Raw genomic sequence first — 118,317 nt, forward strand, 5'->3', positions numbered from 1 at the left:
CCGGGGGTCTGAGAAGCTTGCAAGTGGCCTTTCAAGGTAAAACAACTGGTCTCTATTCACCTGAAGCAACTGAGGAAGAACAGTCAGAAATAGGAGGAGGATATGGAATGTGTAGCTAATTGCCTACATAACAACTGCCACCTTTGCCATGAGACTAGAGCTGGATGGTGCCCAGCTACCATTACCAAACATTTTGATCAAGGATTCTGTAGAGGAATCTTGATCATAAGGGGAAAAATACAAACAGAATTTCAAATTCTTATGGACTGCCGACTTTCTGGAGCCATGAAGGCTGGATCAATCCCTCAAACTAATTGCCCTGTTGTCATCTTTAAACCTTAAATCAAAACTATCCCCTGAAAAACCTAGAAGGAATGGATGAATTCCTAGAAACACACTACCTACCTAAACTAACACAAACAGAAGTAGAACAACTAAATAGACCCATGACAAAAAAAGAGATTGAAAAGGTAATCAAAAAACTCGCAACAAAAAAAAGCCCTGGTCTGGACGGCTTCACTGCAGAGTTCTACCAAACTTTCAGAGAAGAGTTAACATCAGTACTACTAAAGGTCTTTCAAAGCACAGAAACGGATGGAATACTCCCTAACTCATTCTATGAAGCCAGCATATCCCTGATACCAAAACCAGGTAAAGACACCACAAAAAAAGAAAATCACAGACCTATATCCCTCATGAACATAGATGCAAAAATCCTCAACAAAATTCTAGCCAATAGAACTCAACAACATATCAAAAAAATAATCCACCATGGCCAAGTGGGATTTATACCAGGTATGCAAGGATGGTTCAATATTAGAAAAACAATTAAGGTAATCTGCTATATAAATAAAAGACAAAAACCACATGATCTTATCAATTGATGCAGAAAAAGCATTTGACAAAGTTCAACATCCATTCATGATAAAAACGCTCAGCAAAATAGGAATAGAAGGAAAATTTCTCAACATAATAAAGGGCATCTATACAAAGCCAACAGCCAACATCCAACATCATGTAAACGGAGAGAGCCTGAAAGCATTTCCCTTGAGAACGGGAACCAGACACGGATGCCCTTTATCACCGCTCTTATTCAACACTGTGCTAGAGGTCCTAGCCAGAGCAATCAGGCTAGACAACGAAATAAAGGGCATCCAATTGGGCAAGGAAGAAGTAAAATTATCTCTATTTGCAGAAGACATGATCTTATACACAGAAAACCCTAAGGAAACCTCAAAAAAACTACTGAAACTAAGAGTTCAGCAGAGTATCAGGTTACAAGATAAACATGCAAAAATCAGTTGGGTTTCTCTACATCAACAAAAAGAACATCGAAGAGGAAACCACCAAATCAATACCACTCACAGTAGCCCCCAAGAAGATAAAATACTTAGGAATGAATCTTACCAAAGATGTAAAAGACCTATACAAAGAAAACTACAAGGTACTACTGCAAGAAACCAAAAGGGACGTACATAAGTAGAAACACATACCTTGCTCATGGATAGGAGGACTTAGCATTGTAAAAATGTCTATCCTACCAAAAGCCATCTATATATACAATGCACTTCCGATCCAAATTCCAATGACATTCTTTAATGTGGTGGAGAAACGGATCACCAACTTCATATGGAAGGGAAAGAAGCCCCGGATAAGTAAAGCATTACTGAAAAAGAAGAAGAAAGTGGGAGGCCTCACTCTAACTGATTTTAGAACCTGTTATACGGCCACAGTAGTCAAAACAGCCTGGTACAACTAGTACAACAACAGATACATGGACCAATGGAACAGAATTGAGAATCCAGATATAAATCCATCCACATATGAGCAGTTGATATTTGACAAAGGCCCAGTATCAGTTACTTGGGGAAAAGATAGTCTTTTTAACAAATGGTGCTGGCGTAACTGGATATCCATCTGCAAAAAAATGAAACAGGACCCATACCTCTAACCATGCACAAAAACTAACTCCAAATGGATCAAAGACCTAAACATAAAGTCTAAAACAATAAAGATCATGGGAGAAAAAATAGGGACAATGTTAGGAGCCCTAATACAAGGCAGAAACAGACTACAAAACATTACTAAAAATGCCAAAGAGAAACCAGATAACTGGGAACTCCTAAAAATCAAATAGCTATGCTCGTCTAAAGACTTCACCAAAAGAGTAAAAAGACCACCTACGGACTGGGAAAAATTTTTCAGCTACGACATCTCCGACCAGTGCCTGGTCTCTAAAATCTACGTGATTCTGCTAAAACTCAACCACAAAAATACAAACGACCCAATTAAAAAATGGGCAAAGGATATGAACAGGCACTTCACTAAAGAAGACACTCAGGCGGCTAACAGATACATGAGGAAATACTCTCGATCATTAGCCATTAGAGAAATGGAAATCAAAACTACAATGAGATTCCATCTCATTCCAACAAGGCTGGCATTAATCCAAAAAACACAAAATAATAAATGTTGGCAAGGCTGTGGAGAGACTGGAACACTTACACACTGCTGGTGGGAATGTAAAATGGTACAACCACTTTGGAAATCGATTTGGCGCTTCCTTAAAAAGCTAGAAATAGAACTACCATACGACCCAGCAATTCCACTCCTTGGAATATTCTAGAGAAATAAGAGCCTTTACACGAACAGATATATGCACACCCATGTTTATTGCAGCACTGTTTACAATAGCAAAAAGATGGAAGCAACCAAGGTGCCCATCAATGGATGAATGGATAAATTATGGTGTATTCACACAATGGAATACTACACATCGATAAAGAACAATGATGAATCTGTGAAATATTTCATAACATGGAGGAACCTGGAAGGCATTATGCTGAGTGAAATCAGTCAGGTGCAAAAGAACAAATGTTGTATAAGACCACTGTTATAAGATCTTGAGAAACAGTTTAAACTGAGAAGAACACATTCTTTCGTCGTTACGAGAGGGGGGAGGGAGGGGGGTGGGAGAAGGGTATTTACTAATTAGATAGTAGGTAAGAACTACTTTAGGTGAAGGGAAGGACAACACCCAATACAGGGGAGGTCAGCACAACTGGACTAAACCAAAAGCATATAAGTTTCCTGAACGAACTGAATGCTTCTAAGGTCAGCAAAGCAGGGGCAGGGGTTTGGGGACCATGGTTTCAGGGAACATCTAAGTCAATTGGCATAGTAAAATCTATTGGGAAAACATTCCGCATCCCACTTTGAAGAGTGGCATCTGGGGTCTTAAACAGTAGCAAGCGGCCATCTAAGATGCATCAATGAGTCTCAACCCACCTGGATCAAAGGAGAATGAAGAACACCAAGGAAACAAGGTAATTACGAGCCCAAGAGACAGAAAGGGCTACATGAACCAGAGGCTACATTATCCTGAGACCAGAACTAGATAGTACCCGCCATAGCAGATGACTGCCCTGACAGGGAAAACAACAGAGAACTCCTGAGGGAGCAGGTGAACAGGGGGATGCAGACCCCAAATTCTCATAAAAAGACCAGACTTAATAGTCTGACTGAGACTAGAACGACCCCAGTGGTCACAGCCCCCAAACCTTCTGTTGGCCCAGGTCAGGAACCATTCCTGAAGCCAACTCGTCAGACATAGATTGGACTGGACAATGGGTTGGAGAGGGATGCTGATGAGAAGTGAGCTACTTGGATCACGTGGACATGAGACTATGTTGGCATCTCCTGCCTGGAAGGGAGATGGGAGGGTAGGGGGGTTAGAAGCTGGCAAAATGGTCATGAAAAGAGACGGTGGAAGGTGGGAGCGGGCTGTCTCATTGGGAGGAGAGTAATTAGGAGTATGTAGTAGGGTGTATATGAGTTTTTGCATAAGAGACTGACTTGATTTGTAAACTTTCACTTAACGCACAATAAAAATTATTAAAAAAAAAAAATCCCCTTAAGTCTTAACACCAAACAATAGTTTAGCTTAACTAGTAAAAGAAATTTCTGCCTTGAGCATTATGCTTTTTTCACAACTATCTATATGGGATCAAGCTGACAACGGCAACTCTGAGAAACAGATAGGAACCTTAGGGGGCACAGTGAATGTTAATGGGGGAGGAACAACTCAAAAAAGGAGGATGAGAATGGTTGCACAATTTGAAGAATGTAATTAATGTCACTGAATAGTACACGTAGAAACTCTTGAATTGGTATATGTTTTGCTGTAAATATTCTCAATAACAACAAAAATTACAGCCTTGGAAACCCTATGGGTCAGTTCTACTTTGTCCTGTAGGGTTACTAGGAGTTGGAATCAACTCGACAGTAACAGAGTTGGTTGGATCCTCTGTATGAAGGAGCCCTGGTAGTGCAATGGTTAAGCACTTGGCTACTAACTGTAAGTTTGGAATTCAAACCCACCCAGCAGCTCTGTGGGAGAAATAATCTGGCAATCTGCTTTCATAAAGATTACAGCCAGCTCCATTGTTACACGGGGCCCTTATGAGTTGGAATCAACTTGAAACAACGATCCTCTATATGGAGTCCCTGGGTGGCTCAAACAGTTATGCACTTGGCTGCTAACCCAAAGATTGGCAGTCTGAGTCCAGCCAGAGGGACCTCAGAAGAAATACCTGGCAATCTACAATCATTGAAAGCCCTATGGAACACAGTACTCTGACACACACGGGATCGCCATGAGTCAGAATCAATTTGACGGCAACTGGTTAACCCCTATATTCCTCTATCCAGTTCCATGAAGTAGTTAAAACATTAAGGTTTGCCAGAAAAGTCAAGTATCAAGGATATTTAGCATCTACCCACTAGTTCTCCCAGAAAGAGTTTAAGTTCAGAATGTGCTATCTGACACTTGATGGTGGGCTAAAAAACAGGCTTTTTCTCCTCTATAGGGCTTGGCCGAGAAAAGATATTCTCAGAGTAGGTGCTTCCTGAATCAAATAGGGAAGTCCAAAATCACATTTTAGAGGAAATTCCCTACCTATCCTAACATCCCCTTTTCTGAAGACAGGCTAGAGCCGAGGTTTGAATTCTGGATCAGGGGCTATGTGATTTCTGAGGTTTAAATCCATCTTCTAAAAAAATGAAATACCTACCTCATAGGATATTGTCATGTGCTATAGATCCTGGCTCATGGCAACCCTACAAGACAGAGTAGAGCCTACGCATAGGGTTTCCTAGGCTATAATCTTTATGAGAGATTGCCAGGTTTTTTCTCCTGAGGAGCTGCTGTGTGAGTTCAAACCAAAGACCTTTCTGTTAGCAGCGCAAAGCTTAAGCATTGTGCCACCAGGGCTCCTTACCTCATAGGATAAAACCTGTTGCTGTCCAGTCGATTCCAAAACATAGCCACCCTATAGGAGAGTAGAACTGCCCTATAGGGTTTCCAAGTAGCAGCTGGTGGACTGGAACTGCCAATCTTTTGGTGAGCAGCCGAGCTCTTAACCACTGCACCACCAGGGCTCCCCTCCTAGGATAAAAAAAAAAAAAAACCCACTGCGGTCGAGTCGATTCCGACTCATAGCATTCCTATAGGACAGAGTAGAATTGCCCCATAGTTTCCAAGGAGCACCTGGCGGATTCGAACTGCCGGCCCCGTAGCACTTAACCACTACCCTATCAGGGTTTCCCCCTCCTAGGACAGTAAATGACTCAGCATACGTAAAGAGGTTGGAACAGGGCTTGTTGCACAGCAAAGCCTCAACAACTAATCTTAGGTAAATACAGCTGTTACCCTTTGATGGGTTTGCAAATTACAAAAATTTAAGAAGAGAATTCCGAATTGTCTGCATCACGGCAGAAGACCTCCCAAGCTTGAGCCGAGCGTTAAGTGTTGAGTGTAATGGCGTTAACAGATGTGCTGGAAAAGAATTACAGAAATGACTGAGTTGCAAGTACGATTCCTTCTTTTATTTTTTCAGCTTTGTGTACAAAAATTCAAAAGGGCAGCTAAGATGGTTAATGAATATTTGCTCTAATGCCTTCCACATGTCCTAGGGGAAGATAAAGGGAAAAAATTAAACCCACGGGAAATTGCAAGTAGTTCACCTTCCTCTGACACACAATGAATGCACTTTGCTAGTCCTCCAGCAAACGGAAAAGCTCTGTGGCAACCACGGGGCGACCAGCGGGGAGCCCGAGGTCCAGAGGTCTGTGTGCAAGGAATCGGAATTCGACACCAAGGAACTGAACCGGGACACCGGGCGAGGCACTTACCCTCTGCGCTGACTGCAAGTGCGGGGCGGTGGGGCCCACTAACCAAGACATTTCCGCCCGACGGCGTCAGTAAAGGGCTTTAAAACCACCTAGTGAACGGCACGTTAGACAAACATAAAACGTCAACAGGGGAAGAGCGACCCCAGGCTTGCCAAAGCACTTCTGCCCGAGAAGACCGGCCCCGAGCGAGGGGAAGGGTGAAGGAGCCGCGAACGACGGCCGCAGGCGGGTTCCCACCCCAGAAAAGCGCCGAAGCTGCGGGGTGGCCGACCGACCGGCGGCGCCACGCCCCTGCCCAGCCCCGGACGCCGCAGCTCCGCCCCGAGCGACCCCCTAGCCTCCGCACCCACCCCGGCTGCCGGCCGAGGCCGCCCGCGCCCGACAGACGCGTGCCGGTCACCGCCCAGACGCCGGCGCCACTGACGTCAAGCTGACGTCAGACGTGACGCCGCGGCGGGGGGCGGGAGCGGGGCCGACGCAGGAGGGCGTTTCCGGAGCACGCGCTGGGCGAGGGCAGCCGACGTCGGGTCCAGGTGCGCGCGTGCGCGCGCGTTCGCCCGCCCGCCCGCGCGCGCGGCCCAGGTGGTGGCTGGAAGCTCCAGGTGGCGGCGGGTATCGGTGAGGGGGCGGCCGTCGGCGCGTTCGCGAGTTGGCCCGGGGAGTTTGGGGGCCGGGGGTGGGGGAGTGGCGGGAGGGCGCCCCGGCTGGCACTCACGTGACGGGCGGGGAAGCTGGGTGGGGGCGGCGAGCCGGGGGCCGGTCCCTCCGCGCCCGGGCCTGGAGGGCGAGGCGAATTGTCCGGCCCCACCCCTCGCGGGCCTGCCCGCCGCCGCGCCGGACCTTCCCTCGGGCTAGGGCCGCACCCGCCGCGCTGCTTCCCGGGCCAGCCCGGCCCTAGGCGGCGCCCTGGGCCGCCGGGGCTGACTGGCGTTGTCTCCTCCCCAGGACCGCGTCGAGGGGCCAGAGACCGCGCTTTCGGACGGAGCCACGCCCGCCTCGGCCTGCGCCCGGCGGGGCTCACCGGCCCCGCGGAGATGGAGAGCCGCCCCCGGGGCTCCAGCACGGCCCGTGACCCCGCGCTGGCCGGCCCTCGCTAGCCCCTGGGATTCGGCGTTTCATCCACCACCTAGGCCTTGTTTCCTGGGTCAGTGGTGTTGCGGTTCGAAAGAAATGGAAGAAAAGGAGCGATGTGACCGATTCGGTTCAGTCCACTTGCTTTGAGGCCTGGTTGGCGTTTGCAACGAGGAAAACCCAACAAGAAAATCGTGGTTTTTGGAGGGGAGTTGGAGGGTAGGGTGGGGGAAAAAAGAAACAAAGTCTTAGATTTTGTATTTTTTTTTAACTCTGCGTTTTGGCAGTAGTAACGAAATAAACTAATCCAAAGAATTATTTTTTCTATTGAGAAGAGAAAAGTGGATTTTTTTTTTCTTTGGATTCCAACCTCTTCTCTCAGTGACAAAGCATAAATCATGGACACCAGAGAATAAGGTGGACCTCAGGAACCCTGAAAAGACCGAGAAGATTACATTCTTCCTCGGGGGGTGAGAGTGGGGTATTTTCAGCCCTCTCTGGAATCTAAAACGAAAAACATGAGTTGCGTGCCATGGAAAGGAGACAAGGCCAAATCCGAATCATTGGAGCTGCCTCAGGCAGCACCCCCACAAATCTACCATGAGAAACAGCGCAGGGAGCTTTGTGCCCTTCATGCCCTCAACAACGTCTTCCAGGACAGCAACGCCTTCACCCGGGAAACACTGCAAGAAATTTTCCAGAGGTAGGGGACCGTTCTTGGCGTCTTAATCCTTAAGATTTCGGAATTTCTGTGGGTGGGGCCTGTCTCAGTTTCATATACCTACAGACCAACAGGCGTTAGTAGCCAAATGTTATTAGCAGCTATAAGTGACACACACAAGGGTGGGAAGGTAGTACTAATCACTACCGTTTATTGAGCACTCACTATGGGTTAGGTACAATGCTAAGAGTCTCACTTGTGTTATCCCACAGGATCCCCCAACAGTCCAATGGAATCCATTGTATGTCTTGTTTCCATTTTAGAGGTAAAGACAGTGCTCAGAGGAGTTAAGTAATTTACCTAAGGTAACACAGTAAGAGATGGAGCTAGGGTTGAATGCAGGTTTGTATCTGGGCTGTTGACCACTATGCTATAATGCCTTTCGCCCTGCGCCCAAGGAGGTTATGCTCTAGAAGGGGGACAAGTTATGTACTCAGGCATCTGTATTGAAAGGTGGAATGTGGTGGGGTGCCACAAGAAGAGTATATACACGGCGCTTAGCTTCTCTGAGAGGCCGTGTGCTGGCCTGGATGCTTTTCATACATTGTTTTGTGTAGCCCTTTCAACATTCGTTTTACTGTCATACCATAGAAACAGGCGGAAAGGTCAGGTAAATTGTCCAAATGGCTTTAAAGTAGCAAAGATGTGATTTAAAGCCAACTCCAGATGCTCCTCCCATTTTTACTTTATTCTAGATGACCTTTCATATCCACTAGAAAGCCAGATGTCACCCTACAGGTTAATAGAAATTCAGGTTTTTTTTCTCTGCTTTGATTTCTTCTCAAATTTTTCATCAAAGGGTTTGAGAATTAGTGCTGCAGTTTCTGGATGGACACAGCTACATGTCTGTAGCAACTTTGACTGTGAGCTTGTCTGATCATTCCAAGTAGAAAGGATTGGGCCTGCTCAGCCCTCAGTGCAGAGAAGGCCACAGAAGGCCCCCAGCAGCACATGTTGGCAGTTCCAGAAGACTTTTCTGACTCCCTTCATTCGGACGTGAAATGATTGCCCCACAAAGACCTGAATTACAGCAGGAAGCCACCTGTTTTGGGTGCTGTCTGAAGCACAGGCGTGGACCATTTACCCTGCAGGAACTGTAGGCTTTCTCTCAAAGGAACGTGAAGCCCAGTGTGCTGACAAAACTAATGGGAGCAGTTATTTTCACATGCCAGTAATAACAAGTGATAGCCTTAGCCGGGCAAGTGTGGCCCGTGCATTGTGGTCGTTATCAGGCAGTGAGTAGAATTAACTCTCTTCAGGAAATGGGGCCCTGGGAGGCAAGAGAGTTGGTCTCAGGTAATCAAGTCATGTTAGCTGAAAGGAGTAGGAAGGAGGACCCAGTCCATTAAAAGAAGGAAAGGATTCACAATAAGTACTTAAGTGTGCTTGGTACCTTGTGATACGTAACAGTCTTAGAACAGCACTATCAATGATGGCTCCCTCTCTCCGCGTTTTGCATTGAACGAAACTAGGATTTGGTTGAAGTTGATTTGCCCAGTTTGACTAGTAAATCAGTGTCAGGCAAGATTCTGTGTATCCAGTTCTGTCCGGTAAAAAAGTTTCTTACGTCTGGAAAATTGGCCCCTGACCTGACAAGGGGGATAATCACGACGATGACTAACACACGTGAACACTTACTCAATCCTCACGCCACTCTTAGGAAGCAGATTCTGTTATTTCCCATTTTCCAGATGAGGAAATCATGGCCCAGAGAGTTGATAGAGCTGTTAATCGCAGGATTTGGATGCAGGATTTGGATGCAGGCTTTGTGAGTCCAGGGCCTGCCCCTCGGAGGGCTCTGCAGCTCCCTGAGTATTGCAAAGATTTGTCAGAGCCCTTTTACCGTCAGTAGCCATTGACGCTGCTAATAACAGCAAGTTGGGTGCAGGACTGAAGATCTGGGCTGTGATCATGAAGCATTTGTGGGTAACAGCAGGAGTCTTTCCGCCTGTTTTCCCTGGACAAAAGAATGCTAAATATTCGCTAAACACCCACGTGGAACCAGGGTTCTATTCCAGGCTTTTAAAAGCTTTAGCAAATTGTTTTGCTCTCAATCCCTATCTACAAAATGTAAAAATCCCCTTCAAAGTAAAAGCAAACATATGTAAGAGATACTCTGTCCCAATCCAGAGTGTTTTGTATGGACAGGTAGGAATGAAAAAGGAGTGGGGAAGGGATCCAGAGGACAAAGGAAAGGGAGAAGAGGGGAGGGAGAGAAGATGGAATTTTTTAAACGTTTACTAGCTTCCGCCAGTGTGCCAGGCACTGCTAGGCTCTGTAGGGAAAACAAGCTGAACAGGACTCAGCCTCTGAGAAGTGTATTTCAGGGCTTTGTATTGGTTAGGCCTGGAAAATTGATTTAAGTGGAGTTAAAAACCCAGACCAAACCCAGTGCCGTCGAGTCGATTCCGACTCATAGCGACCCTATAGGACAGCATAGAACTGCCCCATAGAGTTTCCAAGGAGCGCCTGGCGGATTCAAACTGCCGACCCCTTGGCTAGCAGCTGTAGCACTTAACCACTACGCCACCAGGGTTTCCAAAGTGGAGTTAGAACCATGGAATTTGCAGCAATTTTAAAAGTGAAAAGATGATCAGTTTGGAGCTTAACAGAAGAGCAATGCTGGCAAGCTTAGAAAATTTTAAATTCCCAGAGCTAAAGTTTGATGATTTTATGAAAATGTGACTGATAAATGGTAAGATGGGGAGAATAATGATGATTTGCGCCACTGGTTGAGAAGAAGTTCATTCTAGCAGTTGAATTTTAGCCAGATTAGAAAAAAAAAATTTAGCCAGGAGAAATACAAAAGCAGGGTGGAGTTTCAATACAGTTGTGGATGTGAGATGACTCATGCTTGGAATAGAAATGAATAGGAACTTAGAAGCTGACAGACTTGGTAGCAACAAAGAGATAGGGAAGGGAAAAGTTAGGTGTGACAGAGGCTTTTGAAGATAATGGTCACTTCTGCAGTAATAGCGGAAAAGGTCATTGGTTTGAAAGGGCTCAGTACTCAGCATGTGAAATTGAAGAAAAGACCAGAGAATCTGGGCAGGCGTCACAGAGCTTATTCCAACTCTCAGTGACCCTGTAGGACAGAGTAGAGCTGCCCCATAGGGTTTCCAAGATTAGTCTTTACGGAAGCAGGCTGCCACATCTTTTTTCTGCTGTACCCTGCTCGTGTATGGGTAAGGATGTTTTATCTCATACGTTTTATCCTGTGTATATGTCTGTCAAGGACCCCTAGTGGCACAGTGGGTTAAGCACTCTGCTGCTAACTGAAAGGTCAGCAGTTCAAACCCACCAGCCACTGGTGGGAGAAAGATCTAGCAGCCTGCTTCCATAAAGATTTACAGTCTTGGAAAGTCTATGGGGCAGTTCTCCTCTGTCCTGTAGGGTCGCTGTGAATCAACAGCAACGGGTTTGGTTTGGTTATATAAGTTGGAAAACCAAGGGGACTTAGAAGTCAAATGATACAGTAGCAGCTTTGTTGGGTTGTTTTGGAAAGCCTCAGGCCCCAAACATTTTCACTAGACTCATCCTAGTTTTTCAGTGACAAAATGTTCTTGTAGCCACCTAAGTGTTCCTCTCCCAAATAAAATAGCTATTAAAGCCTAATTAGAAGAAAATTAGCTTGGTACCAGGGGAAAAAAATCTGATTAGCATGGGAAGAGATGAAGGGATCACGGATGTTAGTGAACAACCAGCAGTTGGCTACGGAAGGGAAGTCCTCCAGCCTCCCCATTAAAAGGTCACTGAACAAGTAGATGGGGGGAGTCGTGGTTCAGTGGTAGAATTCTTGCCTTCCGTGTGGAATACCCGGGTTTGATTCCTGGTCAGTACGCCCCATGCACAGCCACCGCCCATTTGTCATGGGAGGTTTGTGTGTCGCTATGATGCTAACAGGTTTCAGCAGAGCTTGCAGACTAAGACTGGGAAGAAAGGCCTGGCAACCTACTTGGGAAAATCAGCCTTGAGAAACCCTATGGATCACAATTGTCGGATATACAGCCAATCAGTGGGGATGGTGCAGGACTAGGCAGCATTTTATTCCATTGTGCATTGGGTTGCTGTGAGTCAGGGGCTGACTCAAGGGCCACTAACAGCACTACAGTGAGCAGGTAAACCAAACCCATTGCTGTTCAGTCGATTCGGACTCATTGCAACCCTGTAGGACGGTAGAACTGCCCACAGGGTTTCTAAGGAGTGGCTGGTGGATTCGAACTGCCGACCTTTTGGTTAGGAGCTGTAGCTCACCATAGCTCCTAACCACTGTGCCACTAGGGCTCCAGTGAGCAGGTAGAAGGGTCCAGATTTAAAGGTATGGTGGTTGTTAATTGAGAAAAGGTATATCAGAGTATTAGCCTCTAAGATGTGAGTTCTCGTGTAAAACATGTAGTTATGGTAACAATAGCTGTACCTGCAGAGCGCTCACTGTGTGCCCAGCTCGGTGAAGCCTGCTTTGCCTGTATTAACTGATTTAAAAACATGTCTGGAAGTTCTGAGCTATATTTCCATGCTTTTTAATGTCACAATCTCTTCAGATCTGATAAAAAGGAAAATCTTTTTCTGGGGGAGAGAGGAATCTTGATGAAATGTCTCCCCATCTCCCTTTTCATTGAAATCCAAAACCATCATCGTAGCCAGGCAGTGGTAACAACAAGAGAGGAGCAGGACTTACTTGAGGGCATAGGCATTAGTGGAGAGACCCAGACTGAGCCTGTCTTCTCACTTTTACATCACTTTGCATCTCGTGGTCCCGACCTCTGGCTGTAATGACAAAGAGAAGAGGCTCCACGTAGCCCGAGATGTCTATGGAAATGACTCAGGCAGCCCTGCACAGGAGTTTGCTAGGGAGTCTCAAGAAAACCTTCGCCTGGAATCAGTAGGGTTCCTTGAAATTTCACAGGGACAGGTCATTGTGCTGAAACCTCCAAGAGACTGCCCAGTCTAGTCTTACCAGCAGTGTGACTGCAGTTTGCTGTAGTGCCTCTGCACCTCAGGTTCCTGATGTACAATACGGGCCTAATAGCTGTGCAAGACTGATGGGAGGATTAAGTGATAAAGCCCAGAAGAGTAGCTAACACAATGGGTACTTGATAAATGTTTAATTAAAAGCAAGTCCTGGGGTATTGGGTGTGCTGGATTGAGCCCACTTATGGAAATGATGACTCCTCTACAAATGAGATGAATGGAAGTTACTCTCAGCTTTTCCTCAATTGATCACAAAATGCTATGGGTTGTCAGCACATGTTATTAAGTTGCCAGTGCCTAGCTGTGAGGGATACAGAGTAGAAAAGCCATCCCCTTTTGCTTAAGGACTTACTGTTTGGTTGGCCATCTATGAAGTAACTGAGCTCTTCAGTGGGCCTATAAGGAAGGAATCATTCTCATTTTTATAGATAAGATCACAGGCATAAAACTTAAATCTCACAGTTAGTGATGGTGGTGCTTGGATTCGAATTCAGATTTGTGTGGTCTTTCAAATCTCCCTCCTTTTTCTGTTACACAGAGGAGTCAGGAAAGATTCCATGGAAGACATCATATGTGAGGTTGAGCTTGAAGAAGCTACAGGATTTGGCTTGGAATCGGAGATAGCATAAAAGAATAAAGGCCTAAATGATCATGGTCCCCTGAAGTACACTGAGCCTAGAGAGAGGAAACAAGGCAGGCCAAGTGAGTGGGGAGGTTTGGGGGGTGACCCACCAGGCAGTTGGCCCCAGCGTCAGTTCCTACATAAGGAAGTAAACTGATGCCTGTGTGTTTGGGGAAGGTGAATGTGGCAGGAATGTGTAGGTTGAATTAGTGGAAGGAGTTTGGAAGCGAGGAGATCAACCTGTTTCAAAAAGTCCGGGTGTCAGGCGAGGGACTCCAGCTAGGGAAGAGGTAGTAGGAATAGACAGGAAAGGATCTGAGATGAAAGATGAAGGACAGGGAAGAGAGATCCTTGGAACACTCGTCCTGTCAAGTGCCCCTCAGAAACATGTTTATGTGGTCAAATATGTTTGGAAACTGAAACATATTACAGCCCCCCTCCCGGAGACTCAAAGTGAATATTAACATACTCAGGACTTGCAGAATTGCTGCAGGAAACCTGCTTGATTACTTAATTCCTTCAGCCATTATGCTAATGCTTTCTGTGGCGCTCTGTAAAAGTGCACAGAGCCGGTCTCTCTGGGAACACACTTGAGAAAGTGCTACTTCAAGGTTTAGCCTGGCGTGGGGAGTTACATGGTGAAAGGAGGTGGAAGACTCCGAGTTTTCATTGTAGGAGCCTTCAGGCATGTATTGGTCCAAGACTTGATTGAAGATAACGGGAAGCCACTGAAAAGGTGTTGAAGGTAAGTTTGCTGTATCTTGAGCTAGTGTTTTTTTCATACGCTTTCTCATTTAATCCAAGTGGCCAAGAACCCACTGAGGGCCTTTGTCCTATTAAGCCACTTTTTAGGCCCAGGCCCCAGGGACTCAGCTGTTGCTTCTGGCCTTTTCCTTTATCATCCTGCCGTCCCCACCCACTCTGATTTGTGGGTTGTCGCCATAGGCAGCAAACACAACTTTGGACTCAAACAAAGCTAAGTTTGAATCCTAGTCCTGTCTCATGTAAGGTAGGTGATTAAGGGCACATTGTTTAACATCACCAAACCTCAATTTTTACATCCATAAAATGGAAGTAATAATCCCTACCCTCATAGGTTTATTGTGAGGAGTAAATGAGATGCACGTGATGAAAACATCTGCCAGCGTGCTTGGCACAGAGGTTTTCAGTAAGTGGCAGCTATTATTACAGGTAAAGTTTGGTGCAGAGTGGAGTTTAGTGTTCTCAGATCACCCTCCCTTGCTAGTTGTGGAGACAAGCACATCTTTTTCATTTTAAGGGTTTAGTATTAATATTTACAGGCAAAGAAATAGAATAGCAAAATAAACATGAGTAACATTTTAACAAGCATCCTTTGAGCACCGATCACATACCAGGCCCTGGTGATACTAACAAGGTAGACAAGTCCCCTGCTGCCATTCTGGTGTGGGAAAACAGACATGGAAAAACATGTCTGGTAGTGACAAGGTCTGTAATTAACTCGAAACAAGTTGACGTAAGAGGAAGTGAGTGGGGAAAACTTAAGGCTGGGTGGTCAGGAAAGGCCTGTCTAAAGCAGTAATATTTGAGACTCAAATACTACGGAGCAGAGCAAGCAAAGATCTAGGGAAAGTGCATTCCAGGTGGTGGGAACAGCTGGCGAATGCAGAGGCCCTTAGGTGAGAATGAGGTTTGTGTGTTCAGGAACCAGAAGGAAGGTCGGTGTGGTAAGAGGTAACAGAGGAGTCAACAGGCTCCCCAGCAGCCTTGCCAGCCAGGGGAGGGGATTTAGATTCTACTTAAGTGCTTTGGGAACCATTGGAGGGTTTTAAGCAGTGGCAGGAGTATGTTTTGTGTTTGAAAAAGAATCAGAATGGCTGCTGTGTGTAGAGAAGTTTAAAAAAAAAAAAAAAAAGTGCTCTAAATTCTAAAGTTTTCTTAAGTTTTTAGGAGCCCCGATGACCCTATGGGGCAGTTCTGCTCTGCCCTACAAAGTAGCTGTGAGTTGAAATCGACTTGACAGCCATGAGTTTGTTGTTCTTTTTTGGTGGCACACTGGTTAACAGCTTTACTGCTAACCAAAAAGTCAGCGGTTCGAATCTACCAGCTGCTCCTTGGAAACCCTGTGGGGCAGTTCTACTCTATCTTGTAGGGTCACTATGAGTCAGAATCCACTTGAGGGCAGTGGGGTTTTTTTTTTTTTTTTTTATCCTTGGCCTGAAGCCATGATTCTCCTCCAGAGATGGCATTTAGTAACCTCCTGGACATCTGCCCTCCGCTTTTATTCCTGAGGGAACTCATAACATCTCCCCTTCGCACGAAGGTAAACGGCACGCTAACCCTTCTTCCTTCGGGATGGCCTTTCCTTAGACGCTGGGCTGATAAGTCCATGAAGGCAAACAATAGAATTGGAGTTGTCCTCAGCATACACCTTGTCTTGAGATGAAGCGACTTGGCAAAAAATGTCTCAAAGCCGGGTAGGCAAACAGGACCGCAGTTGAGTTCTGTGTTGCACAAAATTTTTTTTCAATTGATCATGTGTGTGTTTAATTTTTTTTAAATATCGTGTAAGTATTATACGAACACAGACATACATGTGTATGTTTGGAGCGTCTTTAGGTGGGTCGTGCATTTTCAGTTGACATAGGCCTCGCCAGTCTTTATTGCTTTACTCTGTCCCCAATTCATAGATGTGTATTACCTGCCTTAGGCCCCTCTAGGCCTTGGAGTATTTAATGATCACAAGCATGCAAGCCTTAAGTAGGAAATGCTTAAACTGTAAAAAAAAAAAAAAAAAAAAAGGAGTAACAGCATTTGCTACCCGTGCAAATGAAAATGTCAAGTGCTATTTTCCAGTGTTTAAAAAAAAAAAAAAAAGGCTTATATCAAAGGCAGGAAGCTAAGCAGTTGGGGGAAGAAGACTGTAGAAATGGATAGGCTGGGGATTTGACAAAGGAGACTCCTCCATGGTACGTGCTGTGTGTCCGTTGACTGCACTGTAGACACGCTGAATGGCAGGCAGATAGGCCCCACCCATACTGAGGTGTGTTGCATAAAGAGAGGTAATTCCAAGAACAGCTGGAGCAGACTACGAATTACTCTGATACAAACTAGTTAAATGGCACCTGAATGAGGGGAAACTAGCTTCTAGGGGTAGTGGGATATGTGCTGCTTCTGTCCTGGTAGTGCAGGGCCAGGAGGGGTTACACAGACCAGTGAGTCTCAGTCCTCTTTTTTTCACATGTTTAGGTTGTCTCCAAACACGATGGTGACACCCCACAAGAAGAGCATGCTGGGAAATGGGAACTACGATGTGAATGTCATCATGGCGGCACTTCAGACCAAAGGCTATGAGGCCGTTTGGTGGGACAAGCGCAGGTAATTCAAGCCAGGCTTGACTTGGAGCACGGTATGGGTGTGGTGAAAGCCTTCAGTACTGGAATTCAAGGCATGAGTGGGGAGGTAACTGATTTGTAGCTTTACAGCCAGGGAACCTTGGGCAGTGGACTGCCTTGGAACCTAACACCCTTCCTCCTCTTCAGGGATGTCAGTGTCATTGCTCTCACTAACGTCATGGGCTTCATCATGAATCTGCCCTCCAGCCTGTGCTGGGGTCCATTGAAGTTGCCTCTGAAAAGGCAGCACTGGATCTGCGTGCGAGAGGTGGGAGGTGCCTACTACAACCTCGACTCCAAACTCAAGATGCCTGAGTGGATCGGAGGCGAGAGTGAGCTCAGGTAGTCTCCGGTGCTGTGGCTAATGTGCTGGGCTCCTTCATTTTGGTATTCTGAGGAAGTTGAGGTCATCTTTCATTTATTTGACAAAAGAGAGACACTAATGATATTTCTGTCTCCTTGGATCATTTCCCTACCTTAGAATCATAGGGTCTCAGACTTAAAAGACCCTCATCTTAGATGGACCATTAAGACTTTAAGTCCTTTTGGTAGGAAAGTTCTACAGGGCTTCTGGTCTGGTAGGACTAGTGTTCTAATGTTCTCCGCACTTAAACAACTGCAGCAAGATAGTTGCCAGTTCAGAGAAAGGAAGACTTATTCAGGTCAGAGCAGACTAATTCTCCCAGTGACCAAAGAAGGAACTTTTTTTGTTCGTTTCAATTAGAAGTCCTTCACTTTAGAGGACTTCGAGCTCTGTTCTTCACAGAACCAGTTACCATTGGCAAAAATTCAGATTGGAAATCTAGCTGGATAGATTGGGGGTTAATCAAATGCAGAGCCCCGCAAGAAGAGATGGACTATTAGAGTGTTTTTAGGAGCACAGTGGGGCATAAATAATGGAGTTTCTGCTGAATACGTAGCCCTGAGTGTGGAATTCTCAGCTTCACCAGCATTTCCTTTTCTCTTCCATCTGCCTTCTTCCCATAGGAAATTTCTAAAACATCATTTGCGAGGAAAGAACTGTGAACTCCTGCTGGTGGTACCAGAAGAGGTGGAGGCCCGTCAGAGCTGGAGGGCTGACGTGTAATGCAGTTCTACCCAACCTGCCCCTCACCTCAGCCCCTTAAGCCTCCGTGATGTGCTGTGGCCTACACAGCCTGCCTGCCCTTGCCACTTCCCCAAACATCTCGTCGGGATTTCCCCCCCAGATTTGACAGTGCAATAGGACAGAAGTGTGGACTGTTAGAAGAACCACCACCAGCGTTACTTGTTCCTGGGAAAGGAAGGTAGGAGCTTTGTGTGCTTAGGGCAAGCCATTGAAGACCCTTGGTTTCAAGACAGAGAAAGAAAGGTGGGTCCTAGTTTATTTTCCCCTTTCCTGTGAGGACTTGACACAGGTTCTGCTGGAGTTAATCATGGCTGCTCCAGACCCACCTGGAGATGCTGCCTCCACTTTCCCTTTCCTGCCAAACCAACGGGTCTGAAGACATAGTACATCCATAGCCCATGTGACCGGCTCAAAGGACCTAGAGCATTGGGGTGTCTCAGGAAGCCATCTCTAAAACCCTAGCCGTGGTACAGCATGCTGTCTCCAACCCTTAATGCCACCCCCTTTTTATCCCTTAACGGGACCCCCATGTTTAAGGGTCATTTATGGCCATCTTTGGAGTTCTATAAAAAAGTTCTCCAATATTCTAAGCCGGGTGGTTGAATCCTGCAATATTCTAGCTTGACAGAGGTGAGATAGATACCTAAGAGGACATGGCTAAAGCCAAACTGGGGCAGGCATGCACGGGACAGCTTGTTTTCAATGGCTCTCAGTCCGGTTTTGTTCCTGCCATTTCACTACATTGATTTAGAGGGCCCTAGGGCAGAAGAGTTGGAATCAACTCGACAGCAGCAGGTTTGGTTTCAGGTTTTTTGGGGGAGAAGACAAGGCAAAAGAGCACTTTTTCCCGTTGACCCACTTTGGGAAAATCAGAAAAACGTATGTCTACCTTTGAGACCAAATTCCACTCCGTTGGGACAGTAGGGTGAGGGAAGTATTGTGAAGATAAGCCCCTTAGAGTTTAAGAGCAGATAAAATTGGTAGAAGTCCTAGGCTGAGGAGGTCAGGCTCACTTTAGTGACAAGAAGCAGAGTCCTCAAGTTGGATGGTTATGTGCATTGTTACAGGACCTGGGTTTGTCATCTTTCTGGAGGTTCCTTTGCAAATCAGAGAATTGACCTGCCCCCTACCTCTTTAAATGTTGTAGGCCGCCGTTCCTGTAACTTTGGAAAACAAAAGAGATGGGGAAATAGGTATGGCACCACTGTGTCGCCAGCGGTGTGGCTGCATCAGGCAGATAGGCAGGCAGGCGGACCTGTCCAGTCCTCACAAATCAATGGTCTTGCCAGGTCTGGGAGCTGTCCCACTGGCCAGACTTCTTGTCAGCAGCAGAGCCAGCCCGGGGCTTGCACGTCGAACCTGAGCAAGATTAGTGGGACAAAGCTGAGGCTTTCTCCCCACTGTGACTGGAGTGCATGTTTACACCAGCACTTTTTCTGCACATGTTATCTTCAATCCAACGAGGCCGTTTTTTATGCTGAGTAACAGAAGCCACCAAGCGGCTACTGCATTACGTCCTCCCAGCAACTGGCCGCAGTCTCTTCTGTACCATTTTCTATACCAGACCTGCTTGGCACCACAGGGAGCTCTCTACCCCCGCACAATGACATTCCAACCAGCACCGGCCAGAAGTTACAGCCAACCTTGCTGATTGTCACAAGCAGGACCTTCGGTCCATCGGCACTGTATGTGATAGCAAGCCATTTCTGGGTCCACTGGCACTGTATGTGATAGCAAGCCGTTTCTGGGTCCATTGGCACTGTTCGTGATAGCCATTTCCTGGAAAGAGGAAGAATTTCCTCCCCACAAATCTGCTTGGGCCTGTGTAAACGGCACCTCAATGGAGTTCCACGCACTTGGAGTCCACGAGTCAGTGGGCTACGCAAAGACACTTAAATGTTTCAGGGCTGGTTTCTCTGTTCATATCCAATTCTGGTGCTTAGGAACAGGGACCCATGCTGATGCCCATGGGCAAAAAGCCCCACTTCCTTTAAGGAAGGGAGCAGGCCTGACCCTGATGCCCAAGAAGGGGCCACCCTAGGCTTTTTGTTTTTCTTGCTTTTATTCCCGTTTTTGTTGTTGTTGGCCTTGTGCTGGGTTTGTTTACAAAAGATGTATTTTGTTTAACCAAATATTAAAAATGGAAAATTCCATACATAAATCTCCTTCCTTGTCTGCCTGAATTATGTAAAGAAAAAAATAAATGTTAGCATGATACTGCTTTAAAAAGAATTCACTACCATAATAAGTCGTCTTTTGTAGGCTTATTGGACTTTAATCAGACTTTTCACCTGAAAAATCCAGAGACAAAATACTTACTTTGACTCTAAAGAAGCCTCTGGGGCATTTTTCAGTTTGCTTTTATTTACAAAAATGAAACCTGACATTTGAAGACCCCATCTACAAGTTGACTGTACCAGCTTTGGCTGGTGACTAGTTGTTTTTCCTTAGTTAACAAGTGCATCTGAATGGAGGGCCTAGATTATCCCAGAACCCAGGTATACAGCAGGGCCCTGTGACTGTACCACCTGGATTTCAATCCACATCCAGCACTTACTGTGTGGCCTTATGCAAAGTACTTAACCTTTCTGTGGCTGTTTTGTCATCTCTGAGATAGGACTACTGCTAAATTGTATTGCCCGGATATATCACCTACATAAAAGGCTTAGCACTACTCCTGTATGTGCTCAGTGAATGTTACGTTAAATAGACCGTAAAATTCAAAGATAAAGGCTACAATTGGATTTATCAGTGGCTCACCTCAGCAGTTATTTTAATAAACTAGGTCACAACAAAGTTCTACTGGCAGGTCCCCCAGACTAGAAATCAGCACTGTCCATCATTCTTTATAAGTACATTATAATTGTGCCATGTCATTGTAGACTACACAAGCACATGGACTCACTCAACTCTCTGTTTTAGGCTAGTGGGTCTAAAAGTGATCGCCTGAATTCAGGGCAAAAATTATTAGAGGAAGTTCTTGGCTAACAATTTTCTTCAGAGATTTTACTTTTAGGAACTTAACTAACATGGGCCTCAAGGGCCAATGATGTTAAGATGGTGGTGCTGGCTTTGGTGAGAAGAAGTGCAAGAGGCAGTGCAGGTCTTTGCCCTCCAAAGATGCTTTGTGAGCTAAAGTGGCAGGAGCTGGTTGGTCTAAGTAACACTGAGGCATGTACCACAAGCATATGGATAACACTTTCAGTTGGAATCGTTTTTAATATTTAAATACAAAAAGTGAGCACTGACTTTTTTTTTTATACACACACACAGTTTGAACAGCCAAAATGTGCAGGGGAAACCAGCTCCTGCTGTCCCTGTCTCCATCCTGTGGTCCAGGCTGCTGCTGGCCCTCCCTCCACCCCAGCACACAGAAAGATGCCCAGTGGCTGATTTGGCTACACCTATAATGCATTTTGTCTGTTCATACTGTGTGCATGTCCTTCCCCAACATCTCCATTCTGGGGAAAAAAAAAAAAAAAAAAGAACAGTCACCAGTGGTCAGGAGTACACTCCTCCCACTGGCATCAGTTTCTACCGCACAATGGGAGAGTGGGGGGCTCTTCCAGAACAACTAGGAGCAATTTAGTGAGGGGTGGGGTGGCGAGTAACCGTCTGCACCGCTGCACTCTGGTGTCAGAGTGAAGGCAGAAGAAGTAAGTCAGGACAGAGTGAGGGCACAGTCAGGACAGAGTGAGGGCACAGCTGCAGATTGGGAGTCCGTGAGACAGTATTGGAAGCATTCTTCCCATCAAGTTTAAATAGATCAATGTGCCAAAGTTAAAAAAAAAAAAAAAAATCCAAATAATCAGCAGTTCAAACACTATTGAATTGCAAACTTCTCCCACCAAGACAGCTCAGATATAGCAGTGACAATCTAGATTTTTCCAGGAAGTGAAGGTAGAGCCCCTGGCATTCCTCCTGACAGGCCTGTGTTGGGCCCTAGAAGTATCTGTAAAAGAAGAGGAGGGGAGTTAGTGGATTGTACAAGTCTAGGGATCTCACAGCACAGTAGATGCAAGAACAACACTGAGAGCAGAGGCAGGTACTTAAAAGAGCACGAATGGTCTGAATCCCAGCCCCTACCCACACATTACCCAGATGCTGGAGAAAGAACCGATTTGTTTCTCCACCCCTGGCAAACAGCCAGGGTTCTGAGCTCACCTGTCGCTGCTGCAGTTGCTGCTGTTGCTCCATTTGCAACTTCTCTGTTTCAAAGACAACAGGAAGAACCAGGATCATAAAGGAGGTGGTCCCGATCCATAAGGCTGCCCTAGAAAACCTGCAGAGGCAGGGTAGCATGATGGAGAAACACAAAAACTAGTAACCAAACCTCTCACACCCTACATACTCCAATGTTTTTGACAAGGTCTACACGCCCCCTGGCACTACACTCCGGCCATAAACAGGAGGAGCAGTTCCAGTAGCATATAGTGACAGCAATTAACATTCTGTGTGCTTCTACTTAAAAAGCTACTTATAATCAGCTCTGATAATCTGAAATGATCCTAATAATGATCCTGCCAGGTAAGAATCCCCACCCTTACAGAAGAAGAAATTGAGACCCAGGAAGGTTACGGTACCACCGGTCCAAGGTCAATCAATCAAAGGGAGCAGGCTCTCGAACCGAGCTCTGCTGCCTCCAAAGCCCGTGTTCTTCATCAGCACCAGTTACCCCATGCACACCCCACGGTGTCTTGGCTTTCGTCCCTTACCTGTACATTTTCTGAGCCACAAAGAGGGAGAGATCAAAAGTGGCTCCGGCCGCGGACCGGACCCTCTCCGGGAACATCTCCGTCAGACCCCATAGTCTCTCCGACAGGGTCTCATCTAGCTGTGGTGGAGGAGGCGCGGGTCTTGGCCGAAGCAGCGGCAGCCGCCCCTCGACCCCAGGGGGGGCCCTAACCCCGCCTCCGCTCCGACCTCTCCGGGCTCAGCGACGCGCCTTCGCCCGGATCCGGCAGCACGCGGAGCCCACATCCCCAGGCGGACCGGCTCCCCGCCCGTCCCCTCACTCCTCGCCTTGCAGTCCCGCGGGGACCCAGTACCTCCTCGTCGTCGTCCTCTTCCAGATCCTCCTCAGTCTTCTCGGTGTCGCCTTTCGGGAGCAATTCGTCCGGGGACACTGGCACCCCAGGGCCAGCAGCAACTGCGGCGGCGGCCATGGCTCTAAGGGACACCGGAAGCGGAAGATAGGAGACGAGCGAGGAGGGAAGCGCGGACAGAATTGCCCTTCCGGGAACCGAGAGGCGGGGCGGGGAGACAGCGCCGCCTCCTGGAATGGAGGTGTTCAAACTTCTATTAGCCAATTGTGACAGCTGCCTAATCCGTGAAACGGGAAAAAATTTTTTTTTTTTTTTTTTTTTTTTTACCCAGTGTCTCAGATTTAATTAGGCATAAAACATACCTCTGTGAGTCAGAATGGACTCGACGGCACACACCAAGAAATTGCCGGGTCCCTCCCTCAATAATTCTGTTCAGTGAGTTTAGGGTGGGCACAGAAAAAAAATTTTTTTTAATTGGGCTTTAGGTCTGCTTTTTAACAAGCCTCCCTAGAATCAAACTTTGACATTGATCCAGTTTCATTTTTCTGAGGGGTGTGTTTACTGGGAGGAATACGTAAGATCTGGAGGCTTATTGGTCTTTTAAGAAGCCCTGGTGGCCCAATGGTTAAGTGATCGGCTGCTAACTGAAAGGTGGAGGTTCCAACCCACCAGCAGCTCCAAGGGAGAAAAGACCCCGAGACCTGCTCCTGTAAAGATTACAACCTAGGAAGCTCTATGGGGCAGTGCGACTCCATCACACGAGGTTGCTAGGAGTGGGAATCGATTCAAGGCACACAACACGGGTCTTTTGGGAAAACAAGCAAGCAGTCCAATGTACTGAAAGGTAGGCTCTAATACTTAAGTACTTCTGTATCAGGCACTTTCTAAATGTGGGTGTGTGTGATGCTCATTTAATCCACAAAGCAACCCATTCAGTAGGTACAATTACCGCTATTTTACAAACTAGGAAATTGAGGCACAGTACAGGGTTGCTGCAAGTATTTCTGGTTGATTTCTAGAAGTGGTTTTATTGGCCAAAAAGAATGCCCATTTAAAATTCTGCTAGGTATTAGCTAATGGCCTTCACAAGAATAATGAAATCATAAGCTTTCACAATAATACATGAGAGTCCTTTTCCCCACACCTTGCATTGGATATTACCCATTATTTTTACCTTTTGACTATATGATAAATGGAAATGCATCTTTTTATAATGTACCCCCATAAATTGTTGACATACACCTTTAGCTAACTGACCATGGATCAGAGGATCTCAGAGTTAGCCAGGCCAAATCCTCATCAAATGTGTGATGGTCACTTAGCAGGGAGTCTCAATCCTCTGTTCACACACCTTGGAGGTGACTGAGGGTGTGTGCACTTCCTCCTGATATAGTCCTTTTCATCTTTGGACAGGGCAAAGTTATATAAAGCTCAAAAACATGCAAAATCAGTCTATGGTGTGAAGTCAGGATAGTGATTACCTTTGAGGAAGAGGCAAGGGGTAATATTTCAGAAGGAGGCAGGAGAGTAGCTTCCAGGGGGCTGAAAAACTTTTCTATGTCTTACCCTGGGTGATGTTTACATGGGAATGTTCATTTTGGGTAATCATCAAACTGTACGTTTATGAATTATGCTCTTTTTTGCACATGTTAAATTTAAGTTTTTTTTTTTTTTTTTAATGTAGGCTAGCTCTACATAACACAGTGGCTGCAGTACTGGGCTCAAACATACCAATGATTGTGAGGGTGATGCAGGACCAGGCAGTGTTTCATTCTGTTGTTTATAGGGTCACTATGAGTCGGAACCAACTCAATGGCACCTAACAGCAACAGCTCTACATAAATGCAAGGGCAGCTAAAGGGTCCAGCCTTGTAAAAATGGTGGCAAGGGGTCATCAAACCTCCTCCAACCTCAAAAGGGGGAAAGAGAATCAAGATCACCAGCCCAAGGCTGATTCCTATGAGGCAAAGGTCAGACATACCTCCACCCTCCAAACTTTTTACCAGTCCTGACACCAACTGTCCCTCCAATGGCACTCTCTACTTCTCTGCTGGGTTTGCTAATTCATTGCAAAGGCCACACAGCACTCACAGATCATACTCATGATTATGGGGTTTATTTAGGAAGTAACAAGTTAAAATTGAGGATCAGGAATGACTGAAGATAACAGTTCTTCAATCAGGACAGCCTCTTCTCAGTCATGCTCACAGGCAGGCCTCTCTCTGGCCCTCCACTCCTTGGCTTGGGCTCTGCCCTCATCAGTCAAGTGTTACAGAGCTCTTTAGCTCCACCAATAAGTGCTAAGGGGCACTCCACTCCACCAATAAGCCTTGGCCAAAGACAATCAGCTCTCCCACTCTGTGAGTCAGCACACCCACTGTAACCACCTTGCTCCATGGGCCAGGAAGCCCACTGCACTGTCTCATGCCTGTCTCCTTGCTCTGTTGCCGCCACTTCTCTACCACCACTTCTCACCATCTTGCGTCGTCTCTGGTGTTACAGCTGTCTAACTTCTAGGTCTAGGAGGTTCTCAGTGCAGGGACCCCATGTCCAATGGACATGCTTCACTCCCGTCTTCTTATTGGTGGTAGTGAAGTCCCCTCTTTTGGCCTCTGGGATGATGCCACCCCCACAAGGGTGACATGGACCTTATTTGCACTATAAGCAAACCATCTAATCCCCTTGGTGGGCCACAAACACCTTATTTGCACAGTCCCACCCAATGATTCTGTGGAAGTTACAGGACCATAGCAAGAAAGGCCATACAAAAGTGATCAATCATACCACAAACACCCGTGGCTTTTAGTTCTTTTGTGGGGTCTTTAAAAAACTGCTGGAACATCAACACTTATGAAGATAGAGAGGGCAATCTTACGTGGAAAGCACAGACATCATGACTCCAAGTGCAGAAATCACACTATTAACGTGAACAAGCACTGGGAAAACCTTAGCCAATTAATTTTGTTTATATTCACTGGGGATTGGAATGTGAAAGTTGGCAATAAAGAAGAAAGATTAATAGTGGGAAAAGATGGCCTTGGTAATGGAAATGACACCAGAAACTGCATGACAGAAATTTGCAAGACCAACGACCTATTCATTGGAAATACCTTTTTTCAACAACATAAAAAGCGACAATACACATGGACCTCGCTGGGTGGAACACACAGGAATCAAATAGACTACATCTGTGGAAAGAGATGATGGAGAAGCTCAATATCATCAGTCAGAACATGGCCAGGGGCTGGCTGTTGGATGGATCATAAATTGTTCATATGCAAGTTCAAATTGAAGCTGAGGAAAATTAAAATAAGTCCACAAAAGCCAAAGTACAACCCTGAGTATATCCCACCTGAATTTAGAGACTATCTCAAGAATAGATTTGACACACTGAACACTAATGACCAAAGACCAGACGAGTTGTGGAACATCATACATGCAGAAAGCTAAAATGGTCATTAAAAAGACAGGAAAGAAAGCAAAGACCAAAATGGATGTGAGAAGAGACTCTGAAACTTACTCTTGAATGTCGAGTAGCTAAAGCAAAAGGAAGAAATGATGAAGTAAAAGAGCTGAAGATTTCAAAGGGCGACACAAGACAACAAAGTATTATAATGACAAGTACAAAGACCTGGAGTTAGAACACCAAAAGGGAAGAACACACATGGCATTTCTCAAGCTGAAAAAAAATTCAAGCTTCGAGTTGTAATACTGAAGGATTCTATGGGGAAAACATGGAACAATGCAGGAAGCAGCAAAAGAAGATGAAAGAAATACATAGTCACTGTACCAAAAAGAATTGGTCAACACTCGGTCATTTCAGGAGGAAGAATATGATCAAGAACCAATGGTACTGGAAAAAGAAGTCCAAGCTGCACTGAAGGCATGGGCAAAAAACAAGGCTCCAGGAACTGAGATGTTTCAACAAACAGATGCAACGCTGGAAGCACTCACTCGTCGATACCAAGAAATTTGGAAGACAGCTACCTGGCTAACAACTGGAAGAGATCCCTCTTTGTGCCCATTTCAGAGAAAGGTGAGCCAACAGGATGTGGAAATTATCAAACAATATCATTAGTATCACATGCACGCAGATTTTAATTCAAAAACCACTGCACCAGTATATCGACAGGGAACTGCCAGGAATTCAAGCCAGATTCAAAAGAGGACGTGAAACCAGGGATATCATTGTTGATGTCAGATGGATCCTGGCTGAAAGGAGAGAATACCAGAAAAATGTTTACCTGTGTTTTATTGGCTATGCAAAGGCATTTGACTGTGTGGATCATAACAGATTACGGATAACATTGCAAACAATGGGAATTCCAGAACGCTTAATTGTGCTCATGCAGAACTTATACACCAACCAAGAGGCAACCGTTTGAACAGAACAAGGGGATACTGTCTGGCTTAAAGTCAGGAACGGTGTGGGTCAGGGTTGTATCCTTTCACCATAACAATTCAATCTGTATGCTGAGCAAATAATCCGAGAAGCTGGACTATATGAAGAAAAATGGGGCATCAAGATTGGAGGAACACTTATTAACAACCTGTGATATGCAGATGACACAACCTTGCTTGCTGAAAGCGAAGAAGACTTGAACACTTACTGATAAAGATCAAAGACCTATAGCCTTCAGTATGGATTATACCTCAACATTAAAAAAAACCAAAAATCCTCAAAACTGGACCAATAAGCAACATCATGATAAACAGAGAAAAGACTGGAGTTGTCAAGGATTTCATTTTACTTGGATCCATGATCAATATCCACAGGAGCAACAGTGAAAAAATCAAACAACGTATTGCACTGAGCAAATCTCCTGCAAAAGACCTCTCTACAGTGTTAAAATGAAATGATGTCACTTTGAGAACTAAGGTGCACCTAAGCCAAGCCATGGTCTTTTCAATCGCCACATATGCACGCGAAAGCTGGACAATAAATAAGGAAAACTGAAGAAGAACTGAGGCCTCTGAAATATGGCGTGGACGAAGAATACTGAATATACACACCATGGACTATTAGAAGAATGAACAAATCTGTCTCGGAAGAAGTACAGCTAGAATGCTCCTTAGAAGAGAGGATAAGGAAACTTAATCTCATTTACTCAGGACATGTTATCAGGAGGGACCAGTCCCTGGAGAAAGACATCATGCTTTGTAAAGCAGAGGGTCAGCGAAAAAGAGGAAGACCCTCAATGAGATGGACTGACACAGTGGTTGCAACAACAGGCTCAAACATAACAATTGTGAGGATGGCACAGGACCAGACAGCGTTTCGTTCTGTTGTACACAGGGTCGCTACGAGTCAGAACCGACTTGATGGGACCTGACGACAACAAAAACAAGGTCAAGGGCAGAGCTACAATTATTCTTTTCTTCTGCCCAGCCCCCTAGTAGCCTGTAAGCATGGACTACAGCAGCAGCTTCCATCTGAGGCTGTCACCCAGCTCCTCTCTTCCCTGTGGACTGTGGAATCAGACAGGCTTCCACTCCTCACCCTCAGTGCCCATTGACTTTGGGCCCTTCTTACTGACTTTGGCAGACCCTCTTCTCCAGCCAAGAAAGTCCACTCACACTGACTCAGGCACGTATTCCCAGTCTAGGATCCAGCCCCAACCCAGCCTCTCGGTCACCACCAGGTCTGGGTCAGTCCCAGCTCCCCGCAGGGGGAGGGCAGGGGAGTCTAGGCAGAGAGCACCTATTTCTGTACCAGGTCAGCCTGTGCTATGGGCCAGGATGCTGGAACATTCTTCCACGAGGGCAACGTTTCTCCAAAACCTTGAAATTCTGTCTTTACATGGAGCAACACAAGCTTGGACTCCAGGCTCCATTTGCTTCTTCATGAACTGAAACTTCTTTTTTCACTCACTTTGGTGACAGAGAGATTCATTTAATTTCATTTAATAGAAAAGAAATATCATAAACAATAAAGTAGCACAAAAAAATATAGTTGCCATGGAACGCTGGTGCCTACTGAGACAGCAGAGCCAGAGGAGGTCGTGGATCTGTGGAACAAGTATTCAGCCTGCGGGACTGAGGACCGGAGGCACCGCCCATACGACACCTCCTGCTGTACCCCAAGCACCAACACAAGGGGTGATATGATGAACTCCAGCTGCTTCTGCCAATGGGGTCTGTCCAATGTGGGTGAGTCTGGGGAGCACCCGAAAGTTTAACATCACCCCTGACATCCCTGATCCCTACGCAGTGCACTGAGAACACATTTCTAGTTATTGCCTGGCCTAGAATCTTGGTTCCTCAATTATGTTATCACCTTTCCATTGCCAACTCAAGGGTGCTGGTGCCTTTTGGCCTCATTATAAGATACTCTCTCCCAGGACCTACTCCACTAGTCTGGCTTAAAAAACAAAAACAAACCCTCAGCCCCTCAGCTACATCCTACTTTCCTGATCAGTGGGTTTCTCCCCACATTCCTAACAAATCTCTTTGGGGTCTTCATTTCCTCCTCCGGCTGACACTCTTCAGTTCATCCAGTTCCTTCTCCATCAGGTGGGATTCAGCAGTGGTCTCAGAGAGCTGAAAGTAAAGCGGAAGGCTGTTATGAAGAAGGACATTTCTGGGCTGTGTTTTGGGTTGCCGAGGCCTTCTGGCATTTCTCTAGCACTGGCAGCCTCCATGATGGGGAAGCCCTTTGTAACTGGGCAGAGTGTAACCACCTGGTGACCCAGGGCCACAGTACTTGAAGAACATTGACAATCTACCCCTTGACATTTTCATCACCTACTATTTTTTTTTTTTTTTTTTACTATTGCATGGCTCTGCATTAAGGAGGCCTCGGAGGGTCAGAAAGGCAGACGTTGGTGACTCTAGAACTAGAGGATTACAGTCTAAGTTGTTCTGGGCTACAGCTCACACAATCGCCATTATACGATTAGGAAAAGAAAACGCTTAAAAAAGAACGTCACTTTCTCATCGGGATCTTTCAGTGGACTTTGGAGTAGAAGGTGGACAACACTAAAGAGAAGGATGGGGAGACATAAAATAGAAGTCAGCTTACTGGGAAATACGAGCTATGAACTCATTGAATTCCCATGTAACATTCCCACAAAGTGACTATGATGCCCATTTTATTGCTGAAGAAACTAAGTCAGAGAGCAGTGAAGTAATTGCCTAAAATCACAGTCAATCAGTGGAGGAGCTGGGCTGGGCACCCAGGCAATTTAAGTTCCAGAATGAATACCCCTAACCACGGCAATGTACACTGTCAATCAACCTTAGCACACCTCTAGGCCCAACAGGTTGCTGCGTTTTTTAAAAGCTTCAAAAACCACCATGAATGCAGAGCGTGCCCTCCCGCAGATCTGTGCCAGGTATGAACTCATGCCTACATGGTATGGGACACCTGCAGTTCTTTAACAGACTGTACCCTCTCCTTGGAATTCCGTCCTCCCAACCTCCATTCCTGCCTTTATCCTTCAAAAGTCTGCTCAAATATTCCTTCCTCTGTGAACCCCTTTTCGGAATTAACTTCTCTCTATCATGGGCTTACACCAGACCCTGTACAGACTCCAACTGTTGCCCTTAATACAGGCATTAGAGTTATGCTACTGTCCACCTCCCCACTAGGCTATGAGCCCTTGAGGACAGGGACTGAGTTTTACCTGTTTTTGTATCGTTGGATTCAGAGTACAGTGCCTGGGCAAGTGGACACTCAAATGGATAGCAGCTGAATGAAATGACTCAAGGTGGGCCTTCCCCAGAAGAAAAGCCCAGGCGTCCCTTCCCACCCACCTCCTCACCATGTCTAGCAGGATGTCCACTTTCAGCCGCAAGAGATTGTTCTCTTCCTCCAACTGCTGGTTCCGCCTGCGAAGGCGCTGAGCCTCCCTCCGGTCCACACCTGCACTAATCCCAGTGTCTGCAGGAAGGCAAGAACTGGGAGTGACAAAGGGGATTTCATTCCACAATCTGCTTTGACAAAAGGGCAGGAAATGGAGCCCACCTGCTATCCACTGGCCATTCTCAAACTTGAGGCTTTGCCCTGCCAGGTTCATGGTGGGTGTTCCGTAGTCAAGGCCCAGTTCAACCTCCCGGGTGGACCGGTCCAGCTGTGGGGAGACACCGCGTGATAGCTTCCAAGGGCCAGAACATGGGCTGTGTCCAGCTCCTTTTGTCCTAACTATACGATCCCAGAAACACATTCCTTTTCTCCAATCACTATTTTGCACATTGAACAATTTTTTTAGAAGGTCAGGAAATCAGATAACGCACAAAAAAACTTTTAAACTATGTGAGAGAAGAAATGTACCATTTTATATAACATATATTTTCAAAAAAAAACTATACATACTGACATTTGTAGAGTGAATTATTTTGTATCTACTGGACAGTTTAAGGGATCCAAATCTATAATTTTAAAAAGTGAAAATCTTTTTGAATGTAGTAGGCCCTTAAATTATCACTTGCTTAATATGATGCAATCTGTGTGCTGAACAAACAACCCGAGAAGCTGAACTATATATGAAGAACGGGGCATCAGGACTGGAGGAAGACTAACAACCTGCCTTATGCAGATAACACAACCTTGCTTGCTGAAAGTGAAGAGGACGTGAAGCACTTACAGAAGAAGATCAAATATGACAGCCTTCAGCATGGATTACACCTCAACATAAAACAAAAATCCTCACAACTGGACCAATAAGCAACATCATGATAAACAGAGAAAAGACTGAAGTTGTCAAGGATTTCATTGTACTTGGATCCACAATCAATGCCCATGGAAGCAGCAGTCAAGAAATCAAACAATGTATTGCATTGGGCCAATCTGCTGCAAAAGATCTCTTTAAAGTGTTAAAAAGCAAAGATGTCACTTTGAGGACTAAGGTGCACCTGACCCAAGCCATGGTATTTTCATATGTATGTGAACGCTGAACAATGAATAAGGAATAATTGACACCTTTGAACTGTGGTGTTGGTGAAGAATATTGAATATACCATGGACTGCCAGATGAACAAACCTGTCTTGGAAGAAGTACAGCCAGAATGCTCCTTAGAAGCGAGGATGATGAGACTTCATCTCACATACTCTGGACATGTTATCAGGAGGGATCAGTCCCTGGAGAAGGACATCATGCTTGGTAAAGTAGAAGGTCAGCAAAAAAGAGGAAGACCCTCAATGAGATGGACTGATACAATGGTTGGGACAATGGGCTCACGCATAACAATTGTGAGGATGGTGCAGGACTGGGCAGTGTTTCGTTCTGTTGTACACAGGGTCGCTATGAGTCGGAACCAACTCGACAGCACCTAACAAGAACATGAAGTGGCAAGGGCATAGAGCTCTGAAGCCCAACTAGTAGCGGCTATTGCTTTTTAATATGTATCAACACAATTTACATATTCATTTACACAACTTCCTTGCCACCACCTCAATCAGGACCAGGTACTGTGGATATAGAGCTGGCTACAACCACCTCTGCCTGCAAGGAGGTTTCACTCCTTCAGGTTAGACCTGGGCATCTCAAAAGGAGGAGCCCTTCAGGTATGTGTGGGATGTAAGGCCTTCTCTAACCATCCCATTTAAGATGAGGACACCCTTCCCATCTCCCTACCCCAGACCTACGCTTTCCTTTTCTCCATAGCAGTTATTACCATTTGATGTAAAGTTACTTGCTATTTAATATATATTCCTATTTGAATATATAAATTTTCTGTCTCCTTCCATTAACACATGTGCATCACAAATGCAGGGATTTGATTGTTTTTTCCTCTCTCCTTAGTCTACTTCTCTATATTCAGTGCCTCTAAGGGTGCTTGGCACATAGCAAGTTATCAGTTAATACCTTCTGAATTAATGAAGAGGGAAAAGCATGGTAGGCAGAGGGACTAGCATGCACAAAGGTGGGAGAGTATGATGTCCCTGTGGCTGAAGCTTAAGGTGTAGAGGGTGGGGGCAGGAAGGAGAGCTGGGAAGAGCCTGTGAGGGGCCTTAGGACCACCTTGTTATGGATTGACTCGTGTCCTCCAAAAAGGTGTGTCAACTTGGCTAGGCCACAATTCCCGTATTGTGTGGTTGTCCACCATTTTGTCATCTGATGTGATTTTCCTATGGGTTGTAAATCCTACCTTTATGATGTCAATGAGGTAGGATTAGAGGCAGTTATGTTAATGAGGCAGGACTCAATCTACAAGATTAGGTTGTATCGTGACTCAGTCTCTTCTGAGATATAAAAGAGAAAAGGGAGCAGAGAGACAGGGGGACCTCATACCACCAAGCAAGAAGAGCCAGAAGCACATGTCCTTTGGACCTGGGGTTCCTGCGCTGAGAAGCTCCTAGGCCAGGGGAAGATTGATGACAAGGACCTTCCCCTGGAGCTGGCACCCTGAATTCAGACTTCTAGCCTCTTAGACTGTGAAAGAATAAATTTCTCTTTGCTAAAGCCATCCACTTGTGGTACTTCTGTTATAGCAGCACTAGATGACTAAGACAACACTCAAGATCAAGGACCTTGTCCCATAGTAATGGGGAGCTAATAAAAACCACTGGTTACCATACAAGGCACTGTAGAGGTTTATTCCCTACCATGGTATACACCTACCTCTGGGGATGTGTCAAACCCTCTAGATGGAGGGCTGACTTCATGCCACTGCTCTTACACTCTGTGATTAGGACATGGGATGTCTCAGAGGGACCATCAGGCACCAGAAATTGAGAGCCTGGGCCTCTGCCTGGCCTGCTTCACTGGATGCCCAACATGGTCAGAGTGGGGCTTCCCCCCCATGATTTTGACTAGGGACTGGAGACAATGGGCTCAAAGACCGAAAGGCCTGGGTGAATGCTCAGCCCTCACAGCCCCACGCCCCTCACCTTCTGTTAAGGACTTCTAGAAAACATCAGGGAAACCAGGCTCCATGACTTCTTGGCTTAGACTGACAGCCTGAGTGTATGAGAGCCACATGGGCAGGTAGGATCACAGCCAACATAAAGTACCCAGTACTTGGTCACAGCTGCTCTAAAGACGTCTCTGTGTGTGTGTGTGCACGCGTGCTCATGCACGCATGCATGCATCAAGGGGTGGAGATGGGGGGGGCCATCTCACAACTAGGAATGGAAATTGATTTGGATGTGGTCTAACTTCAAACTCCTAATTTTTAAAATTTATAGAGACTGTACATTCAAATAGACAGTAGGTCGCTTTGGAAGGCTATCATTTATCCCAATGCTATTGCCATTGCTCCAAACACTGCTGTAACATCTCTTTTGCAACTACCTTTGAAGCCATGGAATATCCTCTGGAATGCCGTTAATGGTGGCAAATTACCATCCTTTGAGAATAAATTTGATTCATGGAAGTAACTAAAATTAATTCCTGGCTAAGCCTTGAGAATAAAGTAGAAGTCAAACTGGATATTGTTTGGGGCCAAAAACCATAGTGAAATTGACTGTCTTATTAGGTTCTTGCACTGGGTCTGGGTATTAGGTTCTTGAACAATGTTGTTGTTGTTGTCAGGTGCTGTCGAGTCGATTCCGACTTATAGCGACCCTGTATACAACAGAACGAGACACTGCCCGGTCCTGTGCCATCCTCAAAATCATTGCTATGTTTGAGCCCATTCTTGCAGCCACTGTGTCAGATCATCTCATTGAGGTCTTCCTCTTTTCCCTGACCCTCTACTTTACCAAGCATGATGTCCTCCTCCAGGGACTGGTCCCTCCTGATAACATGTCCAAAGTATGTGAGACATAGTCTTGCTATCCTTCCACTTAAGAAGCATTCTAGTTGTACATCTTCCAAGACAGATTTGTTCGTTCTTTTGGCAGTCCATGGTATATTCAATATTCTTCGCCAACACTGCAATTCAAGGGCATCAGTTCTTCTTCAGTCTTCCTTATTCATTGTCCAGCTTTCGCATGCATACGAGGCGACTGAAAATACCATGGCTTGGGTCAGGCGCACCTTAGTCCTCAAGGTGACATCTTTGCTTTTCAACACTTCAAGGAGGCCTTTTGCAGCTGATTTGCCCAACGCAATGTGTCTTTTGATTTCCTGCCTGCTGCTTCCATGGGTACTGATTGTGGATCCAAGTAAAATGAAATCCTTGACAACCTCAGTCTTTTCTCTACTCATAATGTTGCTTATTGGTCCAGTTGTGAGGATTTCTGTTTTCTTCTTGAACAATAAAAAACCAGTGCCGTCAACAGGTCCTGACAATTTCCAAATTAGAGTTCAGAAATATGTTTTCACCAATAGCAATGAGATGAGTTAAAAGGATGCCCTGAGGACCACACTTTGCACCAGAGACCAGGCCTGCCACTGCAGGCATCCACTGTGCTGACCACAATCCCAATACTCACAGAGTGAAGGTTGGAGAGAGAAGCTGACTTCCGAGGAGGCGTCTTCTTCGGACTGAACGTATTCCCAAAGAGAGGCATCTTTGGCCTGATGAAGGAAAGGTCAATCACTGCTCCCTTCTCCTAGAGTCAAAAAAAAAGTCAAGGATGGAAAAAACTGGATTAGTGACCTTGTGCCATTTTCCTCAAATCATGGAGACATATACATTTTGCCTCACGGCTTTGTCTGAGTATAAACTATTACCAATCTTGACAATATCTCAAGTGTGTTGACTGCTCACTATGCACCAGGTGGTATGCTAAGACCTTTACATGCAATATCTCATTTAATTTTCATGCAACCCTGGGATTAGTGCTTATTATTATCCCCATCTGACAGGACATGTGACATCTCATCTAATCCTCACATAACCTGGTGATTAGTGCCGGTTATTACATCCATTTGACAGATGAGGTTTAGAAAGACTGAGATCATAAGTGCGAGATGGATTCGAACCCAGGTCTGTCCAGCTCTACCGTGTGTTAACCACTATTGTCCAGTGCCTACACTGCCTGTCTTAAGTTTTGTCACGGTTGGCATCAGCAGATGTGTAGTCTACAGCAGTCAATGCAATCCCTCCTATTCCTGCACACCATAAAAATTACACCTGGAGCAATCGCCCTGCATACAGTCCATTTTAAAGAAATGAAGCCTTGCTGATATTTCACTCCAGACTGCTAACAGTGCCCCCACTAGGTCATATGTCAGCAGGCTGCCTGTCCCGTATGGTGAGGTGTCCGGAGGAAAGGGGGAGGTTCACAACGTGGCAGAGCTGACAATGGCTCCTCATCTATACATCTGCTTTCTGCATACTGCGACCTACTGCAATTCACGAAGGCACAGTTAAATAAATTTACTGACATCACCCAGTTTTTCTCGGGGGGTGTGGGGAGGTAAACTTTTTTTAAATCAGTGTAACAGACCTACAGAAAAGTACACAGATCTTAAGTGTGGCTTGAGGAGATTTTACTACACGCATATACACATACACCTGTGTGATCACCGTCCAGATCAGGATATGGAACATTTCAGCACCCCACAAGCCTCGCCCAAGCCCTTTGTGTCCATGGACTTGTATAGTATGTCCTCTTTTACTTCTGGCTTCTTTGATTCAACATATTTGTGAGATTTCTTTCTTTTTACTCAACATCATGTAGTTGTAGTTTGTTCCTTTGCACTGCTGTAAAATATTCTACTGTTTAAACATACCACAATGTATTTATCCACTTTACTGATGACGGACGTTTGGATGGTTTCCAGTTTTCAGCTCTTTTAAATAGTGCTGCTATGAACATGATTAGCCATGTATTTCAGTACACACATGCACACTTTTCTGGTTCTCTGTGTAGAATTGTTAGTCACGGGGGATTCATACAGTCAGATTTAGTAGATACTGCCAAACAGTTTTCCAAAGTCATTGTACCAGTTTGTACTTCTACAAGCACTGTGCAAAAGATCTTGTTGCTCCACAACCTTGTTAACTTTTGGTATTTTCTGTCTTTTCCTTTTATCCATTCTGGCAGGCGTGCAGTGGTATTGCACTGTTTGTTTAATCTGCTTTTCCCCGATAACTAAATTGAATACTTTTTCACATACTTATTGGACATCGATAAAACCCTCTTTTTTGAAATGTTCAAGTATTTTATCATTTTTTTTTTTTACCTATTTGTCTTTGTTTTCTTATTGATTTGTAAGGGTTCTTTATATATGCTGGATATGAGTCCTCTGTTAGATATATGTACAGCACTGAAAAATATCTTTTCTCAATCTGGGGCTCACCTTTTCTCTTCCTTATTGGTTTCTTTCGACTAAAGAAATTCTTAATTTTAATTAAATCTAATTTATCAATTTTTATAGTGTTTTTGTGTCCTATTTAAGAAATTTTTGTCTGCCAAAGAGCATAATGGTATTATATTAACTTTTAGAAATGTTATCAACTTTCACATTTAAGGCTATGATTCATCTGGAATTTTTGTATATTGTGTGAGATACAGGTCAGGGTTCTTTTTTCCCATATATTACCCAATTTTAACTTAAAATACAGAAATAGCTTTAAAAAATAAGTATATTTTACTTTCTCTTCTAGAGCCACCCTTTAAAATCCTCTGTTCAGCTCTTTTACATCAACATTTCTTCCATTCGTTTTAGCTACTCTACGTTCAAGAATAAATTTCAGAGTCTCTTCTGACATCCATTTTGGTCTTTTTTTTCTTTCCTGTCTTTTTAATGACCTTTTGCTTTCTTCAGGTATGATGTCCATGATGTCTTACCACAACCTGTCTGGTCTTTTTGGTCATTAGTGTTCAATGTGTCAAATGGGATATACTCAAGGTCATACTTTGGCTCTCGTGGACTTGTTTTTTCTTCAGTTTCAACTTGAACTTACATATAAGCAATTGATGGTCTGTTCCACAGTCGGCCCCTGGCCTTGTTCTGACTGATGATATTGGGCTTTTCCATTGTCTCTTTCCACAGATGTAGTCAATTTGATTCCTGTGTATTCCATCTGGTGAACTCCATGTGTATAGTCGTCATTTATGTTGTTGAAAAAAGGTACTTCCGATGAATAAGTCATTGGTCTCGCAAAATTCTATCACGTGATCCCTGGCGTCATTTCTATCACCAAGGTCGTATTTTCCAACTATTCGTCTTTTTTCCAATTTTTACATTCCAATCACTAGTAATTACCAATGCACCTTGATTGCAGGTTTGCTCAATCTGAGACTGCAGAAGTTGGTAAAAATCTTCAATTTCTTCATCTTTGGCATTAGTAGCTGGATTATAAATTTGAAGAACTGTCGTATTAACTGGTCTTCCTTGTACTGTGTAGATATCATCCTATCACTGACAGCACCGTAACTCAGAAGAGGTCTTGACATCTTCTGACAGTGAATGCCATATTGTCCCTCTTCAATCTGTCATCCCCGGCGTAGTGGACCATATGATCGTCCAACTCATAATGGCAATACCAGTCCGTTTCAGCACACTAATGCCTAGGGTATGGATCTTTATGCGTTCCATTTCATTTTTTATGATTTCCAATTTTCCTAGATTCATACTTCATACATTCCACATTTCAATTATTAATGGAAGTTTGCAGCTGTTTCTTCTCATTTTGAGTCATGCCACATCAGCAAATTAAGGTCCCGAAAGTTTTACTCCATCCACATCATTTAGGTCTACTCTACTTTGAGGACCCCCACGTGCCTGTCAGTTTGTTGTACTAGGGGGGCTTGCGTGTTGCTGTGATGCTGGAACCTATGCCACTGGTATTCAGATACCAACAGGGTCACCCATGGCAGACAGAGTTCAACTGAGCTTCCAGACTAAGACAGACTAGGGAGAAGGACCCAGCAGTCTACTTCTAAAAAGAATTAGCCAGTAAAAATCGTATGAATTGCAGCAGGACAGTCTGATATAGTGCTGCAAGATGAGCCCCCCAGGTTGGAAGGCACTCAAAAGACAACTGGGGAAGAGGGTCCTCCTCACAGTAGAGTTGACCTTAATGATGTGGGTGGTGTCAAGCTTTTGGGATCTTCGTTTGCTGATGTGGCACAACTCAAAATGAGAAGAAACAGCTGCGAACATCCCTTAATAATCAGAACGTGGAATGTATGAATCTACGAAGACCTTCAACGAAATGGAGCGATACAGTGGCTGCACCAATGGGCTCAAGCATAACAACAATTGTGAGGACGGTGCAGGACCAGGCAGTGTTTTGTTCTGTTATACATAGGGTCACTATGGCTTGGAACTGACTTGATGGCACCTAACAATAATAACAACAACATACTTAAGAATTAAAAAGGAAAAAGAGCCAAACCCATTACCGTTGAGTAGATTCCGACTCATAGCAACCCTATAGGACAGAGGAGAACTGCCCCATAGAGTTTCCAAGGAGCACCTGGTGAATTTGAACTGCCAACCTTTTGGTTTGCAGCCATAGCACTTAGCCACTATGCCACCAGGGTTTCTTAAGAATGGACTGCCATAAAATCTATCATATTCAAATACGTACAATGGTTTGTAATAATGAACGAATACACTACTTTGTGATGCTCATGGCAACACTGCGTGGTTCAGAAGTGTTTCTTAAGTGTTTTATATGCATAAAACTAAAAAACCAAACCCAGTGCTGTCGAGTCGATTCCGACTCATAGCGACCCTATAGGACAGAGGAGAACTGCCCCATAGAGTTTCCAAGGAGCGCCTGGTGGATTTCAACTGCCAACCCCTTTGGTTAGAAAGGTAAAATATATACTGTATACTAAGACAAACATTTGACTAATTGATACTAAATAAGAACCATATGTACCTGTTCTGTTGTTGTTGTTAGGTGCCTGTTCCAACTTACCTACCAATTTGCCTTAAAGACAGATTTAGGAATGGATCTCAATCGTAACCCAGGGACTGCCTGTACTGTGCCCCTGATCAGAATGATCAGTAGTGGTAGCTGGGAACCATCTAGTTCTTCTGGTCTCAGGGTAGATGAGGCCATGGTTCATGCAGACCACCTGTAGACTAGTTTCTTCTTTGAGTATGGGTTTCCTTCTTTCTCTTGCTCCAGATGAGTAGGGACCAGTAGTTGTATCTTAGATGGCTGCTTACAAGCTTTTAAGACCCCAGTCACCAGTCAACCAACCAACTCATTGCCATCAAGTCGATTCTGACTCATAGCGACCCTAAAGGACAGTAGAACTGCCCCACAGAGTTTCCAAGGAGTGCCTGGTAGATTCGAACTGCCAACCTTTTGGTTAGCAGCCATAGCTCTTAACCACTACACCATCAGACACTACTTACCAATGTGGAACATGAAATCAGGTTTTATATCAAATATTGTTAAAGATAACTCATAGAATGAATCCATCACTATTAGCAAAATATGTATCCAACAAGAACATGAAGAAAAACTAGTATGCTGTTTTCAGTTATGCCGAAATTAATTTCACTAAAATTAATGACAGACATTTAGAAGCTCTTTTAGGGATTTTTTGTGGCGCAGTGGTGAAAAGCTTGGCTGCTAACCAAAAGGTCGGCAGTTCGAATCCACCAGCTGCTCCTTGGAAACCCTATGGGGCAGTTCTACTCTGCTCTATAGGGTCGTTATGAGTCAGAATTGACTTGATGGCAATGAGTTTTTTGTTCTTTTACGTTATACGGCACAGAAATATACGTATATATGATTTGTAAATAAATACAAGGATACTGAGGGCGCGTGTGCTCATGATATTTTTATCAGGTAGGTGTGTGTTTATAATTAAAACAGTTTGGCCCTGGGCACAACAATTCGGGGCTTGAACAAACCAGAATGCTTCCAGCTTGGTGGTGGAGAAGACAGGGGTGGGGACCAGGATGTTGCAGGAGTTTGAAGTGTGCCACCATGTCATCTGAAACACACAGGAAGGCCCTGGGGCATAGTTTCTGCTGGAGAGGAGAAAGGTGGTGGTCATACAGAAGATGGAGGAGAATTAGCCTTATATCTGTAGAGGACAAAACAAGAATGAAACAGAACAATACCCAGGGAGAAAGATATTAACTCAAACAAGAAACGGCAAAGTACCAAACACTAATGAATATCACGGCCTGTATACCCATCATGGGCTGGGCCCTATGTTGTACATATTTTATGTATTTCTTTTATTCCTCGCAGCAACCCTGCAAGTAGGTATTTTCCTATTCATATTAAAGATGAGGAAACTAGGGCTTGGAGAAGATAACCAATTTTCTCAAGGTCCACAGCCAGTGAGTAAAGGAGCTAAGCAAGACTCCTAAGCCCATTAAAAAAAAAAAGACTCCTAAGCCATCCTTCTTCCTAGGTACCATACCACCTCAGGAAGAACTTTCTTACATTCAGAGCTAGCCTGTCCAAAGATGAAAAGGGCTGTATTGAGAAGGAGGTGTAACACCTACTCCCAGAAGTAGTTAAGCAAGTGGAAGACTCCTTGCTGTGTTGCCACAGGGTAAGGATTTAGACTGTCCAATCCCAAGATTCCTTGATCCCATGGTCAGTTGGCTAAAGCAGTATACCAAATTACCCTTGTATAAAAACTTGAAGGGCATGTGATAAGAAGCACCATTTTCATGCTGGATATTGGCAAAATTTTTTAAAAAAGGGTACCATTCAATGCTGGTGAGGAGGTAGGCCTTAGGAAGGCCTGCTTGCAAGGTTAGTCCTTGGCTGGTTCTGGGAACTTGAACTTCAGGAAGGTCCTTGCCATTCCCAGAATTGATAAGAGTGCTCACCGTGCCTAGACTGTACAAACAGCGGTTTATGTTGAACACCTGCTTTCCTTCTGGGAGTTTGGAATCCTGGTATGTGCTAGGCAGAGGGTGCCTAAGGGACCAGGCCCCAATTAAAATTCTATGCACTGAATTTCTAATGAGCTTCCCTGGTAGAGATTTCACCCGTTTTCACAACTCATTGCAGAGGAATTAAGTGCATCTTGTATGACTCCTCTTGCCTGGTTTCCTCCAGACTCAACGCACCTTTTCCCGTTGCTGACTTTTCTTTGTGTCCTTTCACTGCAGTAAATCGTAACTGTGAGTGAGATGATATGCGGTGTCCTGTGAGTCCTCCTAGTGAATCATCAAACCGGGGTGGTCGTCCTGACCCCCGACATAGTGGGGAAAAGACACTTTCATTTACCATTGGTGGAAACATAAGACGTTATAATTCCTTCAAGGGCAATTACACAAAAAGCCTAGCAAAATTTTAAATATGCCTACTTTCTGACCAGCAAATCCATGTCTAGAGATTATTCTTCAGAAGCACTTGTGCATGTTCACACAAATGTTCGCTCTTGTTAATAACAGTGACAAACAAGAAGCAATGCAAAACGTCTACACCAGTGGTTGGTGCAGCCAAATAAACTGGGATACATTCTTATAATGGAATACTAAACAGTCATTAAAAACAATGAGATAGCTCTATATGGACTGACCTGAAAAAACCTACAACATACGCCCTAACTTTAAGAAAATGAGGGGTGCAACAACGTATATAGTATAATTTCATACGAGAAGACACAAAGACAAAAGTGAGAATTTACACATGCGCATAAAAACAACAAAGACCTGGAAGGATGCACCAAGCTGTTTATAGTGGTTAAATCCAGGAAGAAGAGTAGGATAATGAAGTCCAGTGGGACTGCCATTTTTATTTTTATTGTGCTTTAGGTGAAAGTTTACATCTCAAGTTGTTTTCTCACACAAAAATTTATATATACATTGTTATGTGACCCTAGTTGCTATCCCTATAATGTGACAGCACACTCCCTCTTTCCAGCCCAGACTTCCCATGTCCATCCAATCAGCTCCTGTCCCTTTCTGCCTTCTCATCTCACCTCCGGAAAGAAGCTGCCCATTTAGCTAAGAAGCACACTCTTTACGAGTATCATCAAATGAAATTGCCATTTTTTATAGGTAACAGATGGTCAAATAGTGGGAATTTCATAAAATATAATATAATGCTAAATTTTTTATATTAAAGAAATATACTGGTAAGGTAATATTTCATAAGTGCATTCTTGATCCAGAATGGAGGCCCTGGCTAAACACTCTCTGGTCTCCTTCTTCTTCGGCAGTTGGCTAAGCCTACTCCAGCTCCTTTCTTATCACTGCTGGGCTCCAACAACACATACCCAAATGCCAGAAGCCCCGAGATGCCTAACACTTAGGGATGGCACTTTCTTCTTGGGTCTGCAGAATTATTCAAAATACCCAATTCCAAAGAAATCCATGAAACCTAGCTAACCCACCCTGCTTACCATACATAAGCCGTCTCCTACAGCTCCAGCTTGCTGTTATCCTGTCCCCAGGTGCAACCGCCCGTGTGGCCCTGTGTAGCCCAGCGTGGCAGCCTTCTCTCGTTTGGAGCTTTAGTAGCCAAGAGTTCTCCCTTTCATCTATCCGAGGGACTCTGTGTTGTGTCCTGCCATCCAAAGAATCTATCATCAAACCTTGTAGTTAGGTGCTATCGAGTCAATTCCCACTCAGAGCCACCCCACGTGATAGAGCAGAACTGCCCCACAGGATTTTCTAGGCTGTAATCTCTGCAGGATCAGATTGCCAGCTCTTTCTCCCAGGGAGCCACTGGGTGGGTTTGAATCACCCACCTATTAGATAACAGCTGAGTGCTTAACCGTTGTACCACCAGGACTTCTAATATAATTATAAAATACTTCCGGATTTAATGACTTTATTATAATGACAATATATTCACATATTAGTTACGAAAACAAAACAAACAAAAAAGAGATAAAAAGCAGCCCCTCCAAGCATTTGGAGACACTGGAAGAAGAAAAAATAAGCCAAGTTGTTCCTGCCCAAGCCTCCGATGATGCTACAAGCACTATGCCTGAGCACATCACCTGGACACAAGAGACCAGGTTCTAGGCCTGGTTCTGCCCATCAGTTGCTTGCTAAACCTTGGCCAAGTTGCTTTATTTCTCTGGGTTTTAACTAAGGCACTTGACTCATGACCTCATTAATTCTCATAATCTTTAAACCAAGAATTGTCTTCCATGTATCACAGTTGAGGAAAAGGAAGGTCTGGGACTCTGGGGCCTTAGTGTCCCTGGGAGTCCCTGGGTGGTACAAACGGTTAAATGCTTGACTTCTAGCCAAAAGGTTGGCAGTTCAAACCCACCTGGAGGTGCCTCAGAAGACAGGCCAGGCAATCTGCTTCCGAAAGGTCACAGCTTTGAGAAAACCCTACGGAACAGTTCTACTCTGCACACGTGGGATTGCCAGGAGTCAGAATTGATTAATGGCAACTAACAACAACAACAAAGCATGGGCCTGAGGGTCCCAGCTATTTAAAAAGGGCCCAAGGCAGCCTTCTTTTGGTGAAACTCCCTGGGGAGAGAGGGCTCAGCACAAAGGATGTGAAGGCAGAGGAGAACACCTGGGTTCCAACCATTAGTCTGCCGCTCAGACTCCAGCACCTATCCTCTCTGGGCCAAGGCCTCTTCACTTGTAATCAAGGATACTCATAGACCTGACTCACAGGTTGTCATAGTGCTTTATAAAAACCTGTGGCATTTAATCCTCACAACCACCCTGGGATGCAGGTCAGGTAAATATTCCATCTACACATCAGAAAACTGAGGCTTAGAGAAGTCAAATAACTTCCCCAAATCACACAAGAAGGTCATGGAATGAGGCTTCAGCCAAGGTCTACTCCTATCCTCCGAGAATAATAATCACTAACGACAGTGACCCTTTACAGTTTGCAAAGGGTCACAAAATGCATTGCCTTATTTTAATTCTAATAAGAAGGCAAAGGAGTAGTCTTTGATTTTCATCAAATTCTCAAAGGGATACGTGTCTCGCAAAGGGTTAAGACCAGCCAAGCACATGCCTCGGGTCACCCAGGGCTGTCGGACTCAAGGAAGGTTGTAAACAAACGTTCACGTACAATCGGGGGAGGAATTACCGTGCCATTTTACAATCGAGGAAACAGACCTAGAAAAGGGAGGTGATGGGACCCGGCCTCCGCCCCCTTCCTCACGTTCCCCTGGCCCTCCAGCTGCGGGGAGGCCCTAGATAAACTGAGGAACCTTCTCCCGCGGTGCCGGGGCGTCCCACCCCTCCTCTGCCCCTCCGGCCTCGCTGCCCCGGCGGGGCCGAGCTCGGAGACGTACCTGACGCTGTACCAAACGCCACGGTCGAAACCCAGCCGAGACCTCGCTCGAGGACCCCACCAGGGTCCCCCATCAACCGGCGCTCCCACGGCTGCCCGGCCTCGCCACCGCCCGCCCACCGCGCCTGCGCAGCCTCGACCATCACAGAAAGTGGGGGTACCCGGCGCGGCGGGGTCTCCGACGCGTGCCTGCGCGAGGCACCAGAAACTCCCGCAGGCTCCCCGAGACGTATCAAACGGCGTATACAAAGGCAGTGCCTCGCGGAGGCTTTTACATGCCCCATATTATAGGTCGGGACGAGGAGCCATCCTCGCCCTCCCCACAAATCCATTGGTCTAGTCCCTACAGCCCGCGGGGCGGCCCGTCACCGTGGTAACGGCGTCTGGCGGACGCCACCGTGGCGCCGGCGGGCCCATTGTTTTGGGAACGTGGCAGTTGCGCCTGCGTTGCCTTAAGAACGCCGGGACTCACAATAGCAAAATGGGCCTCTCCCTGACGCCTCCCCTCCTCCTCATCCTCTCTGACCAAAAAGCAAAGGGCACCAGTCCACTTTCCAGAAGTTTGCAGGGTCCCCTGAGGGACCTGTGGCAGAACCGGCCCCGAGGTCGTCGGATCCCGCCAATGCTTTCAGGTAAGACGGCTGCACTGACGGACGAGGACCCGCCTTTCTGCCTTGGGCAGCGCGCGGACTCCCCGCGGGCCTGCCCCCTCCCTGCGCCCCGACTCGTCGACTTCTACAGTCTGGGGAAACTGAGGCACAGGGGTCGTTTCAAGGTCGCATAGTGAACAAACAACAGAGAACTAACTACTCAAGGATCAGCTCCAGAACTCGTAAAGCCTAACAATGTGTATTAGTACCGTCTGATAAATAAACTCAGGGTCATTTATTTTTTCGTTCAAAGGATATTTACTGGGTGCCTAGTGGATGCACCAGCTCGTCCATCCAGTGAGGGACAGAAGCCCAGAGTCTCCTGGTTCCACGTGCAACTACAGCACACTGCACTGAGGAGAACGTTCCACGTCCTGGAACCAAAATCGTCATGGCCCAGCCAGTGCTGTCCCATAGAAATGTCATGTGAGCTGCCACAAAAAAAAAAAAAAAAACACCAAACCCACTGCCATCAAGTCAATTCGGACTCATAGGGGCCCTACAGGACAGAGTAGAACTGCCCTGTTGAGTTTCCAAGAGGCGCCTGACAGATTCCAACTGCAGATCTTTTGGTCAGCAGCCTTAGCACTTAACCACTACACCACCAGGGTGAGCTACAGGTCATTTAAATTTGTCTGGTAGCTACATTTTAAAAGGAAAAACAAAAAAGAAACCTAAAAAAAACAGGTGAAATTAATTTGAATAATGTCAAATCAGCCCCCAACGCATGGCGACCCCGTGCACAGTGGACTGAAATGCTGCCAGGTCCTGTGCCCTCCTCATGGCCGGTTGTGGATTGGACTGTTGTGATCCATAGGATTTCCGTTGGCTGATTTTTGGAACTAGATCACCAGGCCTTTCTTCCTAGTCTGTCTTAGTCTGGGAGCTCCACTGAAACCTTTTAAGCACCACGGCAACCACAAGCCTCCGCTGACAGATGGGTGGTGGCTACTCGTGAGGTGCGGTGGCCGGGAATCGAATCTGGGTCTCCTGGTTGGAAGGCGAGAATTCTACCACTGTGCCACCACTGCCTGCTCAGGCAGCTTCTAATAGGGGAGGCTGTAGGACTTCCTTTCTTTGGTAGACTGCTGATTGTTCACTTAACTGGGTCAAAATCCACTATTATGTCATCTCATAGCACTGTGTAACTTCGAAGCAGTGGTCGCAGTTATAACTGCATAACGATTTGTATAATTTTTGATTATTGAACGTCTCACCCACTAAACATAGCTCCATCAGGGCAGGGGTCATGTGTGGTACAACTCACCCTTCCTTCCCCAGTACCAGCACACTGCTGGCATCTGGAAGGCACTCAGTTAATACTCATTGAATGACTGAAAGTTAAACTGGATACAAGCGAATTCAGACCCAAGTCTGTCTTTAAACAGGGGACACTTGACCATCAGCTGCCAGAGTGTGTGTGCTCCTTGAGAGCAGAAGGTGTCTTATTCTTCCGCTCATCTGCCCCTGGCATTTAGCACAGTGCTTGGCACAGGGTACCCAGACCCGCACAGGGTAGATACTGTTGTTTTACACAAATAATGCACGCCTTATATGTTTGCCAGCCGTCCTCCCCACCACCCAGGTACTTTCATAAGCCCTGCTATGCCAATTTTTTTTTCTTTTTTTACATGTTGCTGTAGAAAATTGGCATAGCGCACTTACGAAAATACCTCGAGGGGGGAGGGCACAGCTGGCAAACAAACATAGGAGGTGCACATTATTTGCATAAAATGCAGTATTCAATGAAGGTTCATTTTCTCCCCTCTTCTTTCCCACCCAAGTAGTGACAATAAAAACTTATCTTTTTCGAAGAATAACCAAAAAACCAAACCCAGTGCTGTCGAGTCAATTCTGACTCATAGTGACCCTATAGGACAGAGTAGAACTGCCTCACAGAGTTTCCAAGGAGTGCCTGGCAGATTCGAACTGCCGACCCTTTGGTTAGCAGCCGTAGCACTTAACCACTCTGCCACCAGGGTTTCCTTTCAAAGAATATTTATCCTAAAATGATGTGAGGAAAAATTCAGAATGGAACAGAGTGTGCGTTTTAAACGCTTCTCTCAAAAAAACATGATATTTATACAAATGGCCAATAAGCACATGAAAAGATGCTCAACATCATTAGTCATCAGGAAAATGCAAATCAAACGCAGTAAGATGCCACTTCACACCCGCCAGGATGGCTATTATATTAAAAAAACGAAAAATAACAAGGGTTGGTGAGGGTGTGGATAAAGTGGAAGCCTCCTCCATCGCTGGTGAGATTGTAAAATGGATGAGCCACTGTGGAAAACAGTTTGGCAGTTCCACAGAAAGTTAAACGTAGAACTACCTTATGACCTGTATATTGCACACCTGGGTAAACACCCAAAAAATTGAAAGCAGGGACTCAAACAGATACTGGTACACCAATGTTCATTGCAGTGTCATTCACAACCCAAGTGTCCACTAACGATGCATGGATAAACAAAATGTGGTATATCCATACAATGGAATATTGTTCAGCCATAAGGAGAAATAAAATTCTGATATATGTTACCACGTGGGTGAACTTTGACAGTATGCTAAGTGAAATAAGTCAGACACGAAAGGACAAATATTGTATGATCTCACTAATATGAAATGTCTAGAAAAGGCAAATGCATAGAGACAAAATAGATTAGTGATTTCCAGGGGCAGGAGCACTAGGGAAATGAACAGTTATTGCTAAACAGGTACATACTGAATTTTTGCTTGGGGTGATAAAAAACTGGAAATAGTGGCGACGGTTGCTTAACATTGTGAATGCAATTAACGTCACTGAATTGCACACTGAAAATGATTAAATTGGAAAATTTTATATTATAAATACTTTACCACAGTAACATTTTTTTAAAAGCACAATATTTAATTCTTCCATACTTGGTATCGTTAGTGCCATTGAGTCAGTTCCGACTCACAGAGACCCTTTGTACTATGGAATGAAACACTGGCCAGTCCTGTGCCACCCTCACAATTGCTGCTATGTTTGAGTCCGTTGTTGCAGCCGCTGTGTCAGTCCATCTTGTCAAGAGTCTTCCTCTTTTTTCCAGACCCTCTGCCTTACCGAGTATGATGTCCTTCTCCAGAGACAGGTCCCTCCTGCTAACATGTCCAAAGTACATGAGACAAAGTCTCGACATCCTCGCTTCCGAGGAACACCCTGGCTGTACTTCTTCCAAGTCAGACTTGTTCAGTCTCCTGGCAGTCCATGATATATTCAATATTTTTCACCAACACCACAATTCAAAGGCGTAAATTCTTCTTCAGTCTTCCTTATTCATAGTCCAGTTTTTGCATGCATATGAGGCAATTGAAAATACCATGGCTTGGGTCAGGAGCACCTTAGTCCTCAAAGTGACGTCTTTGCTTTCCAACACTTTGAAGAGGTCTTTTGCAGCAGATTTGCCCAACGCAGGATGTTGTTTCGTTTCTTGACTGCCGCTTCCATGGGCGTTGATTGTGAATCCAAGGCACGAGTAACAGCATCGAGCTAAAGCAAGAGGCTTCTCAGCCAGGTAGCCCTAAGCCTGGCTTTTCGGGGAATGCTGTAGCTTTGGGGTCCTGCTGGGGAGTGAGGGAGAGGAAAGTGAGGAGCCCTAAAGAGCTCCTGCCTCCTTTTTACTCCCAGCCCCCTTGCCTCTATGGCTAAAGGCTAGGAGCAGGAAGGAAGAAATGATACTGAGCTGGGTCTGGGCCAGGTTTTGCTATAATCCAGCAAGCTTGGGACAACCCAGGATGGATAAATAAGTTCTTTGGACTAGGAAGGAATGAGGTGAATGAGTCTTAGACTGAGTCAAATATGGAGTGAACCTAGTCCTTAAGGAGTACTTTGCTTAGTGGAAAAAGAAATTGTTGTTGTTAGCTGCCATTGAGTTGACCCCCAACTCATGGCAACCCCACCCACGACAAAATGAAGCGCTGCTCGGTCCGGTGGACCAGGGTGTTGTGATCCATAGGGTTTTCATTGGCTGATTTTTGGAAGCAGAAGCAGGTAATTCCAATTTAATATTGTAAGTGCTGTAATAGAGTGATGAAAGCAGAATCCTGGACTTGCACAGAGGGAGAGTTGGACTAATGGCCTAGAAGAATTCAAGAGGGCTTTCCAGAAGATCTCTCACCTGGGCTGAGCGTTGGATAGAAGTTTATAGGGTAGGGGAAGTAGTGAGGAAGGGCAGTCACAGCAGAAGGAACAGCCTGTGCAAAGGCATAGAGGAATGAAGAGCATGGCGTGGTCAGGGACTAGGAAGAAGTTCACTGGGGCAGGCATATGGGATGCATGGCTGTGGAGAAGAGGGCAGAATAGAGGGCATGACCCAAAGGAGGAAAGGAGAGTGTGGTGAAAGGGCAACTCAGTTAATTTTGCTGCTCAATCTGCCTTCTCTCTCTCTTTCCATTAGGGGCTTCTTCAGGGCAGGATCTAAGTCTTTTACTACACTATAACTAGGCCTGTACCCCTCTGGCTTTGGACATGTAGGGTCCACAAATGCTGATGGACTCTCAGTCCATAAGCAAGACCCCAGAAGGGCAGTCGGGCCAGAGTGTTCTAAAGCCAGGGAGGAAGAGGCATGATGGGGCCAATTTTCTGAAGCCAGCAGAAAATCTCAGGTCGATCAGGAGCCTCATGCTGAGAAGATGAAGTCAGTATCATGGAATCACAACACCTCAGAGCTGGAAAGGGCCTCGTTGTTGTTGTTAGTTGCCATTGAGGCAGCCCCTGACTCGTGGAGACCCTGTGCTCAATGTAATGAAACGCTGGCCAGAATTGGACTGTCGTGATCCATAGGGGTGTCATTGGCTGATTTTCAGAAGTAGATCACCAGACCTTTCTGTCTGGTCCACTTTAGTCTCGAAGCTCCGCTGAACCCTGTTCAGCATTGTAGCGACGTGCAAGCCTCCACTGACAAATGGGTGGTCGCTGCATTTGAGGTACTTTGGCTGGGAATCACACCTGGCTCTTCCATGTGAAATGTGAGAATTCTACCACTGGTCCACCAGTATCCCCAGAAACGGGTCTTAGGGTCGGTCACCTGATCCAAATCTCTTACTTTACATTTGAGGCCCAGAAAGGCAAAGAGATTTCATTTCTAGTTTGGAAACTGGCTTACTGGGTAGTCTAGAGCCCTGGTCTTTTCAGGACTCTAGTCTCACTAAAATTTTCTTTTTTAATTTTATTTTGGTAAATATATATAACATACAATTTTTTATTTTTAAGTGTACAATCCCATGATACTAATTACATTCGCCCTATTGTGCAACTATCACCGCTATCTGTTTCCAAACGTTTTTCATCACCCCAAAAAGAAACTCAGTACCCTTTAAGCGATAACCCCCCATACCACCCTCCCTGCAGCCCCTGGTAACCAGTAATAAACTTTTGTCTCTATGCATTTGCGTATTCTAGGTATTTTATATACGTGGGATCATACAATATTTCTCCTTTTCTGTCTGATCTAGACTCCTTATTTTTAAAACTAGGAGAATTTTCACACTGCAGGGCATTAGCAGGTAGAAAGAACAGGCATCTATGCCTTGAAATTCTCAGTTAAGAATGGCTTCCTCAGACAAAAGCCTTTATTCTCCATATAACATGTGGCATCCATCTTGCCGTCAGCCCCACTTAGCAGGTGGGAGTGGTTGGTCTTTTCCACGCAAGTTTTCCAAGAAGGTTCTGTGCTATTTGTGATTTCTCAGGACTGATTGAGTGCACAAGGTGGGAGTGGGAAACGAGAGGTTTTTAAAAGTGGAATCTTTTTGTTTGACAGTTCACAAGAAATTGGACGAGGGCACATTTCAAGAAGATGGATATCATCAATGTCACCGCCTTGCCCATGATACCAGTGGAGGAGAACTTGGCTGTCTCTCACACTGTGCAAGATGCGATGAAGAATGCTGTGAGGAAGGATTTAGAGAAAAATCCACCCTGTATCCTTTCAGTGCTACCATCTGCAATCGAGACCAGTACACCTAACTCATGTCATAACGTGTAATCAGTGCTCAAGTTTGTACTTTATTTTTCCAGTTGCTGCTGAGTCTATTCTGACTCTTGGTGACCCCATTGTGTCAGAGTAGAACTGTGCTCCATAAGGCTTTCAATGGCTGATTTTGTGGGAAGTAGATCACTAGGCCTCCAAGGTACCTCTTGGTGGACTCGAACCTCCTGCCTTTCAGTTAGCAGCAGAGTGCTTTAACCCTTTGCGCTACCTAGGGATTCCGTTAATTACTAACCCACTCCTTATACATTTATTAATGTGTTTTTACCTTATTTAAGCCCTACCTAGCCTCTAAAAATAATTTTAGAGACTGCAAAGGATTATTTGACTTGAGTTGGTTTTACTAAGATAATCAGAAAGCGCCCAAAAGAAAGATGTCTTGGAACTATTTGTTGAAAGAATGAGAAGGAAAAAATGCTCTTTTTTTCATTGTCTCCCCTTTCCCTTCTACCTTGCAAAGAATTATATAAATAGCAACTAAGAAGGCACAGTTCAGCCCTCTGCCTTCAGACAAGTGAGCTTAAGACCCAGCTTTTTTGTGTTTGCTTGACCGTAGTTGACCTCGTCTGTTTTCACCTCCCAGCCCCTCTGCCTGGGCCAAGAGTTTGCCCCTTCTGGCATTATCCAGGCTCTACCAGCATCTTTCTACCCTGCCTCCGCTGATTCTCATCTCATTTCTTACCCTGAATCGTATCCCGAGGACCCACAGAATCCATTTCTGGAGGACCTAAGAGCCCATCCAGCAAATACCGCTCTCAGGTTGTAAATGATGCCAGGTCTTTCCAGCTCATATAGAGCCCATTTATTTGAAAGTCACACTGCTGCCAGCCAACCTGAAGGTATCGCTTCACATCGCTTCACCTCCCCCTGCCTCTCAGGAACCCTTCTCAAGAGGAGGCAAGGTGTCATCCCACCAGGGTCCACTTCAGATCTCACTTTGCTGGACCTTTTTCTAATGTCTTCTCTTTCTTCTTAATCCCACACTCATCTCAACCTGGTTGATCCATTTCACTTTCTATGATTGCTCATCTTCCTTCTTGTTTTCTTCATTTTTCAAGTATCCTCTGATTCGTAAGAACACTTAAGGTAATGGAAGTAAGGGGAACCTTGCTTCATGTGAAGGGAGTGAGAAGTGATAGGATTATGAGCTTTTGCAAAGGATTTACTCCAGACCAGTTGAGGCTAAGACAGAAAGAAATGCAAAGGTAGAGAGGGGCCATAGAACTGAGCGGAGATTTCAACAGTGACAGACAAGGTCAAGATACCCTTTGACCCAATAATCCATCACCTGAAAATCTTTCTTAAAGAAATAACCCAAATTAGGGAAACAGCTCTCTGCTTGACAGTGTCCATCACAGCATTATTTATAATTGCAACAAATTGTAGACAGGTTACATATTCAGTAGTCAAAGGACCATTAAGTGCATCCAGGTGCATTCTTATAATGGATTATTTTAATGTCATCTAAATAAATAAATTAATTATAACGCCATTTTTACTATGAAGATTATTTAGCGACATGGAAAACGCCCATAATAATGAGTAGACGAGAAGTCAGAGTATTAAAATAGGTATACGCTGGGATTATAATTATGTAAAAAAGCATATGTATTAAAAAAAAAATTCTGGAAGGAAATGTCCCCAAATCCTACAAGTAGTCATAGTATTATGTGCGGTACTTTTTTTTTATTTTTACAGTGAAACCTGTGAGAGCTGGAACTTGACAGGACTGCCTTGTTTTTCTGGGTCTCAAGTTTTCCACCTTTGACAGGGTGCAGTCTTACCACTTTGCTATCACTCTCTATTAGTGAAAATACTTGAGATTTCCTTTTCTGACAGGTTTCCACCTTATACAGGTACCAGCTTTACTGTATATTTTCCAGAGTGTCTGTGTTGTTGCTGGATGCTGTCAAGACAATTTCAACTCATAATGACCCCCTGTGACAGAGTAGAATTGCCCCATAATGTTTTCTTGGCTGTAATCTTTATGGGAGCATATCACCAGGCCTTTCTCCTGAGGAGAGAGAAAGGTGGATTCCAACTGCCAACCCTTTGGTTAGCAGCCGAGTGCTTAACCATTGCACCACTAGGGAAAGTGTCTATAATATGGCTAAATTTAATTTAGGGTTTGTAAAGTAACTGATTTAAAACAAGATAAAAGAAATATGAGTGTTTACAAAGAAATAACTGAGTAGAGAGGCAGTGCAGAAAGGGAATGGGCCCCCCTCCTGGGCAGGCAAACCCCGTCCCTGTTCTGTGTGATCACCATCCAGAGAGTTTCCTGAGCTGGCCCACCTCCCAGCATGCATTATTGGTTCCATGGACCAAGTGAACCAAAGGATTGCTGAAGTACATATGAGTCCCAACCTGCTGGCCACCATCCTGGTGAGTTATGGGAGCTGGGGCTGAGGCAAGGCTTCCTGGAAGAACAGGGGGGAAATCTGTTGGTCCAATTGAGCAAAATCTCATCTCCCCACCCTTGGGATCATCAAGGTGTTGCAGTGCCCTGGAGACCTTCCATTTATTTAAAAGTATGTTTGCACAATTGACATCTCAAAGTGAACATTGATTCACTTCTATGAAAAATATAAAACAAACACAACCCGCCAATAATTAATACACACACATCCACCCATTTGTTGGAAGACAGGAGTTACAAAGGTTAAACGAGTAGTAGTTGTGTAGCACAGCTCCCACAAGGTGGAAGAACACTGGCATGGATCCTCTGTACATACCTTTTTGGCTGCCTTGGGTTTTGGCAACAGCATGTATTTGATTTTTATTTTTAATTGCACTTAAGCTATCTGAGGCATAAGTCGAAAAATCTCCAAGATAACAGTTGAAAATGAGAGCCACAAAGCAATGCCAACCAACCCACAAGTCATTACTAAGGACTGCCGGTATCATGATCTGTTGTTCAGAGGGTCAGTCCCACGGATTGCTCCAATTGGAATGGACTTTAAAACTCAGCTAGTTGCCCTACCTCACTCCTGTAGTAGAGGCTCCCACACATGGCAGCTGTGAGGATAACAGTTATAATGATGAAGAGACCATAGGCAAGTTCACTCTCTAACCTGTGTGGGTTTTTCATTTACTCCCGAGGTCCTTCACTGGCAGTCTGTGGGCCAGTTCTGGGCTTGCTGTGTGTTTGGTTTGTTCTGCACCTGCTGGCCCAAGCAGTCTTTGGACTGGGGTCTGCATTTCCACATGGCAGTCATGAGCTGGAGCAGAAGAGCAGCGGCTCTCTTTATCAGAGCACAAGCTCTGGAGTTTGCCACGGTCTCCACCACTCCCTGTTGCTTCCTAATATAGAGGTAAAGTGTTGGTTGCCATTTTCATCTTAACATCCGGTCGGCTTCACTCATTTTTGTTACCAGACACAATGAGAGGAACTCAGACTAGATGAAAACAGTCTTTTGGGCACCAACCAGAGAAATGGCCTAGTCCCCAGGCCCCACCCCTCCTCCAGGATTTGCAGTAATCCCTAATGCCCCGTTTCTTTTTGGTTTTTGAAGGCAATTGAGAGATTTGAAATGGAGAAGAAAGCTTTAAGAGAGAAAAGTCGTGGCATCTCGGGAGACAGAGGCAAAAAAACCTTTTTCATAGCCTGATGGTGTTTTTGTGAGATTTGGGGTTTTCTTTTAGATTCTAAAATGTGATTGAGTAGGAATCCAAAAAAGGGCGGAGGGTGGATTTTTGTCTTCTTCCGAAGGAGTCTTAAATCTGACTTCTTGACGTTGAAAGAGGGAGACTTCTTGACAGAGGAAGGAGGGAAGGACAATAACATAGACCACCTACTGTGTGCCCACGTTGCACCAGGTAGTTTCACACACGTAGCCTCATTAAATCTTCATAATATCCCTGGTGATAGGTATCACTGAATATATTTTATAGGTGAGGAAAAGCGTATTGGGGTGGGGTGGAGTAACTTGCCTAAAGCCACGCAGCTTGTTTGGCGCAGGTCCTGGGTTCAAACCCAGCTCTGACTCCAAGGCCCATGTTGTGCCAACCCTCCTTGCTGCCTCTCTGGATCAAGCAGTATAATCCAATAAAGACTGGAATCTTAATAAGTCAGTAATGTAGTTGGGACCTAGTCAGACTAGTGGTCCGAGTGTCCTCCGGCAGCTCAGGCCTAATGAAAAATTTTTAGTTATAATGACCACACAGCAGTGAGCAGACCCTGCGGTTACTCACATCTTACTTCCTTCTCCGTTCTTCTGCAGACAAGATTGTCAAGAGTCAAATAAAGCTGCCCCGTGGAGGTTCAGAAAACAAGATTGCCAAGTCTTTCATTGGAAAGAGAGTAAGAGATCTCTTCCAGCAGCTGTTTCTGACTGGTTTCTGCTGGGCATGAAAGACATTTTATTCCTGGGGATGGGATACTCGGCTGGAGATTGTGCGGGGGGAATCACAGAGTTCCCTTTTTAAAGGATCTTCATGTACTTTAATAACTCCAGAATTTCTCAAAAGGGCATCACTGACCGCAGCCTCAGAATGGGGTATGTTCCAGTAGTCATTTGTCTGTGGATCTTTAGAACTTGGTAGGTGTTTCCCCTTAGAAACCATGAGTTCAGAATCGGCTCACACAGAGCCACAGTGCTGCCCAGCCCGGGGGCCAGGTTCACTCAGTACTTTCCTAAGCAGCTTTTCCAAGTCACGCCCAGTGATGGAGACATCCGTCACTGCAGATGCTGCAGGTAGCTCAGAGTCAGGAGCAGTTAGATGGTTCATCCGGTGTCATGGTCTGTTTTTGCCAGAGCCTGGCTTCCTGGGAGCCCAGGTCCTCAGCCTGCAGGGCCAGGCTCTCTCCTGCAGCAGGCTGGCCCCACCTGCCAGTCACGCAGTTACGATCTTCCTAAGCTTGCTTTCAGTTTTAAAGGGGAAATAAACTTGTCACCAGGTCTTATGTATTCAAACCTTTGAATGCAAGAGACTATGAAACAATATACTATCGTTATTCTTTTTTCACCTTTTAGTCTAGGAGATACCAAAACTACATAAAATCTAAGGGCTGAGAGTCTGTCTTGAAACTGTCATACTCATCCACTGATTGTGGCTGGGGACGTTTACATGTCCCGCCCAAGGTGGCACAGCTAGTAAGTGATGGAGCTGACATCTGAATCCAGGTTGTCTGATTCGGAGTCCATGCAATTAATCACTGGAAATGATTCTTCCGTTGTCAACTGCCATAACCCAGCTAGAAAGTAATTCAGCATATCCAGGTGTTTCCTTTGGGTGCCTTTGGGTGATGGTAATTGGTTTCCTCTTTCTACTTTTCTGTATTTTTAGATTTTTATAGTCATATTTTAAAAAATAATTAATTTTTTAATAAATTTATTTTTTGTGGTTGAAAATATACATACATAGCAAAATCAATTCAGCATATTCGACATGTACAATTTGGTGACACTGATTACATTCTTCAAGCTGTACAACCATTCTCACCCTCCTTTTCCAAATCTTTCTTCTAACATTAGCATAAACTCGCTGTACCCTAAGCTTCCCGTCTAACCTTTTGAGTTGCTGCTGTCAGTTTGATTCCATACAGATAATTCTTTGAAAGAACACAATGCTCAAGGCAGAAAGTCTTTACTAATTAAGCTAAACTATTGTTTTGTTTAAAAAAGTATAGTCATATCTTTTTATTCTAAAATCAATTTAATGATATACATCAAGAACCATAAAGACGATCATAACTTTTGACCCAGTAATACCATTTTGAGAAATCCATACTAAATAAACCAAAAGAAGGACAAACTCTATGCTCCAAGTTGTTAATGGTGGTAATATCAACTGGAAGAAACAAAAGTTGCTTTATCAATTAAAAAATTGAAAAAAAAACTGTTGTTGTCGAGTCCATTCTGACTCACAGCAATCCTATAGGACAGAAGAGAACTGCCCCATAGGGTTTCCAAGGTGCAGCTGGTGGATTCAAACTGCAGACCTTTTGGTTGGCAGCCATAGCTCTTAAGCACTGAGCCACCATAAGTAAGCGAGTAGTTAAATGATAGCACATCTTAACAGGATATTACATTATTCTAAATGATAATTTTGAAGGCAGCGTAGCTACATGAAACATCTAAGGTTAAGTGGATAAAGCAGGATGTGAAATACATGTATATTTAGATCGAATTGCATCTACGGATTTGTATGTATTTGTTCAAAGACTGAAAGGGAAAATACAGTAAAACCTGCAAAAGCTGGCATCTATGAACTCTGTTGGAGAAGGAAAACTCAAATATTTTCCACTGTTAGAGAGTGCTAGGAAAGTGATAAGACTGCACCCTGTCAAAGATGGAAAATTTTCAAGACCCAGAAAAACAAGGCAGTCTCGTCAAGTTCCAGCTCTCGTGGGTTTCACTCTACAAGTTTGTAATAGAATCAGGTGTTTGGTCAAGTGCTGGGGCCATGATCGTCCTCTTATGTTCTAAACGTTCTGTTGTTGTCAGGTGCTGTCGAGTCAATTCTGACTCATAGCGACCCCATGTGACAGAGTAAAGCTGCTCGGTGGAAACCCTGTGGGGCAGTTCTACTCTGTTCTGTAGAGTCGTTGTGAGTCAGAATTGACTCGCCAGCAATGGATGTGGTTTGGTTTAATCTTCCACAGGAGCAAATTGCCAGGCCTTTCTCCTGTGGAGCTTCTGGGTGAATTTGAACTGGCAACCTTTTAAGATTGTTAAATTGTCTCCCTAATAAAAAGGGGAAGATACCTTATCGTTTGAAACGGTCAAAATGATGGAGCCCATTTTCAGATTCTTCTTCTTTGCTTCCCTTAGAAAACAGCAGATAAAAATCTGCTAGTGGAGCTGTACCAGTATCCTGAATTTAACAGCTCCAGGCCAAACGAGCTTCCGAATGGGGTGCAATTCTGTAACATGATAAGCAACGTGATCCGGGCTGAGAAGAACCCCCTTACTGGCAAGGCAAGCAAAGAGAAGAGACAGCAGAAATCTGCGAAGCGCCAGCTGTGGGCCGGGCTACAACCCGGCTTTACAGCAACCCGGGGCAGGTACCACCGTCCCAGTTTCATACCCGAAGAAACTGAGATTCAGAGCAATTGAGTCAAACTTCCCTGTGGCCACACGGCTTGCAAGGCACGGAGTTAAGATTAGAGCCCAAGCCTGGGTGCACTCTGCAATGTGTGCACTTTCCACCAGGGCAGTGGTTTGCAGGCTGTTCTGACTGAGTGTCCCGTTGTTGTTGTTGTTGTTGTTGTTGTTGTTGTTGTTGTTGTTGTTAGGTGCCATAGAGTCGGCTCCAACTCCTAGTGGCCTTATGTGCCACAGAAAGAAACATCACCCAGCCCTGCCCCACCCTCCCCATCGTTGCTATGTCTGAGCTCACCGTTGCAGCCACTGCACCACTCCACCTTGTCGAGGGTCCCCCTCTTTTGGGCTGACCCTCAGCTTTACCAGGCCCTTCCGATCATTCACGGGTATTTATAGCTGCTGCTTCTCGTTTTGAGTTGTGCTGCATAAGCAGATGAAGGTCCAGAAAGCTTCACTCTGTCCCCATCATTAAAGTTGGCTCGACTTTGAGACAGCGTCTCTTCCCCAGTTGTATTTTGGGTGCCTTCCAACCTGAGGGGCTCATCTGGGAGAACTATATCAGGCAGTATTCTGTTGTGATCCATAAGGTTTTCATTGGCTAATTTTAAGAAGATTACCAGACTTTTTTTCCTTGCCTGTCTTAGTGTGGTAGCTCCACTGAAACCTGTCCACCGTGGGTGACCCTACTGGTATTTGTAATACCAGTATCATAGCTTTCAGCATCATAGCAACACACAGGCCACCACAGGTATAAGTAGGAATAAATAATGAATAACTAGCACAGTTTATCTAGTATTTCCTACGTGCCTGACACTATTCTAAGCCCTCTGCATGTATGATTTAATCATCACAGCAGTCCCTGAGGAAGGGACTATTTTCAGTGTCTCCATTTTCTGGATGAGGAATTTGAGCACTGAGAGGTTCATTAACTTTGCTCAGGGTCACACAGCTAATAGGTGAAAGGGCTAGATTTGAATCCAGGCAGTCTGGTACCGAAGTCTATGCTCTTAACCACTCTAGGGCACTGCCTCTCCAAAGAAGCTTGAGGAATGGTGACAAAGACAAAGCCGCTTGCTAGTGAGGGCTACATGCTTATCCATGCAGGGTGCCCCAGCTTCTCCAGGACCCCAGGGGGTGCCAGGGAGTCTTTCCCCTTGCATCCAGGAGGATGGTGAGAGTGAGATCTCTTCGTCTTCCTAGTGGTAAAAGGAGAAGCAGCCTGTGTGGTGTCTCTGGAACCAGGCTGCCTGCATTTGAACCTCCTAGCCAGTGGCATGTTCATGATAATCACTCAGTGAATGTAACATCTTATTACCCTGGTAGTTTTAGAGTCTTAAAGTCTTAAGACTCCAAATCAGTCTTAGAAGAAGTAAAACTAGAATGCTCCTTAGAACCGAGGATGGTACGAGTTTGGGTTGCCTCCTTAGGACACACCATCAGGAAAGAACATTATCATTGTTAAATGACATAAGTTTGTTGATGTTAATTGGCTGTTAACTAAAGGGTAGGAGGTGAGAGGTAGAGGTAGCTGGCCTGGAGCAGCCGTACAGAATTATGGCTTCTGATCCTGGCCCTGCCACTTGCTGGCTGTATTACTTTGGGGAAGTTCCTTCATCCCTTTGGTCCTCAGTTTTCTCGTTTGTGAAATGGAGATAATACATGCGAGTATTGTGGGAGTTAAATGAGATTATGTAAAAGCTTAGGTTGTTTGTGTGTTTTAAGTGGATTCCACAGCATATTGACCCCAAAGATGGCTAGCAGGAAGATGGTATGAGTAACCAAGTCACGGGACACAGAAAGACAGGGTTTGAGGGCAGATGATTATGGGTCTGACTGGGGCTCCAGGTGAATTTTAGAGAATGAGCAATAACAACAATAATAATGTGAATTTTTTTTTTTTAAGTCTTTCTGTGCAGATAAAGAATTAGAGAAGTTTCTCTCTTCTCCTTCCCCACGAGCCATGTGGCTGGATAGCTTCTGGTGGGTCTTTCATGAAAGGTACCAGGTAAATGCAAATCTGATTTTCTCTCCATTGGTTAAGCTACGCTTCTACAGAACAAATTCCATCCTCTATAACGTGGGCTATAAGCCCCTCTGATCCCATGGACCACCCCAGCAACCTCATCTCCCACCCCGCTCCCTCCCCACCCTTGCCTCACCCGTGCACCCTGTGCTTGAGCCATTCCACAGTGTCCTGCAGCTCCTCCCATGTCCCATTCTCTCCTGGCCTCTACACTGCTGTACACACTGTCCTTTTGACCTAGAACACCCTTTCATCCCCACCCTATCCCTGTTCACCTTCAGAACTCAGGCCAGATGTCAGGCCCCCTCACTCCCCACTGGGGTATGGGTTCCCCTCCCCAGCCACCAGCCTAGTCAGTCCCTGACCCCTCTAATGTGCTTTCACAGCCCACCCTTCTTAGATAACAACCACGACCCTCTGCACCTGCTGCTATAATGGTTGTCGTCATTGCCCCTTTCTCCAACTTGACTGTGAGCTTTTCAAGGCCAAGGGACCATTTCTTGTTCATTTTGTTTTTCTATCCTTGGTGTCTACCTCAGGTTCTCTTGTGAAAACTGCCATAATGTGCTCACTGACCCATTCTATAAGGAAGTCAGGGTGATGGCATGCTGGGTAGAGTCAAGCTGAACCCGTTCTGCAGAACTGCAGTGCTTTCTTCATTCCCGGCTCTCTCTCATCAGCTTCTTCACTGTAACTCAGCCTTTCTTCTCCACGTAGGAGAATTTCTTCCTTGCCTAGGAACCACTGAGCTTCGTATTTAGATCTTCTGGAATCAAGCTGCCTTGTTTTCATTTTATTTGTGCATGACAACACTTGGATTATAATATCATACTTTCCCAGCAAATGTCTACCAAATCTCAGTTTTGGAAGAGACTTTAGAGATCTATTTTCTAGCTGTCTACCCAAGGGCCAATAGATATATTTTTTTATGACAGTTCCCCTCCACCCACCTTTTTTCAGCTTTCTTTCCTAGCACAGATATTTATTAAATGCCCAGTGTATGTAATGGTTAAGAGCTTGGCTGCTAACCAAAAGGTTGGCAGTTTGAATCCACCAGCTGCTCTTTGAAAACTCTATGGGCAGTTCTACTCCGTCCTGTAGGGTCCATATGAGTCAGAATTGACTCGACAGCAACAGGTTTGATTTTTTTTTTTTTTGTATATGCCAGTAAGGCAGCTGTAATCAAGACACGCAAAGTCCTTGCTTTCATAGAACTGAGTAAATAAGATGATTTCTAATAGTGGAAAGAGCCTGGAACTAAGACTGGTTAGTGTGTGTCATGGATTGAATTGTGTCCCCCCAAAATATGTGTCAACTTGGTTAGGCCATGATTCCCAGTATTGTGTGGTTGTCCTCCATTTTGTGATTGTAATTTTATGTTAAAGAGGATCAGGGTGGGATTGTAACACCCTTACTAAGGTCGCATCCCTGATCCAGTGTAAAGGTAGTTTCCCTTGGGTGTGGCCTGCACCTCCTTTTATTTTAGAAGAGATAAAAAGAAAAGGAAGTGGGCAGAAAGGGAGTGTCTTAGTCATCTAGTGCTCCTATAACAGAAATACCACAAGTGGATGGCTTTAACAAAGAGAAATTTATTCTCTCACAGCCTAGTATACTACGAGTCCAAATTCAGGGCGTCAGCTCCAGAAGGCTTTCTCTTTCTCTTTCAGTGCTGGAGCAGGGTCCTTGTCATCAGTCTTCCCTTGGTCTGGGAGCATCTCAGCACAGGAACTTCAGGTCCAAGGGACGCGCTCTGGTCCTGGCGCTGCTTTCTTGGTGGTATGAGGTTCCCCAGCTCTCTGCTTGCTTCTCTTTCCTTTTATCTCTTGAGAGGTAAAAGGTGGTGCAGGCCACACCCAGGAAAACTCCCTTTACAGTGGATCAGGAATGTGACCTGGTAAGGGTGTTACAATCCCACCCTAATCCTCTTTAACATAAAATTACAATCACAAAACGGAGGACAAACACAGAACACTGGGAATCATGGCCTAACCAAGTTCATACACACATTTTTGGGGAGACATAATTCAACCCATGACGGGGGGGACCTCATACCACCAAGAAAGCAGTGCCGGGAACAGAGCCCATCCTTTGGACCCAGGGTTCCTGTGTGGAGAAGCTCCTAGTTCAGGAAGATTGATGAGAAGGCCGACAGAGAGAGAGAAAACCTTCCTCTGGAGCTGATGCCCTGAATTTGGGCTTGTAGCCTACTAGACTGTGAGAGAATAAACCTCCCTTTGTTAAAGCCATCCACGTGTGGTATTTCTGTTGAAGCAGCACCAGATGACTAAGACAGTTTGGTGGTGAACGAGTGGGCAGCTTCTTTGAAACCTGAACAGAAGTGACCAGCCGTGTGAAAATCTTTGGGGAGAGCGTTCTAAGTAAGGGAAACAACAAGAGCAAAGGCCCTGAGGAGGGAAGGAGCTTAGCATTTTCAAGGAGCAGTTTAAGGAACTCCCTAGGGGCTGCCAGTATGGGTAAAAAGGAGAGTGGAAGGTGAGGTAGACAGGTAGGCAGGTGCTGGAGGCTGACAGGTGGGCAGATGCTGGCCAGAGTGGGGAGCTGGGGTTTTAAGTTTGTGTGATAAGTAAGGGGCAAATCCTGTCTTTGTCGCCAGTTGCACAGTAAGAACAGCATGAATCCCGTCTTCAGAATGTGGATCGGATTGATCCAGCCTTTGTATTCCCACTTTTCCATCCTCATCACCAGCTGCCCCGTGGCACTCTCTCTCTCTCTCTCTGACCCTAGCCACCCGAAGCCAAGTCAGAGCCCACAAGTTAAAAGGACACCGTCCTTCAGACTGCCAAATAGGCAGATGATACCAGCTGTAAGTTTGGGGAGTCCATATGATACCCCAACCTTCTGACCTGCTGGTCACAATTTTGGGGCTGGTTTCTCACTACCTGTTCAGGATACCAGCCACAAACTCAGGAGTTCACACTATACTCTTACTTTCTGACATCCTGGCTCCCACTGCCCCTTTGGGTTCAATAATTTGCTGGAACGACTCACAGAATTCACAGAGAGTGTATCATACTTAAGGAGCCCTTGGGGGTGCAGTGGCTAAAGCACTCAGCTGCTAACCAAAAGGTCAGCGGTTCGAACTCACTAGCCACTCCATGGGAGAAAGATGTGGCAGTTTGCTTCCATAAAGATTAAAAGCCTTGTTTTTGTATGAGAGACTGACTTGATTTGTAAACTTTTACTTTAAGCACAATAAAAAAAAAAAAGATTACAGCCTTGGAAACCCTATGGGGCAATTCTACTCTGTCCTATAGGAGCACTATGAGTTGGAATCGACTCAATGGCAGTGGGATGTCATGTATACGACTACAGATTTATTATAACCAAAAGGGATGCCAATGGAGAGATGCATAGAGTGAGGTCTGAGAGGATTTCCAGCGTGAAGCTTCCATGTCCCCAGAGACACACAACCTTCCTGAGAACAGATGTTCTTGCCAACCAGGAGGGCCTCCCCAACAAGGAAGCTCTCAACCAGGAAGTTGATCTGAGCCTTAGGGTTCAGGGCTCTTATTGGCCTTCCACGGTTATGATAGATTACATGATACCCCCTGAGGCTACTCAACATTGGGTCCCCAGGTGAGCCCCCCACTCGTCAGCCTCAGGTGTGGTCTGGCTCTCAGGAACCCAGAACAAAGGCCAAATTGCCTTCTGTACCTCGCAGTATGAGAAACCATTGGAGGGTTTTTCCAAGTGATATAATCTAATTAACATTTTAAGAAGATGACTCTGACTGCTCTGGGCACCAGCAAAGACAGAGAGGACAGTTAGGGATTGACTCTTGGGGTCCAGCAGAGCAATGCTGGTGGCTTGGATTAGGGTGGCAGTAGTGGAGATAGCAGCTAAACCTTATATAGCACTCACTGTGTACGAAATTCTATTCCAAGTACTAAGATATTTCTGAATACATCAAATCTGCCACTAACCCCATGAAGTAGGTTCTATTTTGCAGATGGAAGAACATACAAAGGAGTAAAGTAACTTGCCCAAGGTCATAGAGTTGAGAATTGAACCCAGGCTGTCTGGCTCTGAAATCCATGCCCTCAAGTATCATGCTATGCTGGTCTGCCTCTTGCTCACTGTAGCCATCAGTTTGGGGATATAGCTTGGGGGTAGAGCCAACAGGACTTGATGACCCATGGGCTGTGGGGATAGGGAAGTGGAGTGCTCTAGGTTTTGGCCTGAGCACGCACTTCCTTCTCGGGAGCTTTGGGAGCTGGTCCATGTCAAGTGGCTGGTTAAGGGCAGGACTAAGAATAGAAAACACAGAATCTTATGACCCAGAGTCAGGGATCTTTCTTCAGCAATATTCTGCCTCTACGTACATTCTTTATAAACTCTATAAAACAAATGAGTATATTATTTCATAAAGCGTAAAAAGTTAAATATCTTTTTTTAATTGTGCTCTAAGTGAAAGTTTACAATTCAAGTCAATTTCTCATACAAAAACCTATACACGCATTGTTATTTGACCCTAGTTGCACTCCCTACCATTTGACAGCACACTCCTCTCCACCCTGTATTTACCCAGTCCATTCAAGGAGCTCCTGTCCCCCTCTGGCTTCTGGTCTCTCCTCCAGACAGGAGCTGCCCACATAGTCTCATGTGTCTGCCTGAGCTAAGAAGCACACTCCTCAGCAATATCATTTTATGTCTTATAGTCCAGTCTAATCTTTGTCTGAAGAGCTGGCTTCGGGAATGGTTTTAGTTTTGGGCTAACAGAGAGTCTGGGGGCCATGACCTCTGGGGTCCCTCCAGTCTAATTCAGACCATTAAGTCTGCTCTTTTTATTAGAATTTGAGGTCTGCATCCCCCTTTTCTCCTGCTTCATCAAGGATTCCCTGTTGTGTTCCCTGTCAGGGTGGTCATTGGTGGTCGCCAGGCATCATCTAGTTCTCCTGGTCTCGGTCTGATGGAGTCTCTGGTTTATGTAGCCCTTTCCTGTCTCTTGGGCTAGTATTTTCTTTGTGTCTTTGGTGTTCTTCATTCTTCTTTGCTCCAGGTGAGTTGAGACCAACTGATGCATCTTAGATTGCTGCTTGCTAGCTTTTAAGACCTGAGACACACTCACCAAAGTGGGATGCAGAACTGAGGTTAAGTATCTTGAGAATAAAATTCCTAAAAATGAGAGAAATACCAATTTAAGAACCCCAGCCCCTTGGCTGTTTCCACAGGGACAGTAGTAACTCCTTTCCCATTTTTATTTCCGGTAGCCAAACAAGGAGATCCAGAAGAAGCTGTTTGACCGGATAGCCAGAAGCTACGCCCGTCTTTTATTTAATGAGCCCAGGTCCCACTACGAAGAGGCTCTCTTAAAAGTGAGCATCAACCACTTTAGAAAAAGAAATCACATTAGACGTCTACTTGCTCTGGCACCAGTGGGTGTCCTTTCTAAAGAACAGCACCAACAGAAGCTCCTTTCCAAAAAGGAGGAGTTAGTAAGTTGTGATTTAAATGTACACTAATGTGAAATGCAGCCGTTCCAAAAAAATCAGGTAGATCTATATGTTACTGATTGAGAAAGATGTAATCATATCATTTGGATGGAAAAAAGCCATTTACTCAATTCTATGTTCACTCATCCCTCTTTTGAAAAAAATATAAATATATGTGTAAATGTATATGTATATATGTATCTGTGCCTACGAATAGAAAAAAATTTACGAAACTCTTAGCAATGGTTATCTCTGGGGAGATAGGTGGCCTCGTAAGGGGGAAATTGCTTCCCTTTAGAACAGGAAGCAGCATGGTGTTGGGTAAAGTTTGTCAGACAACAAATCGCTATTGAGTGCTTACTGTGTGCAAGGCACAGACCTAGAAAGAACAAAGATTTTGGAGTTAGATCAACTTGGGTTTTGAATCCCAAAAACGGAATGGTAACTACGAAATAAGGTAGCATTTGTAAAGACCTGACACATACTAAACCAAAATATAAATAAATAAAACCAACCCTGTTGCCGTCGAGTTGATTCCAACTCACAGCAACCCTATAGGACAGAGTAGAACTGCACTATGCAGCTGGTGGATTCGAACTGCCGATCTTTCAGTTAGCAGCCAAGCTCTTAACCACTGAGCCACCAGAGCTCTTGGCACATAGTAGGCTTCCAATAATTGTTAGAATTGTCCCTTTGGTTGGTATTTTATAAGAAAGAAGAATCTTATCACAGATCCTTTCTGAGGTCAGGGGCTCTTTTCCTTGGTGTAGAAATATCAAAAACCTTGATTGAGCTCTGCTTGCCCCCCAGAGGTTGCCGAGCCTCATGAGCAAAGGCTTGTACACCAGCTTCTGCTCCTGCTTCCCACAGTCCTTGTTCAACACACACGAGTTCAAGACCGACATCTGTAATACGATGAGCCTGTGGATTTCAGGTGAGAGGTGATTTCTTTCTACGGGGGAAAGCAATTCTGGAAACAAGTTTTCCAGCTGAGCCCGGGTACGTGATTGCCTTCATCAAAACAATCTTCCTTTTCTCTCCTTCACATTAAAGAAAGTGAAGTGTGTAGTAGAGCCCCAATTTTCTACTAGTTCAGTTTTGAGACATTTCTTCCCAGTTCCCCTTTTGCACCCGGAGACATCTGCAGGGAGCCGGGGTCCTCTACTAACAAGATCTTGGTGTTTTAGCACAGCCTCCTCAGTTAACCATCTGGTGGGGTCTGATGGAACCAGAACCCAGGAACTCAAAAACAGTATGCTGCTTGGATAATCCCACCCTTCCATCTCCACGTGACCCCAGGTGGCCCAACTGTAGTCACTCCCCTCACTTGGTGCCAGCTTGACGTTTGTTTTTACTATTCCCTTCCAGTCACTGTCCCCGCATCCCCCTTCTCAAGTTATTAAAAGCTATGATTAAACGAACAACCCAATTAAAAAGTACACAAAAAACCTGGACAGATACCTCACCAAAGACATACAGATGGCAAATAAGCAAATGAAAAGATGCTTCGCCTCATATGTCATTAGGGAATTGCAAATTAAAACCACGGAGAGAGAGCACTACACACCGATGTGAATGGCTGAAATCTGAAACACTGACAACACAAAGTGCTGGCAAGGATGTGGAGCAAATAGGAACTCTCATTCATGGCTGCTGGGAACGCAAAATGGAACAGCCACTTTGGAAGCCAACTTGGCAGCTTCTTCCAAAGCTAAACACAGGCTAACCACACAATCCGACAGTCGCACTCCTAGGTATTTACTGAAACGTGTTGAAAACTTCTGTCCACACAAAAACCTGCACACAAATGTTTATTGCATGATGGCAAGAATTGGAAGCAACCAACACGTCCTTCAGTAAATGAATGGACACACAAACCATAATACATCTATACAAAAAACCATGCTCAATACACCAACTTATAGTGACCCTATAGGGCAAAGTAGAACTGTCCCATAGGGTTTCCAAGGAGCAGCTAGTGGATTCGAACTGCTCACCTTTTGGTTCGCAGCCAAGCTCTTAACCACTGCGCCACCAGGGCTCCGCATCTATACCAGGGAGTATTATTCAAGATAAAAAGAAATGATGAAAAGACATGGAGGAACCTTAAATGCATGCTGCTAAGTGAAAGAAGCCAGCTGGAAAGACTACATATTGTAGGATTCCAACTACATGACGTGGGATGGGGGGAATGGGGAGGGGAGAGGGATGAATAGGTGGAACACGGGATTTCTAGGGCAGTGTAACTATCCTGTGTGAGTCTGTAAGGGTGAGTACATGACATTATGCATTTGTCAGGACCCATAGAACTTGCCAACACAATGAGTGAATGCTAATGTAAACTATAGATTTTAGTTAATAAAAATGTATTATCTGCTCATCAGTTGTAACAAATGTACCACCCAATGTAAGATTTTAATCAGAGGAGAAACTTTGGACAAGGGGAGAGGGAGTATTTGGGAACTCTGTACTTTCTGCCCAATTTTTCAGTAAACCTAAAAGTGCTGTAAAAAATAAAGTCTGTTAACTTTTCTTTTAAGCTTCAGTTTGTTGAGAGGTTCCTGTGTACTAGGTGCTATGCTAAGTAAGTGCTTTTTACCTACCCCATCGTGGCAGGGGTCCCCAAGGCCACCCCCATGTTCAGAGAGTCACTGGAAGGACTCACAGGATGGAGCACACAGTTTTACTCACAGCTAAGATTTATTACCGTGATGTCATAAAGGTACACAGCTGGATCATAAGGGAAGAAGACAGGTGGGGGTCTGGAGGAATCCACGTGTGGGCTTCCTATGCTCTCTTCCTCCCGTGAGGAGCCACGCAGTGCACTCTTCCCCCAGCAACAAAAATCAGAAACATATGCATGACGCTTCTGCCTGGGGGAGCCCATTAGAGATTCAGCGCCCAAGGTTTTTTTAGGGCCTGGTCACGTAAGCACCTTCTGTCTAGTGTAGACCCAAATTCAGGCTCCCAGAAGGAAAGCAGGTGTTCAGTATAAACCACATCATTTGTACACACAGCCTAGACAGAGTGAGCCACTCTTACCAGTTACAGGAAGTTTTATGTCAGTGGAGGGAACTGCTTCCCAGCCGAGTTTGCAGACACCAGCAAAGGCCAACCTTGTAAGCAGGCTTTTGTTAGGACAGCTGTCTCTGGCCTGCTGTAACTCTTTTCTGCACACCCACTTAATCCTCTTAATGTGCACTCCCTGCAGTGGAAGGAAGGGAAGGTTGGGAGGCTGAGGATCAAAGAAGCCCAACAGCCAACAAATGTGGGAGCAGGTATTAAAATCCAGGTAGTCTGACTCCAAAGGTAGGCCTGTGACCGCTATGTCGTCCTGCCTCCTGTTCTGACTCTCTTCTCTTCCTCCTTTTTGTCCAAAGCAGAGCCCCCTTCCTCCAACTCATTCCTGTCTGTTTATTTTGCACAAGGAAGCCAGCAGCTTTGCACAGCTGCTCATGCTTTTCAAGGAGGCCTTGGCCTTTTCCATCCTAAATAAAAGAACCGAGGGAGAAAGTAGCAAACCTCTAATGCCTGAGGGTCCAGATTCCAAAAAGCCAGAACCCCGAAACACATAATTTCCTTAAAGGAAGAATATTAACACCATCAGATATTCGGGGGAACCTATTGCAGGCACTTAGCTAAATGTGATAATACAGTCAAAAAACATTTATTAAGCATCTGTTTATTATGTACCATGTCCAATACCAAACCCTGGAGATAAAGAGGAAGAAGACCCAGCCCCTGCCTTCAGGGAGCTCAGAGTCCAGCAAGAGCAGAGAAGGTGGATAGGAAAATAAATAATTACAATGCCTTCACATTTGTATAGCACAGATAGGCAGGCAGGCATCATTATCCCCATTTTCCAGATGAAGACGCCAAAGCGCTTTATAGAGGAAGTGTCTTGCCCAAAGCCACAAGGCCAATGTGGGGCAGAGCTAATACTGAAGCCCAATCCGACTAGGACCAGCAGGGGGCGTCTCAGAGGCCTCTGCGGTCCTCTGTCCTGTTTTTGCTTCTGTTCTCTTTTGTTTAAATATTCACTATCATTCTTGACCCCCCGTTAGGTATATATCCTTGCCCACAGAGCTATAACGACTGGGACTACTCAGAACTGGACCCAGAGAGATTCCGGAGAGAAGAATTAATGTTACAGAGAAAAAGACTGATAAAGGGTAAGATACCAGTATGGACTTCTGCCCCTTTTGCCCCCTGCTGCATCTAACCACTGTCTAATTGAGGCAGGGAAGGACCTTGTAGATAAGTCCTCAGGCCAGGTTCTCTCTCACCTACCCCAAACTAGCCACCAACATAACTGAAATGTAAATGTTTGTGACCTGTAGGTAGAGTCGGCACAACATAATTGTTAGGCTGTGGGGGGTGGAATTTTGTAATAGTGGGTGCCAGGTATTGGGTGTCTACCCTGTGCTAGGCACTGTGCTGGGCTCTTTAGCCTTTCTATTTAATCCTCACAACAACCAGCTGAAGAGCACATTCTTATTAAATCCACTTTACAGATGAGGGAACTAAAGTTCAGAGAAGATAAGCAACTTACCCAAGGTGACTTGTTTATTTCGCTCAACAAGCACACAGTGAGTGCTGTGTGTCAGGCACTGTGCTGAACGCCAGGAGGCAAGCACAGCTCCCGCCTCGCAGGCAGCACAATTATACTACAGTGGATTGGGCACCGTGACAGGGGACACAGGGTGCTGAGGCAGTCCTGGGAAGGCACCCAATCTAGCCCTGAGAAGGCCGGGAAGTGACATTTAAGCTGAGTCTTGAAGGGTAGGTGTTTTAGGCAGTGACTAGAGGGAAGGATGTCTGTTTCAGCCAGAGGGAACAGCATGTGAGATGGGTAACCATCCCACAGATGTCTGAGCTAAGATTCAAACTCAGGACTGCAAAGCCACAAAGACACACTTGTGGGCTAGACAGGTGTTTTCACTAGCTGGGGGTAGTCTGCCCCTTTTTATGGGGTACCCACGGATGCAGCAAACCCCTTTAATGGCCAATAATCTAGGACTCAGGAGGCAGACAGCATCTGGCTAATGAAACCCCCTAGTGATATACAGGACACTTGGGAGATGGGAGTGAGGGGCTTATTTTTTTCTTAAATATAGTGAAAACAGTTCAAATTGTCAATGAGTCTGAACACATAGCTGTAAGTCTTATTGGCTAAAAAAATAATGCTAATGCATACTGATTTTTTTCCTCTGAGGCAGCCACTGTGTTTGAGGCCCTGTTATGTCTTTTATATCACTAGGTGATTTCATTAGCCAGATGCTGTATGTCCATTTTACAGACAAGGAATTGAGGTGTAGAAGCGTTAATATGCACAAGGCTGCCTGGCACAGTTGAGGAGCCAGAATTTTGCCCAGACTACCTGATAAACCTCATGCTTTTGTCAGTCTTTGGCCTCTCTGACCAATTAAGCCATTCTTCTCCCTGAGTCTAATATGCTTGGGGAAACTAAGGACAGTCAGCAGGAAGCAAAGACACCCTAAGAGGCAGGAATGTCTCATGCTGAGGGGAGCATTTTCTCTCTGGAAGGGCCCTGGCAGAGCTGCTAGCTTGCTCTCCAGAAGGGCCTATGTTGGCTGGAAGGTTGGATGAGATGCCCCCAGGGTTCCCCCTCTGGAGGGTAGGAACCTATGTCATGAGGCAAGTATGAGCGAGGGTTGCGGAACTGTGAAGACGGACTATGAGGCCATAAGGGAAATGGAAGCTCATGGAAATCTGAGTGCAGAATCAGAGACAGTCAGGCCTGGGGGAATGAGAACTGGGTTGGGGTCCACATTCTCACAACTCTAAGCATCTAGCATCCAGCATTTGCAGATATTCCATTGAGAACTAGGAAGTCAAAAGGAGGAGCACGTCTGGGGGAAAAGGCCACAGGTTCAATGTAGACCTGACAAATTTGAGGTGATGATAAACATCTTGGTGGAGATGTCCACTACACCCTTGGCAATGCCGTAGGAGAGAGGTCAGGGCTGGGAATCTCAATTGGGAATTTATTCAAATAGATATGCTTGTTGGAATTATCTCTAGATGAGAATATCAAGGAATCAGAGTGTCGAGGAGCACCTACCTTTAGGAAGTGGGAGAAGAAAGAGAAGCCAGGGAAGTGGGAGGAGTCCAGAGAACAGGGCCATGGCCAAGGGAGGCTTTAACAGCGGATGGACAGCAGTGCCAGCTGCTGTAGAGAGGACCTCAGAAGCAAGGCCTAGGAAGAAGCCATGGGATCTTGAAGTTAGGCCATTAGTTTTATATATGCTTGTGTGCATATGTGTGCGTATTTGTATACACACACAGAGCTTCAGCAAGGCGTAATTCACATACCATAAAATTCACCCCTTTAAAAGCGTACAATTTAGTTTTCTTTTTTTTTTTTCATGTGTTTACAAAGTTGTATGGAGTCCCTGGGTAGCACAAACAGCTAAGCACTCGACTACTAGCCGAAAGGCTGGCAGTTCAAACCCACCCAGACTCTGTTTCACAGTGACCCTATAGGACAGAGTAGAACTGCCCCGCAGGGTTTCCAAGGCTGTAAACCTTTATGGAAGCAGACTGCCATGTCTTTCTCCCATGGAGCTGCTGGTGGGCTCAAAACGCTGACCTTTTGGTTAGTGGCCAACTGCATAACCACTGCGCCACCAGGGCTCTTCCAGCTCCTCCTTCATACAAGCAAACATAGCTTGGAGAATGGGGGAGGGGCTGTGACTTCAGCAGCCCAGCCCCTTGAGGCCTCTCCCCTCTCTTGGCTCCCTGGATGAGGAAGCAGGCTGTTGGCCTTCCTCTCTCTGCCCACAGCGTGGCAACCTTCTGCATGCTGAAGACCGTCTGCAGCCTTGCTGCTCAAAGTGTGGTCCATGGACCAGCATCATCAGCCTCACCCCAGATCAGCTGAATCAGACTTTGCAGTTTACCAAGATCCCCAAGTGGTCTGTTTGCACATTCCAGTGTGAGAAGCCCTGGTTGAGGGCACAAAGGAAGAGAAAACCTGGCAACCCTTGAGGAAGAGTATGGCTGCTGTTACTGCCTAGGAAGTATAATGTTGTTTTTGGGGTGGTGGTGGCAGGGAGTCAATTCTGACTCGTAGTGACCCTATAGGACAGAGTAGGACTACCCCATAAAGTTTCCAAGGCTCTAATGGGAGCTGCTGGTGGGTTTGAACCACCAACCTTTCAGTTAGCAGCCAAGCACTTAACCACTGTGCTACCAGGGCTCCTTAGGAAGTATAACAGCCGCCCCTTAGTCAGGGCAGACACCGTAGGCTTTTATATGCTGCTTTTCTAAGCATGCGCCTTTATTGACTCACTTACTCAGTGTGCTGTCCTGGTAGTCACCCTGCGCTGAGTGGAAACAGCCTAACCCATGAATTATTTTTAAAATGTAATGACATTGTAATGAATATTAAATGTAATACCTTATGAGATTGGTAGATTGTTACTTTTAAGCATTTTATCTAACATTTATTCATTTCAGTTTTTCAGCGTTTTGAGTTTTTGTTTTTAAAGCCCAAACTTTTTTTTTTTTCATGTGGGCCGAGCACAGGCCCTGTGCTGGGGCCCTGCTTACATTATGTCCTTGGCTGCTAATCAAAAGGTCAGCAGGTCAAGTCTACCAGCTGCTCCTTAGAGCAGTTCTACTCTGTCCGATAGGGTCGCTATGGGTCGGAATCTACTTGACGGCAATGGGTTTGGTTTGGTTTTTTCAGCCCTGTGAGGTAGCAAGTGTTCAGTCCCCTTTAACAGGAGCATGAGACTGGATCAGAGAGGTCAGCTCACTTGCCCAAGGTCTCTCGGCAGGTGGAGTCAAGATAGAGGCCCTGGTGTGCCTGAGGCTGGTCCTGCGCCTGCAGCTCTAGCTGTTGCTGGTGTCGCCCTGCATGGTGCAGGTGGTGGGAGGGGGACAGTCTCCACAATGGGTGCATTCCTCCAGGAAGCCTCCTGGTCTGCAGTCGTTGTCATACCTACAGTAAGAAGGAACTGAAGAACAGTCTTTTCTCTTCCCTAGGAAGGGAGTTTTCTTTGTTCATTCATAAAAGACTCTCCTGCCCGAAGACAGTCTGTGGCAAGAAGTTCTGCCGCACTCAGGTGAGTGAGGAGGTGCAAACACAGACCCCATAGAGCCCCGTGAACTCCAGAAATCCTGGGGTCTTCTGGAACTCAGTAACTTCCCGTCGCTTCCACACCTCTGCCCCTCCTTGCTGCCACCATCTTAGCCGCCCCATCAATGCTCACTGGCAGTGCTCCGATGTGCAGTGAGTGAGGGAGCACTAAGGGTGACGCAGAAATGCCCTGATGGGAGGAGAGGGGAGAGAAGCCAGCCTTTAATCGTAGGCTGCAGCACAAGGTGTTTTTATTATGTTTTTTTGTCAGTCAATCCTCGCTCTAAGCCTGAACCCTGGAAGGCATCCCTGACACCTACTTCCTCCTCTGCCCTGTTGATGTTACCTTCTGGCCACCTCCCATACCATCACTTCTCTCCATTCCACGCCCACCCGCCTGGTCTGAGCTCCTGTAACTACTGCAGGGGCTAACTGGTCTCCCCCTTCCTCTCTAGGACTCCTCCAGTCTTTTCAAAATGCAGATCGAATCACACCATCCCATCACCACCTGACCCTACCGTACTCCCCCCACCCTCAGCACCCCCTTCCCCAAATAAAAAAACACCTTCCAGAACGCACCCTGCTGCCTGGAGGACAGACTGACCTGCAGGCCCTGCCTTGTCTGGCCCAGGCCCAGTCTGCCTTCCCTGGCTGTCTGGGCTCCAGCCAGAGGGCCCTTCCTCCTTTCAGTTCCTTGCATGTTCCACACCCCATCCCCGTACATGGCCTCAGTGTCTGCCCCTCTTGCCCCAGGTAAGTTCCCCACCCCACTGCCATCCTCATTGTTAGAGGTTCTTCCCAATTCTGGCTTCAGAGAGGACACACTAATAGCTTGAAATCAACCACACACTACAAATCACGATTTGTTTTTTCTGGAAAGCGGAAAAACATAAATGGGTGGGGTTTGGCAAAAAAATCCTGTCACCTCTCCTGTCATGGCCTCACCGGGTGAGGAATGCTTGATACCTAGCCCCTGGCATTGCAGTTCACCTGGATAACAGCAGTCGCCTTCCACCAGGGCTCCCGTCCTTGACTCTTGCCCCTCTGTCCCATCTCCACACGGCAGCCAGAGTGATCTTTTAATGTACACCAGATGCGGCTGTTCTCTGCTTAAAACTCCTAGTACCTTCTCCAGTGCACTTAGAATGAATCCACACTCCTTAACCTGACTTGAAATGGCCTGCAGTCCAGCCAGCACCTCTCTCCAGCCTCCTCGTATCCACTCTCTGCCTCAGTACCGGACATCAGCCCAGCAGCCTTTCTTCTGCCTCTTGGACACCCGAGCTTATACCCTGCTGGGCCTCTGCCCTGGCTGTTGCCTTTGCCTGGAGTGTGTGCTTCTCAGAGTGCCCGAGGGAGTGGCCAGCTCTTTCTTGCCCTTCAGATCCCAGTTTCACCATCCACACCTTGGAGAGGCCATCCCTGACTCCCCAGCCACTGTCTATCATGCCACCTATTTTAATTCTTCTATAGTCCTGTAGGGTCGCTTTGAGTCGGAATAGACTCAACAGCAACGGGTTTGGTTTTTTTTTTTTTGGTTTATAGCCCTATAGTGTCTCTGAGCTGGAATCGGCTTGCCGGCAACGGGGTTTTTTTTTGTTTTTTTTTTTTTTCTTTTAGTGCTTATCATCCCTAGGTGGTGCAAACGGTTAACATGCTCGGCTGCCAACTGAAAAGTTGGAGGTTCGAGTCTACCAAGCCGTACCTCAGAAGGAAGGCCTGGTGATCTGCTTCTGAAAACTCAGCTATCGTGATCCCTGTCAGAGCAGTTGGTGGTGGTAGCCGGGCATCGTCTAGTTGTGCTGGACTCAGTCTGGTGGAGGCTGTGATAGTTGTGGTCCTTTAGTCCTTTGGACTAATCTTTCCCTTATGTCTTTAGTTTTCTTCATTCTCCCTTGCTTCAGATGGGGTGAGACCAGTGAATTATCTTAGGTGGCTGCTCACAAGCTTTTAAGACCCCAGACGCTACTCACCAAAGTAGAATGTAGAACATTTTCTTTATATGCTATGTTATGCCACTTGGGCTAGATGTTCCCTGAGACCATGGTCCCCACATCCCTCAGCCCAGCAATGTGGTCCCTCAGGGAGTTTGGATGTGTCTATGGAGCTTCCATGACCTTGCCTTGGACAAGTTCTGCTGGCTTCCCCAGTATTGTGTACTGTCTTACCCTTCACCAAAGTTACCACTTATCTATTTAGTGTTTTTCCCTCCCACCCCTTCCCTCCCTTGTAACCATCAAAGATTACTTATTTTTGTGTGTAAACCTTTGAGTATAAACCTATCAGTTTTTATAGTAGTGGTCTCATAAAATATTTGTCCTTTTGTGACTGACTCAGCATAATGCCCCTTAGATTCATCCATGTTGTGAGATGCTTTGCCAGTTCATCATTGTTCTTTATTGTTGCATAGTACTCCATTGTACGTATGTAATTTAGTTTACCCATTCATCCACTGATGGGCACCTAGGCTATGTCCGTCTTTTTGCAGTTGTGAAAATGCAGCAATGAACATGGGTGCGCATATGTCTATTTCATGTGAAGGCTCTTATTTCTCTGGGATATATTCCTAGGAGTGGGATTGCTGGATCATATGGTATTTCTATTTCTAGATTTTTAGGGAACCACCATATCATTTTCCAAAATGGCTATACCATTTTGCATTCCCACCAGCAGTGCATAAGAGTTCCAGTCTCCCCTCAGCCTCTCCAACGTTTGTTATTTTCTGTTTTTTTTTATTTCTTCCAGTATTGTTGGGGTGAGATGGTATCTCATTGTGGTTTTGATTTGCATTTCTCTAAAGGCTAGTGATCTCGATCATTTCCTCATGTGTCTGTTAGCTGCTTGAATGTCTTCTTTGGTGAAGTGTCTGTTCATATCCTTTGCCCATTGTTTAATTGGATTATTTGTCTTTTTGTTGTAGAGATGTTATATTTTCCTATAGATTTTAGAGATTGGATCTTTGTTCGATATGTCATAGTCAAAATTTTTTTTTCCCAGCCTGTAGGTTCTCTTTTTTCTCTTTTGGTGAAATCTTTTAATGAACATAAGTGTTTAATTTTTAGGCGATCCCAGATGTCTGTTCACTTATTGCAACTCGAGGCTTGAATTTTTTCTTCAGTTCTTTCAGCTTGAGAAACACCGAGCGTGTTCTTCCCTTTTGGTTTTCCATCTCTAGCTCTTTGCACATGTCATTATAATACTTTACTGTCTTCTCGAGAAGCCCTTTGAAATCTTCTGTTCAGCTCTTTTACTTCATCAATTCTTCCTTTTACTCTAGCTGCTCAACATTTGAGAGCAAGTTTCAGAGTCTCATCTGACACCCATCTTGGTCTTTTCTTTCTTCCCTGCCTCTCCAATGACCTCTTGCTTTCTTCATGGATGATGTCCTTGATGTCATTCTACAACTCGTCTGATCTTTGGTCACAAGTGTTCAATGTGTCAAATCTATTCTTCAGATGGTCTCTAAATTCAGGTGGGATGTACTCAAGGTCATATTTTGGATCTCATGGACTTGCTCGGATTTTCTTCAGTTTCAGCTTGAACTTGCATATGAGCAATTGATGGTCTGTTCCACAGTTGGCCCCTGGCCTTGTTCTGACTGGTGATATTGAGCTTTTCCATTGTCTCTTTCCACAGTTGTAGTCAATTTGATTTCTGTGTATTCCATCTGGCGAAGTCCATGTGTATAGCCGCCGTTTATGTTGGTGAAAGAAGGCATTTGCAATGAAGAAGTCATTGGTCTTGCAAAATTCTATCATTCGATTGTTTCTATCACCAAAGCCATATTTTCCAACTACCGATCCTTCTTTGTTTCCAGCTTTTGCATTCCAATCACCAGTAATTATCAATGCATCTTGATTGCGTGTTCGATCAATTTCAGACTGCAGCAGCTGATAAAAATCTTCTATTTCTTCATCTTTGGCCCTAGTGGTTGGTGCATAAATTTGAATAATAGTCGTATTAACTGGTCTTCCTTGTAGGTGTATGGGTATTATCCTATCACTGACAGCATTGTACTTCAGGATAGATCTTGAAATGTCCTTTTTGACGATGAATGCAACACCATTCCTCTTCAAGTTGCCATCCCAGCATAGTAGACTATATGATTGTCCAATTCAAAATGGCCAAATACCAGTCCATTCCAGCTCACTAATACCTAGGATATCGATGTTTATGTGTTCCATTTCATTTTTGATGATTTCCAATTTTCCTAGGTTCATACTTTGTACATTCCAGGTTCCAATTATTAATGGATGTTTGCAGCTGTTTCTTCTCATTTTGAGTCGTGACACATTAGCAAATGAAGGTCCCGAAAGCTTTACTCCATCCACGTCATTAAGGTCGACTCTACTTTGAGGAGGCAGCTCTTCACCAGTCGTCTTTCCAGTGCCTTCCAACCCGGGGGGCTCATCTTCCAGCACTATATCAGACAGCGTTCCGCTGCTATTCATAAGGTTTTCACTGGCTAGTGCTTTTCAGAAGTAGATTGCCAGGTCCTTCTTCCTAGTCTGTCCTAGTCTGGAAGCTCAGCTGAAACCTGTCCCCCATGGGTGACCCTGCTGGTATCTGAATACTGGTGCCATAGCTTCCAGCAACACAGCAACACGCAAGCACCCACGGTACGACAAACTGACAGACACGTGGGATTCTATGGGGAAAATATTAAATGACGCAGGAAGCATTAAGGACGATGGAAGGAATACACAGGGTCATTATACCAAAAAGAATTAGTCGATATTCAACCATTTCAAGAGGTGGCATATGATCAGGAGCCAATGGTACTGAAGAAAGAAGTCCAAGCTGCTCTGAAGGCTTTGGCGAAAAACAAGGCTCCAGGACTTGATGGAATATCAATTGAGATATTTCAACAAACAGATGCAGCGCTGGAGGTGCTCACTTGTCTATGCCAAGAAATATGAAAGACAGCTTCCTGGCCAACTGACTGGAAAAGATCCATATTTATGCCTATTCCCAAGAAAGGTGATCCAACTGAATGTGGAAATTATAGAAAAATATCATTAATATTACACTCAAGCAAAATTTTGCTGAAGATCATTCAAAAGCAGCTGCAGCAGTATATCGACAGGGAACTTCCAGAAATTCAGGCTGGTTTCAGAACAGGATGTGGAACCAGGGATATCATTGCTGATGTCAGATGGATCCTGGCTGAAAGCAGAGAATAGCAGAAGGATGTTTACCTGTGTTTTATTGACTACAAAAAGGCATTTGACTGTGTGGATCATAACAAATTATGGATAACACTGTGAAGAATGGGAATTCCAGAACACTTAATTGTGCTCATTAGGAACCTTTACATAGATCAAGAGGCAGTTATTCAGACAGAACAAGGGGATACTGAGTGGGTGTGCGTCAGGGTTGTATCCTTTCACCATACCTATTCAATCTGTATGCTGAGCAAATAATCCGAGAAGCTGGACTATATGAAGAAGAATGGGGCATCAGGATTGGAGAAAGACTCATTGACGACCTGCTTTATGTAGATGACACAGCCTTGCTTACTGAAAGTGAAGAGGACTTGAAGCACTTACTAATGAAGATCAAAGACCACAGCCTTCAGTATGGATTACACCTCAACATAAAGGAAACAAAAATCCTTACAATTAGGCCAATGAGCAACATCATGATCAACGGAGAAAAGATTGAAGTTGTCAAGGATTGCATTTTACTTGGATCCACAATCAACACCCATGGAAGCAGCAGTCAAGAAATCAAAAGACACATTGCATTGGGTAAATATGCTGCAAAGGACCTCTTTAAAGTGTTGAAGAGCGAAGATGTCACCTTGAAGACTAGGTGCGCCTGACCCAAGCCATGGTATTTTCAATCGCATCATATGCATGTGAAAGCTGGACAATTAATAAGGAAGACCAAGGAAGAATTGACACCTTTGAATTGTGGTGTTGGTGAAGAATATTGAATATACCATGGACTGCCAAAAGAACGAACAAATCTGTCTTAGAAGAAGTACAACCAGAATGCTTCTTAGGATGGCGAGACTGCATCTTACATACTTTGGACATGTTGTCAGGAGGGATCAGTCCCTGGAGAAGGACATCGTGCTTGGCAGAGTACAGGGTCAGCGGAAAAGAGGATGACCCTCAACGAGGTGGATTGACAGAGTGGCTGCAACAATGAGCTCAAGCATAACAACAATTGTGAGGATGGCTCGGGACCGGGCAGTGTTTTGTTCTGTTGTGCATAGGGTCACTTTGAGTCGGAACCGACTCGACAGCACCTGACAACAACAACAACCCATTTATCTAGCTTATCTTCTGGTATTTGTGTATTGTTAGTTATGGTTTGTATTCTGTTAATGTCGTGTATTAGGGCCTCTAGCATTGACCCTATTTTTTCTTCTGTGACCTAAATGGTTTTATATTTAGCTCTTTGGTCCATTTTGAATTAGTTTTGGTGTATGATGTGAGGTATGGGTCCCGCTTCATTTTTTTGCAGATGGACATCCAGTTTTGCCAGCACCATTTGTTAAAAAGTCTGTCTTTTCCCCATTTGATGGACTTTGGGCCCTTGTTGGAGATCAGGTGAGTGTAGGTAGATGGATTTATATCTGGGACTCAATTCTGTTCAGTGTGTCTGTCATTGTACCAGTAAAAAAAACCAATTCAGTGCTACCAGGCTGTTTTGACTACTGTAGCTGTATAGTAGATTCTGAGGTCAGGTAGTACAAGTCTTCCTACTTTATTCTTTTTCTTCAATAGTGCTTTACTTATCTGGGGCCTCTTCCCTTTCCAAATTAAGTTAATGATTAATTTTCCCATCTCTTTAAAGAATGCTGTTGGTATCTGGATCAGAATTGCATTGTATTTGTAGATTGCTTTGGGTAGAACTGACATTTTCACAATGTTAAGTCTACCTATCCACGAAGATGGTATATTTTTCCATTTATGTAGATCTCTTTTGGTTTCTTGCAGTAGTGTTTTGTAGTTTTCTTTGTATAGGTCTTTTATGTCCCTGGTTAGATTTATTTCTAAGTATTTTATTTTTTTTAGGGGCCATTGTAAATGATATTGTTTTCCTGATGTCCTTTTCATAGTTCTCCTTATTGGTATGTAGGAATCCAACTGATTTTTGTATGTTTATCTAGTATCCTGCTATTCTGCTGAATCTTTCTATTAGTTCCGGTAGTTTTCTCATGGTGTCTTTTGGGTTTTCTCTGTATAGCATCATATTGTCTGCAAATAGGGACAGTTTTACTTCTTCCTTACAAATTTGGATGCCCTTTTATTTCTTTTTCTTGCCTTATTGCTCTAGCTGGAACTTCCAGCACAATGTTAAATAGGAATGGTGATAAAGGGCATCCTTGTCTTGTTCCTGTTCTCAAGGGGAATGTTTTCAAGCCTCTCTCCATTAAGAATGATGTTGGTTGTTGGTTTTGTATAGATGCCCTTTATTACATTGAGGAATTTCCCTTCCATAGCCATTTTATTGAGAGTTTTTATCAGAAATGGGCACTGGACTTTGTTGAATGTAGGGCCCCTACTTATTACAGACTGGGTCATTTATTCATTTAATAAATATTAAAGGTCTTAGTCAAAGAAGTCCTCTATAAGGAGAAATCATCATCAGAGTTCTTCATCGCAAACAGGAGCATCCACCTTAGCTGATGTAAACAGAAAGGAACATCCCAAAGAATATTAGTGGTACACAGCACCCTCTAGAAGCGCCAGTCCATTAGTTTCAGAGGCTACGTATGTTGCCCAAACCACGACACTCCTGCAAAGAACACTGCTGTGCACCAATGTCATTGGGAACAGGATGCTAAAAGTTCCACACTGCTTTACTTGAAAAACCAGTTGCTTCTGCAACAGTCTCTCCAAGAACTGGAGTCTGGAAAAAAAAAAACAATACTAGAATCTGCATAGTTCCCACTTTTTTACATTGCTCATTTCTATCTTGAAGTCTCGTGCAAGTGCAGTACATTTGAAGGGTAGAGCCTAGGTTGAATGCCTGTACCCCAGCCACAAGGAAAGCTGGAAGAGCAACTTAAGTCTTGTACTGTGAAGCATGGGTCTCATAATATGGAAAAGGAAGAACGTTTGGAACATACATGTGCTAAATATCTACCCCCATTGAACAAAAAACCCACTGCTGTCGAGTCAATTCTGTCTCATAGCAACCTTGTAGGACAGAGTAGAACTGCCCCATAGGGTTTTCAAGGAGAGATCTTTTGGTTAGCAGCTCACCTCTTAACCATTGCACCACCAGGAGGTGACATTTGAGCTGAGAAAAAAAAAACGAGGAGTCAGCCATCAGAATAGTGAATGGAAGAGCCCCTAGGAAGAAGGAACAGCATGTGCAAAAGCCCTAAGTCAAATAAATAAAAAGCTTGGCATATTCAGAGAACAGAGAAAAGGCCACTGATACTGGATCCCATGGATCCCAGGGAGCGTGAGGAAGAGAGGCAGGAGTTGAGGCTGGGGAAGTAGGTGGGGCCTGGATCCTGCAGAGTTGTGAAGGTCATAGTAAGGAGTATGGATATAATTTAAGTACTGTGGAAATCCATTAAAATAGATGACATGATCTGAGTTAGGTTTTTAAAAGATCACACTGGCTTCTGAGTATAGAGAATGTATTGGTGGGTCATAGAATACCAGTTAGGCTTAGTTTAAATAAGAGAAAGTGGTGGTAGGTGGTTAGAAGCAGACAGACCTGAAATGTATTTTAGAGATAGCTTTAAAATACACTGAGTGGGCTTTGGGAGTGAAGAGGAGAGGCGAGGAAATAGAGGAAGGAGTCAAGAATGAGTCCCAGCTTTGTGGCTTAAGCAGCTAGATGATGCCATTTTCTGAGATGGAATGCACAGAGCTTGGGGAAGGGGAAGGCTGTCAAGGGTTCAGTTCTGAACTTGTTAACTTTAAGATGCCTGTGAGACATGGAAATGGAGATGTCAAGTAGCTAGTTAGATATACAAGACTAGGCTTTGGAGGAAAGGTCTAGGTTAGAGAGAGAGACAATTTCTACCTCAGCGTTATAGATATATGATGAAATATGGGAAATGAGAATGAATGGCCACCATGGAGCCGTAAGCAAAGGTAGAAAAGTAGACTAGGCTTGGTGCCAGAGACCTAAATCTCCACCTAAGTGATGTTACCTATCAGTTGCATAGGTATGAGCAAATCTGAGCTTCTGTGTTCTTATCTGCAAAACGACCATCACAACTGGTACTAGCTCTTACAGATTCAATCTCTGTGTCCCATAGATTGTTGGATAGTCATGTCCTGTCATGACGTCTAATAATTTTAACCAGAATTTTGCCAAGTTCCAGAACGTAGGTACGTTAAGGGTCATAACTATAACAACCCAGATTCCTCCAGCTAATTTGTATACCTGTTAATACCAAATCTGCCAAGCCCACTGACCTTCCAGACATTTCCTGGGTATCTCACGTTTGCTCATACACAGGTGATATCTCACATTTTGATCAAAAACAGGCTGCCTCTGCTATTCTGCCCCCATCCCACTTGAGCCCTCAGTGTGCCAAATCTGAGCAGTAGGGTGACTGGGTGGGGTAGATTGCTGCTTCTTCTCTGTGCTGTGGTGGGTCAGGGTGTCCCAACCCAGAGATAGCCACCCTTTGCTCACACACCTGTAGGGTGGTTGCTGATAACAACATGAGAGGATAAATAGGACAATCCTTTGTAAGTTGAAGAGCATAGTCTTCATGAAGAGTCCACCTTATGTAGGCCCTGCTTGTTTTCTTTGCATATATCCTCTTTAGTCCTCACGGAATCGACTCAACGGCAATGGGTTTGGTTTTTTTTTTTTTAGTCCTCACAAAGGAGCCCTGGTGGTACAGTGGTCAAGCACTCAGCTGCTAACTGAAAGGTTGGTGGTACGAATCTATCAGCCACTCCACGGGAGAAAGATATGGCGGTCTGCTTCTATGAAGATTTACAGCCTTGGAAACCCTATACATAGTGCAGTTGTACTCTGTCCTATGGGGTTTCCATGAGTCAGAATCGACTCAACGGCAATGGGTAGTCCTTACAACATCCCTGCAAGCTCAGTAATTATTATCTTTATTTGACAAATGAAGAAACAGACTCAGAATGGTGAATAACTCACCCAAGGCCACACAGCTGACTTCACCGGGCATCAGAAAGCTCTCAGGCTTTTTATGCATCATCATGCTGCCTCTCCAAATAACAGGATGCCTTGTTAATAAACCCAAGCCAGCCTCCTTGTGTTTATTCTCAGCTGTACTACAGATCTCTCCGAGGCCTGTTAAGAATGAGCATGGAGGCTTCATTGAACCCTGGGAGTGTTTTCTTCTAACAAATCCAGTAACCATCTCACATTTAAAGATCAGTAGCCTTTGGACAACCAGCTGCATGATGTATGGGGAGTCCATTCTGCTTTCTTCTGCCCATTCAAATATCACATTTCTATAAAAGGAAAGCGGTTGTTGTTGAGGCTGGTGGACTGTTTGCCTCCCACATGGTAGGCCATCTGTTTAACAACTGCCAAACTCCTACTCATTCTTAAAGACAGAACCAAAGCGTCTTCTCTCCTTGGAAGCCCTCCAGCTCTCAGAATCAAGCATTCCCCACCCTGGCTTCCCATAATGTTCTGCTCATTCTGCTCTTGTTGTTGGGTGCCATCGAGTTGATTTTTGACTCATAGTGACCCCATGTGACAGAGTGGAATTACTAGTGGCGGAGCACTAGTTCCTCAATATCTACTCTCCCTTTGATCGACAGAAAGAGCACCTCTGTCAAGAATAGGTATACACACAGAAAGCAACATACTTTGATGGTTACCAGGGATGGGGGGGGGGTCACTTGCTAGATAGTAGACACTTGGATGAGTAGACACTTCCCCCACAATATGGGGGAAGTCAGCACAACCTGACTAAGGTAAATGAAGACACCAAAAGGTATGCGAGAATAAAGGACAATTATGGTCAATGCTAGAATATAGAAATTTTGCAACAGCAGTGATAATAACCAAAAATATGTGTGTGGTTACATAGGTAGATATGTATGCCCTATGTGTATATGTGAGTACCTGTGCTTATATAGGTATATCCGTAGGCATAAGTATATACATGTTTGAGTGTGCTGCATATATATCCTTATATATAATAATATATAATAAAACACAGTTATGGAGACTTCCTAGACATATCCAGACATTTTATAGGATTGGTTTACTGGGTTACAGAGATTGGGACCATAGTTTCATGGGACAACTCGGTCAACTGGAAAAACGTAATATGTAAAGATAATGTACTACATCCTAGTTTGGTGAGTAGCATCTGGGGTCTTAAAAACATGAGAGTGACCAACTCAGGTACGACTATTGGTCTTTTCCAATCTGGAGCAAAGGAGAATGAAGGAAGTCAAAGACTGAAAAAAAAAACTAGTCCATAGGACTGATAGCCCACGTGAACCACGGCTTCATCTAGCCTGAGACCAGAAGAACTAGATGGTGCCTGGCCACCACTACCAACCATTCTGATCAGGGACACAATAGGAGGTTCTAGATAGAATGAGAGAAAAATGTAGAACAAAGCTCAAATTCCTAAAAAATTCCAGACTTGCTGGGCTGATGGAGACTAGTGGAGCCCCCAAGACTATTGCCCTAAGATACTCTTTTAACTTAGAATTGAAACTACTCCCAGTGGTCACCTTTCAGCCAAATAATAGATTGGCTTATAAAATAAACAGTATCACCCGTGAGGTATATATTCCCTTAAACAGTCAACTATATGAGACCAAATGGTCAACATTTACCCAAAAACAAAGATGAGAAGGCAAGGAGGGCAGGGAAGCTAAATCAATGGAAATAGAATAAACAGAGTAGAAATAATGAGAATACTGACACATTGTGAAAATTTTAACCAATGTCATGGAACAATTTGTATAAAAATTATTAAATGGGAACCTGATTTTCTGTGTAAACTTTCATCTGAAACACAATAAAATGTTAGAAAACAAAGAAAACCAAAGAGCACCTCTGATTTTTAAGTGTGCGTACACATGGCCAGTGTACAGATTACATTTCCTAGCCTCTGCTATATATATGTATGGCTGTGTAACTAAGATCCAGTTAAAGTCCATGTGCCATGTGGCAGTTTCTGGGAATCTTCTTTAAAAGACAGCTGGTATGGACCCTTCGTCTCTTTGTCCTTTCCTCCATCCTGCTGTCTGAAATGTGTGATGACTGGAGCTCCAACTGCTGTCTTGGACCCTAAGGACAAGGGCCGCACCTTAGGAAAGGTGAAACTGTGAGCTGGGAAAAGTCAGAGTCCCAAAGGACTTAGTAGAGTAGAACCAATGTTATGAGCCTGGATTGCCTATCTTCAGGCTTTATGTGGGAGAGAAATTTCTACCTAGTTTGAGCCACGGTTGACTCTCTGTTACTCACATCAAACTTAATCCTAACATATTAATGCTCTAATAAATATGTGATACTTTCTTTTCACACCTTAGTGTGATTGTCAGGAGTCCCTGGGTGGCACAAGTAGCTGAGCGCTCAACTGCTAGCTGAAAGGTTAACATGCCTGGTGATCTGCTTCCAAAAGGTCACAACCCTGAAAACCATATAGTGCAGTTCTGCTCTGCATAGATGGGCCTACCATGAGTCAGCATCAACTCCATGACAATTAACAACAATGTGATTGTCTGTTTACTGTGATCTCCCTCTGCTAGTCTGGGAGCTCCTTAGCACGGGGTCTAGATGTCATTTTGTGCCCAGTGCCAGGCATCTTAGTAGTTGTTGCTCAATTAAAGGTTTACTGGAGGAGGCATGGTGAGAGATTGCATGAACAATGATAACAACTTTTAAGAAGTACTTATCATGAATAGCCACCCTTCTCGGTGCTTCGGATGCATTAGCTGACTTCATCCTCACAAGAATCTGACAAGGAAACCAAAGCAGTAGAGAGGTTCAGTGACTTGCCAAAGATCAGCAGCTGTTGAGTGGCTGAGCTGGGACTTGAACCCCAGCCTGCTACAGCCCCCGGCCCATATGTTTTCCAAATCAGCTGCTTCTCTCTGCTGTGCTCCCAGGTGAAGGTGGAGTTTTCAAGCTGTGCATGTACTTTGCCATGTACTCGTCAATCTAAGAAATTGCATGTATTACTTTTTTTGTGTTCCTCTCATCCTCTCACTACTAGTTTTACTAACTTTTTCTTCTTTTTTCTTCCCTTGAGTCTTCTTGTGTGAGTGACAGGGGCTCTTCATATAAGAAGAGTTCAGGAGGAAGCTCACAAGCACAGAAGACTACAAAAGGTACATTGACTACCGAAAAGGGACATGTAGGCTTCTGACTTTCCTATTGTCTCAAAAACTCTGGTTTCTCAGGTGTGTTTGAACATAAAATCGCCACCCTAGTTTCCACAAGTAGTTCTAGTCTGGGTCTTGCCCCAAGGGACAAGGGAGTGTAATTGTCCTTTCAGTTCAGTAAGCATTGATTAAGTTCCATTTTTGTGATGGTGAGTTCAACACAGTACTAATAGCTGTAGGGAAGAGAGGTTGTTGGCACTGGTAGAAAATAAATTTAAGACAGGATTGCTGCTCCCCTCCCCCACCAGAAACCAGCGTTTATTGAGGTAGGAGCTCTTAAGTTATCATTCGAGGCAGTTCACACATGCCATCATTATTCCCAAAAATTAAACTATCCTTTCTCTTGAGGGAGCTATGGAGGAGATTCAGAGAAGTCAGTCACTTCCCCAGAGTTTCCCAGTGGTAAGAGGCACAGCTGAAATTGGAATTCAGAAGTCCGCTCTGCCTCTCTGCTATCCATTACAACCAGCATCCCAGCCACTTTCTGCATTTCTTAGAAACAAGCACAGAGATTCCTGCTCTTTGAGGAAGGAAGCAGATATCTCAGAGGAGGTGGAGGCCTCATCGGTGGCCTCAGTGTCTATCCACCTGAGAAGTCTCAGGACTATCCTTAACCTCTGGAGACCATGTCCAATCACTCTTCAGTCTGCCTCCCCCAGGTTTCTCAGGGTTGACCCTTCCTCTCATCCACATTGTTTTAAAAGCCACTACTTAGCAAATACTTGATCGTACCGTGTATAATCTCATAGAATCGTCATGACAACTCTCTCAGATTATTGTTGCTGTTAGTTGCTGTTGAGTCAACGCCAAGTCACAGTGACTTTATGTATATCAGAAGGAAATGTTGCCCGGTCCTGTACCATCTTCATGATCACTGGTATGCTGTAGCTATTATGTCAGTCTGTCTCATGGAGGGTTTCCTTGTTTTCGCTGACCCTTTACTTTACCAAACATGATGCCCTTTTTAAGTGATTGGACTGAAAGGTACTATTTATTATCCCCATTTTACAGATGGAAAAAATGAGGCATAGAAATCTTCCCCAAGATTACACAACTACTGTCTTAGTCTTCTAGTGTGGCTATAATAGAAATACCACAAGTGGATGACTTTAACAAACAGAAGCTTTTTCTGTCATAGTCTAGGAGGCTAGAAGTCTGAATTCAGGGTAACAGCTCCAGGGGAAGGCTTTCTCTCTCTGTTGGCTCTGACAGAAGGTCCTTGTCATCAGTCCTCCCCTGATCCAGGAGCTTCTGAGGGGTAATATTGTAGATTGAGTCCTGCCTCATTAATATTGTATATTGAGTCCTGCCATATTAACATAACTGCCTCTAACCTGCCTCGTTAATATCAGAGAGGTAGGATTTATAACACATAGGAAAATCCCATCAGATGACAAAATGGTGGACAATCACACATCACTGGGAATCATGGCCTAGTCAAGTTGACACACATTTTTGGGAACATAATTCAGTCCATGACCTAGGATCTGTTAGATCTGTTTCTGTCTGCACCTGGTGCTCAGTTCTGGACTTTATGTTGCCTCTGAGTTTAGGGAAAACCCTGGTGGTGTAGTGGTTAAGTGCTACGGCTGCTAACCAAAGGGTCGGCAGTTCGAATCTGCCAGGCGCTCCTTGGAAACTCTATGGGGCAGTTCTACTCTGTCCTATAGGGTCGCTATGAGTCAGAATCGACTCGACGGCACTGGGTTTGGTTTGGGTTGGTTGATACAGGAGGAAAATAATCCAGGAAGCTCATTGCCAGATGATTCATATTTTGAGTTCTGGTTTCCTTCTTCAATTCATCTGTTACCATTTACTTTTCAGAGTCTTCAAGTAGCTACTCCACGTAGTCTGTCTAGGGTTTTCAGGTGCATTCAGTGGGAGATAGGGTGAAATGTGCTTACTCCATCTTAATTGGAACTGCAGCTCTGATGAGAGTTTTTTGGTCCCCTCTTTTTTTCTTATTTTTACTTCATTTTATTCTATTTTTTGAAAGTTATATGTATAATTCGTTGTAGTGGTTCTCAACCAGGGGCGATTTTGCATTGCCCCCCCCCCCACCCAGCAGACATTTAATAGTGTCTGAAGACACTTTTGGTTGTCATGTCAAAGGAAGAGTTTGCTACCGACATGTAGTGGGTAGAGGTCAGAGATATGGCTAAACATCCTACAATGTACAGGACATCCACCCGCAACAAAGATTATTTTATAATCTCCTTTAGCATTCCCTTTATCACAGGTCTCTGGGTAAGTTTCCTTGCTGTTGTTTTAGGTGCCATCAAGTCAGTTCTGACTCATAGGGACCCTGTGTACAACAGAACAAAACACTGCCCCATCCTGCACCATCCTCACAATCATTGTTATACTTAAGCTCATTGTTACGGCCACTGTGTCAATCCATCTCACTGAGGTCTTCCTCTTTTTCACTGACCCTCTACCAAGCAAAATTTCGTTAGTTTTTGTTTTTCTGCAAATATCTTTATTTCATCTTTATTCTTGAAAGATAGTTTTGCTAGGTACACAAATCTAGCTTAACAGTTTTCTCTCGAAATTTTGATTATACTGTTTGATTCTCTTCTGTCTTCCACTGTTGCTGCTGAGAACTCTGCTGTCATTCTAATTGCTATCCATTTATAGGTGACTGTTGTTTTCTCTCTGCTTATCTTTAATATCTTCTCTATTAAGCCTTTCTTTTAGATAAACCAAAAATTGTGTAAGAGTCGGGTCCTTTTTTTTTTTTTAATTGATGTGGCTCAGCGTTTTAAAAACCTTTTGATCTCTCCTTTCTGTTCATCATCTATACTGTATCCTGTAGAGAGTTCTATCATGGCACCTGAGTCAGTGTTCACTCACTATTTACGTGTCTTTTTCTCTCTCATGAAACTGTGAGTTCCCTGAAGTTAGTCTACTTCCAGCACCTAGCATGGACCCAGCACATAGTAGATACTTAGTAAATGTTTGTGGATGAATGAATAGATGGATGGATAGATAGAAGGATGGACAGATAAATAAGTAAAGGGACAAATATATGGTTGCAGGTGTATGTCTGGTTAAAATGCAAGTGATATTGTATGGATTTACCTGCACTGTTTCCTCTAGCATCTTCCAGTGATCTGAATACATTTTCAGACTATGGGAAGATGAGATCTACCTAATGCTTTTTCGCATCACAGCTGGAAAGCTCCAATTGCCTTTGTTTTATTTATTTATTTTTAATATTCTCTTGACAGAGCATCACCGTCAAGCAATGATCTTGAGGAAAGTTACAAATCAAGTCAAGAGAATATCAGAAGGAAGGCAACATGAGGCTATGTTATCTAAACAGGTGAGGACACGACTGGAAATTTAAGAGTGGAGGTAATTTAAAAGAGGACTGATGTGGCTAGAAAAACTAGCTCTGTAAAGACGTCAGGGTAAGAATTGGGGTATTGCTGATAGTAGATGCAAGGCAATCTAAGAGTAATTCCTAAGGTAGGTACAAGTCAAGAGAGCATTTTGTCTGGATTTCTTCAGAGGTTTAAACTTACCTGCTTGAAACTCAAAACCCAGGGTGCGATGGAGAGAAAGAGAGCGCTGCCAACTTCTGTCACTCAGTTTCTTTATTCCTCTGAGCCTCAGTTTCCTACTCTAACAAAATGGGACAGTAATTCCTAGATGAGTCAGTTTGTTTTACTGTGGGGGCTTGTGTGTTGTGATGCTGGAATCTATGCCACTGGAATTCAAATACCAGCAGAGTCACCCATGGTAGACAGGTTTCAGCTGAGCTTCCAGACTAAGACCGACTAGGAAGAAGAATCTAGTGGTCTACTTCTGAAAAAAAAAATTAGCCAGTGAAAACCTTATGAATAGCAGCCAAACATTGTCTGATATAGTGCAGGAAGATAGTCTCTCAGGTTGGATGGCACTCAAAATACAACCAGGGAAGACCTGCCTCCTCAAAGTAGAGTCAACTTTAATGACATGAATGGAGTCAAGCTTTCGGGACCTTCGTTTGCTGATGTGATATGACTCAAAATAAGAAGAAGCAGCTGCAAACATCCACTAATAATCAGAAAATGGAATGTGTGAAGTATAAATCTAGGAAAATTGGAAGTTGTCAAAAATGAAATGGAACGCATAAACATCAATATCCAAGGCATTAGTGAGCTGAAATGGACTGGCACTGGCTGTTTTGAATCAGACAATCGTATAGCCTACTATGCCAAGAATGACAACTTGAAGAGGAATGGTGTTACATTCATCGTCAAAAAGAACATTTCAAGATCTATCCTGATGTCCAACGCTGTCAGTGATAGGACAATATCCAAAAGCTTACAAGGAAGACCAGGTAACACGACTACTATTCAAATTTACACACCAACCACTAAGGACAAAGACGAAGAAGTTGACTTTTACCAACTTCTGCTATCTGAAATTGATCAAACGTGCAATCAAGATGCATTGGTAATTACCGATGATTGGAATGTGAAAGCTAAAAACAAAGAAGAAGGATCAGTAGTTGGAAAATATGGCCTTGGCGACAGAAACAACACTGAAGATCGCATGATAAAATTTTCAAGACCAATGACTTCTTCATTGCGAATATGTTTTTTCAACAACGTAAATGGTGACTATACACGTGGACCTCACCAAATGGAATATATAGGAATCAAATCAACTATATCTGTGGAAAGAGATGATAGAAAAGCTCAATATCATCAGTCAGAACAAGATCAGGGGTGGACTGTGGAACAGACCATCAATTGCTCACATGCAAGTTCAGGTTGAAGCTGAAGAAAATTAGAACAAGTCTGTAAGAACCAAAGTATGACCTTGAGTATATCCCACCGGAATTTAGAGACTATCTCAAGAATAGATTTGACTCACTGAACACTACTGACCAAAGACCAGATGAGTTGTGGAATGATATAAAGGACATCATACACGAAGAAAACAAGAGTTCATTAAACAGACAGGGAAGAAAGAAAAGACCAAAATGGATGTCAGAAGAGACTCTGAAACTTGTTCTTGAACATTGAGTAGTAAAGCAAATGGAAGAAATGATGAAGTACAAGAACTGAACAGAAGATTTCAAAAGGCAGCTCAAGAAGACAAAGTGAAGTATTATAATGACATGTGCAAAGACTTGGAGTTAGAAAACCGAAAGGGAAGAACACTCCCAGCATCTCTCAAGCTGAAAGAACTGCAGAAAAAATTCAAGCCTCAAGTTGCAATGGTGAAGGATTCTATGGGGAAAATATTAAGTGACACAGGAAGCATCAAAAGTGGATGGAAGGAATACACAGAGTCACTGCACCAAAAAGAATTGGTTGACATTCAGCCTTTTCAGGAGGTAGCAAATGACCAAGAACCAATGGTACTGAAGAAGAGGTCCAAGCTGCACTGAAGACACTGGCAAAAAGCAAGGCTCCTGGAATTGATGGAGTTGATGTTTCAACAAAAGGATGCAGCACTGGAAGTGTTCATTTGTCTATGCCAAGAAATTTGGAAGAGACTTCTGGCCAACTGACTAGAGGAGATCCATATTTGTACTCGTTTTGAAGAAAGCTGATCCAACAGAATGTGGGAATTTTTAAACAATATCATTAATATCACATACAAGTAAAATTTTGCTGAAGATCATTCAAAAGCAGCTGCTACAGTACATCGACGGAGAATTGTCAGAAATTCAGGCCGGATTCAGAAGAGGACATGGAACCAGGGATATCATTGCTGATATCAGATGGATCCTGGCTGACAGCAGAGAGTACCAGAAGGATGCTTACCTGTGTTTTATTGACTATGCAAAGACATTTGACTGTGTGGATCATAACAAATTATGGATAACATTGTGAAGAATGAGAATTCCAGAACACTTCATTGTGCTCATGAGAAGCCTGTACCTAGATCAAGAGGCAGTTGTTCAAACAAAACAAGGGGATACTTAGTGGTTTAAAGTCAGGAAAGGTGTGCATCAGGGTTGTATCCTTTTACCATACCTATTCAATCTGTATGCTGAACAAATAAACCAAGAAGCTAGACTGTATGAAGAAGAACGGGGCATCAAGATTAGAGGAAGGCTCATTAACCACCTGTGATATGCAGATGACACAGCCTTGCTTGCTGAAAGTGAAGAGGACTTGAAGCACTTGATGATGAAGATCAAAGACTACAGCCTTCAGTATGGATGACACCTCAACATAAAAACCCTCACAACTGGACCAATAAGCAACATCATGATAAACGGAGAAAAGACTGAAGTTGTCAAGGATTTCGTTTTACTTGGATCCACAATCAATGCCCATGGAAGCCGCAGTCAAGAAATTGATGCATCGCATTGGGCAAATCTGCTGCCAAAGACCTCTTTAAAGTGTTAAGAAACAAAGATGTCACCTTGAAGACTAGGGTTCACCTGACTTAAGCCATAGTGTTTTCAGTCACCTCCTATGCATGCATAAGCAGGAGGATGAATAAAGAAGACCAAAGAGGAATTGACGCCTTTGAATTGTGGTATTGTGGCAAAGAATATTGAATATACCATGGACTGCCAAAAGAATGAACAAGGAGAGGCAGGGCCAAGATGGCGGAGTAGCCAGATGCTTCTGGTGATTCTACAACAAAGACCTGAAGAAAACAAGTGAAACGATCATATTTATGACAAGCTAGGAGCCCTGAGCATCAAAGGCAAAGTTAGAAAATGGACTGAGTGGCAGGGGGAGGAAGAGACAGTTCAGAAGCAGAGAGGAGTTGCCAGACCTGAATTGCCGGGAACCCTCAGGCATCATTCCCTGGAGCAACCGCAGCAGCGCTGGTGGTAGCATCCTGGATGCGGTTTCCTCAGGGAGAGAAAGCCAGCTGCACAGCCTGCTCACACCTCCGGAACCAAGAAGAACAGTGCTCTTGGCAAAAGCTAAGTACTTGCATATATTTTACCGTCCCCCAGCCCCCAAGCCGTCTTCAGTGGCCGTGGATTTTCCTGGGCCTGCTGAGCGCTCTGAGCCATTCTCCCGGCCTTGGAGAAGGAATAAATTCACAAATGGGGGAAAAAGATAATTTGCCAGCTCCACTAACCTGGGGAACTCAGGACAGAATTGGCTCCTGTCCAGGCATAAATGGTCCGTGGACTTTGAATACCTTTCCCACCTGCATGGACCTGTGTGGGCCTATTTCAAGAGAATAGGCCCTTGTTGACAGACTGCAACTGTTTCTCCATTCTCGACCTTGGGTTCTCTATTACCAGATTTCCTGTTCCCTCCTGCCTTCTAGTCCTTGCCCCTGGGCTGGTGTGCTGCTTCAGTCTTGTTTTGTTTTAGGGCCTCTATAATCTTTGGCTGAAGGGTGACCCTCAGGAGTGACTTCATTACTGAGCTGTAAGGGTGTCTGGGGACCATACTCAGGTTTTCTCCAGCCTCTGTCATCAGGCCAGTAAATCTGGTCTTTTGTGTGTGTGTGTGTGTTAGTTAGCATTTTCTTCTATGTTTTTCCCTAGTTCTGTCTGGAACCCTCTATCCTGATCCCTGTCAGAGCAGTTGGTGGTGGTAGCTGGGTACCATCTAGTTATGCTGGACCCAGTCTGATGGAGGGTGTGGTAGTTGTGGTCCATTAGTCCTTTGGACTAATCTTTCCCTTGTGTCTTTGGTTTTCTTTATTCTCCCTTGCTCCAGACGGGGTGAGACCAGTGGAGTATCTTAGATGGCTGCTCACAAGCTTTTAAGACCCCAGGCACTACTCACCAAAGTCGAATGTAGAACATTTTCTTTATAAACTATGTTATGCCAATTGAGGTAGATGTTCCCAGAGACCTTGGTCCCCACAGTCCTTAGCCCAGCAATTCAGTCCTTCAGGGAGTTTGGATGTGTCCATGGAGCTTCCATGACCCTGCCCTGGACAAGGTGCACTGGCTTCCCCAGCACCGTACACTGTCTCACCCCTCACCAAAGTTACCACCCATCAATTGTCTGTTTACTGTTTTTCCATCCCCGCCCCTCCCCTCCCTCATAACCATCAAAGATTCTTTTTGTGTGTAAACATTTTCATGAGTTTTTATAGTAGTGGTCTCATACAATATTTGTCCTTTTGTGATTTGATTTATTTCACTCGGCATAATGCCCTGCAAGTTCATCCATGTTGTGAGATGCTTTGCAGATTGATCATTGTTCTTTATCGTTGCGTAGTACTCCATCGTGTGCATGTACCATAGTTTGTTTATCCATTCATGTGTTGATGGGCATCCAGGTTGTTACCATCTTTTTGCTACTGTGAACAATGCTGCAATGAACATGGGGGTACATATATCTATACGTCTGACGGCTCTTATTTCTCTAGAATGTATTCCTAGGACTGGGATTGCTGGATCGTATGGTATTTCTATTTCTAGCTTTCTAAGGAAGCACCAGATCGTTTTCCAAAACATTGGTACCATTTTGCATTTCTACCAGTAGTGCATGAGAGTTCCAGCCTTCCCGAATTGGCTGTATTCTTTTTTTTCTTTTTGTCGTTGTTGCCTTTTTTTAAGTTGTACTTTAGATGAAGGTTTACAGAGCCAACTAGTTTCTCATTAAACAGTTAGTGCACATAGTGTTTTATGACATTGGTTAACAACCCCACAACATGTCAACACCCTCCCTTCTTGACCTTGGGTTCCCTATTACCAGTTTTCTTGTCTCCTCCTGCCCTCTAGTCCTTGCCCCTGAGTTGTTGCACCCCTTTTTAGTCTCATTTTATTTTATGAGCCTGTCTAATCTTTGGCCAAAGGGTGAACCTCAGGAGTGTCCGAAGGCCATACTCTTGGGGGTTTCTCCAGTCTCTATCAGGCCAGTAAGTCTGGTCTTTTTTTGTGAGTTAGAATTTTGTTCTACGTTTTTCTCCAGCTCCGTTTGGGGCCCTCTATTGTGATCCCTGTCAGAGCAGTCAGTGGTGGTAGCCGGGCACCATTTAGTTGTACTGGACTCAGTCTGGTGGAGGCCATGGTAGATGTGGTCCATTAGTCCTGTGGACTAATCTTTCCCTTGTGTCTTTAGTTTTCTTCATCCTTCCTTGCTCCTGAAGGGGTAAGACCAGTGGAGTATCTTAGATGGCCACTGACAGGGTTTTAAGACCCCGGAAGCTACTCACCAAAGTAGAATGTAGAACATTTTCTTTATAAACTGTGTTATGCCAATTGAGCTAGATGTTGCCAAGACCATGGTCCCCATGGCCCTCAGCCCAGCAATTTGGTCCCTCAGGGAGTTTGGATGTGTCTATGGAGCTACCGTGACCTTGCCTTGTACAAGTTATGCTGGCTTCCCCAGTATTGTGTACTGTCTTACCCTTCACCAAAGTTACCACTTATCTATTATCTATTTAGTGTTTTTCCATTCTAGCCCCTCCCCTGCCTTGTAACCATCAAAAATTGTTTCTTTTTGTGTGTAAACCATTTCATGAGTTTTTATAGTAGTGGTCTTATACAATATTTGTCCTTTTGTGATTGACTAATTTCACTCAGCATAATGCCCTCCAGATTTATCCATGTTATGAGATGCTTCACAGATTCATCGTTGTTTTTTAGCGTCGCATAATACTCCGTTGTGTGTATGTACCATAGATTGTTTATCCATTCATCTGTTGATGGGCATCTAGGTTGTTTCCATCTTTTTGCTATTGTGAACAATGCTGCAATGAACATGTGTGTGCATATGTCTGTTTGTGTGATGACCGTTATTTCTCTAGGATATATTCCGAGGAGTGGGATTGCTTGAGCGTATGGTATTTCCATTTCTAGCTTTTTAAAGAAATGCCATATCACCTTCTGTAGTGGTTGTACCATTTTACATTCCCACCAGCAGTGCATAAGATTCATTCCTAACTTTTTTTTTTTAGGGGCTATTATAAATGGTATTGTTTTCCTGATTTCCTTTTCATCATTCTCTTTATTTTATTGGTGTTTAGGAATCCAACTAATTTTGTATGTTTGTCTTGGGTAACCCAGTCTCTTAAAGTGTAAACAGCAATTCTTTGGTAGGATTTACAGATTTCAATAGAAGAACAAATTCTAGATAAAACTTATTAACTTGCCACAGTCTCAGATGGAAGAATCTCAGACCCTCTGACAAAACCTGACCACCAAACAAGAGTTGCCCAAAGAGGAAAGAAAAGATAATGCAAATATTAACTCATTTTCCCAAAGTCATCATTGACATTCCAAATTACTTTTGGTATATTCAGTTTACTGCATTTTTTGAAGATGAACCCCAGACCAGCATCCCAGTAGGGTGAAGCTCCATGCCCACTTCTCTTAGATGCCAAGGTTTCTATTCCCTTAGGTTGAAACTTCGGTTTCTGAAATTCCTAGCAGGGAGTCTGCTGTGGGGTTCGGTCAGTGTACCTACGTTGCATGAGAGTTTTCTTGTGGCTGGTGCACAGCCTAACGCTCTGGTCCATCTCATGTCCCAGCTTATCCTTATATGAGCTTCTTCTGTTGGTAGTAAGTACCCTAGATGTCCTTAAAGTGCCCAGTTCATGCCCACACATTTTTGTGGCTTAAAAAACTGGATTACTTTGTAAGAACCATACAAAACCTAGTTTCATTCTTTCTGAACCTAGTTCATTCTGCCGGCTAGAGATCTCATCTCTTATAATTTACAATGAATTTCAATTAAGCAGCCAAGCTGCAAGACAAAATGTGGAGCTGAAGACCTGAAAGTTCTTACCACGGCTGCATAGAGACTGAAGAGAAACAGGGCACAAAAAAGAATGCTCTATGGTATGGGACCAGTTCCTGATTTTCTCCAAAGATTTGGGGGATGTGGAAAGATGTCTTCAGGGTCCTGCCTCCCTTTTATTGTAAAGCAGTAGTTTCATTAAGGAACTTAAGGTTACTTTCAGCGAATTTTTGATACAGTGTCTTTCATTTGTGGCTGTAATTTTATGTTAAAGAGGATTGGGGTGGGATTGTAACACCCTCACTAAGGTCACATCCCTGATCCAATGAAAAGGGGGTTTCCCTGGAGTGTGGCCTGCACCACCTTTTATCTAAAGGTGGTAAAAGGAAAGAGAAGCAGGCAGAGAAGGGGGACCTTATACCACGAAGAAAGCAGTAGCCGGGAGCAGATTGTGTCCGTTGGACCTGAGGTTCCTGCGCGGAGAAGCACCTAGTCCAGGGAAAGATTGATAAAAAGACCTCCCTCCAGATCCAGCAGAGACAGAAAGCCTTCCCCTGGAGCTGACACCCTGAATTTGGAATTCTACCCTACTAGACTGTGAGAAAATTAATTTCTCTTTGTTATTGGCTGTACTCTTAATGGAAGTAGATCACCAAGCTTTTCTTCCATGGTAACACTGGGTGGATTCGAACCGCCAACCTTTAGGTTAGCAGTAACACACAAACCGTTTGCACCACCACTTACATCCCCTCAGTGTTTAAGCAGTGAAGGTTTTGAGAAGCACTGAGGCATGGTGGGAAAGACAGACAGACACAGGTTCAAGTCTTGGTTCTGCCTCTCACCAACTGTATTGCTAGATTAAATTGTTTAACTTTTCTGACCTTTATCTCGGTGTGGGGAAAATAAAGCCCAACAGTGTTATGGTCCTTAATGCTGAAACCGCTGGTGGGTTTGCTGTGGAGATAGGAAGAAAGGAAATGGGTGATTGTGTACTATTCCCGTCTTCTAGAGTGGGAATCCCAGCAGTAGAGTAGAGGGTGGCTGCTCTTAACAGGAAGGGGAAGCAGCTGAGAGCCTAGGGCCTGGCAGGAAAAAGTGGAAGGAAAGTGCCAGAGGGAACTGGCTCAGCCATTGACCAGCCCCCCTGAGCTGTTCCTCCCCAAGTCCTCCCACCTGAAGAAAATGCCACCTAAACCCTGGTACTTATTCCTGACTCCTTACATTCTCTCATACCCACATCCTATCCATCGACAAATCCTGCCAGTCCTGTTTTCATCATTTATTGTAAATTTGATCACTTCTCACCCTCTCTGAAACTCCTAAGCCTTAGGCCCTGTCAGCTCTCCCTGAGCAACTACAGGGGCCTTCGAACTGCTCTTGCATCCACTCTTACCCATCGCGCTCATTTCTCCTCACAGCAGTCAGAGGGGTCTTAAAAAACTTAATCAAGTTATGTGTTACCCCTGCTCAAAACTTTCCAGTAACTTCCCATCACACTCAGAAATAAGCCGTAACTCTACCATGGCCCATGAGCCTCTGGCTTCCTCTGCAGCCTCATCTCTGACTCCCAACCTTCCACACCCAGCTGAACCACGCAGGACTGTTTCTGTCCTCAGAAACACTGAGCTCATTTCTGCCTCAGCCTCTTTTGCGGTTGCTGTTCCCTTTGCCTAGAACATCTCCCCACAGATTTTCACTTGGCTCCCTCCCCTCACGTCATTCAGGATCTGCCAGGATCTTAACTTCCCTGACTACCTCATCAAAAACATTACCCTCCTCGCCTCTCCCACCCTACCACCCTTCATCACCTGCTTGATTCTTAACTGTAGCACTTATTATTCCATGATTTTGTTATTCTTTTATTTGTTGATTTGTTTGTTGTATTCCTCTCAACTCTAACACAAGCTCCATGAGGACCAGAATTTATCTGTTTCCCTACTGAACTCTGCAGAGCTCTCCATCATCTAGAACAGTGTGCATGCATAGTCCAAAAAAATTTAAAAAACCCCAAGCCCATTGCTGTCAATTCGATTCTGACTCATAACGACCCTACAGGACAGAGTAGAATTGCCCCATAGGGTTTCTAAGGCTGTAATCTTTACCGAAGCAGACTGTCACATCTTTCTACCATGGAGCAGCTTTTGGGTTCAAACTATGGACCAGGCATTTAACCACTGTGCCACCAGGGCTCCATAGACATAGTAATTGCTCAATAAACATTTGCTGAACGAATTGTTAATATTTAGGTAAATGTCCTTCCAGTCTTTCATCATTTTGTTTTGTCTTGTTTTGCTTATTTCATATAATAATATTTATTTTATGTAAAATACATATACCATCTACCCAATTTTCTGGAGCCCTGGTGACGTAGCAGTTAAGAGATTGGCTGCTAACCAAAAGGTTGGCAGTTCGAATCCACCAGCCACTCATTGGAAACCCTATGGGGCAATTCTACTCAGTCCTATAGGATTGCTATGAGTCGAAATCGACTTGATGGCAATGGGTTTTGACCCAATTTTCTATCTTGATTTTTTTAATTTGTTGTTTGCAATGGCTTGAATTGTGTCCCGAAAAATGTGTGTCCACTTGGCTAGGCCATGATTCCCAGTACTATGTGATTGTCTACCATTTTTTCATCTGATATGATTTTCTTATGTGTTGTAAATCCTACCTCTATGATGTTAATGAGGCAGGATTAGAGGTAGTTATTTTTGTGAGGCAGGACTGAACCTACAAGATTAGGTTGTATCTTGAGTCAGTCTCTTTTGAGATATAAAAGAGAGAAGCTAGCAGAGAGACAGGGGACCTCCTACCACCAGCAGCCCTGGGAACAGAGCACATCCTTGGGACCTGGGATTCCTGCACTGAGAAGCTCCTAGACCAGGGGAAGATTGATGACAAGGACCTTCCTCCAGAGTTGACAGAGTGATAAAGGCTTCCCCTGGAGCTGTCACCCTGAATTTGGACTTCTAGCCTCCTAGGCTATGAGAGAATAAATTTCTGTTTGTTAAAGCCACCCACTTATGGTATTTCTGTTACAACAGCACTAGATAACTAAGACACTGCTATATCTGAAACATTTTTGAAGTTATCAATTCTTCATAAACATCTTAATAGCGGCATTATTCCTTTGGGTAGACATGTCATCGATAACTTCTTCTTGGACATTTAGGTCATTCTAACCTTCTGTTATAGTAAATATCTGAGTAGTGAACATCTTAGCACCTGAACTATTTTCTTAATTTCCTTTGATTGGCATTCCTAAAACTGGAGTTACTGGATCACAGGATATGAGCGCCCTTATCCTTCTTAATATGTGCTACAAAAATGACAACGTCCTTTTTTTTCCTCTTTTTTTCATACCTAGTCTCACCCTGCTTGCAAGAGCCCTGAGATGATCGCAAACCACTTCAACATTTATGGGAAGAGCCCTCTGATTGTGTACTTCCTCCAGAACTACTCCATTCTACGGCAGCACGGCCAGGACATGTTGATGGTCAGGAGGGAGAAGACCAAGAGCATTCCATATCCTTGCCACCTGCCAGCGGGGCCCATGCTTCTCCAGGCCCTGCTTCCCCTTCCCAGAAGCCAGAGCTGGGGAGAGAAATCCAGCCCTCAGCGTAGCACCTGGCACGCAGTGGGTGGCAGTTAAGGGTGGCCATCGCTAGGAGTGTAAGGGTCAGAATCTTGCTCATTTTACTTCCAAATCTGCTTCATGACCTGGCTGTGGGACCCTGGGCAGGTAAAATTTCAGTCTAGGCAAAGTCACATTTTTCCCATCTACTAGAAGGAGTGGGCTAATTTGGCACTCTAACATAGTGTGAAACTAAATAATTGCTTCCTACTAGATACTCAGAATCACCCCAGAGTGAGTATTGATCAGGAATTCCAGTGTCCGCATGTATATACTTCATGTGATACCCTCTCCATGCATACCCCTCCTCCATGTTGTTGTTGAGTCAATGCCTATAGGACAGACAACTGTCCCATAGAGTTTCCTAGAATGTAATCTTTTTTCTTTTAATTATTATTTTGTGGTTGTTGTTGAGAATATATACAACAAAACATACACCAATTCAACTATTTGTACATGTACAATTCAGTGACACTGATTATCTTCTTTGAGTATGTGTCCATTCTCACCCCCCTTTTCTGAGTTGTTCCTCCCACATTAACCTACACTCACTGCTTCCTGTGGTTTCTAGCTAATCTTTTGAGTTGCTGTTGTCAATTTGATCCCATATAGTTCTTAAAAGAACATAATGTTCAAGGAAGACATTTTTGCTAGTTAAGCTAGATTACTGTTTGGTATTAAGAGGATTTCAGAGGATATTTTTGGTTTAAGGTTTAAAGATTTTCTCAGGGCAATAATTTCAGGGGTTCATCCAGCCTCCATGGCTCTAGAAAGTCTAGAGCTCCATGAAAATTTGCAATTTTGTTCTGCATTTTTCCCTTTTGATCAGGATTCTTCAATGGAATCTTGGATCAAAATGTTCAGTAATGGTATAGTAATCTTTACAGGGACAGATTGCCAGGTCTTTTCCCTGCGGAGCTGCTGGTAGGTTCAAACTGTGGACCTTTCGGTTAGCAGCCGAATGTTTAACCACTGTGGCACATACCCCTCCTTCATACGTATCAGCAAATTCCTGGCCCTGGTAGCATTTATGCTGAGGATTTAGAAAAAAGCTCAAATCTCAAGGCAACAGGTATAGCATGTGTGGGTGTCCTGAGTCTTGAAATAAAATCAGAGAAATCTGAGGATATAAGCAGGTTACCATAGGGAGTGTTAACATGGGTTTTAGAATCAAATAGACCTGGACTCAGGAGCCAGCTCTACTGCTTACCAGGTGAATGATCTTAGAAAAATTCCATATTCTCTCTGGGCCTCATTTTTCTCATCTGTAAAATGGGGATAACAGTACCTGCCTCATAGGACTGTTACGCAGATTACAGAGACAATAGAGAAAGGCCTAGCACAGTGCTTGGCAGGTAATGAGTGCTCGAATATCTTATGTTTGCAGTTAGCTCCCCATCAGGAGCTGCATCCATAACGGACTAGGTAGGACTTTGCATCGCCTGCACTAAAGAGCTTCATACCCACAAACTTCAGATAAGCAGAGGATACTAATAGCTCACATTTCATAGGACTTTACCGGCTATAAAGTGCTTTCTTGTCCATCACCTCATTGGTTCTCTAAAGACAGTGTAGTATAATGAAAAGAGCCTGATTTGGGGATAGACAGCCCTGGATTTGAATCCCAGCTCATCAACCCACTGACCTTGAGATCTCGTACACACAGCTTAAGCTCAGGGCTCAATATCTTTATCCATTCCTAAAAGGTGGCACAGTAGTTAAGAGCTCGGCTGCTAACCAAAAGGTCGGCAGTTCAAATCTACCAGCCGCTCCTTGGAAGCACTATGGAGCAGTTCTACTCCATCCTGTAGGGTCACTATGAGCTGGAACTGACTCAATGGCAACGGGTTTTGTATACCACACTAATAGTGTTGTGACTAGGATGTAATGGCGTACAACTGGTACTAAAATAAAATGTATCATTATTAACACCATATAAGGTCAGTGTTATTATCCCTATTTTATAGATAAGGAAATAGAGATATGCAGGGTGACTTATATCTTGTCTGAGGTTCCACAACTCCTGACCAGTGTAGCTGAGATCCTAACTAAGTCAAGGAAACTTGGGAGATGGGAGGGAGACAGAATTTTTCGAGGTATAAACATTAGATGGGTAAAGAGGCCTTGGGCCTGAAAGGAAAGGGGAGTTGAAACTCCTTCCTATTTATTCACCACTGTGATTATTATAGAGAAATTCTGATAACAGTCTAAATGAGTATTTCCTAGCCCTTCTATCAAGGAGCCATGGTGGAACAAACAGCTAAACGCTCGGCTGCTAACGGGAAGGGTGATGGTTCAAACCCACCCAGCCACTTTGTGGGAGAAAGACATGGCGATCTGCTCATGTAAAGATTACAGCCTAGGAGACCTTATGGGGCAGTCCTACTCTGTTACATGGGTTGCTAGGAGTGAAAATCGACTCAACACCACCCAACAACAACAGCCCTTCCATCAGCAGGAGGAGAGAAGGGCTTTATTAAAAGGTGGGGAACAGCCTAGCCAGAGAGGGTAGCCTCTTCCTTTCCAAAGCAGGCTGAGGTCAAAGAGCAGAAGGCGTCGTTTCCTGCTCAGATGCCCATCACTATCCGGGAACACGGGTCATTTTCCCCACTCCCCTATCCCTCTCTTCCCTTTCTCACGCAGTAAGCACATTCCACTAATAATGCAAAGGGCCGGCACCGTCAGAGAGTGTGGGGTTTTCCTTGACGATGAAGACCACTGAGTCCACCATGAGGTACGCTGACATCATCACCCAGGCCCTGAACAACATGAAGAAGCGAAAGGACAACCTCTGCCTCTTGAACAGGCTTCACTGGAACGAATGGAATTATTTTGATCAGTACCTAAAGGAGCAGCAAAACCACTTCCTCAGGTATTTAAGGGGCTTTGGAAAGTGGCATCGTTTCAGCATTTGTTGTAGGACATCACAGTAATTTTTAATCAGGGGCGTCTAGTCCCATAATTATTTTAAGCACAATCAGCTTGCTTGTGGTCACAATGTAAACTCCACGGTACGGAAATCTGATCTTTAAAAGAAATAACAACCTTTTTAACTACAAAAACATTACATAGTGAATGAAAGCAAACAAAAAACATGCAAACCCGCAGAAAAGCACCTAGAGATACACATTGCTAACATTTTTCTATAAATCCAGTCATTTTTCTGGGCACATGTACCTGTATTTCTAAACAAAAGTAGTAGCCTCATACTGTAGCTCTGTTTTGTAGCCTTGTTATTTTCCCACTTAGCAGCATATCATTGGAATTTTCCTGTGCCTGATGCCTTCTTCAATATTTTTATTTTGTTTAGAAAAATTCCAGACCCTTGAGAAAAGTTGGAAGGTTGGTCCAACAAACACCCATATGCCCTTCACTGCATTTACCAAGTATTCACATTTTGCCACATTTGCTTTTTCTAGTATCTAGTGCAAACTCAGATTTCCCCAATTGTGCCTGAAGAGTCTGTTTTGGATTTCTCTTCTGCTTGAAGATCCAGTCAAGGATCAGGAATTGTATTTTGTTATTATATGTCTGTCATGTCTTTTAATCTGTAACAGTCCTGTTGCCCCCCTGCCCCTCCTACACACACCTTTTTTTTTTTTTTTTTTTAATTGCGTGGACTTTTTTGGCTAGTTGAAGCCACATCCTGGATTTTTCCAATGATTCCCTCACGGTATATTGTTCCAATATACCCTATATCTCTTATACATTTGTCTGGGGGCAGAGCATCCAGAATTCAAAATGCCCTTTGCAGAACCCTGTGAAATGTTTCAACATATCATTCTGTCACACAAGCTAAAGATTCTTCTCCAAGTGAGAAATATGAGTCTGAGACATGTATGTTGGCTTCAACATCTCAAGGAATGGTAAGACAGAAAATAGTATCAAAGAATTTCCTCTGAGTTTTTCTGTTAGAAAATATGACATCTACAATTTGCAACTTGTTCTTTGTTTATGCATTGCAAGCAGAAACAGGCTTCCAAGGATAAGAAAAAGTTGTACCAGAAGATTCTAACAGCAAGAATGTTATGTCAATGCAATTTTTTCCTTTGAGTTGGGAAAAGACTCCCATTGTTGGAATGACTGTTGATTTAGGCCGAGTTCAGTGCTAGTGTTTTAATACCAGCCCTCTTGCATCCAGCCTACAGTGGGTAGGGAAGTATCTGATAGCATTTCAAGTTACTTGTTGTTGTTGTTGTGTTGTTAGGTACCGTCAAGTTGGTTTTGACTCATAGTGACCCTTTGCACAACAGAACAAAGCCCTGCCCCAGTCCTTTGCCATTCTCAGATCATTGCTATGTTTGAGCCCATTGTTGTAGCCACTATGTCAGTCCATCTCCTTGAGGTTCTTCCTCTTTTCGTTGACCCTCTACTAAGCATGGTGTCCTTCTCCACGGACTGGACCCTCCTGATAACATGTCCAAAGTATGTGAGACAAAGTCTCACCATCCTTGCTTCTAAGGAGCACTCTGGCTGTACTTCTTCCAAGACGTATTTGTTCGTTCTTCTCGCGGTCCATAGTATATTCAATATTCTCCACCAACACCATAATTCAAAGACATTAATTCTTCCATCTTCCTTATTCACTGTTCAGCTTTCACATGCATATGAGGTGATTGAAAATACCATGGCTTGGATCAGGTGCACCTTAGTCCTCAAAGTGATATCTTTGCTTTATAGGACTTGAAAGAGGTCTTTTGCAGCAGATTTGTCCAATGTAATACATTGTTTGATTTCTTGACTGCTGCTGCCATGGGTGTTGATTGTGCATCCACGTAAAATGAAATCCTTGACAATTTCAATCTTTTCTCTGTCATGATGTTGCTTATTGGTCCAGTTGTGAGGATTTTTGCTTTCTTTATGTTGAGGTGTAACCCATATTGAAGGCTGTCATCTTTGACCTTCATCAGTAAGTGCTTCAAGTCCTCTTCACTTTGAGCAAGCAAAGTTATCTGCATATCGCAGGCTGTTAATGAGTCTTCCTCCAATCCTAATGCCCCTTTCTTCTTTATATAGTCCAGCTTCTCATATTATTTGCTCAGCCTACATATTGGATAAGCATGGTGAGAAGATACAACCTTAATGCACACCTTTCTTGATTTCAAATTATGTAGTATTCCCTCATTTTATTCAAATGATTGGCTCTTGTTGGACGTACAGGTTTCTGATGAGCACAATTAAGTGTTCAAGAATTCCCCCTTTTCACAATGTTGTCCATAATTTGTTATGATCCACACAGTTGATGCCTTTCATAGTCAATAAAACACAGGTAAACGTCTTTTTGTTATTCTCTGCTTTCAGCCAAGATCCATCTGACATCAGCAGTGGTATCTCTCATTCCACGCCCTCTGCTGAATCCAGCTTAAACTTCTCTCAGTTCCCTGTGAATGTACTCCTGCAACCACTTTTGAATGATCTTCAGCAAAATGTTACTTGTGTGTGATATTAATGAAATTGTTCGGTAATTTCTGCATTCCCTTGGATCGCCTTACTTTGGAACGGGCACAAATATGGATCACTTCCAGTCGGTTGGCTGGGTAGCAGTCTTCCAAATTTCTTGACATAGATGAGTGAGCGGTTCTACTGCTGTATCCAATAGTTGAAACATCTCCATTGGTATTCTGTCAACTCCTGGAACCTTGTTTTTTTTTGCCAGTGCCTTCAGTGCAGCTTGGACTTTTTCCTTCAGTACCATTGGTTCTTGACCATATTCTACCTCCTGAAATGGTTGAATGGTGACCAATTCTTTTTGGTGCAATGACTCCGCATATTCCTTCCATCTGTTTTGATGCTTCCTGTATCATTCAGTATTTTCCCTGTAGAATCTTTCACTATTGCAACTTGAGGCTTGAATTTTTTCTTCAGTTCTTTCAGCTTGAGAAATGCCAAGCATGTTCTTCCATTTTGGTTTTCTAATTCCAGGTCTTTGCACATTTTATTATAATACTTTACTTTGTAGTCTCAAGCTGCTCTTTGAAATCTCCTGTTCAGCTCTTTTACTTCATCATTTCTTCCTCTTGCATTAGCTACTCTGCGTTCAAGAGCAACTTACAAAATCTCTTCTGACATTTATTTTGGTCTTTTCTTTCCTTTCTGGCTTTTAATGGCCTTTTGCTTTCTTCATGTATGATATCCTTGATGTCATTCCACAACTTCTCTGGTCTTCGATCATTAGTGTTCAATGCTCAAATCTATTCTTGAGATGGTCTCTAAATTCAGATGGAACATACTGAAGGCCGTACTTTGGCTCTCATGGACTTGCTCTAATTTTCTTCAGCTTCAAGTTGAACTTGCATATGAGCAACTGATGGTCTGATCCACAGTCAGCTCCTGCCCTTGTTCTAACTGATGATACTGAGCTTTTCCATCATCTCTTTCCACAGATGTAGTCAATTTAATTCCTGCGTTTTCCATTCGGTGAGTTCCACGTGTATAGTCGCCATTTTTATGCTGTTGAAAAAAGGTATTTGGCAATGAAGAAGTCGTTGGTCTTGCAAAATTCTATCATGTGATCTCTGGCATCATTTCTATCACCAAGGCCATAATTTCCAACTACCTATCCTTCTTTTTTGTTTCCAACTTTCACGTTCCAATCACTAGTAATTATCAATGCATCTTGATTATGCATTTGATCAATTTCAGACTGTAGAAGTTGGTAAAAATCTTCAATTTCCTCATCTTTGGCATTAGTGGTTGATGCATAAACTTGAATAATAGTCGTATTAACTGGTCTTCCTTGTAGGCTTATGAATATTTTCCCATCACTGACAGCACTGGATTTCAGGATAGATCTTGCAGTGTTCTTTTTGATGATGAATGCAATGCCATTCCTCATCAAGTTGTCATTCTGGCATAGTAGACCATATGATTGTCTGATTCAAAATGACCAATACCAGTGTAATGTCTAGGATATTGATCTTTATGCAGTCCATTTCATTTTTGGTGATTTCCAATTTTCCTAGATTCATACTTTTGTACATCCCATATTCCAATTATTAATGGATTTTTGCAGCTGTTTCTTCTCGTTTTGAGTTGCACCACCTCAGCAAATGAAGGTCCCGAAAGCTTTACTCCACCCTTGTCGTTAAAGTCGACTCTACTTTGAGGAGACAGCTCTTCCCCAGTCGTATTTTGAGTGCCTTCCAACCTGAGGGGCTTATCTTCCAGCACTATATCAGACAATGTTCTGTTGCTATTCATGAGGTTTTCACTGGCCAGTTTTTTCAGAAGTAGACTGCCGGGTCCTTTTTCCTAGTCTGTCCTCATCTGGAAACTCCACTGAAACCTGCCCAACATGGGTGACCCTGCTGGTATTTGAATGCCGGTGGCATACCTTCCAGCATCACACCAACGTGCACGCCACCACACACTATGACAAACTGACAGATGTGTGGGCAAGTTAATTGAGTATATACTTACTGCTGAATGCTTGTAGCCTGCTTCATTGTGGAGTAAACGTCTACTCACATTTCAAAAGCCAGCTAGCTGGTGTGTTACCTCCTCTGGAGGTCTTCCACTGCCATCTCAGCGTTCCCATTGTATATCCTGAGCTTGTCAGAACACATTCCACTGTAACCTTCTTCTGTAATAATGACAGCAGCGGTGACAGCCGCAACCAACAGTTATTGAGCACCCTATTTTTTTTTACTATATACCGGGCACTTTTCCAAGTACTTCAGCTATAATTCAGTCCTCACCACAACCCTAGGTTCTGTTATCACCAGGTCAAGTAATTGGCCCAAGGTCATGCAGCAAGTGGCAGAGCCTGAACTTGGATTCAACTTGTATTCCAAGCTTGTGGATTTCCTCACCTGTGTCCCTGGTATGAGTATATATGCCTTGAATTCAGGGACTATGTCTTATTCCTCTCTGTATGCCCAGGGCTGATGTGACACCTGGCATACAGCTGGCACTCAGCAAGAGCTCGGCGCCTGAGTCACTGCTATGCATTCAGCTCTCTGCTCCAGTTGGTTGCTTTTGACAGATGTAATTAATGAATTTGTAAATATTTGCCTCACTATACATACAAGAGAGTTCCTGGGTGGCACAAATGATTAAGCACTGAACAACTAGCCAAAAGGTTGGAGGTTCAAACCCACCCAGTGGTGCCTTGGAAGACAGGCCTGGCAATCTGCTTCCGAAGGTTACAGCCTTGAAAACCCTATGGAGCAGTTCTACTTCGCACACATGGGGTCACCATGAGTCAGAATTGACTCAATTGCAACTGACAACAACAAGAACATATAAAAATGGGAGGGAAACCTCTGAAGAGATCACACTGACTTTTAGTCTTTTTCTGTATGTCCTTGTGGTTTCTCCCCAGGGAGGTGAAGAACATCAATCAAAAAGCGGCAGATAAAAAGAAGGCAAACCACACTTTCATTCCACCTTCAGCCTTCAGTGAAGAATACGTTGACAAGAAATCCAGAGGAGGCCAACAGAAAGAGACAAAATTTCTTTTACAGTTTGTTCAGTCCAAGACCATGGAAAAATCAGAAGTGTGTACCATTTAAGAATTCCTAGTATATACCCCTGGACACTTTTTTTTAACTCAGTACTGAAATCATCCCTGAGGTTCACCCTTCAGCCAAAAATTAGACAAGCTGATAAAACAAAATGAGAGTAAATGGGCACACACACACTGGGACAGGGATGAAAACGCAGAAGGGGACAGGAAAGCTGGTAACAGGGAACCCAAGGTCAAGAGGGGAAAAGTGTTGACACGTGGGGTTGGCAACCAATGTCACAAAACAATATGTGTATTAATTGTTTAATGAGAAACGAATTTGCTCTGTAAACCTTCACCTAAAGTACAATAAACAAAAAAAAAATTCCTCATACGTAAACTGAGAACAGTTAATCGGAAGCACAGATGAGAACTTTAAGGGGCAGAGAGCCCAAATTAATGGTGATGAAACATATGGGTAGTGATAGTGAGAATGGTGACACAATGTGAAGTCTCTAACCAGTGTCATTGACCTGTTCATGTAGAAATCGTTGATGGATGTATGTTTTGGTTATGTATTTTGCCACCAAAAATAAATAAAATATTATTTAAAAAAAAGAATTCCCTAGTACGTAGGAAAAAGCACATAAAAGTTCGCTCACAGTCTGGTGTCGGGGGGTTGTATCTAGGCCACTCCCTTCATTCACGCAGATACTCAACTGTCATATTACTCTTATTGTTCTTAATGGTAGTAGCAAGAGCTGCCAGGGATTCTCTGCTCCCTCGGTGCCAAGCACTGGGCTAAGTACTTTGTGAACTGTATTAGTCAGAGCTCTTTGGTTGCAGGTACTGGAAAGGCAGCTAAAACTTGTTTAGGCAGAAGGAGAATCTAGTGGCTTAAGTAAAGAGGAAGGTCACAGAGAGGCTGACTACAGGCATATTTGGTCCTAGGGGCTCAATGATATTGTCCAATTCTCTTTCTGTCTCTATCCTCTTTCCCTCTGTGTCCTGGCTTCTTTTTCAAGCTGCCTCTACCCTCAGAGAAGGAGCGAGGGCCACAGAGAGCCTAAGCCTATATCTTTATAGCACATAATCTAAAAGAGAGATCTCCTTCCTGGCCTCCATAAACCAAGCCTCATAGGAGTTTCTGATGGCTCTGATCACCCTGTCTGGACCAGTCACTATGTTCAGGAAGAAGGAGGGCTATGAGTGACTGGCCAGACCTAAGTGATTCCGTGGCCAGAGAGAGCAGGACACCGCCAGTGACATGGATGAGATGCCAGCAGACAACATGCTCACTTTATTTTATTTATATTGCAGCAAAGCCCTATCAGATATCATCACCCTGTTTTACTAAATAGGCAGAGAAGTCAAGTAAACATTCACTGACAACCTCCTTTGCCAGGTAGTAGGGATACAAAGAAACGAAGAAGTTGCAGTCCTTGCCTTTGAGGACTCAAAGTCTAGAAGGAAGCAAGAAATATATAAACAGAAAACATGCGGTAAAGTCTCATAGGTTATGAGAGAGAGCTTCAAAAGGGAAAAGACCAGTTGCTGTTGAGTTGACTCTGAGCCATGGCAAGAGTTCCACAGGGTGGAACTGTGCTCCATAGGGTTGAATAACTGATTTTCAGAAGTAGGTCACCAGGCCTTTCTTCCAAGGCCCCACTAGGTAGACTCAAAGCTCCAACCTTTACACATTAACCATTTATACCACCCAAGGACTCCTTCAAAAGGGAACAGAGTAGGAAATGTTCTTTCTGTCTACTAGGCAAGGTAAGGTTGTTGATGTTAAGTGCCTTCAAACCAGTTCAGACTTATAACTACCCCATGTACAACAGAAGGGGACACTGCCCGGTCCTGCACAATCCTCACAATTATTATGCTTGACCCCATTGTTGCATCCACTGTGTCAATCCATCTCATTAAGGGTCTTCCTCTTTTTCGCTGACCCTCTACTTTACCAAGCATGATGTCCTTCTCCAAGGACTAATCTCTCCAGATAACATGTCCAAAGTATGTGAGACGAACTCTCACCATCCTTACTTCCAAGGAGCATTCTGGCTGTACTTCTTCTAAGGCAGATTTGTTCAGTCTTCTGGCAGTCCATAGTATATTCAAGATTCTTCTCCAACACCATAATTCAAAGGTGTCAATTCTTAGGTCTTCCTTATTTATTGCCCTGCTTTTGCATGCATATGAGGCAAGGTGGGGGTCCCTGCCAACGTTATTGATCGATTTGTAAACTCTTCCTCCCAACACCTATCAAGATTGCAGTGACACCTTTGAAATCATGCTGAATTTTTGAGCCAATTTTTTGTTGATGTCTTTTAGGTTTTCCCACAGGAGGGAAAAGGAGGAGAGGGAAAAGAAACATGGGTTGCACACCACTCCCCTTTCAAGCCTTGAGGATCCAGAAGATTCCTACAAAGTCTTTGAAGCCGCTGCTACTAGGTGGGGTGGGATAACAACAGCAGAAAAATAAAGCTGTGGCCAGAGACTAGGAAATAAAAATACCTCTTCCCAGAATAGGGGGAAGATTCCATTACAGTGTGTCCTAGGCTGAGTGAAAAGCAAGAGTGGGGAGTTTTGTACTTGGGTCACTACGTTTATTTATGTGTTTACTCATTTTATTTAAAATATTATCAGTAATAATGCCAACTTATAATGTGACAGTAATGACTACCATTTATTGACTGGGCTGAGCATCAAGCTAAGCACATTACAAACATGACCTCGTTTATTTTTTTCTTTTTTTTTTAATTGTACTTCAGATGAAGGTTTATGGAACAAACTAGTTTCTCGTCAAACAGTACACACATCGTTCTATGACATTGGTTAACAACCCTACAACATGTCAACACTCTCCCTTCTCAACCCTGGGTTCCCTATTACCAGCTTTCCTGTTCACTCCTGCTGTCTAGTCCTTGTCCTGGGGCTGGTGCGCCCCTTTAGTCTTGTTTTGTTCCACGGGCCTGTCCAATCTTTGGCTGAAGGGTGAACCTCAGGAGTGGCCTCATTACTGAGCTGAAAGGGTGTCCGGGGGGCATACTCTCAGGGTTTCTCCAGTCTCTGTCAGGCCAGCAAGTCTGGTCTTTCTTTTTAAGTTAGAATTTTGTTCCACATTTTTCTCCAGCTCTGGCCGGGACCCTCTACTGTGATGCCTGTTAGAGTAGTCAGTGGTGGTAACTGGGCACCATCGCGTTGTACTGGACTTCTTCTGGTGGAGGCCATGCTAGAAGTGGTCCATTAGTCCTTTGGACTCATCTTTCTCTTGTATCTTTAGTTTTCTTCATTCTTCCTTGCTGCCGAAGGGGTGAGACCAGTGGAGTATCCTAGGTGGCTGCTCACAGGCTTTTAAGACCCCAGACACCAAACAAACATGACTTCATTTAACCTTCAAAGCAGCTCTGTGAGATAGGGATTGTTGTTGTTCTGTACTGCGGAGTTGATTCTGACTCATAGTGACCCCACGTGACACAGTAGAACTGCCCCATAGGGTTTTCTTAGCTGGGTGGGTTCGAACCACCAACCTTTGCATTGGAAGCCGAGCACTTAAGCATTGTGCCACCACGGCCCCTGAGATAGGGGTTGTGCACTGCATTTTACACAGCTGCAAACCTAGGGTTAGAGGCTACAAAAGCTCCCTGCAATAGACCCTGGGGAAATAAGAGGATAACACACTGTCTCTCTTCTCAGTGGGCTCCCAGCCTGGTACAGGAGAGGCAGAGGCATCGACAAATGTGCCTCCAGACACCTCTTTCAGAAGTCACTAAGTCCTGGCGACCCCAGACCTTTTAGAAGTTAAAGAAGGGCAGACCTACTCTTCCCTTTGCAGATACTGGGAGGGAAATGAATGGAAGTGACCTTTGCCCTGTGCCAGGCATATTCCATAGGTTATCCCATCAAATTTGCAGAACAGTCCTGGGAGGTAGGTTTTATTTTCCCTGTTTTTCAAAGGTGGCAGCTGAGGCCCGCTTGAGGTCAGGCTACGTCTCTCAGGCCCCTCACGGTGTCTCCCACAATGTCCAGAGGATCTTTCAAAAATCTGCGTCTCATCATGTGCCTCGTTTTCTTTAAAATCCATACTTCCTCCTCATTGCCCTGAGGATCCTAAGGGTAAAATCCAAACTCTTAGACAGGAGGCCTTCAGAGGGTGGGCCCTGCTCCCCTCTCCTCTGCTGTCTCTCTCCATCATCCACTCCCACCCACCACTCAAGTCACAGTGAGCCCCTGCAGCAGCCTAAGAGGCTGAGCTTTCTCTGCCTCCAGGCCTTGCTTGAACAAGCTCCTTCCTCTGCAGGAACTGCTCTTATTCCCTCTGCCCATCCCCACCCTCCTTCCCGGGCCAGCTCCTCCACCTTCAGTCAGTGTGGGTGTCTCTTCCTCCAGGAAGCTTTCCTTGACAGGCACAGAGAAGATCAGGGTTAAATGCTTCCCCTCCAGGCTGTCAGACTTTTTATAGCATGAAAACCAGCTGAGAAGTTTGGGGCAGACCCATTTTGGAGAAAGCAGCCCAGCCGTGGCTCTAGGGTAGAGGAAGAGCCCGGCTTCCAATGCAGATGAGCTAAAGGGTGAAGGCTCAGTGGTTTCCTGAGCTCAAAGCCCTGATTCTCCCATCTGTTGGGGGCAGGACAGCCAGGAGCCATAGTGTTCTTTGCAGATGCCCAATACAAATACCATTTTAAATTTCTGGCACCCAAATAAAGGACTATTTACTAGTGTAAAATGTGCATCTTGGATATATCTGCAGAGCTCAGTACCTTAAAATAATACATAATATGTTAAGAAGTGCACCTAGTTTTTTTCTTAATTATAATTTTTGCTTAATCAGTTTTTTTAATAATTTTTATTGAGCTTTAAGTGAACGTTTACAAATCAAGTCAGTCTGTCACATATAAGCTTATATACACCTTACTCCATACTCCCACTTACTCTCCCCCTAATGAGTCAGCCCTTCCAGTCTCTCCTTTCGTGACAATTTTGCCAGTTTCTAACCCTCTCTACCCTCCTATCTCCCCTCCAGACAGAAGATGCCAACACAGTCTCAAGTGTCCATCTGATACAAGTAGCTCACTCTTCATCAGCATCTCTCTCCTACCCATTTAATCATTTGTTTTTATCACCTTGAGCAGTGGCGCTCATTTCCCATAGCTAAAATTTATTAAATGCTTGTTTTGGCCAGGCCCTTATTCTGTTCTAAGCACAATACTTGTTATCTTTCACTTAATTCTCACAGTGCCCTGTGAGATAGGTGATGTTGTCATCCTCATTTTACAACTGAGGAAATCAAGGCCTGGACAGGCTCCATGCTGTTGCCTAGGCTTTCCCATTTGGTAAGTGGCAGAGACAGGATTTGAGCCCCACAGTCAGACTCCAGAGCCTGACCTATTCTTAAGAAGAGGTAAACTTAATATGGAGAAAGTTCTGTCAATTCACTTTTCCTTTGATTAGGGAAACAACTGCCGATATTGGGTTCTAGCAGCGTGGTTTGCACCCCGTGGTGTAGGTTATAGACTCTCCCAGGTGAAGAGAGGCTTACGGTGCCACTGTTTCTGTTTTTATACTGAGAAATGTTCATCAGTTAACATAATACAAACTAGGTAGTTCAGAAAATTTAATGCTCTAAAAGCCCTTTGTAACTTTTATATTGTAAATTCATACGGGCTGTAGGGTAATGCTATTCAGCTATACACATCCCCTCCTAATGCAATCAGCTTTGCTCTTCCCTGAAGCATGCTGGGAGTGAATACAGGATGGACTTGGGCTAAGGTACAAGGCCTGGAGTGGCATGACTGGGCCAGCAGCCAAGGCCAAAGAATGCCTTAGCAACAAGAAGGAAAACATCTGGGCCTGGACGTGAAGTCCCTGGGAACACTGACTGCCCAAGGACGTGGGAGAAAAACGATGAGCCTTGGTCCCAGTCAGAATGGTATATATGTTTGGGTCCCTTGCCAGGTGGTTGTGGAAAATACTCCAGCTGGCCCCCACTGGAGAGCAGCTGCTTGCCCCTGTCAGTAAGTTTCCCTGAACTCATGAATCTGGAAAGGGCTATGTGTCAGTTCTTCAGATTATCTGCCAGGAAGCACAGTGAGGGTCTTTCCTTGCTGGGGCCGTCCCCCAACACGGGCTTGTATGTATCATACAATTTCAGAAATTCCTTTGTTCTTGAGTTTTTTTTAATGCCTTTTTCCCCGTTTTAATAATTTATTTTCTTTTTTGTTGTTGGTGAGAGTATACACAGCAGAACATAAACCAATTCAACAATCTCTACACGTACAGTTCAGTGCTATTGATGACATTTCTCAAGTTGTGCAACCATTCTCACCCTCCTTTTCCGAATTGTTCCTCCACCATTAACATAAACTCACTGCCCCCTAAATTTCCTATCTAATCTTTCCAGTTGACTCTGTCAATATGATACATTATAAATAGGGGCAGATTACCCAATAAGCAAGGTAAACATGGGTTGTGTTTATTTCCTAATCTGTAATGAACAATTTCACATGGGTTTCACCATAATTTTGATGATGTAAAAAAATCAGGTGAAATTGTTCACTACAGATTAGTAACCAAATACAAGTAAGCCCATGCTTACTTTGCTCACTGGATAATCCATTCCTGTCAGGCATTGCCAATTTGAAAAGAATCTTTGATTCTATAGGAAGGTGCTGTGGGTTTGGGAGAGCGACAGAAGCCAACCATATCTAGAAGCAGAATCTTTGATGTGGTGAAAAAATGTGAAACTATTCAGTACAGATGATCTGGTAAGCAAGGTAGGCATTATGCTTACCTTGCCTATTGGATAATCCACCCCTGATTAGAGATTGTTGTTGTTGTTAGGTGCCATCAAGTCAGTTCCAACTCATGTACAAAAGAATGAAACACTGCCCAGTCCTGCTTCATCCTCACAATCGTTGCTTTTTTTGAGCCCATTGTTGCAGCCACTGTGTCAGTCCATCTCGTTGAGGGTCTTCCTCTTTCGCTGACCCTCTACCTTACCAAGCATGATGTCCTTCTACAGGGACTGGTTCCTCCTGATAACATGTCCAAAGTACATGACACAAAGTCTCGCCATCTTTGCCCCCAAGCAGCACTCTGGCTGTACTTCTTACAAAACAGACTTGTTTGTTCTTCTGGCAGTCCGTGGTATAGTCAATATTCTTCTCCAATACCACAATTCAAAGACATTAATTCTTCTTCAGTCTTCCTTATTCGTTGTCCAGCTTTCACATGTATATGAGGTGATTGAAACACCATGGCTTGGGTCAAGAGAACCTTAGTCCTCAAAGTGACATCTTTGCTTTTTAACACTTTAAAGAGGTCTTTTGCAGCAGATTTGCCCAATGCAATACATCGCTTGATTTCTTGACTGCTGCTTCCATGGCTGTTGATTGTGGATCCAGGTAAAATGAAATCCTTGACAACTTCAGTGTTTTCTCCATTTGTCATGATGTTCCTTATTGGTCCAGTTGTGAAGCTTTTTGTCTTCTTTATGTTGAGGTGTAATCCATCAGTAAGTGCTTCAAGTCCTCTTCTCTCTCAGCAAGATTGTGTCATCTGCGTATCTCCAGCTGTTAATGAATCTTCCACCAATCCTAATGCCCCGTTCTTCAGCTAGTCTGATTATAGTTTTTTTAAAAAAGCACAATGCTCAAGGCAGGCATTCTTTATTAAGATAAACTTTTGTTTGCAATACCATTGTTTTTGACACCATTTTAGAGTGGTAGAGAAGTAGACCCACAATTCAGTTTACTTCAACAAGTACTCACTCTTCTTTCCTCTTTCTTGAACACACTTTAGACATTTTTTCATCTGGCTAACTTCTACCTGACCCTTAAAACCCAGCTCAGGCATCACCTCCTCCAGGAAGTCCCCTGTGTCTGCCCTA

The 118,317-nt window shown here is 44.3% G+C and overlaps 4 protein-coding genes across 11 annotated transcripts; 2 read left to right on the top strand and 2 right to left on the bottom strand.

Annotated features, from left to right (window-relative positions):
- The first annotated feature begins 7,485 nt into the window (after positions 1-7,485).
- Positions 7,486-21,867, top strand: JOSD1 (Josephin domain containing 1). Its single transcript, XM_003419760.3, has 4 exons — positions 7,486-7,966; positions 16,806-16,934; positions 17,099-17,293; positions 17,939-21,867. Exons 1-4 carry the CDS (start codon positions 7,782-7,784, stop codon positions 18,036-18,038), a joined length of 609 nt encoding a protein of 202 aa, XP_003419808.1. The 5' UTR covers positions 7,486-7,781; the 3' UTR covers positions 18,039-21,867.
- On the bottom strand, positions 20,799-23,254 carry TOMM22 (translocase of outer mitochondrial membrane 22). The gene is made up of 4 exons (XM_003419761.4): positions 23,108-23,254; positions 22,775-22,893; positions 22,224-22,341; positions 20,799-22,011 (listed from the first exon to the last, which is right to left on the bottom strand). The coding sequence occupies exons 1-4, from the start codon at positions 23,222-23,224 to the stop codon at positions 21,937-21,939; spliced, it is 429 nt and encodes a 142-aa protein (XP_003419809.1). The 5' UTR covers positions 23,225-23,254; the 3' UTR covers positions 20,799-21,936.
- Positions 23,255-24,350: 1,096 nt separating this feature from the next.
- CBY1 (chibby 1, beta catenin antagonist) lies at positions 24,351-45,215 on the bottom strand. 8 transcript variants are annotated; one of them, XM_010599327.3, is made up of 8 exons: positions 45,105-45,204; positions 43,227-43,390; positions 41,947-42,066; positions 40,765-40,940; positions 35,424-35,543; positions 31,071-31,176; positions 30,868-30,986; positions 24,351-29,644 (listed from the first exon to the last, which is right to left on the bottom strand). In XM_010599327.3, exons 2-8 carry the CDS (start codon positions 43,231-43,233, stop codon positions 29,564-29,566), a joined length of 729 nt encoding a protein of 242 aa, XP_010597629.1. In that variant the 5' UTR covers positions 43,234-43,390; positions 45,105-45,204; the 3' UTR covers positions 24,351-29,563. The 8 variants fall into 8 exon arrangements, with proteins under 8 accessions (XP_010597629.1, XP_064139606.1, XP_064139605.1 ...); XM_064283536.1 differs by lacking the exon at positions 41,947-42,066 and having other exon boundaries at positions 40,765-40,884; positions 45,105-45,210; XM_064283535.1 differs by lacking the exon at positions 43,227-43,390 and having other exon boundaries at positions 45,105-45,207.
- A 369-nt stretch (positions 45,216-45,584) lies between these two features.
- FAM227A (family with sequence similarity 227 member A) lies at positions 45,585-111,110 on the top strand. Its single transcript, XM_064285112.1, is given in 15 exon segments — positions 45,585-45,878; positions 51,540-51,699; positions 54,070-54,152; positions 55,283-55,388; positions 56,030-56,070; positions 58,544-58,690; positions 60,720-60,821; positions 66,071-66,175; positions 67,103-67,226; positions 70,357-70,475; positions 90,840-91,052; positions 101,714-101,871; positions 104,700-104,852; positions 110,304-110,427; positions 110,430-111,110. Coding segments are annotated over 15 exon segments (2,100 nt in total). The 3' UTR covers positions 110,601-111,110.
- Positions 111,111-118,317: the final 7,207 nt, after the last annotated feature.

The sequence above is a fragment of the Loxodonta africana genome, chromosome 4, assembly GCF_030014295.1.
Source record: "Loxodonta africana isolate mLoxAfr1 chromosome 4, mLoxAfr1.hap2, whole genome shotgun sequence".
Lineage (NCBI taxonomy): Eukaryota > Metazoa > Chordata > Mammalia > Proboscidea > Elephantidae > Loxodonta > Loxodonta africana.

Excerpts from the sequence above, each read along its gene's own strand:
- TOMM22 (XM_003419761.4), bottom strand. The coding sequence starts at position 23,224 with ATGGCCGCCGCCGCAGTTGCTGCTGGCCCTGGGGTGCCAGTGTCCCCG. Across the intron at positions 22,342-22,774 it reads GTGGCTCAGAAAATGTACAG|GTTTTCTAGGGCAGCCTTAT; the intron begins GTAAGGGACGAA and ends CTGCCTCTGCAG. Across the intron at positions 22,012-22,223 it reads AGCAACTGCAGCAGCGACAG|ATACTTCTAGGGCCCAACAC; the intron begins GTGAGCTCAGAA and ends CTTCTTTTACAG.
- JOSD1 (XM_003419760.3), top strand. The coding sequence starts at position 7,782 with ATGAGTTGCGTGCCATGGAAAGGAGACAAGGCCAAATCCGAATCATTG. Across the intron at positions 7,967-16,805 it reads CTGCAAGAAATTTTCCAGAG|GTTGTCTCCAAACACGATGG; the intron begins GTAGGGGACCGT and ends TCACATGTTTAG. Across the intron at positions 16,935-17,098 it reads GTTTGGTGGGACAAGCGCAG|GGATGTCAGTGTCATTGCTC; the intron begins GTAATTCAAGCC and ends CCTCCTCTTCAG.
- CBY1 (XM_064283535.1), bottom strand. The coding sequence starts at position 45,177 with ATGGGGGACCCTGGTGGGGTCCTCGAGCGAGGTCTCGGCTGGGTTTCG. Across the intron at positions 40,941-41,946 it reads AAAGTCAGCAACGGGAAAAG|ATATAAGGCTAATTCTCCTC; the intron begins GTGCGTTGAGTC and ends TGTCCTCTACAG. Across the intron at positions 31,177-35,423 it reads CTCTCTCCAACCTTCACTCT|CTGGACCGGTCCACCCGGGA; the intron begins GTGAGTATTGGG and ends GTCTCCCCACAG.